Raw genomic sequence first — 144,179 nt, forward strand, 5'->3', positions numbered from 1 at the left:
GTGCTTATTGTGTGGATTTATGGATCCTGGCTGAAACACCTTCCCTGCTGAGATGATCATTAGCATCATTTTATGGACTGCATGGGAATAATGCATAATGAATGACAAAATGGAGATAATGCAACACATGTAAGTTGTCTCCAGGAGATGGCAGTGTTGCTTATGGGTCTTGTGAATAGTCATGCTACAATATTTTTAATGTTTAGGTGAGCATCTTCTTTCTTAGATGACAGAACATACCCAATTATTTAATTTAAAAAGAAAAATAACCTCAGACATGCTTTTCTTATTGTCACAAGTGACAACTCCCCTGTGTTGTCGATCAAGTACACAGTAAAATGTCCAATGTTAATTCAGCTCTAAAACTGTAAATTTAACTCATAACAGATGAGATTTGGTGAGACCAAATAAATATAGCCAAGTTTGAGGACGTCTGTATTGTAAATTCTATTTGCCTTTAACATATCTTCAGCAACTCCAATCTAAGAAATGATTTACAATGAAGTTATTTTTAAATGTTGCAAATTTGCTAAATTATAAAAGTAACAGCATTTGCTATACATCTTTCAATGGTGCTAGACAATGCATTGGCTAAGTTGACAATACTGCTCGTCAGCTTGTCAGAAATATTCTGCCTTTGGAAGAGTGACAGGTGTACTGTCAAGTCGCAGATTGGTCTTTCTGGAATCTGGATAAGAGGGTGGCATTTTCATCAGGGGGATAAAGTCAGTCTTAGAATAAAACACAATAAACCATCTCATTTGGGAGTGACAGCAGCACTCTCATACATCTTCAGATTGCCTGTCCACCATTTTATCCCAGCTTGAGTCAGAAAGTGACAAAAAAATGTCAGTATGCCCAAGCAAGGTCGCTGACAGAGTGGATGTCATTCTGTGACTGGGGCTAGTGTGAAATCTTAGCTTTAGCTTTAACTGTTTTTTTTCAGTATGTTACAAAATTTATTTTTAATTTATTTTTTATTTTTATATTCAGCAGTGCAATGTAAATAAAGCTTACTAACAAAAGGGAATATTCTATTTGTGGACAACTAGGCTTTGAGATTTCTTAAATGTAAAAACATTCTTAAGATGAACTACCAGCTATGACCACAGGGGAGCACTCACAGCACATACATTTTTTGTATTTTCTCGCATCCTTTGCTTACAGTACATAGCTTACAGTTTAAGCTATGGTCCACTTGTACAGCCATATATTTACTAAAGACAATTTGGTGCAGATTTCTGTATGTACATATAGAAGATTGTAATTTGGCTTCATAAATTATTACACCCACCACAATAATCTTTGAATATTACATTGCACTACGTGTGTTGTGCACATAACAGAGATGCTACAGACAGTATATAGAGAGAATGCCTGTTCCCTGGAAATCTTTTAGAAGATTAATGGGAACAAGCAAACATTTGAGGAAAGACATACAGCCTCAATTATTTATAGTACTGCAAGAATGGTTGACTGCAATATAAAACAATCATTACAATAGATAACCTGTGAATGCCTCTGGGAAGATGGAGATAAGGGCCTGCGGGCGGGAAGATATTTATACACAGAAAGGTCAGGCCTGCTGATAAGCTTCTGACTCGGCAGGCCAATTGTTTCACCGCAGACTTCCTCTCCTTACCTACATGTCCATGAGATCTACATGGGAGCCTGAAAGGGTCAGTACTGGAGAGAGCTGCGAAAAAGCAATGTCCCTCCATGCACCACTGAATTAGTCATTGTGTCATGATGAAAATCAGTAATAAAATGAATCGATCAATTTTTTTTCTTCAGCCCAGTGTGAACATTACAGGGCTCAAAGGGACAGACAGCACTGTGGACATTTGCAGAAACGATGGGAGCTTTTACAGCAAGCCGTTTTGGAAAAATGCCTGGTGTGATTAACCTGCCTCCGCTGGGCCCACTGGGGGTTATGTGCCAAAACTCATTATGATTGAGCTTTGACATTTCATAGTAATAAAGTCCTTTACAGTGAGCGGGAGGGCATTGTGAGCGATGAGGAAAGCAAGCGACACATGCAGGCATAGAGGAAGATGACCAGTGAGCTAGGAACCCTCCGGGACAGGCCATGGATCCTGCGTTTTTCCAGATCTGTGGCCTGAATGGCGGAGGACTGTCCATCCCTGTCCCCTCCTCATCATCAACTCGACAGGGGTAAAAGGGTAGAAAAGGAGGATCACACTCTACCGACACTCCACGATTAAGAACACAAAAGACCAGGACAGAAGTTATACACACACAGTAATGTACCAAATTTGTAGGCAGCAAAGGGATATTGCATGCCCCCCTTCCATCTCCCTTTTGGTAGAAAGTGGCTTCTGTGTAACACATATGCTGCAAGCCTACAGAACGAGAATTTGAAAGGGGTAATGCTTGAATTCTGATCAAGGAGGTTTAGAAGAGAGAGTGCATGTCCCTGAGACATGTGTTTGATACACTAAATATTTACTGTTCTTCACCCAGACAAGCTGGCCCATCTAAGTCTCCACTGCTGGGCCTGGTCTCTGCTATCTCTGCTTGCCTGCCTCCCTCTGCCTTCTGTGCTGATTGATGGTTTGTCCAGCTATCCTTACTCTGTAACGGCAGCTACAGACTGTATGTAAGACTAGAGATAAGGTCACCTCCCTTTTCTTAGGATCTAGTCACGAAAAGCAGTACAAGTCATCTTCGAGACACAGTGTTGTACATCACAGCAAAAAACTTTTTACTTTCGTTGCCCACTGTCTGTCCATGTTCCAGTCTCCATTTTTGAAGTTAATTATTTGTGCTGCACCTCTAGCTGAGGCAGGCTTTTAATCTATGGATAAACAGCTAAACAAGGTATAGCAGTTCACAGAAGATGGCAATGGGTATTAGCTTAGGAGGTGAATAATGCAGTTTACAGTTGAAATATTCAGTTTACAGTACTTTACAGCGGTTCATCTTTCACCTCAAAAGCAGTCTTTAAAGAGAGCTTGGGTACCATTCAAAGAGATAAGTCTGATGGAGTAAGGCTGACATTTGCCTAACATGGAGAAAACTTTCAAGATGAGTGCTACGTCTTCTATTTATCCATGCTGTGAGTCACCTCTTACTCATTCAGAAAGAATGAGTCATGTGGATAAGTATTGGTACACACAACGTATTCTCATTATAAACCCAGAGAATTCTGATGGCTTATGCTGCATACAGATATGAATCCCAGATATGTTTCTCTCGCTGTTTGTTGAAAGTCCTCGCTTCCAATGTCAAATCCTTTCAAACCGATATGCCATCACTTAACCAAAGAAAAGATATGAAGCATATCATAGGGAGCACCAGAAGGTGCCAGCATGTTTATTATCCCAGACAGTAATTGTGCAAACTGCAATGATGCCCTCTGTCATTTTGCTGATATTTACAAGGCCAAGTCTTTTCAAAGCGGGGGTTGGAATTGAATCTCTGGTGTACTGATATAACTGGATGCATAAAAGCATGAGCGATTTCTGTCACAGCACACATCATGCAGCCAGATATCTGAGGGAAAAAGGAGTATCAGCATGATTTTTTTCCCATTATAATTCAAATAGAGCTTTGAGAACTGACTGAAAATTACAATTAGAATATGTAAAAGGTATCCTCCAAGTAGCCAATGTAAAACATTGAAAAAGCATAAAGCAGGGGGCTCTGCGGCATGTGTCCAAGGAAAGCAATGGTTTTTATGCGGTGAAGTGGCTTATAGTCTGGAATCTGTTTGTGGCCAGGGGTCCTTAAAGGAAATGCAGGGAGTTAACTGGTCACAGCATTGTCCAGGTTGTGAAGGTTTCAGCTGGCAAGACACTGCCTGTCTAAATAGAAAGAAGTCCCTCCTATGGACAACTGGTTGCCTGCAGTCTGTCTGCAACATCTGCGTACGACGTTGTTGACCATGCTGCCCAGGGCTGCACAACTCAGCTGGTGGACAGCTGAACTCAAAGGGGGCTGGCTCCATGTGCTCTGGTGGAGAGGAGTGCTAATCAGTGCTCATCTGAATAGTCCACGAATGTTGCAGAAATGGGAGAGTGGGAGCCTCACAGTCGGTGAGCCAGAGTAAGTGAGTGAGTGAGTGAGTCAGTGAATCAATGTGGGACACTTCCTGTTCTCAGGATACCTATTAAGAGTCACAGACAAAAAGACCTGACTCAGAATCCCTGCCCTCCTCCTGGCAGGGCTTAAGCAGGCAGCCATTACCGTTTTAATTATAGCTGCGGTTCTGTCTTTCAGGCTTGCTCGTTAGCGCATTAGTGAGTTCTCCTCTTTGCCCTTCCCCCAGCCTCCCGGTAAGAGGAATGCTGGCACTTGCTCTTCTTTAACAAACAGGCTTGTTTTCCATGCCAGTCACCCTCACTGCCCTGCAGAGGAGTCCAGCTCCAGCAGCAGGTGAGGGCAGTGGGGTGAGACGATCAGCCCTGGGGAACACCAAGACAGACAAGAACAGATTTCTCCTACCGTAGAACATGCTTCGCTTTCTCTCACTCAAATACATAGACATTTACTGTCCAACCTCAGAAGGTGCTTCCTTTTCTTTTTCTTATAGTCCCTTCCAACATATGGGGGCTTACACAAACACATATATACATGCACGGAGCTAACTGCAAAACTGTACAACCATGTCTCAAACACGCAGGAGCTTACAGCTTGCTCTATCGCTCCTACACGCAGACATACACCCAGGACTAAGACACAATTGTGAGCCAAATCAGTGTTCAAATACACATACATACGCATCAGCTCACTGCCTCTGTTCAAAGTTAATTTACTCACATACACAGTCCTGTTGTCTAACTGGAAAAAGCCAAAATGATCTCTCATACATATGAACCAGCTGTGTACTTGTGTATTCCATATGGCAGCCTTACCAATAGGATAAAATGGAGCAGTCCACAGCATCCAAAGCAAGACTAATCACATTGTGCTGGGAAGCTTATCGCCTCCAGCTGGACTAAAAACGATTTAATTTCACACACAGAACAGCAACAACAAATATTTCAATGTCAGTATGCCATGAATGGCTCAGGCTGAAGGTAGTATGTGTCCCAAAAGTACGTGCATGGGTGTTGAAATTCAAATATGTGGAGGGTACCTATTTACATAAGAAATCTGTATTACATATTTTAGTATCAGAGTATATGAAATGAATTATACTTGCTCTTTTTAAAAAAATAATAGGCAATATTGAGCGAGTAAACTGGACAATTCAGTTGGGCAGGTTTAGTGTATACACATTTATGACAGAAGATGAAAAACCAGGCCGGTATTTCTCTCTGTAGGGCAATATGTACGCCACATGACAAGGCACATACATCACTTCAGTTAATAACAACAGAGAGAAAAAAAAAAGACCATTCCAATATAGATGAGTCATTTTCAACCTTGTTAACTGCAAAACACAGGAGAGGCTACAAAAAATGATTGTAATCTTTTACTAGGCTTTGTGATTATCTCAGATTTTACATGAATTTCAAAAATGGTATAAATATTTTGTTACAACAAAAGAAAGTGGCTTTTGTGTGGACCACACACTATAGCCTATCAAAGATCCTACCACTTTTTGACATCTCATAGCCTGTCACTGTTGAAAATACAAAATTCAACTGACAGCAAGAATCCTCTTCAACCACACCTGCCCGATTCATCATTATCCATCTCTAGTGGTGGGGATGACAGTAGCATGTCATTATGCCTTCTGTATGTTGTAGAAAAAAATACATAGTACTTCTAATACATAAGTGCATGAAAAATGTATTCTGTCCTGTCAAAAATGTTTTAAATTAAAACTCAATGTCCCATAATTCAATAATCACATTTAACCAGATACTATACAGATATCAGATTTTAAGTGTTTTGTTGTTCCAGTATTAATGTAACTGAGATTTATATTGTACATGCCAAAGACATGATTAGGAGCAATGCTCAGGAAAAACGTTATCACTTGTCGAGCCAAACTGATCTCCAGTTATGAAAGACCTATAAATCACAGTTAATGGTTATTTTTCTTGACTACTCAGTTTCTCAGTGAACCCCAGATGCAGCATTGGACATTGTAATTGACCCACTCACTCAAACTCTTGCTTGCGTCTCTAACCTAAAAAACCTGGATTCCGACCCACACCGTAAGCGTGTGATCAAAACTGGGGAAAAGGCCAAGGTGTCACTCCTGACTTTCATACTCAGTGAGACATTGTGATTGCCTGTCCCTTCTCCTCAAACCAAAGCCAATGACTCCATGATCCACTGCAAAGTCCCTCCCTTCTCTCCTCTGTAGAGCAACACCGCAACTGTAAACCATTTCTTTAGTTTTCAAAAACAGCCTTCCTCACAGCATACCCTTTAATGTTTAATAGGACTTCACTGCCAAAATAAAAACAATTCAAATATTTTCTACAGACTTGCTCAATATGATTTCAATACGGATCTGACAATGCACTTCCAAGATATGATGTCATACAAAGGATAAATACTTTCCTATATTTTTGGGCAGAAATGGCTCTTTTTACAGGTAAGGGTGTGTATAGCTGTACTATACTATAAAAAGTGTGCATTCTAAAACAGCAGAACAAAAAAGTTTGCGTTTCAACCCTGAAGACAGGCCATTTCTACGTTTGTTTATCCAAATACCATTTTAGGACATGAAGACTAGGCCAAAATGTTTCGGAGCCAAACACAATTCAAAAATTCCCAAAATACACAAAACACAGTTACACAACACACTACTACAATATAAAATGTTTTCCTGAAACCTCTTAGCATATACACAGAAAAACAGAAATATCCAGCTAAAAAAATATTTCCCACAACAAAGCATTTTCTCAAGAACAACAACATACACAGCAAAAACAAGTTTGACTGTTACAGTAAGAACTTTATTTCCTTTGGTGTTTTGCAAAACATACGCATCTTACAGGGTAATAGACCTGGTACTAAACAAGTTAATTTAATACTAATTACTAAAATAAAATCAAACTATCATTAAATTAAAAATACCTCGCTAATAAATTACAAAGCACTGCAGTTACTGTTCTGGGTTTAATACAAGTGAGAAAAAAGAGGCACAAAGTAAAATAAATCTCTATACAGATGAATAAGTATCTCCATGAACAGAGCAGTGAGTCAGTTTTGACACATTTGGGTGATGACAAAGACAACTGAGCTATAGAGATAGGAACGCTTTGGAAGGGTGGGGTACTGCAATGTGTGGGATTTACATTGTGGCTGTACAGATGGAACTGCTATGTCAAACTATCGGTGGAATGTTCTAATCACACCCAACACTTACTTTTAAACAGATAGGACAAACTGATTTTGAATCCCCTCTCACAAAACAAACCAGATGGTCATTTTGAAAGTAATTAGTGTTCCCACTTGTTTCACTATCCATTCTCCATAACTAAATGAGCTCCATCTTCAGTTAGGCACTTTAGCTGTAACACCTTTTTTCACATGATACTTGAGGACTAGAAACACAATGCTGAGGTATAATGTCATCCTAATCCAATCAGAATAATCCATCTGTAAACTAAAATTGAGACTTTGCTGCACTATCAAAAAACTGTGGCTACAACATGGGTTCAAACATTATATCAGTATAACCCCCATACTTGCCACTTAAAGAGTGTCTGACCTTGGCATGAGACAACTCTTTCTAAGGTGAGCACATGCTAATGCATTTAGGTCACCCAGCAAAGGAAAACGAATGAACCTTAATCGCACCCGATTCTGGCCCACAACTGTGACCAAGACCAAAGTGTGGGGTGTTAAAAATGTGCTTTGTGTGAAGCAATTAACACTATTTCTACACTGCGCTTTTCAAGCCTGCCAACCCTACAGCACATAACTCTGAGGTGACATAAAGACCATTTCATTTGTATGTCCACCAGTATTCTCTTGGCACTTTCTGCATTATGGAGAGCAGACAGACTGGCCAAAAATAAGTTGAATAAGCGGAGAAGGATTTGAATCCCGTAGTGGAAATCCCACGCAGTGCAGAAAGCTGTCAATGAGCGGGTCCCTAGCCTGCTGGATTTCCCTTACTGAGGCTGTGCAAAGCCCACCACTCCTTTAAGCTGCTCCATAATGTGCGTTCCCCTTCGGAAACCAGCGATACGCATGTCAGTGGAGCATAAGCCTCATGCCTCAAGTAGAATGCAGGATTACATATACACAAGTGCTGAGAATTACACATTGTGGACATCAAACCCCTTTTTCACCAGCAAACTCCACCAGTAGTGTTAATCTACACTCACTCAGACTCAGTTTTCTTATCTTCCCACAATGTCACTGTGCAGCTTTTTAATAAAAAAAACAGGGGTTTACTGCAAGCTGGAGAATGGTCATCAAAAATATTAATTTCATCATCCTTAATATAAATATATACATTTGTCTTGTCATATAAAAGCTACTTTGCATTACTTCTTCACAGTAAATATATATGCTTTGCCACACCTTTGAATGGAGAAAGAACCTTTCGCACAACAGTTCTCCTCGAGTCTGAAAGCCTGACTCGCAATAAGGCTATACACTCCTGAAAGACTGAAGACTCCTGCTGGAACTGTGGGCTTTGGGGTGATCCCTGGTCCCCGAATCCCTGGCACTGGTCTTCATCTACGGCAGGCTGGCAATGTCCCTCTTGGGCGGGGGACCATCTGGCTTACAGCTGCCCCCGTTAGCCTTGTCCTCGAAGATCATCACCCTGGAACAGACACAGCAATTGGGTGGGAAATCCAAGATGTGTCACACAGCACCACATTCCATAAGGGAGTGGAGGAAGAGGGAGAGGCTTCCACATCCTGACAAACTGGAGGGCAGTACGGATGACACAGCAGTTGCTGTAACCCTCAAGACTGAACTTACAGTCTGATGCACTGACAGATGAACATGTGCATATTGTAAATCTTGTCAGATTCAGCCTCGGGAGCTGTTAGCAAAACAACACATGCAGTGCTTGAAGGTTTCAGTTTTTTACTACATTTACTTGCATGCAACAGTACATATTTTATTCATTTGAATCATGATTGCTGCACATTTCTGACTTGTTTCTAGTCTCCAGTTACCAAATTTACTGCACACAGTGGGCACATCTGGATTAGATTATTAGGTTTTGCAACTTTTCCAAGGTGTATTTTGAATAGATCCCAGCAGCGATCTGTCCAGCAATTTATATGAAAGGTGCCTTGTTTCAAATCCCACTTGGAACACTAGTTTAGCAACTGAGTATACAGGCACATCGCATATTTTTCCAAGCTGAACCCAAGAGGCAAACAGCTCATATTATGACTAAGAGTGGATCGTAGGCTCCATGGCAATACTATGCTACTCAGATTAACAGGACCATTTTTCACTGATAAAGGTTATGTCACTAAGCCCTTAAAACCGATAGTCTCATTACCACCATGCATAGACCTTCTCTGTACCGATGCCGATCTGTTATCAGACAACTGTCAAATCTTCTTGAAATGCATTTTATCTCACTAGTGTAGACTGCAGGAACCATTCCTTCCTAAATGAGTGCACGGTGTAGGTCAGGGGGAAAAAGGCTCCAGATTGAAATTAAATATGATTTTTGGTGCCTAACAGCTGCGAGGCCCTCTGCAGATGAGCTCCTGGACGTCCCGCTGCGTTAATGAGGGACTTGCTTCTCAACACGGGACGCTGCTCTGCGGGCGCTGACAAGGTTTATCCCTGAATGACAGAGAGGGCAGACAGTTCTATTCAAAGCAAACGTCTTTACTTTCCTTTCTTGGCTCACCTCTGCAAAGCTTCCGTAAGCCTGTAAGTGCACTGATCCCCGCAGATAAACTAGCGCACAGGAAATTATACTCCCTTGTGAAGAGCTAGCCGAGCCTAGCTCATCTACGGTAAAACACTTCTCCTCGTTTCTCAGTCTTCCCACACTGCCCTGCCTGTGCGTAGGATCCCACCTGCTGGCTAAATCACCACTAATCAACGTCCTGTATGACAACTTAAACAGGTTTAATGCCCTCGTCAGGGCTGCGAGATTTCTCTCATGTCCAGGATTATCTGGGTGGCTAGGCATGGTAATTGGCATCTCAGGATTTCCTCTGCCACAGGCTGCTTTTTCTGCCAGTCCCTGACAATCTACAAGCAATAATTAAAGTTTGAGAGTCGGAGGAAACTTCCCCCCAACCAGTACCCCACCTCCGCATTCCTTTGCCCATTCCTGAGTGCTCTACCCTCATACAGTCGGTAATACTAAACTGAGGTTTACAGAGCTGGGTTCAACACTACGCTTGACATGACACTTGTATCTTATCTGTTGCGGGTTCATTTACACTCTGCTCGAGCTTTGTTTTATAAACTCTATTAAGGTCTTTGCAACAAAGACAGGATTTGCGTAGAGTCATTGTGTGCAAGCAATTAGTCTGTACTCTGGCACTCAGTTGGCAATCATGCACAATGAAGTCCTCCACAAACCCTCATTTGTTAAGACTGAACTTATTTTTTCCTGTAATTACAGAAGCCTAATTGTCCCTTCAATTGATCCATCCCCTTTTTTCTTTGTGCGGGAGAGAAAATTGAAAGAGAGATTGAGTGTATGTGAGAGAGAGGGGGGGGGGAAACCCCAGTTGCAGATTTCTCCTGCCAACTTGGAGGGCATCCAAACTGATGCCAAGCACAGCAAGAGGCAGCAGAAACAAAACTTTTTTTTTTCCAGTTTGCAGACAAAGGAGGTTTAAGGAGGCAGCATTACATTCTTTCTCTCACAGCACTATGGAGCTGGTGAATGAAGCCTTATCTAATGCAGGCAAAAAAGGAACTGAAATTGTGCAAGAGGAAAGGAAAACCCTGAAGCCAGGATTAGTCCACAGCATGACATCTAATATTAGGATTCTGCACTTGAATTCACAGCATTATCCTCTGCCATGCTGGGAGGTACACTGAGAGCTGTGTGCATTTGTGTTCAGCATGCTTGCGGATAAAATGATCCAGCATTAGCATTCTGTCGATCCGCAGATAAGATTTTAGTATCAGAATCAGAGCACGATGTAAATGTGTCCTGCCAATGTCTTCAATTTGCATATTACAAAAGGTTTCTGAAAATGCATCTTCTAAAGGTTTTCTCTTTGAAGGCAGCACACCAATTCTTTGCTTGTTTGCAACAAAAAGCCACAATACTTTTCATTATATATACCCTTCTGGTGTGGCTAATGGGGAAAACTATGAAAGTTTTCTGTCAAGTAAGCTACCACAAGGTTATGTCAGAGCAGCACTCTGCAGTTGTGTTTCTTTTCCCACGTAATTCATGCTCCTGTTAAAATACTAGAACAACCAATGTTCCTTCTTACAGTTCTGGAAGGACAAACAGCATTACAAATCAGTTACGTAATTACATGAATCGCTTATAAGAGTATCTACTCCCTTCAGTCTGTCTGGGGACAGGTCGCAGTGAGCTCATTGGTCGCGAGTGATTCCACCAGTTTAGGTGAGGTCATCCTCATTTTGCCAAGTCAGCTGACAGGTTGAGGACCAAATGGAGGAGAAATAATGAATGGACATGGGATTATACAAGAGGATTTGCCCGATATATGGTCTCCACAGCTTGTACACACATAACAACTGATACGCCATAAAGCAACACACACCTGATGTTCCTGACATTTAGGGGCCCAAGCACCAAGGATGCGTCGGACCCCTATTGTTCTTGCTCAGATTCTTCTTATTTATCTTCCACCCCTCGCTAAATTTTCACTCCTTTCCCATACTCAAAAACTCACAAATTTGGAAGGCATGCACGGTATGGCTGCCAATTTATTATGCATGACACCCATGTAAGTGACACTCTAGGTGGCACTAAAGCATATTGGATTTTCTGCCATTTTATATTTTTTGAAAAACCCAATTCTCACCAAATTTTCCATGCGTGACCTACAGCACGTTGCTGTGTTGCTGTATTATTATATGGTATTGTACCTTATCAGACCTGTGTTTTGTAGTTGACCCAATGACCTTCGGTATGTACTTATTGTACATCGCTTTGGATGAAAGCGTCTCCCGAATAAACGTAATGTTAAATTGTGAAGGAAATTCTGATGCATCAAAAAATGGCCTCAGGACTGTAATTTAAATTGAGAAAAAAATGGCTGACCTCACCCAAAATATGTGAATGGCCACAAATGTATGTTATTTGCAACAGAACTTGCATGCTAGATAGCCACATTGCAGATGACCATGCAATGGCTCGCACTGTAATACTACAATACTGCATTTGCCTTGGCAGCAGGAAGAGATCAGAGACATGGGTAGGCAATAAAATATGAATACATCAAAATAACCCTTTTTATATGATCATCACAAATTTGTTATTTATTATTTAAGTAATAATAATAATCTTGTGAAGTGTGGGTTATTAGCTGGTGTGCGGTGACACAAGTTAGCGAACTAGCATATTTGTGTCACCTCACAGCAGTTAACCGCGTAAAACTAAACTAGTTAACATTAGTTACTAACTCCAGCTGACAAGTCTATTTCAGTCGTGATGTGTTCCTCTCTGTACGAAAGTACATTACATCGTACTCCCCCTAAGTGGCGTGGAGAACTTTTGTTGTATCAATTGGTTCTGCAGCGTTTCTCCTCCTTTCATCGATTCTTGATTGATTCTGGTGCATGCACAAAAGTACTTAAAGTGCCAAACCAGAATAATTACATAGTGTATTCATTAATATATTTGAATATGTGCGTTGTCCTGACTGAAGTGCAATCATGCTTGGATGGAACAAAACCCAAAAACATCACTGGCAATCTAGGGCCAGGGTTGCCTAGTCTGCCATAATTTTTGCAACCTAACATGAAACAGACCATGTGCAACAGAAATGTTGCAAACCTGGATCTGTGTTAACAAAAGTGTAGCCAGTGGCCACTCTCCAGTCTGAAATATAATATGGGGACCAATGCACCTACTCCTCCTCACATGGCGTAACTCACACACTCACACACACACACACACACCATATACTCACAGCTTTAGAACAGCTGAGCGCTTTCCCAGCATCATCTTGACAAAGTCTCTGTAGTTGATGGTGTCACTGCTGCCCCCTGTCACCTCTGAGATCATCTTCTTCATCTCCAGGTGAGTCTTTGGCACTCCCAGCTTCTCCATCATCCTTTTGAGCCCCATCATGTCTGACACACACACATGATCATGTAAAAGCTCATCACGCATGCAGTATAGACATGATCACAAAAGTGAGTCAGTAGTGAATATGCATGTTCAGTTGTTTTTCATTGCAAGTCCCTATGGGGAGCCTCTCACACCATCATATTCACTGTTAGGCAAACCCTGAACTCCCAAGGCAACCTATCAACATCAACACGTTTTTATTGAGATTCACAGATTACCACAGCATTTTAAATGAATAACACGTACAATTATTTTTACAAAAAAAAAAAAAAGCCTGCAGCACAGCTAGAAAACATTATTTAGCACACTTTTGATTCATGTATTTAACACAACAACTCACACTGATTCAAATAACAGCTCAGTGTTTAGGTTTCATCTAGAAAACAATGCAACATGGAATTATGGTGTTTTAAATGACAAAACTTTACCAAACCCTTGAATCATATTAGTAGGCAAGTGGCACTGAATACACACAACTGTGAAGTCACACTGTGATTAATTAAAGGATATCAAAAGAAGTCTACAACTTTTCATTGCCACCTGCACTTGTTAGATTGGATTGGATTTTATTTGAAGTGAATATACACACATTGCATGAAATACATTTTGGAGACTTCTTAATTTTCTGCAAGGCAAATGGTGTTAATAGACTTACAGATCATGGCCATGTTCTGGTTTTTATTAGTGGGGACATTTTCACAAAACTACAGATGCATTTAACAACTTGAAAGGATTCTTCCTTTATGACTAAACAGAACAGAAACTAAAATGATTATTGTACGATCCGGCACATTATTTTGTGGATATACACTTTTCATTTCTTCTTTTGTTGGACAATCAAACCATGTCCGTTTAGGTTTAACACACAGACATGCTTGTTCTGAGTCGATGCATCAATGTTGCTCATTTTGTTGTGAATCAATGTGAACAGTGATCATACACTCACCAATCTCTCCCTGGTCATTGAGATCAAATTCTGCGTATTTGCCTGAAAGAGAGAAAAATATGTATTTGTTGCCTCGCAGTGGACACTGGCTACAGACAGTGGTGTGGGGAAGCTTTGGGACACATGTTTCTGGGACAGATCACAGCAGGGCCGGTACAGGCTGGTCTCCGGATGGGAGACAGTGGCAGCCTGGGCCAGCCGTTCGGAACCAAGCGCTGACGATCCCGCTCGTGAGCTAACGGGCCGTCGGGAGCCATCGAGCAGTGAGGCTAGTCAAGCTGAGCAGAAGTGAGACCAGGGGAAAACAAGCCCTGGAATGTCCAATAGCAGAGTAGCAGGGAGCTCAGCCACGCCCTCCCCCCCCCCCCCCCCCCCCCCCCCCCCCGCGCCTCCGTGCACTGACAGCAGAGAGGTGAGCTGACGGGAGGCATGAGAAGACAGAGCCAGCTGCCCGGCAGGTGGGCCAGACAGGCTCAGGGTAGGGCTGACAGGGGAACAAAGGCAGCGGTAATGAGCCCTCAAGGGCCAGACTGTCCTGATCAGAGCCATGGGTAACGTGTGAATGAACGCCCTCTCACACAGGCCTGTGCAGAGTGAAGGGACTGGACACACGAGAGAATCAAAGTTCTTCAGTGCTAAATATTAAACTAAACTTGTACAAGTGTAATTCACTTATAGAGTGGCATTACTATACAAATAAACAGGAGTGGTTAAAACAGTAATCGATTATTATAAAAGTGTGCACATTTACATTACTTAAGAACTCACAAGAAGACTCCTTGCAAATCATGTTGCTAGACAGTCAAATTAACTATGTTAACGAGAATGTATTTGATTCTCTTGTCATGTGATGTGGGAAAAACTGTCACTGCATTTCTGTAGAAGAGGTTGTCAAGAGTAATGTCACTCCTCTAAGCAATTAAAGATGTGCAAATTTTTAATTAAAATTCACAGAATGACTTGGTAAGCGAATATTAGAATATTATAAAGTTTTCTAGGTGAGTCTTAAATCTTAGTAGCTAAATGATCTAAATGACCATTCAGACTGCTGACTGAAGTAACTTTGTAAATGACCCACTGATGCTGATTTCAGCAACTGCTTTGGGTGACCTCGTCAACATTCAAGCCAAATTAGAGCAAGAGGTGGGGACAAATTTAATAAAAAGAGTTCATGCAAAAAATAGCGGCCCCGACTTGTTTATTTGAATAGCAGTATCGCAATATCTAGGGGATGTTTGACCCTGTGGCCTATATTTTATAAGGATGTTGCGTTATGAACACTTTATTTCAGTATCTCTCTCAGCACTTCACACAAAAGTCTGAATTAAATGCTGCATGTTTAGGTATGATGTAAGTAGCGGAGACACACTCCAAATAAATTACTTGGCAAATTAAAATGTCTTTCCCCCTTTATCACTTCCCTGTGGCCTACTGAGCACCTTGTTCTTAGCAAAACATCTTCTGTCTGCGCTGAAACTCATTTTACTACAGTTCAGCACTTCAACTTACTATCAGTAGAGCTACCTTCAGAATAAGTGCATACAGCACGTGGCTGTGAAAGCAGGGGAGACTGGAGTGCTCAACACCCTCCTGAAGCTTATGGCTTTCAAATTTAAACAGAATTATGCTGCATTTTTTGCCTTACACTTACTGAAATCAATCCATAAAAAAAGTTACTTGATAATTCTGCTTCAGTATGTGCTATACAAATATGGTCATAATGCAACAAAAGTAATGAAAGCTTCTCTTCTTGATTAAATAAAAGTAAATATTTAATATTTTAAGTAATTTTAAATATTTACATTTTTCATCATTATCAATAGATTGCTATTGCTACATATCACTTTTCATTATTATTTTCTGCTGTGATAATGTGATGCTGCTTTAGCTGAAGGTCCCAAAAGAAATCTCATAAATGTCTAACCATGAGAAAGCTAGACCGTTTCCCATCCATTCGTCCGTTTCCGTTAACAGCGCCTGGCAACTGAGCTGCACAATATCCTCATAATTACAATGCGATCGCCTCCGTAACAGTGGCATTTGAAAGGCAAATGGTTCTGAAGGCAGGAACAAAGCACACACTGTACAGCACATTCAAACACCCGCTCTCAGTGAAAAACAAACGTCTACACACCGAGCATGCAACACTTTTGAAAGGCGGCCGCTCCTGTTTGAACCTGTTTTCTACGGAAGATATTTCTTAGGTGCCTTAATTGAAACACAATGAGCTGCTTGCCAGGCACTCACTCTCTGTGCCTAGTGGAGCTATTAAGATAGATCACTGGATTAACCCATAGCAGGCCTGGTTACAATGGACAGACTGTTTAGAGGCAGACTTGAGCCCTGTAACTGTGTCACCGTGTGAGCTGGGAACAATGCCAATGTTGTTAATGAACTCTGGGCACAGGGCCCCCAAATTCCACCCTGTCCTATCACAAGGAGGGCCTGTGTGTCCCCCGACTGCCCCTCCTCATTCGCGCAGGGCTGTCCCGCCCACAGGCCCCTCGGCCGAAAGCGCACACATCCGTCGCGAACAAACAATCGCTTCCTCGGGAGGAGGAGTATGAGTTCCCAGAATTCTCCTCGCTCTGGGCCTCTCTCCATCCTCAACGGTAGATCTTTTCAGGTGAGCACGGCGAATGAAACAAATGCAATTCACACATCTGTGGTGGGGGTAAAAAGCTGTGGGAGGAAGTGTGCTGGCTATGGATTCTCTCCTCTACTCTTCTTCTTCCACCCATTCCTAAAGTTCTCATCTAGCTACATGCTTGTGAGCAGCTTACACCAAGAGCAGTGAGAAATGTGCTGAAGCAGAGAGACTATTCTCCTGAGGGTGTCAGCCTTTCCTTTTCTGATAAATATCCAAAGGAAAAAAAAACATGGCTCCAGCCTCTTTCTGCCCAACATACTGTTTACATTCTTGTCTGCAAAGCTGTAGGTAATCATCATAAAATATATGCACTGGGACGATGGGGGTTTGCCTTAAACCTCAGTGTGTTTTTTTAACTAAATCTGAGCCTGGTAACCAGGAAAACCGCGTGTTCTCACTGAGTCATGGCTAAGCAAATAAACAGGAAGAACCGCAGCACACGTCCAGCAAATCTGACGTTCTGCATTCCTTCACTACCACAGCTGCTTTCCCACTGCAGGCCTCTTGGGCCAAAAAAAGGCCAGACCTACCCAGCAAAGCAGGGGAAGGAATGTTTAAATAAATTATTCAGTGTACAAGAAGGAACTAAAGCTGCAAGAAATCCCTTGAATGATGTAGGCTTAGGGTACACTAACCCCCAAAGACTCACCACTGTGCCCTTCACCACAACCATAAACATCTGTATATGGACAGATGAAAAATAACTGTTTTTAGGATCTTCTAATGAATATTTCCTATACTAGTCTTAGCTTTTCATGCAAAGTAAAGTCTTTTGAAAATACCTATATGCTAGCTTTTCTAAGTATTATAAACATTTGGATGTCATCTGAACTACTCCTATGCCAATCAGCCACCATGCCATACAAAGAGCAAGGTACTGCAATCTAGTGGCAGTGCTCTAGTCTAGGCCTTCCAAGCATAAAAGTTACTTTTAAAGGAATCCAGCTTCTCGGCCAGGTCTTCCTCATCACTGTACTTTTGGTCCTCAAGGTACTCCTGCAGAATAAATAAGGGAAACAAAGAATATGTAAGAATATTTGACATGCAGATATATGTTCAAACAGAAGGCTCACATGCAGCTGGGGGGCTGGGGGCTTGGAGGAGCTTGTGGGATTCATGTGTCCACCAGGAAGGGATGTAGTTCTTCAGCCCTTAAGCCACAGTAACAATCAGTTGAAACCCAGTATGTTTCTCTTTATCAAGCAGTGTGTAAAAGAGCTCTGCTTTCTGTGTCCCTGGTCCCATTTTCAGGGCTATTTGCCTTGTTTTTGTTTTGTCAGCTTAGCTTGTGCATTTGAAGCAGGATAGAAACGTGACTTTTAATGAAAAATAAGCCAAGAATGAGGGCCTCCAAATGTGGAGTCAAACCATTCACAGCAGCCTGTGTCACTCCAAGTGCCCCAGATAGTACCCATGGCAACAATGGGGGAGGTGGGGGGGGGGGGGGCTGTTGAAACACACCTCGCTGCAATGCTAACTGCTCCCTCTCTGTTGTCCTCATCAGCACTGATCTCTGAACAGGGATCGATGTCAGAGGTCAGTGCTGCAGAGGAGTGAGGAAGAGGTGTGGAATGCAAGCAGTGTCAAGGTCATAAATGCTGAAGAAACATTAACAAGCCACTCTGCTGTATGCCGTAAGCTTGTGCCAGCCCTGAGAATGTCAGACTATGAGACAATGGCTGGGGGGGGGGGGGGGGGGGGGGGGGGCATAGTTGTTTCAGTAAATTGTTATCTTTATGACTGGGCACTTTTGTACTTTATAGACCCAATGCAATGAAAATGAGCTTCAATACCACCACTGATAGGGTAGGTTTGGTCTCATCAAAGTCAGAGTCAGTGTCACTTTCCATGTAGTTCCTTTAATGGGATGTCTATGAGAAGTGAAACTGTAAATACTCATTATAGAAGGAGCCCAACCTCTTAGTCCGCTAACACAGACCGAACAGACACTGCTACATAAACAAAGGACCAGAAGGAACAGGCCTAGGCTAATTATTTTAAAATCCGTTTGCTTTAATCAATATTAACACTTGCACCTGTATTGTCTAGTCATGCTGCTGGTATGAGATCAAAGGACTGGCTTGTTACAAACATTTCACATAATAGTAAGCTAGCCAGCAGCAACTGTTTGCACTTGGAGACTAGGCTTTATCTTCAGTGAGGGTACTTCACCCGCAAATAAATAATATTTATATACACAGAAAACTGGTATTAAAATAAGGCAGAGGCTCTGAGAGTGGAACATTTGGTATTCCTCAACACAAGCACAAATTCACTCTAAAATGTATAGCCTAATACTGTGTTTATATGAGACTGAAGACTGGAAGCTCAGGTACTCTTGAGAAGTGGACAAACACCACACTCACAGGGCTTCCAAACCAAAGTTCACCAGAAAGAGCTCATGCACGATAACAGCAATTATTGCCCAACCAGAGCAGCGTACTCAAGTCCTTGCAGTTTCTGGGTCGGCCTGAGGGCTGGACTATGAGGGTGCTGACAGGTCGCCAGATGACATGTCAAATTCCCCCACTCCCGAGGAATGGAGCAGAGCAGAAACAAAGTTATGTGGGAGTGGTGTAGGAGACAACTTTGGCAGGAAAGGAATGAACTATTCATTTCCCAGCAAAAGCTGCACATTGGTGTGAGGGGGATGTCATGGCCGACCTCTCCCGGAGCACTGGTATTATCATGAAACCACTGGATGAGGGCCATGTGTGCTGGGAGCCCAGCTAACGTTCATCCTGCAGCAGATTCCTCAGTTTATTAAAATAGTGAGCTGGCTGCTCATGTGGAGCAGAGGCAGTCAGCAAAACCCAAGAGAGATTCATGAGTGGAGCCAGAGGTGACCTGCATTTCTGAGGGCTTCAGTGACTGAGTGAGTGAGTGAGTAAGTGAGCGTGTGTCTGTGTGTGTGTGTGTGTGTGTACAAGAGTAAGCTATTGTGTGTACAGTGGTGTAAGGGTATGTGTGGGATGTACTGACAAAAGAAACCATTTCAAAAGTAGCACGGCCATGAGCCTGAGTCAACTTAGATACAAAACGACTGCAACAGCAAAAAAAACTGCCACAGAGGGACCTTCCACACAGAAACACAACAGGCTCAAGTACTGCAAACACAGAAGCTACTGCCCACATATATCAAAATAATGTCCTTAAAGAGCCACACCATGTACTAGTGAAACCTAACTAGGGCACACAGTATCAACTGCTGCAAATATTAAATCAGCAAATGTGGGAATACTGCTCAATTTCATGATATTAAGATACGGGCTGCAATAATACCATTGTGGAGAGGAATCACATTTCACAGCCACATAAACTTTTACGATATTATGCCACTTATGTTAGAAGCAAGAACAAGTGAAGAAATGTGTAGCTTTTCTGGAAGTGACAGTAAAATAAGTGAAGTACACTGCACTTAGATGTGCACAATCATGTGCCCTGTTCTCATCCTCTTTATTCTACCTCCACAAGTTTTTCTTTTATAAGTAGGCTAGAAGTTGCTGCAGCGCACTGCTTTCTGACAAATGCACAAGTTAACTTTGTGTTTAAATCCTATCAATGTGTCCTTGCTTGCCTCTTGTAGCACGCTATGATTTTGGTCTGTGTGAGGTCAATTTTCTGGTTAAAAAAAAAAGAACTTCAGTCAGCAAACACACTGTGACCTTCATATGACTCTGCAGCTGTATTAAGCAGTTTTACTTGCCTGCAAACTGGACAAAAACTCCACCACTTCACTGAGGCAACAACCCAGTCCAAATCTCTGTTTAAAAGGGTTTGTGTAATGTATTCGCTGAACAGATTATCCTATGCCATTTAAGGTGACATTAACAGTTTAGCTGGGGTCAGCTACAGTGGGTTTAAGGTCCTAGTCACCACACAGTCCAGTGTAGGCCTAATTATGACTGGTGTGATGGGAACAAGGGGTCATTGCATGTTTTCCCGTGTTGCATTTGCTGTCCAGCAAGTTACATCATGTCTTTAAGTAAGTGTTGCTGTCACAATGTAATCGGTCTGACTTGACCAGTGGACTGCCAAAACATGACACAGCTAAAAAGTACAGAAGCAACTCAGTACTCCGAATCTAAGTAGGCTATATGTATCTGGCTGCAAACCAGTCAAATATACATAATACATAAACACTGATCTATCACGGGTTGTCTGTCAACATTCTTTAGGGTACGTGTAATCTATATTTTTTCACGTCAACACACAGCAGCTTTATTATATTCTAATGTATAATAATGTGCGCTGCTGACCTTCATACGTGCGTGCTATTGTTGATCCGTTTGTAGACATTGCTGCTTACGAGTAAGCATGTTTAAATAGCACAAACTGTTCCCACCTTCTATTCACTGCGAACTGATTTCCTCAGCACTTTAGCTTCTCATGAGACCAAATGGCACAGGCACCGGCCTCCTTGTCAAACAGCCAGCCCCAGGCTGAGAGCAGCTGTGTGAGTAGCGACAAGGAGCTAACTGGTGAGAGACCGGCTCAAATGGCGTGCCACACAACCAGTCCACACAATGGTCTCATTCTTCCATTGGCCACCTGTTGCCCCTCTGCACACAAGGAGATGACCAGCTCTACAGGGACTCTGGTCAGTACAGTCAAAGGTAGGGGAAGGTTTAAACCACACAGGGATCTCGCTTTCGTGCGATAATGTAAACTGGGTCAGACCGAAGGGTGGGATACACGCTTCACTTTTCTTGCTAAGCGTGCTCCACAAATGGCTTGTAGCTAACTAAGACAATAAATTCTGGATTAATGCGTGCTCCATCCAAAAACCCGACAGTTGTGACATAGGCATGCAACAATTGGCCAGCTAGTACAGTTAGCTACCCTCTTAGAATGACGGACACAACTGCATGGAAGTTGGGTTGCAAACTCACGTTGGAAATATTACTGAATTACGCGCCAACACAATTTGCATAACAAGATGCCATATTAATAACAGATTTGTTGGAAAATTTCTTAAATTCGCCAGCGAACTGATAAACTAGATTGCAAGGTTTGATAATTTATGGAGCCATCTTCTGCAGTAGCTGGTTTGCCGCTTTCTAGTTACCCAGTCAAAATTTTAGCTATAGCCTACAGGAAGGAGATAGCGGTGTAGCTATGGAACGCCGATGAAAAAGCTGGAGAGCGACAGCTAGCTCACATTAGCAACCAAAAGCTAGCTTTCATATAATTATTACATTTGCAAATAACTACCAATCGAAGATTCACCCATACCTTGTTGATTTCTTCCAGTTTATCCCTTTGTTGGGCTTTTAGTAATCCAAACGTTTTCCCACCTGCAAAAATATTCTGTTAAAAACACGAAATTTTCAGTTTGAATATCATCCACCCTCCACTATGGGGCTCTAACCTTAGCAGACATTCCCATGGAAGTCACTGGATTAAACGTTCCTTTGGCTAGCTGATTAGCTATACAATTTCAGTAGTTTTGTCTTTTACGTACCTTGTCGATTTTGATTTGAAGGCATTTTGTACGCTTTTGCAAAGAAATTGAACGAAAATCACAAATTCAGCTAACGCTCCTGTCTCCCCGCACTTCTCCTCCTCACACGGTTCTAAACCAAAACGCACGGGTCGCCAGGGAACGGACACATTGATGCTCCGCGTGCTTGTGGATATCGTAAAATCTATCAGCAAACCCCGGTGGTGTAAATTGAAACTACACCAAGAAGTCACACATCGTTTCACCGCGATTATAAACGGGGCCGTACCATCGCATATTAAAAAAATGTCTCCCAAATTGATGTTATGCATACTTGTTTATGTTTACCAATACATCATCTGCAGCCTCTTTAGAATTATTCGTAATATATGCCTCTATATGGTTAATTGAATTCAAATTATTTCTTTTTTGTGATATTATTGGTCTTGTTATTTCTCCTCTGCTGATCTCTGAAAATTAAGTGATTGAATGAACCACGTTTTTTTTTTTTTTTTCCAGAACTTTACTCAGTCGAGCTGCTGTATCTTCTGCTGTCTCCTAAAACTAGAAAAATCTGTTAGGAATAGAGAGCAACTCCTTTGGGAACTATATGTGTTGTCTATGTTTAGTTCTCTGATTAACCAGTTACATTCAATAAGCAGCAAATTAGTATTTTTTTTTTAAGGAAAACACTTAGTGTTCTATAAGCAATCCTGTAGGTTCACAGATTTATTATAAATTAAAGGCACCGTGTGGCTGAGTCGTATCCCTCTAATTAATTTTGAACAATTGATATAAAAAACAGCAAAAAACAAAATCATACTGTTTAATGAAATAACACAGATGGCTGTAAGTTGACATTTTAGTCTAAAAAAGGTTTTAATCATGTCCCCATGTTTTGTTTATTTTGTGGATGACAGGGACACAGTAAGACCCTTTCCATTGCCAACGCTAAGCTGTATCAACCTGGCCACGTAATTCTCTGTTTTGAGTTTAATTGGTTTGTTATTTCCTCCATTTCCTCCTATGCTAATGTGCTGTAAACTTTATGGCACAAAGTGGTTGCTGTGCGTCACTCATAAATGTAATCCAATATTATCTGGATGCTATCAATCACTCTTTTTTTGGAAGTTTAATTGCGCTTTTCTCTTCATTTGTTTTTTTCTTCCTTTCCAAATTTTTCTGCTTCATATGGAGAACAACACAGGCTCATATGCTGACAAAATTATAGGCCAAAATAAATGCATTGCTTGATAAGACCATAAGGTGGTAAATTTTCAAAAATAGATGGATTAATTATTTTCTCCTGATGTAATGAAAAGTGTTCTGGCTGCCATCGTCTCAACTAGATCATACCAGTTTTTCATAGGAAAACAGTTCTTGGCCAATCACAAAACAAACATGCATACTGCTTTTGATCTTTGCTTTCAGCTGTGTGAGAATGGGATGGACAGGACTCCAGAAATGTCAGACAGAAAAGATACATGAAAGGTTGTGAAAAGTTGTTTTATTTATCCTGATATGAATTAAACATTCAGTAGGAATATTACACATAAGAAATCAATGATAATCCCAGTAATTATACAATGGTAAATATGTTCTGGTATTTGTTTTCATCACTGTTATGAAGATTTTTGTATGTAAATGTGAACCCCTCATGTAAACTTTTTTGTTGTTGTTTTTATGTTAAATGAACCTGCAACCATATGAATGCTACATTTGTTATATCCAAAATAAAATATAAATATCCACAGTGAATATCCAGTTCACACAGTGTGTTCAGGGTTAAGATTTGAGAATGTATTTTTATTTCAAATGTATGTTTGTGATGCATGTACTTCTTTCCTAAGCGGGTAATAGCCCCACCATGTGGAAAATATGGGTAATGGATGACCCTGACTAACCAGAAGACCAACAGTAAAATGAAAAGAATTAAAATGATTAAAATATACGATCTCCCCACCCCTTCCACCTTTCCCTTCACTTACAATTTAAAAAGCTGTTCTCAAAAATCAGAGAACATTAATTTAATTATGCTCATCAAAAAAATTATATTTATATGTGAGATTGAACAAGGTCAGTCAGTAGAGGGCTTCCATTTCATATGTCTGAATGGACAAATTGAAACAGATCCATTATTCAGCAGATATTCCTTCTATTAAACTTCTCCGATGCTTTGATTGGAGCTGGAATGCATTGCTTTCCCATTATGTAGCAGATAATTGAATAAAAGACTTCAAAATAGGAAGCCAAACTGAGTCTCTGTTCCTAGTTAGGGAGTGTATAGAGGGTAAAGGCCTTATTTTTAATTTAACCGCACTGATTAGAAATGGCTCACTTTGAAATTAATCTAACAGATGAGGCAGAACTCCACTAATCCCCTTCCTAAATCAACATTATTTTAACTTGAATGAATATGCTGGAGTCTCAGGTTTCACAGAAGTGTTTTAGTTGTTCTTGAATTAATCAAACGACATTGCAAAACCATGAAAAGGACTGCAATATAGAGCATCCACAGTAACAGTCTTCCATAAAGCTTTCTCTCAATGCGTTTATTCCAGAACTGGAGAAGTGAGAAAGCAGTGCCACATGTGACACTTGCATTACTTTGTATATCTAACTGGCATCAGTCCCTGTTTGGAAGTAATGCAAGGGTTCAATGATGAGTGTAGAAACAGCAGGGAGAGGGTTATTCTGCTCCCACTGTTATTGCTCTCTCCCAGAGGTCAGAGGTCATCCAATCCAGAGCACACCACATCATGCTGTCTGACCACTGATTGTCTGCTCGGCGATCTTCTCACTGTTTTTAGACCTTTGACACCTCCGCGCAGCCCTGGGGCAAGTGGAGCACGATGTCCTGCAGGCTGCGCCTTTCCTCTTTGATTTCCTCAATGTCTCGGTCCACCTGGAGGATCTGGGCCTCCTGGTCTTGTGCCGCGTCGTGAAGAGCCTGCATCTTCCCGCTCAGGGCTGGGCTCTCCACACTGTGTCTCAGGAAGCCGAGCCAGTTCTCTGTCTCCCTTAGGATTCTGTCAAACTTCTCAGTGGCCACCTCCCTTTCTGTTTATAATGGGAAAGATAGTTCATGGTAATTTTAAAGATGACAATTCCTTCAAATGTAGTTCCAAGTAGCTCCCCTACCATATCTGCCAGAGCATTTGGGTGGCGGTATAGTATAATGGGTAAGGAGCTGGTCTTGTAGCCTAAAGGTCACAGGATCGATTCCTGGGTAGGACACTGCCGTTGTACCCTTGGGCAAGGTACTCAACCTGCATTGCTTCAGTATATATCCAGCTGTATAACTGGATACAGTGTAAATGCTATGTAGAAGTTGTGTAAGTCGCTCTGAATAAGAGCGTCTGCTAAATGCCTGTAATATAATGTAATTTGGTGGTTCTTATTAGAAAAGAATCCAAAATGCCCCAGCTTAACAGCAAATGTCACATTCTGGAAAAGTTTGGAGAGGATTTTTTATGTTTGTGTATTTAAAAGGGTTTTATAGCACTCTTTTAACAGAAAAAGTACATAAACGACTCCCTTTTATTTAGCCTCCTTTTATCTTACATAATGTTGTGGGTTTGTACAATTTTGAATGTTCCAAACAGAAAGAAACACCAGAAGATTAAAGGATTTGCAGAGAAATAGCTTTTCTGTCATGGCAAGATTTGCTGCCTTGAACATAACAAAAAAACTGAAAAGAAAAACACATAGTGATTGTATACCCTTTATCTCACTGGACTCAAAAATAATGCCTGTGAATAGTGAGGGAAACTCATAATACACAACTATTGAGAAACCCGAGGAATTAGCTTGAAAATGTTTGTGACTGTCAAGGAAGAGAATTTTCTCATACCAATTTTACTAAGCAGTTCTGTGAGTGTCATGGAATAGTTCTCCAGTTTGAGTTTTGCAGCTTCAATGCTCTCTCTCATGCCACCCACTGTATCTTCAGTCTGAAATTGCAATCAGATGAAACATGTCACAATACAAGCCTTCAATTATAGTCTGGCAGAATGAGGGTAGTGTAATTTCACTCCAACGACCAACATGGCCTAAATTATATGAATACATTAAATCTGACAGTACTTGTTTTGCATTATATATGAAAAGCAAATGTAATACAGAACAAATATGTTTCCCCTTAATATTTTCAGAGGCCTCTAAATAAATTAAAATTGTACTTCAAAATCTCCCAAAAGAGGTATATGAAAAGATCTGCTTTTTTTTACTCCTCATTTGCCAGTGCGATGTCTAGGATTTTGACCCTGCCATTACCTCATTAGTGCCATCCATCTGCACCTCTGCAGTTCTGCGCTCCTGGTATTCCAGTTGCTGCAGAACTGCGTCCACTGAGGAGCTCAGCTGCGCGGCTGCTCTCTTGGTTGATTTTGCCTGGGAGCAAGTATCCTTTGCTTCCTGTACCCCGAGAAAAGAAAACCCATTTGTTTCAATAACAGAATCAGACCGGGTCATTTGTTTGGATGCCATAGTAAAGCATTGTTTGTGTGTAAAACTGAGCTCTAAATCTCAAGACTAGCAAGCATAATATTCTTAAAGCAGTATGTTCACTGAGATTAATAGCTGATGAGCAGAACACCCTATCCCTGTATATATGAAATATTTCCATTGTTCATTTGACATTTGCAGGTTTTATTTTTCATCTTGCTGTCACTTTCAGAGAGGCTTTTCAGGAGCAAGCTTAACCCTCTGACTCACACTGGCGACAGTATCTGAGAGGCTCTTTGCTTGGGAGGCTGTGCTGTTGGATAGGGTGGAATTCTCCAGTGCGAGTTTCACAGTCCTTTCTGCCTGCTTTGCCTTTTTCCTGGCATCTCCCAGAATATTCTCCTCCACCATTCTCTCCTTCTTCACGGCAGCTTTTGTCTGGGCCTGCGTTCGAGGCCACTCTTTCTTCATGTCTGCAAAAGCGGTAAAATCCATCAGGGTTTTGACAATAAAGGCCTATCAAGCAATCTGTGGTAAAGGTACAGAAAATTCATTGTTTCAAAAGAAAGTGCTGTGAATTATCACTACCACCTTAATATGTAAATTTATATCAAATGATTTCAGTTTGAACCTCATACAGTTGATGTCTGGTAAAAAATAAAATAACAAGCTTAATGTTTGTTGTTTGCCATTGTGACATGGCAATGTCATGAATTTCCTGTTCTATTCTGTCATACTGATTCATGGATTTCCTTGAAATGTTCCTGATGTAAAATAATTTTCAGTGTCAAGACTGTACATGTGGCTCAAAGTAAAACAGAAACTGACAAAAGATACAAAGAAAACAGCCATGCCCTTGAGTGTCTGGTATTGCTACAGGACAAGAAAGTTGCAGCCACCCAGGCCTTTCAAACAAAAGCATTGTGTGCTTTGTGGGCAGCGCAAGCAAGCACCTTCGAGTTCTTTCATTAGCGCTGAGGATTCAGATTCAACCTCTTTCCCCTTCACCACGGAAGAAAGAGCGGCAGCCTTGGTCTCCAGGATCCGCGCTGACAGCTTAGCGTGGGCGTGGGAGAGAAGACGGGTGAATAATAACAGACACGGCGCTACAGCAGAGCCTGAAACCACGTGGCCTCTTCCCTCAGCACAACTCCCGCGTCTGACTCCGGTAGTAACACGCTGCTGCATAACAGGAGGCCTGACACGGGTGATTTGGATTGACGAGAATGGCCTTTGATTACGCTCACACTCGGCTACACCTTTGAATGGTCCTTTGATTACACATCAAGAGATCATCTCTCCAGCGCTGACACGGGCACCAGCCGTGCAGCTAGGGAAAGTAGAATGCATGCTTCACGTACCAGCGGATGTCATCGTGGCTGTCAGCTGCAGCTCCTTCCACAGAAAGCCACCAGAATCATATGCAAGCGTGGCTGCCAGACGGCCTTGGTGTAAAATCATAGGAACGGGACAGGTGGGATTTGTTTTACCTGGTCGAACTTCTGGATAGTTTCCGTGTGCTTCTGCATGCTCTCGATGTGAGCTGCCAGCTCCTCTTCGAACTTGAGGACCAGCTCCTCTTTGGATTGGGCCTGCAGGTTTAACTCCCCAGTTCTGTTGATCAGGTCCTGAGAAAGAATCGACCGTAGCTGTACAAGACTTATTCCCATCAGACACCTATACCAGATCTATATTGTGCTTATACATTTTTAGCTGATTTAAACAGCTGAATCAGATGTGTGTCAAATAGACACCTTTCAAAATCAGAATAATTGAAGTGTTACTGGAAGATAACTTGTTTTCCTCCTCGTGTCTCTATCCTTTCTCTCTCCTAATATCCTCCCTTTCCCTTTTCAATCTGTCAATCCTGATGGCACATATCCACTATAATGGTGAAATTGCCATTATTGTTAGGTTGTGCAAATGTAACCATTGTTTAGCTGTTGTCTTGTACCTTCAGCAACATAAGCCAAGGTTTTAACCTGCATACCTCTGTTTGTTCCTGGACCAAGGTGAGTTGGGAATCATTTGTCCCTTGCTGCACAGAGTAGGTGAAATTGACCAAGGCACCAGCAATCTGGGCAGAATCTTGTTGAATGGATCTGAACACCCCCTTGGCCTCTGACAGTGTCTCATTTGCCTGTGCTGTCAGGTTCTCTTTAGCTTGATGCATTTCCAGGAGCCTGGGGAAGAGGGAATTGAGAAAGCAATTTGTATGTTTTTAAGAGACATGGCCATTGATATCCCTTAATATCACTGTGAGCATTTACCACAATGATGTGATCTGCATATTTATCATGTTAGTAGTTATTGTAGTAGTGTTATTGTACAGGATCATACTATCATGGCTGTGGAATAAAAATAATGGTAGAAGACTAACACCAGTCCAAATTCATAATTTTAATGCAATGTTCTTTTGAGCACTATATCTGACTTGCATACATTTTTTGTCTATATATTTCAAAATCAAGGCTGGCTTTAAGCAGAAAGACTTTCTAAAGTTTGAAGCTTTCTCTGATCCCACTACTCAGGTACTATAGAGAAACAAAACTCGACAGAGAACACAAAAGTCAAGAGAATATATTGTGTGTGGTGCACTCAGATGGTGACGAGGTGCATTACTGAGCATCCTTCCTCCTCTCTTACAACAGCCTGAAAATTGAATTATGAAGGGACGAATTCAGCCGACTTAATGTTATAATGAGAAGTACTTTCATCCTATGCTTTGTCAGACAGACATGCACAAATGCACGGGGCGATCAATATATGCCTGCACGCAAACATGAACGCAAGCAGGAACACGGGCTCTCAGACACACAGTAGAGCAGGCATCACTCTAAATTTTCATCAGTTTAATTGCATGAACAGTACTGCAGAATATTTCAGAGATTTGTTTCATAACCAGGCGATTGAAATTGCTTTACCTTTCCCATTCCACTGCCAAATTGGGTACGTTCCCCAGCATTTATTCAGAAACCAAGAAACCGACTACTTGAACAAGTGACATGCAACAATATGAACACACTGCCTGGCTCAAACCTCAGACAGAGTGCAGCTTCAGTGCCCCAGAAAAATGGATCCAATAAAACCAGGGCAGTGGAAACTAGTTCGAGAAAAATCTCCTTCATGTGAAATGCAAAACAAAATGTCTTTGCTTGCAGCTCTGAATATTGACAGCAGTCCTTTTTTGCACTGTTGACAATTTGCTTCACACAAACATACAATCCAAGCAATCTCCTGGCATAATGTACAGATACATCACCCGAAACTAATAGGCTCATAGTGGTCACCGTCCCCTATTGGTAAATATTGCTTTCAGATCAATGTATGGAGAATTGAATCACCAGAGGGTGAAAAAACCAATTGGTCTATGCAATGCAAATTAAATGACATAAAAATCCTTTAAAAGACATGGGCAGAAAAGTGCAGGTGAAGATTAGAATAAGGAAACATGTATTAAAATGTGTATTAGGTCATACCTTGTACATGCTACTGTGTGCACCGTGGCTCAGGAGCAACAGAGTCATTGGTGCATGAAAAACTGCAGCTTCAATATTGTTATCACATTTGTGAGGCACAACAGCAGCCTCTCAGGCATCGATTTCTCTCTGTGCATTAAAGTGGCTCTTCAGTGGATGAGCTGTTTTTTGTACTTACTGCTCTGTTAGGCTCCTAATGTGCACCTCAGTGGAATTATCCTCTAGAAGGGCCATCAAAAGCGAGAAGGTCTGGTTTGACGCCATCAAAGCCTTCTCGGCTATTGATTCAATGTGACTAGCTGCTTCTTTGTGACTAACGGGTAGAACGAGAAAAATGTCGATTAGAGGAGTAGAATCATTAAACAACTTCGACTAGGAAATATTCTGCCAAGTATGATGATATGCCTACCTTTTTCCCAGGGCCTGGGATTCATTCACCAGCATATTCCACTGGTTTGGCTTCGTCGGGACTTCAAAAGGAATTACCTTGTAAACAAATATTGATACACATTTGTTGGCAAGTATTATGAATCAAAGTGCAGGTTTAGAAATAATGTTAAGCTTGGAAAATGTGACAAAAGAAAAGTTTTTTTGGAGCACTAATGTTAATTTTCTTTTGAAGAATATGTTCTGTTCTTCCAAATTTTGGTGCTGGTAAGATGCAATTCCCCTTTGTGTATCACTTTCACAGCTGCAAAAATAAACTAGATTGTTTTCACAGAGATAATTAACTGAATTGATTGTTTATATTCTTAGGTGGAAAATAGAACATACATTCTATTGACACTTTTGATTTGGGAAGTTGTTAAATCTGACCAATATGGCCAAAATAAAAACTGATAAAACTGGTAAAACTGAAATGCATGCTTCTGTCATATACTCTCTCATTGCATGTGTTAACATATTCACCGTGGTTGTTAGGAAACCATTTTTTAATGCAGTTCATTTTGAATGGCTAGATAAATATTGCCTGTCCCTGGAGTAAAATTTAATTTGAAAAATATCATTTTTTCTTAATAAAAAAGGAAATTGAATCAAGATATCTAATATGCACACTTTTCTTTTCATTTCAGCCCATGTTCTGCTTGTTACCGAGGAATTGCATTCCACTGCCCCAGGCCTGCAGTCAAACAGGTTGAGGACAAATAGAATTTCAGCCAAACAAGACACTCATTTCAATGAAATCAACTAATATGGAAGCAATATCTATTAGCAATTCCAATTCCCCAGAGTCAACATCATGACTATAACAGCTCCAACAGTGAATATAAAATATATGATATATAGACACACACACACACACACACACACACACACACACACACACACACACAGAAAATAGAGCACATACTGCTTCTTAAATTCTTAACTGATGTAAAAGAATATGTTATTGGATTAATGCATTACCACTGAAGCATTATCAGTCAGAAATGACATTTTCCTGATTTAAATTCTGGTAAGGCATGCAGGAGCCCACATTGGCCATATTGACTTTAATGCCTGTGTCCTACCATGTTACCCAGTGTGTGAACCGCCTGTCTCAGCTGTGCTTGGGCGGCGCTGGCTGAGGCTGCAGGGCGTGTCAGAGCCCCGCACACCCTCATGTGCCCCTGCTCCTCATTCTCCTCACTGCTGCAGTTCATCGCCTTGGCGATGCCGCCCAGTTGGATCGCCAATGTCTGCGCAGATGTCTCCAGCTGCGTAAACTGGCTGACAAAGGCCTCCCGGGCCTCTGCAAAACAAATGAAAGAGATTAACATTTCATTTATTTGGTCAGCTCACGCCGCTGCAAGGGTGTCTCGTGGATTATCCATTTATAAAACAGCAGTTTTGCTTGGAGCAATTAAGTAAAAACACTTTATCCAAGTGTGGAGTCTAAAAAAAATCCCACCAGGGACCAAGGCCTATAAAGCCCTGTTTAAGCGTCCCAGTCCTGAGCCAGCTCTCCACACTGCTGTGCCGTGATGATATGACATATCCCAAATCTCAAAGGCAATTCTCATGCAATTTGCATTAACGGGCTGGATGGCATGTCACAACCGATTAATATCAGTACATCCTTTTCTTTCCAGTGTTGTGCGCTACATGGCTCACTGCTCTCATGGAGCATAAGTTATCCCCTCAAGTGCGTGACGATCGCACACGACAGCTAAAATACTGCAGGGATGCTGCAAATAGCAACGCTGTACTGCACGCCAGAGACGTACTTATTTGAGATATTGGGATTACAAAAATGGTTGATGTCACGTTTCGGTTGCAATAGGATTTTTACAGTAGATTACAAAATAGTACTTTTTTATTCAGGGCTTCAGGAGATTTTGTGGTATACCAGAGTGTCTAATCCTGGTATTGAAGATATAATACCTTTCCTTTCATTGAGCTAAGATGGCAGTTGGGGCAAACTCAGTATTTTCATCAGAGTGCTGAGACTGAAGCTCTGCATGCAGATGGTATGCTTCATATCAGTACACCTAAAATACATATGGAACTGAGAAGCTCACAGAGTATAGGTTAGATTGACAGCACTCCCACATTGTGCTGGAGGTACTGTGTCACCTTGAATAGCCAGGAAGTCCTCAAGCGCATTGGGAAGGGTGTCCTCCCCCTGCAGAGCCTGGTGCTGTAGGCCCTGCCGGCCCCTGCAGCTGTAGTGCTCCACCAGTTTCTCCAGACTCTGCAGCCTCACCCGTAGCTTCTCTGCCTGAAATGCAGCCACACGCAACCCATGTTAAAGTGTCAGACTTTGCAAGCATTCGTCAAGTGCTCGTCTCACGTAAAATCTCTGACCAGCGTGCAAGCTGTAAATTCCAATGTTGGGCATCGCAATTTGGCTGTCATTAAAACTGACTCTTCAGGTGGAACTTGCTGTTAGCAATGATTTGTACATCTGACATTAGTGGGAGAATACAAATTAGATATATTTTGCCTCAACTCAACAGGCCCTGCTTCTCTTCATTATTTATCACAGCAAGCTAGAAAAAATGTGCTGTCCAGGTAATTATAAATTAATCAAGACAAGAGGTGCTGATCTTGCAAACAGAGCTACTGCAGCAATTCCGAAGATGGCGCAAGCAGCACTGCTGCGCAGGAGCATCAGAACCCCTGGGTGAGGATGTTCAATTGTTTTTTAGGTGGTGAGCAGAGAGGTAAATGAGTGTTTCTACATTACAGAGAAACACTGGCGTATGACCCTTCCCCTGCACTTTGTTCAAGACGGTATCTTAAAGGTCCAGGAAATTACCTTTTGCAGATATTCTAAGCAGTAAGTAGATGGTAAGCTCTATATTCTTAACATTTAAAGTCTCTTGTTGAAGCTCATTATGAATGTTAATGAGAGAGTGTGGTTTAAAAAGAACGCCCATAGCAAACACATTGTGGCACCAAATTGAACAAGAAAGGGCACATGACAGAAGAACCAAAGGAAGGTACCATCTGGTTTTTATTTTTGTGGGCATTATAACACAGCGCATTTTGGGATATCAACATGCTTTAGAAAAGACAAAGCTACGTCAACCACCACCAAAGTGTTGCAATATACATGTAGTGAACACCTAAGTCTAGCTGTGTTCTCGGTGTGTGTGTGTGTGCATGCGTATACACACCTGATCCCTCACAAGGCTGTAGCAAATGGGACATTCTTCACACTGATGTGTGGCTCTGTTTTTGAAGTAGTTGAGCTCACATTTGTCACACTTGTTCCCCACAAACCCCTCCCGGCAGGAGCATGTCCCATTGCTGTGGCACTGCATGGTGATGGAGCCCATAGGGTCACAGTTACATGCTGCATTGTGCAGAGAACAAGAGGACAGCACTCTTAGATACAGATGTAAATATGATGTCAATAGCATGTGGGTCAGTTTTATGTGACAAGGTTTTGTGCCTGTTGGGGTCACATACCTCTGCATCCCCAGGAAGAGAAACCAAAGAAACCTTTTCGACAGGAATCACACACAAGCCCCTCCACTCCTGGGCGACACACACACTGCCCCGTGATTGGGTGACAAGCAGGGGAGGAAGACCCAATGGGATTACAGTTACATCTGAAGAAAAACAGCAGAAAGAGGCAATGCAGGCATGTAATTAAGAAACTGCAGTTACTTCGACAAGCTTTTATGATCCAGGAATGAAATGGACCCAGGAACAGAACCATGGCTGCGTATGTGTCTGCTGCTTATGTGTCTGCATTGAGCCAATCAGGGATATATATATATTCTTTAGCAGTCGAACACTGATAATGGGCTTAACAAAAAAAGTACTTATTCATACTTATATTTTATGTCTTTTAAGAAAAACATATAACATTCTGATAAAAATAGTGTACATGGCTGTTATTAAGAAATGTCTGAAATTATGAGGCATTTTTTAAGTGTAGCACTTAACATTTTTGCAAATGGGTAATTATCAACCACTTAGTACAACCTGCACATTTATAAATTTATCAGTTCATGGCTCTGAATTCTCATTTTTGATGTGAAATGAAGATTGACTATTTAGTACTTTTAGTGGTAATATCATGGTTTACATAAATATTGCTCCTGTGCATTGTTTAATTATCAGCCCGCTGTGGTCTGAGATCTATTCAAGCCCAATCTCTAAAGTAACCCCCCTGCCCCAGAGCAGTCAAGGAAGACACAGCTCCAGGAGGTCCTGGTTTTCTGATGAGACATCAAAGTGGGGTGCTGTTATTACAGCGTAGTGTGTTATTAAGTGTAGGTGTACTACACTGATTTCCAAACCCATGTTTCTGAATCTGGCCAGCCGATCAATACTACTGCTGATTTAGTGCTGAAACTCTCTGCTCACCAGCCAATGTCATCATGTTCAGAACAGTTCTCAATTGACCAGCCTGGTAAATGAAGTGCAGAAAACTTTTGGTTTCTTAAAAAGAACGTCGTCCTTCATGACTGAATGACTATGGGCTGAATGAATGAAGGATCCAAGCCAATAAATTCCACCTGCCTTGACCTTCTCATTTAGGGCAATGATTTGTACAGTATGCATGTGTGGTCATACCGGAGGAAATAGGAAAGTGAGCACTGCAGTTCAGCTCAAGTTCTCAGCAGAAGCCTTAGTGCATGGCTCGGAGCACAGGACCACTTCCACACACTCACCTCTCACATCCCAGCCCGGGCCTCAGATTGAAGTAACCAGTCGCACAGTGGCCGCAGTCTCGCCCGGTCACATGACCCAGGCATAAACACTGACCCGTTTGAGGATGACAGTCTTCTAACGATTCAACAACTCCTGCTGGGTTACACCTGCAAGCTAGGAATCACAATCAATTTGGAGTAATGTCAGATACAGTACAGATTTGTTTGTAACAGTTCCCCATCTAGAACCCATTTTGTTATTTGTTTTGGAATTTCCTATTGACCATGCTTCATTTGGCCACTGACTGCACCCTACAATTCATATTAAAAGCCACACAGAGTGTACTGTAGGAGAGAAATGCTGACTGGGGAGCAGCGGGGGGAGGCGGTGGCACCACTGCCACTTGTGTAGTGGTGACACAATAATCCCTAGCCTGCCAGAGTCCACTCTACCTTGACAAAGCCAATGGTGGTTCATTACCATGATCATGGTCAGCTAGCAACATTATTTTCTTTATATTTTTTTCAGACAATCCAAATTGAGGACAATGCTCAAGGGTAGAGCGGCTGTGTCCCGCTCAGATGAATCTAGGGCTCAGCACAAAAATCAGTAGCTAAACTGCCTCTTCCCCCTGCAGGCTTAAAAGGCTCCTTGGTAAGGACAGCACACCCCTTGTCAGACCATTCACGTTTCAACTCTGTCTGTAGCTCTCTCAAAGACAGAAGAAGAAGCAGGCTTGGGACAGAGTGCGTTTCCCTCAGAATCTTGTTATTTCTGCTGCTCTCTGTGTTATAAATCGAGCTTGTCTGAGGCTCCCTTCAACATCTCTGCCGTTCTGAGGGATGAAGGGTGTCTCCTTTGCCACTGTTTCACATCTCTGCCCAGAAGAGACAGGAGATGAACCGTCCCTTACATCATTGTGACAATACCATTCAGCAGGCCAAATCAAGTTAAGTGCTCAAGCATCTTTCACAAGATAACAAAATGGCACATATATATATATATATATTATTTCCCCCTCCTTGTTAGTACACTTAATGGAAGATAATAGGCTGCTCTACAGGAAATCCACTTGTATGGCAATTTGGCTTCAGTGGTAATTTGGTCCTATTTCAGCTTAGATTTTTTGAAAAAGCTCATTCAAAACAAAATGTGCTCTGCTGCTTCGATTCTTCTCAAATCCCCATGGAGTTGCTGACTGAACTCTTAAAATGATAATAAACCTTTTTGATCCCCTCTCACCCACTCTGTAAACATTAAGATAGCTTGAGGGCATCCCTTTTAAACATATCATATTTTTATTCTGTTATATTTTGCTTGTATTTAATGTGCTCCCTGTGAAATGGCTTTCACCCCCTCAGACACCCACGTTCACACTTGTTGGTGTTCTGGTCCAGTGCGTTTCCATAGTAACCCTGTTGGCAGCGCTGGCAATGGTCACCCTCTGTATGGTGTAAGCACTTAAGGCAGCGGCCTGTCAAGTGGTCACACACGCCCACTGCATTTGGGTCAACGTTGCCGTGACAATTGCAGGGAGTGCAGGGCCTTGGTACACCAGATTTTCCCATGGGGTCTCCATAGAAACCATCATCACAAATTTCACACCTTGTACCTGTGAGAGCACATGAAAAGAATGGGCAAAACCATAAATATGCTTAGCAAAAAAAAAAAAAAAAAACAATTAAATGTACAATAATTAAGTCCTAAAAGGAAAAATTCACCCCATTCAGTTTCATGCATATTTTATTACCAGATAAATTTTGATTCATTTTCGCAAACTCTACATCAATTTGTTTTGTGATTTTTTCAATTTCTGTAGTGCTTGGTAAAACTGGTCTTCCAATTTGGTGTTGTAGCATAATTTCCAGTAAGTGTTCCATCAACATCTCATTGACATCAAGACTGCAATGAACTATGGGAATTTGAGGCAAGGGAAATACAGAGATGAATATGTATCTCTTTGAAAGTTTAAACTAGGTACAGCTAGTTAGCCATGGCCTAGGTAACTAGAACAAGCTATCAAACTTGTGGGAGAGGGCTTTATCTGGTGCCCTAGGCAACCATCTTTATCACCTATACCTAGAAAATGTCTTGCAAGATATTTAAAATAGGCCCACAAAGAAAGAAAAAGAAAAAGAACAATACCAAAGATAGGCTCTTGCAGTAATAATATTCTTATCTCAATGAGTTCAGTACAAGAAACATATTTTTTGTTTATGGTAATCTGTATTTCAAATGTAATTCAATATCTGAAAATGAATCAAGCAGATAAGCACAATCATGGTCAAGATTATCACTGGTCCAAAATCTATTGGTCTTCTCAAACACCATACTTGCAAGAGGTTGGTAGGTTTGCAGTTACTGTGTATTGTATTGTGAAGTTAGTATCATCATCCACAAATCATGAAAATATCTTTTTTTAGGGGAAATTTTCCTTTTATACAATACAATAATGACAGTCATAACTACATTTTCATAAATAAATGTATAGACACATTCAAGCCCATGGCTATCCATGTTACTGTAACTTCAGGCCAAACTGAGGAAATAAAAGGAGGGCTGTTAAAGACTGAAATATGACTGATTGGTCTGATTGATCACAGAATTATTTGTTATCATCATTAATTTGACTATGTGAAGCTGCATAATGAATGTGCCAGATGTGTTCAAAATTCATAGAAAAGCTTACTCACCCCTTCGACCAGGAGGGCAATTGGTACAGACCACCTCCCCAGACTCTGGAACCTGGGCACAGCTGGTCTGTTCTGGGCAGGGACAGGGTTGGCAGTTGCCTGAGCTGCCCGTCAAAGCATTTCCATAGTAACCATCCATGCAGAGCTCACAGGCAGGTCCCGTGGTGAAGTCTGTGCACTGACAAACACCTGAGGGAGTGAGGACACAGGAGCTTCTGACTTCAAATTGGGTTTTCAAATAGGACGAGCTACATGCTGTTACAGTAGTGAGATGAAGAACACATTCTCCATGACAACAAACACAAACAGGGCATTGCTGCTATCCAATGGTGAAAATGACACCCTCACAAATCTGTATGAGGTTTCTGCGTACAAAAGCAGATGAGTTTTCATGCTCAGCATCTTTTGAAATATGCTCTTCCCTTAGGGTGTATATATACAGGTTCAGCATAAGCCTTTGTTGCAATTTGAAACATATCAACATGACTGATTGATAAGAACAAAATGCTGTTGTGGTTCCCTCCCTATCTGGACATATCAAGAGAGCACAGTCTGCGCTTCTCTTTCCTTACAGCAGATGGCGATGTGTTCCTGGCCATAACTTTCTGATGCCCAGAACATAAATATAATGACAGGAATGATAAAATCTCAGCATAAATTAATCCAGGTATAGAGATTATTTCCTTCCATAAGTGAAGTGTAAACAAATTAGCAAATACATGTCAACATACTGTGCTGTGTAATTGAAATCAACACAGACTGCAGTGTTCTACATACGTCTCTCCACAGGCGCAAGGAAATTATTGCAATTACTGCATTGCATTCAATTGAATTTAGAATTGTATTGCAGTGATTGTACAAGCACACATATAAAGATGCAGATGTTATTCAATTCTGAGAAATGTGAGAGCTTGAGTTTAGGGCCATTTCCAGGCATGGCGAATATAGGTGGTTGCCTAGGGTGCCATTCCTTCCAACTTTCTGGGGGGGTTGTCAAACAAAGAGAAAAAATAAACTAAAAAATAAAATAAAAAATCCACCCAGTCCGCAATCGCTACTTCTTCACCTTTTGTGATTTCGCCTAGGGCAGCACAAAGGCTGCAACCGGCCATTCCTGAAGTACACTGTTTTTCCACTACAGCAGCTGTTTGACCTACAGGTGGGCCTTTGGCCATTTCAAGGTGGTTGATTAACCTCCTGAATGGCAATACATCCAAGATTAAGATATTTCATTGTAAAGTCAATGTATTTCTTAGAGCAGGGCCTTTATAATAGAAGTAAGATCAATAAAAAACTCTTTGACCAGCACACACTGATACAGATTTCAAATGTATGATCTCATATGGAAGAATTCACTATTCACAGAAAACAAACCAAATGGAACCGGTGAAATAAAATCTTGAAGTAATTCACCTTTGAGCATCTTTGGCCTCGAGTAGCCATAGCAACATACACAAGAAATCTATCATTGATGAACCACCACAAGGATAAGCACATCTCAAACAACTATTGAATTACACACAGTTATGTTACATCACTCAACCAGGACTACAACTTATGAAACACAATCGGAAACACGACTTCACTGATAAAATGTTGAAGATGTGAAGTTACAGAAGAACTACTGTTTATGGCAAATACAGGCCACTTAACCACAAAGGGAGGGAATGACTGAGAAAAAAAACAAGTTTCAGAAAATAATTAGAAAAATGATTAAACTTTTCTGCTCTTGTGATGCTTGATTTTAGAAGAAATTATTAACAGAGATCTTGGACGCACTAACGCAGCTACTGTGTTAACGTTTGATCTGTGCATGGGCTGCCTCCTCCCATTTCTCCCATCCATCCAGAGCAACCCTTCACCCTGCTGCTGGGGGGGCGGGGATGCTTTGTGGGGTGGGGGAGGAGGGAGGACTGCAGATTAAACGGTTCACACGATGAACAAGATTTTGTATGTGAGGCACGGAGCACACACTGGGAAAACACAGTGCTGCCTTCAGCGTACTGTGAAGAGGAACCGTTTATCATAAACACACTGTAGACCCACAGCTCCCCAAGCCTTGTGCATGCAAAGACAATGCATGTACACAGAAATAACTGACAACAGGAACTGACTTTTCTGCGCAGAACCGGCCATTTTGAGACTGCGATTATACAAAAGAGATTAGACTCACAGAGAATGCAAATGGTATTTAAAATGTTCCAGGAGGCTTTTCAGTTTGTAGGGAGATGAGGGTCACTGAGCCCAGAGCAGCATATTCTTGGGAAAGCTAGAATTCTCTCTCTCTCTCTCTCTCTCTCTCTCTCTCTCTCTCTCTCTCTCTCGCTCTCTCTCTCTCTCTCTTGCCCTCTCTCTCTCTCTCTCTCTCATGTTTATTTATTCCTCAGAATTGGAATCATAAGCCCTCCCACATAATATCCAATCTTGGGAGGTCCGGGGTGAGCGCAACAGTTTGTGTAAATAAATAATGTTTATTAGAGACTTTCATGTAAACAGACTAAGCAGATCACAGTCTCCGACCACGTGGGGTTAGGAGGAAATTAAAGGCAGCCATATCCAAATCTGTTAATTTCCCCTGCTCACCTCTCTGCTTTACAGAGCTGTAATATGTGACAGATGTGCTGCTCCTAGTTTGTATAGATGGGTATGTCTGACTCTGACTCAGAGCGTATTTAACAGCTGTCATGCATTCTTCTATAAAGATTCTCGTGCAGACGAAAACACACGTGGAGCTGCCTACATGCAGTAATACATGAGCTATGTACAGTAGAGGGGAGTTTTGTGTCTATTTAAATACGTGGCAAAATTTCACACCCTTTCAGACACACGAGACGTCAGCATGCATGCAATTCTGGGGAGTGTTGGGGGTTGGTCTGTGCGGCTGCTGATGGATTCCTAATCCAGCGATGTAAAAGCCACCAAGCAAAGCGACAAAACCGCACTGGGCAATGGTGCAGAAGGAGGAAAACCTCACAGCAAGCGCAGAGTGGAGGGACACTATTAATGGATTGTGACGGTTTTTCTTTTTCCAAAACACAGAGAAAGAAAAATTGCCTGTTGGTGTGGTAGGCCTGCAAAGAGGCTTAGTTGACTTTTCTTGAGGGTGCAATTTCCAGGATTTTTGTGTAAAGTTTAGGATGCTTTAAAATGATTTCTTAAAATGGCTGTGGACCTACATTTTTCTCTTGATGTAAATTTCACATTCACAAGCCATACTCATCACTGAACAATTCTGTAAGAACCGACTTTCCATCCCTCTTTGCGTAGATATGTGGTTTGCACTTATAGAGAGGATCTGACAGCTGCTGACAGCAGTCGATTCACAGCCATTTTATAGTTTCCTACCAATCCGCACTCATCACAGCAAGAGCATGCGATTAGTATTGACAGGCAAAAGTAGGAAAATCACCTCCATGCAGTTAGCTGCAGTTGCCTGGGAAAACATCCTTAGAGATGAACCTTTTTATAACATCAGCAAAACCGCTGCCTAATTGGGGAGGGTGTTAGCTGGGAAGGCGAGGGGTAACTGATTCAGATTTAGTCGTCTTTAAAAATACAGACCAGTAATCTCCTGAATGTTCCATTTGATGGAATTTGGAGTCCCTGGTCACCGTGAGCGAGGGCAATGGGAGCGCTGGATCATACAAGGGGAAATTATCGCCTGTAAAGATGAGCCGGCCTTCTCTTAATGAGGACACACAGAGCGGCCCAAAAGTTGTCCAGGGAGAGAGAGCTGTCGAAGCAAGCCGACCACATAATTCCCTCTCTGATCTCAATGAACTTTCTGCTGAGGAAAAGCACTTGCAAAAAATAGATATAACCTCTTCCAACAGTGCAATCCATAAGTATTTGGAGAACAGGAAAACTTCTGTGGCTCTGTATTCCAGCACATAGGATTTGATATAAAACAATCATTATGAAGTTAAACTTCAGACCAGTGGTTCCCAACCCTGTTCCTGAAGATCTGCTGTCTGGAAGGTTTTCACTTCAACCCTAAGACATCGCACATCATTCAACAGCTAAAGATCTTATTGAGTTGCAAATGAGTAGAATCAGGTGCATCAAATTAGGGTTGAAATGAATTATGAAACCCTACAGGATGGAAGATCTCCACGAACAGTGAACCACCAGTTTAGACCGTCAGCTTTAATTGGAGGGTATTTGCATCCATATTGGGTGATCTGTGTTGGAATTACAACCCTTTTTACACATAGTTCCTCCATTTTAGGGGCCCAAAAGTAATTGAGCAAATTAACACAATCTTAAATAAAGTTGTCATTTTAATTTTAAATAAAGACATTACGAGACACTAGGTATCTTCTATGGTGTTGTCTGCCAGGTTGATGAAGACTTGACTTATTTACCTTATTAAAAACGCTACATCATTTTTGCTCTCACTCCACAGAGAATTTTAGAAAAATGAATAGCATTGCCACTGCTGGTTCATATAGACAAGCAAATCAGTCCCAGCCTTCCTCTCTTGGTGAAAACACAGTCCTAAGACATGAATATTGAATGTACCTGGTGACCAGGTGACACCAGCTGCATTCCAAACAGCTTCCTTCCTTCCTTCTGATCCTGGAACACCAGTCAGCAAGTTTGAGGATAGTGTAACACACTGAGTACTGGTCTAAGATAAGCAGGGATTGAGGCGAACAGTTCAGAGTGCAAACACTGTGTATGGTGAAGGAAGAGAGGAGCCAGATATTAATTTGGGCAGGGGGGAAATTTTTGGGGAGCTTTTGGAGGTGAAGGAGCAGCTAATGATTTTGGAAAGACCTGGAAGCCTAGACTAAAACTGAACCTCAAATGCCAAGGAAGGAGAAAGCTACACTGGAAGACTGCCATAGAGGAACATACTGAGTGGATATGCTACAGGGAATATTATGTGTTCAATTTGCTTTGCCGATTAATAGTTTTACCTCCTGTGCTGTCTGGCTCCTCTAAAAATGAGTTTGCATATTTATTTATTTATTTAACTTCCCAAACCCTGAAGTCAGTCGCCCCCCACTCCAATTTATGACTTGCATTCTGTTCCTAATTTTATGGATGGCATGCTTTGAATTAACAAACAAAAACTGTACGTGTGTCTGAAGGACATATGCGAAACTTCATTAGCCCAGCAGCACTCTGCTCCCTGAAACGAATTTGCTTCTTCCACATGCAAATATTAACATTTCCAATCTGTTGTGCTGTGCTACAACAAATAGAAATGGCACAAGTTGGAAAGCATTAATAAATCATGATTACGATGTACCCCTTGTTCTGCTTGCCTGGGTATCCAGTATAAAATCCAGTCCTCTTTCTGCTGTACCCAAGAATTCATTATGTAATTGCATGCAATTAAAACATATTTTCCATTAGGCTTCAGTTTAGCAATGCGGCTGAACAATCCCTTTTGTGACAACTATTTTTGTAAGTACTGAGAATCACACTAATTTTTCATGCAGAAAGACTTCAAGACACGCTAAATGCTGTAAAGAGGAACCTAATGAGTAAATACTTTACATTTCCTTTGAAGTTAAAAGGTTTGCATAAAAAATAATCAAAGAACCCACCTCTGATCTCTTGGGAAAGCTAGAATTCTCTCTCTCTCTCTCTCTCTCTGTTTGTCTCTCTCTCTCTTTCTCTTGTTTTTTCCCTTCCCCTTTATTATGACTGAATGCTCAAGTTGTTTATGTATGTAGCAATGTGGATGTTCACCAGAACATGTGAACCAGCTCTATTTTCCCCAGCATTGTCTATTGTCCTGAGACTTAATTGTATGAGCACAGCAACAGTAATATTTCACGCAGAGAGCTGTTTCTGTGCATTGAGGTAATAATGTAGAAGACAGTGATATCTGAAATGTTCTTTGAAACGATTTACCGAAAATGCCCCATCTCTTTGCGGAAGCCTCTGGAGTCTGACAGGCTTAAAGATCGAGAGTCTCTCTTTCTTCTCCTTCCTCTTTTGACAACTGCAGAGGCTCAGATCTCACTTTATTTAGTTTTTCTCTGCATTTGTACTCCTGCATACTGTGTGCACTGTCAACAGCCTGGGTGAAAAAAAAAAATTCCTGCTGATCCCAGTCTGAACCATTGCCAGCGAATAACCTTTACAATTTTACTACCAAACAATAAAAGGAAAGCTTAGGACTGTCCTCATTTAAAGGAAGGGGAATATTACGAGCACAGGCAGATGTCTGTCCTCTGCTTGAGCGTAAGCAGCGATCACAGACTTTCTCTCTGCAGCCCTGCAGGTAATGGAGAGGCCCTGAATCAGTGTCAGCATTTTTGTAAAGAGCCAGGAGTGGAGAGTGAGCCGACATCACATGTCTGTCGAAAGATGTAATGGCCCCGCCTTTCACCGAACACTTTCTTTTAATGGATTTCAGAACGAGAGAACGAGAGAGAGAGAGAGAGAGAGAGAGAGAATTCTAGCCTCCCTAAGAGACAAGAGGTAGAGAGCGAGGAAGGTATTGCAATAAAATAAATCAGACAGAAGAGATAAATGCTGGGAAAATGCATGCCATTCTCATTAATTCTACAGGCGCACCCCCCCTCCCCCCACCTTTTCCCCCTCCCATTTGATGCAATAAATGCTCAGACATGCAGGTGATAGAGCTGATATTCTATCTGCACTTAAATGCACAGGAAAGTGAACTGTGCAGAATGACGAGGCGAAAGCTGAGATTGAAAGGTGGTCTGATCTTTATCAGCTGAATCGTAGGAAGGGAAAGGCAGGGCAGCCCACTAAAAAACCCAAATGAATCAGCTGGAATTATTCCCAACTGCCAGGCAGATAACACGATAATTTTATCCCTAAATTAATAACAATTAGCTGAAGATCTATTAAGGAGGGCAATTAAAAAGGACAGAACCACTGACCCCTTCCCTCTTGGTCCCTAGACAGTTGGTGTAAATAAAGCAGAATCAGGGATCTTTCTGTAAAAGTCCTTCATAAATTGTGAGTCACAGGCTATGGCGGATGTTGCAGACATATTACCTTATTAAACCACTTAATATTGCCAGAAGTGCTGATGTCTACTCCACCATGAACAATGTGCATCAATATTTAACAGACAATATCTGTCTGACACTGGTCACACTTAGAACCGCCCAGTTCTGCAGAGGAGTCTTTCATAAGACTAGGGAAAACCTCCAGGGAGTGTACCCATAAAACCACTGCAAAGCACATTATATTAGAGTGTGAAGGTATTTACTACTCACAATGGCATTTACATGTCTTAAATAGAAAAATCTGAGCCACAGTCTCATGAGTCACATATGTTATTTGGTGTTTGAACAGGGAGACCCCAAAACAGTGGAGTAGATTAATGCAATTCAAATCAACTTGATCAGACCTAATGGGATTTCTCATGACTTGTGGCCCAACAGTATGGCTGTTTAAGACATTAAAGCATAAGCAGAAAGCTGTGTATTGGGTGAAAGAGAAATGCCTGGGTCAAATGACTGCAGAATTAATTGTTCTCAGGAGGACATTACAGGCAACATGGAGCATTAGTGTGAAATCTATGTTCAAAATTTCTGAATAAAGAGTCAAAATAACATTTGAACATATAAACACCTGAACAGAATGACTAATTCTCTCATTCTATATGCTATAAGCTGCTAGTTGGCGAGTTATACCAGATAAAAGTTTTTTTGTTGCCCGAATTATTGTCAAATTTACTAAGTTTAATGCATATGTTACCAAAATGAAATTTGTTGCAGAGCGCAACATATCCTGAATGAAAATGCATTATATGAGGTGAGGTACTGTGATGCAGTCATTACATTAACTTCTTATGTCCTCTGTGGGCTGTACATTTATTTCAGGGCAGTTTGCTAGCATGCGCCCATCAGTGTTGTCTAACAGGAAACATGGATAGAATGCTACAGCGGAGATTTTTCTTACCTCAATGCTGAACATCCCATAGTGAGTCCATTGAAACAGACTCCTAACTAGGGATGTGAACGACACATTTCTGACCATCAATTAGTTGCTCTCTAAAAATGACTAATCGTTTTTTTTTTTTTGTTTGTTTTTTTTGTTACCGTTTGTAGGACACCACTCAAGGCCGTAACTTTAGTTTGAATATATAGTTTGTGGAAGGATTATTTCTGGTGAATTGAAAATAGGCCACTGCAGATTACTGATCAGTAAGGCTGGGTGTTTGTCATGGAAAATATAGGCTGAAGTCATGGACCAGTCATGGAACAGCAGTTGAAAATAATGGAAAACTGAAAGAAAAGCGGAATAAATCTGTTTTTTTAAACATTGATGTATGAAATTATTTAGTAGTTCTCATGTGCAGCAGTGGGAAATGATTAATAATAATAATAATAATAATAATAATAATAATAATAATAATAATAATAATAAGTAATACATTTTATTTATATTGCACTTTTCATCATACAGAGATGATCTCAAAGTGCTTTACTGAAGGCCGGTACATCATATAGGATACGTTAAGGTTGACAGTTACCATCCAAAACTGCAGAAAATCACAGAGAGCGTTAAAAATGGAGGAAATTGTGGTAATGGAAAAAAAAAATGGGGGAAGTCACACAATTCGTGGCACCTGCTACTACTGTGACAAGCACCCAGCCTTAACAATATATCACAACATTGTCTGACTTGGAGAGAGAGGCTGCTGGCAGCGGCTACATCGCGCAGGAGTATATTGTGGCTCAACGAATGACAGTAGGTCCCGAAACTCTTTGCCCTCTACCATGCATACAGGGAGCATGTCTTCCATTGCCATTTTAGTCAGTTAAGCCTGTTGTGGTTTCAGCTGGACAGCTGTCACACTGACGAGGTCTCACTACAAAGTAGGATGCTTGTTGATCCCTTGGCCTCAATGCTTAGGTGGGTCAACATGATAGATGTTGACATGTGGCATGCAAATGTTGCTGGGAACCAAGGGTGCAATTTTATTTGAATATTGGGGGGTTGAAATTCATAGACCCAAGAACTATGGAGGAGTTACAATTTTTGAAGAACAGATGAAATGATCATTGTAGGAGCCATTTATGTTTATTGTTGGCATGTCATATTATTTTGTTTAGATATATTTTGCAGTATAATGTTTGGACACTTGGTGGCGGTGATTAGATGCACAGGGTTGTATTTTAAGGGCAAAGGTAACAGGAAATAGTAGCACGGGAAATGGAAGGCACAGGAAGGGGTAGCACAAACAGTTCTCACCAGATCAACCACTAACCAACACGCTACAGCTTGGAACAATAGAACTGGAAACAAACCGGGTACGTTCATCTTATACAACTGCTTGCTACCTCAATAAACAACAAACTAAACTGCTAACAACTGGAAAATCCATTGTATTTGGTCTGCGTAAGATTTCACCCCAACCTGTGTAGTAATAGTAAATGGAAAAATTGCCATTACAATCATTTCTGGTGAATTCAAAGAGAAAAATACTACAGATTACTGAGTCAGTAAGGCTGGTTGTTGAAAATCACAGAAAACAAATGGGAAGAAATCTGAGGGGGTTTTTTCAATGTTAATTTATTAAATTAGCCTAATTAATAGATCTTATGCACAGCAGCACAGTTGAAATAACATGTGCAACTGCAACAACAGTAAGAAGTGCTTGAAGTTTAGGCTGCTGAATTTACTCACTTTTTTGGCCTGTTGTGTAATATTGGGGGGTGGGGGGGTGGGGGGTGGATAACACCCCTCTCCCCCTCCCTTTACAAAATCATTAAACATGGCACTCTTTTGCCAGCTGGCCATCTTTTCAAACTTTACGTAAAGTGAATTATGATGGTTTACATAACAGACACTTGATCCAAAAGTGACTTTGGAGCAATTGACTGTACCAATTTCCTGTTGATAATGATTCATTGGGCACAGGAACCAAAAGCATATCATTATGCAGAGATATAGGGACTAGGCATTATAACTAACAGGAGATATAAGTATGGGCAGTGGGCAATGTCAACAATTATTTTTATCATTTTATCATTTATCGAGTTTAACGCCAAATTGGATTTGGATGTTTTACAATTCTTTTGACTGATATATGTTTTTAATTCAAGCTGTTGTCTAATAGCTTTATTGATCCTGACTTTCATCAGGAAAGTAAATAAATACCTATTATTATGTATAGATCCTAGATGCTTTGTCATGACTCTTTTGAAGTCACACACAACCTGCACATTCACTGTGTATACCCAGTCATAAGCCCCTATGCCTCACAAAAAGCATTTAATAGTGGCTTATGATATTTAAAATGACATTTAAAGTTTGCGGCAGTTTTTAGTAGAAAAATCATTTTCAATAAATACCGTGCTATTTTAAGGAAAAAAGCCTCACGAGAATTACAGCACAAATCTTGTATGCTGCAATTGGTGAGTTCTAAATTCCCCCCCGACTGAATTTGGAGAGGAAGAGTAGTGAAGATGAAGAGGTTGGCAGGCAGGAGGGCTGACGGAGGAAATGGGATATGGGACGTTGTGAGGAACACATCAGGGAAATGCTTACCTGTCTCCGGGTGGCAGTCTCCATGTTGGTTGCAGGTGCAGGGCACGCAGCCGACAAAGGCGCTACCATTGGGGACTTCCCTCTTGTACCCTGGGGCGCAGCGCTCACAGAACTGTCCCACGTGGCCTGGGGGACAGGTGCACTCCTCCACCCAGGGAGCGGGGGCGTAGGGGCTGTGGGAGGGGGCGGCTGAGCCCAAAGTGACTCTCGACAGCTGCGAGGTGTCTGAGGAGAGAAGAGAAGGGACGCTCCTTATTCGGCTGCTCCCACGCGCTTATACGTGTGCCACCATCACATGACACCCGCTGTGGCGCCAGTGCTACTAATTTATGTCACTTACTCAGAGACCAGGGTTTGTACTGGAGCTATTCGGGTTCAAGGACCCTGCTGAAGGGCGCGACAGCAGCGGGACAGGGGCGCGGGTGGCCTGACACCCCGACTCTCTGACTCGGTACGATCCTTCCTCTCATTAGCTCGACAGGCCATTATCATTGAAGGCAGCCTCAGGCTGGAACCTCATTAAGCCAGTCACAGTGCAGTGCTTGCCTGTCCTACGGTTAGCGCTACCAACCGGTGTCTCGCTCCCCTGCCCTCAGGCTCTACCCCGCCCGCTCAGAGCATCTTTAATAAAATGAATAAATAAATCAATAAACTGAAGGAGGGGGAAAGAAAGAGGCGGAGGGATTACAGCTAATGTGCCCGGGGATCTCCACAGCACATGAATAATGATCAAAACATGCCGCATCCTCGTACCTGCGCCGAAGGTCAACACAGCAGAAGGTCATTGCTGTGGTGCTGGGCCATTCCAACACGGGTTGGGGGAGGCACCAGGAATGGGCCAAGAGGGCCGCGATATGCTTGGATCCTTCAATACCCTTTCCTGCTTGCAGCCAGATCAGGAGATATTGGACTCAATGAGAGCATGGTGGCTGACATGCATTTTTAATTGCTACCAGTAGCCTGGGATTTCAGCATTTGACTGCGATATGGATTACCTGAAGTAACATCTCTTGTGAAAATGTTACATTCTGATAAATGTAATGCCCATCCATTTTATTTTATTTTTTTGTGGAGGGAGGAGGCACTTTCTTTTCAAGTGAGACATGCAGCCATTGTTGATAAGCTACTTATTACACAGACATTTCCCAAAGATTGTTTAAAGTGCTGCTCAATGCTTGTTCCCCTTGTATTTCAAAGTAAAGAAAAGGTTGAATTTTTCCCCGCTGTGCCACTATCAGCATTCTTTAATCCATTGCTCGCTTCTTTTGATGGTGCATGGCAGCCATCAGATATGAATGATCTCCTGTCTATGCACTGCTGCAGCAAATAAATGACCTTGACTGGTGGAGCTTGAGGTTCCCTGAATTGCACATGCTCAAAAGTATTTATTCACTGATGAAATGTCTGACTTTATTTTTATCTTTTATCTTCCTATTTTTCTTATCTTTCACCCAATTTGGAATGCCTGGTCATATTTGTAGGCACTCATCGTTGAAACACGCTTAAGAAATATGTGAGGTTGGCAGATAGATGTGGGATGAATCAAAGCAGTCACTCTTGTGGATTGAGACAGGGGCTACCCTGCCGACTAACACCCTGTCCCTTGTGCAACACTATAGTCAGTTATGTGGAGCCTTGCAGGGCTTTAATATCAGGTGTTGGGGTGTGTCACTGAACGTGTACGTCAGCTAGATGTGCCACTTGACAGCCTTTCCTGATCAGACAGTTCTTGACAAAGTCCTGTTCTTTCTGTGCCACACACGCCCTGGATCTCTGCTTCAGACTTCTGTAATTCCAACAACCAATTACTGAGTGAGAGGCCATATGAGGTCAGCTGACTAGTTGTCTTCACCAGTATCTCAGAAAAGCACAAATGAGAGACAGCTTTCATGTGAAAATGTCCTTCCCCTTATATTGAACCAACCTTAATAAAGTGTTCTCATCCCAGTAATGCCAGAGTGGAAAAAGCAGATGTCATTGGCAGTGGATTCCCAAAGACTGTCTGAAATTACCAGCTGCCAATACAGAACGCCCCGAGGGTTACCTGCTGAAAAACCTCCTCTTTAATCTTCCCTTCCAGTGACAGGTGAACGGATTCATTCCACTGTCTGTGCAGCGAGATATTACAGCCTTGGTTTCTGATGTTAAGAAACACATAGGCGCAAAGAAAAAGGTAAAGGGTGATATGATGAATGATGCACCATACGAATAAATAGTGAGTCACAGATATTTTGATAGATGATAGACATAACAGACTGACAGAAATTGATAGATCAAGAGTTTTAGAGAGATTAATGGTTAGACAGAGACTGGTGGGGATCTATAGGGACATACACTGCATGCACACAGGGGATGATAGGTGGATGATATGAGTGCCGAGAGTGCAGACAGGCTGACGAACGTAGACAAATTTCAACAAACAGAAAGGCAGAATGATGGGCAGACGATGAGTTGTTTGCTCCCTGGCACTCACAGTTGTGTCCCCCAGCATTGCTGATTTTTAGAGCAGTGAGATTGAAGAGAAGTTGCCGGAACTCCAGTGCAGACAAAGAGGGCCTCAGTCCCCCTCCCCTCTCATTCAGCCTGAGAGCACAGAAGAAGAAACAGACCAAACATAGCACTTTTATATCTGAATATAGTAGGGAGGCAGGGACTGGCAGACTGCAAAGACTGGTTTGCCAACAGAAACCTTCCCAGAGGACAGAAACAAACATATCTACAGTAACAATCTGTGAGAGATTTTGTGAGTGTGTGTGTGTGTGTGTGAGCGAGCGTGTGTGTGTGAGAGCGAGCGTGCGTGCGTGCGTGCGTGTGTGTGTGTGAATGCTCCAACCCTCTTTTTCAGGACAGCCACCAAGACTGCAGGATTGGAGCGGTATTTGTTATATTAAGTATCATTAATGCCTTTCTTATAAGTAAGGAACACATTAACAAATCTATTTTAACATGTTGAACCATGTAATTGAAAGGGTTCTTTAGTAATAAGCAGTGATTCTTTGAATCTGAGCAAAGCATTAACTAGGTGACCTCTTTACAATGACAACACACTTTTAATCAGACCAAAGTGAAAGGAAATGGATTTCATTAAACACTTTCTTTAGCACTGTAAGTGTAGCCGGAAGAATATATGTAGGAAAAGATCAAGCAAGAAGATCTAAAATCTGCCTATACAACAAACATACATACAGACACACACATACTTGCTGCTGATGTGATAACCACAACTACCCTGCATGCATAATTATACCCCTCTTGCCATGTCTGCTGGCAGTTTGCAAGTACACATTTCTGCTCACTGGAGACCACATTCACAACTACAAATCATGGTGCAGGGCTATCTCTGCACTCGTCAACTCAAACTGTAGTTTCTCTGAATTGTTTACATACTGGGACTGAAACTACATCACAAAGATCAGACTGTCAGACATCTAATTCACCATTTGGTCTGTTATCTGCCCTTGGAAGCTTCAAAGCACTCAGCCAACATGGTCAGAGCATACCAGTATAAAGTGGAAGTTGTTGCTGCTGACTTTGTAATTTGGTTTAATTATTGCCTGATGTAGTGTCTCTACATAGTAGCTCACAGACATTCCAAAAATAGACAAAGCTGTCGCTTACAAAAATATCAGAAAACCCTTAATATTTAATGTCACCATAGTGCCCACTAGGAGAGAAGTTACATTTATTGATAACATTAAAAATAAGTGTTGTATTGTAGATTGACCTGAACCAAAAACAAATAATATGGAAGAAATCAGTACTTACTGAATTCTCCCTGATTATTAATTACATATGCACAGGCCAGGAGGAAAGGGCGTGCCCTGCCCCCCTCTCTTTCAGTAGATAAAATATTTGTCTTTTTTTTTTAGTTGGAAGTCAGTTTTTAACAGTTAGTTGGAAATGAGCATATGAGGCCTACATCTAGGTCTGGCCTTCTACATTTCATCTCTGGTCTTTTTGGAATATTCTGCTGTCTTTTTGTTTTTGAGTTTCGGTCTTGGCACATCCTTAGGATTACTTTGGGACAAACATGCTGTGGTTTGGTATCTTTTTCCTTCATTTCTTGTGTGACTGTAACCTATCAATGTCTGTAACATGTTTTTTTTAATTTTTATTGAGAGTTGAAGCTCATCTAGACGTGAATATTTGTCGTAACTTAATACATTTCAATTTTTTTTATCTGGTTATGAGTTGTACATCTTGATAAAGGTTGATCAAACAGGTGGCTCTGTCCCTCAACAAATTCAGAAATTCAACTGATAATTGATATCTTTGATAGTAATTACCAAATCAAATCAAATAAACATAGTTACATGTTGGATAAGTGAGGTGTTTAAGCTGTCAATGCACTTGGGTTCGGTATTCAGAGTGCTAGACAGTAAACAAGGGTATTACTGGTTAAAACTGCGGGATTCTCTTGGAAAAACGTTTTTTTAAACAAAAATACACATAAAATTTTTTGATCAGTGCATCTGAAAGTTGCAAAGTATTTTATATTTTCCTTCATAGCATTAGATTATTATCATGAATAAAAATAGCATAGGTGAGCACTGCTTTATTGGAAATACAGCAAATTCCAGGGGATCAGACTCTAAAGGAGGAAGATGTAGAGAAAGATAAGCACAGAATTTTTGTATGTACAACGTGATAAGGTGATGGACCAGGGATTGACAATGAGCAAACCTGGGCAGTGGGGACAGCCTAATCAAAGCAGATCTACAGTTGTTACAGCGTTTATCCAAAAAGATAATACATGGGAGAAATATCACTGGTCATCATGGCAGTTACAGTCCCCAGGCACTGTGAGAGAAATATAACAATGTACACTGCCATTTCTCATAATGGGGTAATCTCTCACAAACCCACACTGGCCCATATAACAAAGCACTCCTGGGATTGCTTCTTGATTCAATATATGAATTAAATATTTGAACGTTTTATCTTGCCACAGATAGAGCTGGAAGTCCCAGAACTTAGAAAACTTTGTCATTGTTAAGGACAATGCCAGCTTCCACTGCTGTGTGCTGCTGTGCATGCCAATGTATGCCTTGCTATGGGATTTCCTCTCTTCATGAACCCTATGGAGAATTTATTTTTTCCTGCCAGATGTTGGATGATCATAATTCCCATGTGTAGGTAATACATCATTAAGACATGGAAGAGACATGTAAGGACACAGATGCAGACTCAAGATAAGGAGGAGGTTCTGCTAAGCAAGTTAAGGAAAAAGTTGGGCCTAAAGGATATCAGAGCCTGGATGTGGACAAACCGAAATCCTACATTTATAGGGCGAAAGTTGCCTTTCCTGAAGTAATGTGCCTTATAGCCAAATTTCTATTACGTATTGGCCAAAATATAAGAGGAAAAACGACTATGCAAAATATGTCTACATTTATGCTACACATATATCTCCTTTTGGCAGTTATTGGCATGCTCATTACGTTGCTGTGACAGTTATACAATTAAGTTTAATACATTCTACAATGCCGCATCATCAATAGTATGCCAACATAGCAATAGATCAAAGTGAGCTGCACGTGTTCGACTTAAAGGCTGTAATGAATGTTTAACCCTTAGGTTCAGGTAAACATAGACGGATTTAAATAACGCGAACAAGGTCATTACAAGGCATTCACCACAGGTGTCTCCTACACACAAGCGTGGCTCACCTTCCTCTGACTTGCTCATTCCTGCTGAGCGTTGAAGTCCGTGCATTACATACAAAGCTCTACAAAGGCGTAACCAGCCAATACCCTGAATTGATGAAGCTGCCCATTGTCAAATAATAAACAAAAAACAATTATTTAAAGGAAATTAAATTGAAATGGAATGCATTGCAAAGACAGCTTACTTCCACTACACCTACACTATGCACAACACTTGTCAGTGACATTTATGATCACAATAAGAGGGAAAAGCATGGTACTACTCATTTACTTAATCTCTGCTGCAATGGTTTATTATATTCTATTTTGTGTATATTAAAAAAAAACTTTTAATAGCAAAATTAGATTTAAAAAAATAATAATACTTCATGTTGCAAAGGAAGTTTTGTGAAGAAATATACAGATTTGACCCTCTTATGTCAACAGAACTGTACTGTAAACATGTTAAATCTCGTGAACACATCTGCCTTCCCCTGCTCCTACCCCAAGTTTTGATGGGCTATCGGATGGGGATCTGAAAATGCAGAAGCTGAGAATCTCCTGGGTAATATCACATAGAGACTTTTCCTTTTTCTTCCTAAAATGTACCCAGCATCTGGTGACAACATGAGCTCCACTTATTCAGGTTAATATATTCACTCTGACTAACATTAATTAGAAATTCTGTCACTCAGCAGCCATGTAGAAGGTACAAAGTGCTGATGTGTTTTCATGTTTATTTATATTTCTAACAAGTTTCTGACAGGGATGTGGAACACATGGTAATGTGCCTAGTTTTGATTTATGTCAATAAAAGTGAGGACTGAGCTGTGTTTCATGTTGAAGACAATCACAAAGACATGGTTGAGCCAGCATAGAGTTAGATGGGCCAGAATAAGTGGGCTTCACATTTGGGTGTTCAGCCCAGATAAATGGGTGGGCTAGAATGCTAGGATACACACACACACACACACACACACACACACACGCATACACACACACAAACACTGGAACTGCAAGGGGTTCAAGTTTGGACAGATGCCATAATCCTCCTCTGGTCTAAATTCTTAAAATAGAAATAAATGTTTTTTCCTCTATGGCTCAGACATGATCTGCAGATTTCTAATGATGTCCACAAAGCTCTTCTCCCTAGAGTGCGGATTTGATAACAGTCCTCTCAGCAGGAACAGCAGGTTTGGAGCAGAATGCAAGTGCTCTTCTCAAAAGGGTGAAGGGCTCGTTACTGATTCTCTGTCACCAGTAATGACATACTATAGTACAGAGCAGAAAGAGTTTCCACAATGAAGCTTCTACTGAGCATCAATCTTGGAGGATTGTTATTCTTTCGTACATAAGAAAGTGTAACTATAGTTTGAACTGACCAGTATTCCCATATGAAGTCATAGCTGCTCTCAAACCCTTAAAAAATTCAACTGGCAGCCAAATCATCTGCATCACAGAGGTGAGAATCTTGATTTAATTTATTATGGGATGTACAGTATAAAATAGCACTACTGAAGTAAATACAAAATGCTACTTCAAAGTAGGCTGCTATCAAAGCTGTGTGTGAATATACCATGCACACAAGATGCCATACATCTTTAGTGGGTGGTGAACTTTTTTGGTTATGCAATTTTCTATTGAACATACTGTAGGCAGCTTAAAATAGTTTCATTGATTTTCACAGACAGTAAAGAGATGGTTCTGATCAAAGGCATTCATTTTATCTCCCTCCTTTTACTTTACACAATAGGCTATGCAAATCCTTGCTCAGGTACTATTTGGTTATGATAATTTTAGAAAATATAATTTTTAAAATACAGCACTAAAATAACAGTCTGTGCACTCTGGTATGCTTTCCAAAGCCATATAAGATACATACACTGAAAAAAAGGCTTGATTGGTTAAATAAAAAAAAAGATTTCAATTTGTTACACCTACAATTTTTAGGTTTTCTCAATTGCAAATTTTAGGTTCATTAAAATGATAATGTAATGTAACCTCATAATGGGGACCAATAGTGAAGAGAATACTTAGAAGATGTGTTCAGCTGAGGTTGCAGCTCGCCTGCTGTGCTGGGTGCTCACCTGAGAGAGAAGGTGTGCTGGGGAGCTTGAACAGAGTGAAGGCTGGGCTCAGGTGAAAGGTCGGCAGAGACAGAGACATCAGATCCCTGAAGGACCACAGTCAGTTGCTGTGGAAGGAGCTCTGGGCTCTCTGCCACAAAGGTGATTGCAAGCAGCTGGCCATAGCTGAGCAGCTGGTTCCCCAAAAACTTCTCTGTAAGGAAACGGAAGGGCACGAGAAGTAATTAGTTCAGTCTGGATTTTCAGTCTTCCTCTAGGGGAAGAGTGACGCTTTGTCTTGACCACTTCATTCCAGCAAGCTGCCAAACAGCACATCAAATGAATATGTGTAGCATAACAACGGGGGAGCTTTCAAATCCCAAGGCATCATACTCCTAAACTTCCCATCTCGCTAATCTCCCAGGGAAGTTTAGCTGGAGGAATTCCATTTTAAACCACCACTGCACATGTGCACTGCTGGAACATGTCAGATGCTCTCCTTCTCCCAACAGTCCCACTGGAGAACGTTCTCCCCAGTGGTGTATGTCTCCAACACCAAGCTGGGGATTCTGGCATCTTTTTGTCTTTTTGTACTTTTCCAAAAGAAACGTTTACAGTTCCCTATCCTGTGAGGGTTGTACATTGAATTCTGCGAAGATAAGAGAAAATAGCAATTCAATCCCGTGCCATTTGCTGGTCTGTAGCATGGCTGCGCTTTGATCATTAGAATTCCCAGTGTTAGTGCAACCCCACTGTGAAAGCGGAATATTTCCTGAAAATGAGTTCACTCCATACTGTGATGTGCTGTTCTCAAGCCCCTTATGACTCACTCAAACTGCTGGGTGTCACACACACTGTGACCAGACCCAGCAAATGTATAATTAGCTTGATTGTTTTTCTTGATTTCAAGTAAATGGGGGAAAAATGCTTCTTATTCCTAAGCAGAAAGTCCACAGTGCTTATTGCAATTATTTTATACCTCTGTCTGGCATCACTCAGGAGGATACCTTAACCTTCGGAAATTTTCAAGTCATGGAGTCACAATACAGCAATATTTATTGGACCAGAACTTGTGATGAATATAGATGAATCTGATGAATATTTTCCTCATATCAGTTGTATCAGCTTATTTTGATTAATAATAAAAATTCACATTTAATCATTCAACTTCCACAGGCAACCTGAATTTAGAACAAGGTAATATAGAACAGCATGGCAGAGCTGTGGTCATTAACCAGAGGTGGGTAGAGTAGCCAAAAACTGTACTCAAGTAAAAGTATTGTTACTTTAAAATAATAATGACTCAAGTAGAAGTAAAAGTAGTCATCCAAATAATTACTTGAGTAAGAGTAAGAAAGTATCTTGTGAAAAGACTACTCAAGTACTGAGTTACTTCATATAATCTGATTTAATGTTGAAATAAGCAGAGCAAGATGAACGTAAAAATACAAATGTCCAAAATATAAAATTGTAAATGCTTGTCCAATAGAAATAAACAAAATATAAAATAGCCATGTGCAAATTCAAATATGGCCTAAATCATATCCCTTTAAATAAAACAATACACAGGAGGTTCGTCAGAAGAGGAGGATTTTCACTTTCTGTTGTACTCTGTTAAGTCTGTATACCTCATCAGTTTGTTGGGGTGAACCCTCCGTTGACAGAAAAAATATCAATGAGGCTACAGGGGATTTATCCATTAGAATAGACTCATCATCACAACAAAGAGGAGCCTGCTCAAATTCAAACAGAAACTTTATATGTGGAAAACATAATGCTTTGTCGCACCATTATTGTACCTTATGATGCACTTATCCACAATATTCCAAAGTCCCATGATGCCTTGCGCGGAATATGTGCAGAACTTCCGGTTTAGCGTAAACAAACTTTTTATGTATGCTATGCAATGCTATGCAATGTTCCAGCGCTCACGTCCTGACTGTTGCATGCTTCACAAAAACTATTACACTACTAACTAACGCTTACATTACAGTGTGAAATATCCACATTAATACCAGTAACCTATTTAAACACACTCAATTTCAAAAATAACGTATATAACCAAAGTATTTTGAACAATAATAGCCTACTTACATAGCAATGATGAAATCTTATCTGTGTTCAGTAGATGGAGACAGAGACAGTAAATCAACAATACAGTTCAATCCGCTTCTGTTTTGCTCCAGAAAACGATGTCAGCTAGGTCTATCAGCAAACATGCGGCTTAGCTATGCCCAGAAGTCCTCAATCATAATAGTATTTCCCAAGAAATTACGAATAATAGTTGACCACGTTTCGTGAGTGAATGCATAAGTGAATGCGATGATAAGAAAAATTTAGGTTACGCTGACCTAAAAAACGCTATTCCAAAAGCAAAATTAGACATGTTATACATCATTAGAAAGCTTATACTCTCACCTACTGAATAAATGAATTGTCAATCAAGCCAGACTGTACTAAAAAGGGCGACAACGCCGTAAACAAGGCGTGTGGTATTAGGCACAGCTATTTTGGAAGGTACCGAGGCATCACAAATGCACGTATATTTCACAAACGGATTGTCCAAGACAATAAATGACCACTCAGTCAAATAGTTAGCTATCCACGGCCAAAACTAACCTACAACTTACCGCCACATATTTTCTCAAGTTCGAAGTTGAGTTCTTGTAGGCTGAAATGCCCACATTTCTAGGCAGACAAAGAAGGCAGCGCATAATGTAACTACTGTTTTTGGTAGTCTGTAAGTAAAACATAGTTTGAACGTGAGGCCAGGGGTGTTCTGCCTCCTACGAATCACCCGCCGTTGTTTCAGCCATTGTTGTCGCCCGCTCATCCTTCTGTGTGCTGTGACTGGCTACGTTTGATTGGTGAAACGGAGTGTCCATTTATGCATTATGTGCAGGCCTACTGTAGGCTGCAGTGTTTGTGGCTGGCCTTGAGTTTGTCTGGCCATATGTGCATGGGGGCTCCATGGAGACAGTTTATATCCCCAGACAGACTGTCGTTAATGCAGTTTCAGAACTTTGGTGATGACGTGGTATCAGACATGCTTGTCAGTATGTTCCACCTCAGTAATATATAATCAACTCTATATTTTGGACTTGCTAAATTTGCTATGGTCACCCTTAGAGGCTTTTGAAGGCACTGCTGCCCTTGATGCCACCTTTCCCTCCAGGTTCCTGGCCTTGAAGCTGGCTTCTTCTGCTTACACTTCCTTTGAAGAATGCAATGTTCCAAATGCAGCTGTGAATATTTTTGCATGATTTGTCTCCTGAATGCCCTCTGCTAAAACATAAAAGCAGGCTTACTGCTCAATCACAAGGTTTTTCTTTTACAGTTTCCAGCACTGCTCTTGCAAGGATTCTGGCATTTCAGAAGGAAGGCACAATCCTTTCTCTTTTGTGTGTTGTTTTTTTTTATCTGAAAAGGTATTCCTTCCCCCCTCTTCTCTATGCTTCTTTCAATAACTCCTCATTCCCAGAATCACAGCCGTCGCTATCTCCATGCCAACTGCAGCAATCTCATCGTTGGCTGACAGATGCTTGCAGAGTGTAACGCTCTTCTTTGCACGCCCATCCTCTCCTCATGTATCAGGACACAATCAACATGGAAGCAGAAATGTGCTGGTTCTAATACAAGTCAGGCCCACCTGAAGTTTCTGCATTGAACTATGAGTAAACAAGGTTGAACTCCCACCAATTATAGGCATGGGTATTCTGAAGTTGCTGTATTGTCGGCTGATATTCCCAGGATAATAGAAAACATGCCTGCATGCTGCGTCTTACTTCTGTTTCATTTCATGAAGATGCCAACAGATCTAATTCCTTTTTAAATAGAAAGTGTTACTGGGAAGAAATGAGAATAGATGAAAAATGGTTTAACAAGAATAACTAAAATTGCTTTTCCTGCATTGTTCTCCGTGGCATTGTCAGTCAGAATTATTCCTTATTGTGAAAAATGACAGCGGATTACGGTGAAAAATAGAAAAATAAGAAAACTGCTGCAGTCTAATCTTTGAAGTGGCTGCGCACACGCAAAAGAGGAGATATAAGAGAAAATGAGATCATTAAGCACAGTACTGGACGTATAGATCTCAGCAATTTACGATGTAACAAACAACAAACAAGAGCTGGGACAGTGTGATAAGAGGACACAATAAGGCACACTGAGAGATGAGCACTAGTCAGTGGTTAGTGGCCAACTGACACAAATGATTGATTGAGTTTCAAAAAACCAATATACGCAGGAAAAACCCTAATACTTCCCCGGGTTCACAGTAGCTCTTCATTCTGCCTTTTCTCACAATGCCTTGAAAAAACAGGAAATTTCATGGGTCTGGTGATCAAAATTCCAAATTTGGCTTTTGCAAAGATATTTCTGCGGCTGTCAGTTGCCTGTCCCGGTGTACCATTCCTCTCATCTACTTTGACCCCTGAGTATTCTTTGGGTTTGGAATTTATGCCCGAGTGGAAGCCCAGATCTTTTTGTCCTCTCCTCTCTTCAACCTACACCAAACGATTCTTTCTTCTGTTTGCATTTTCAAGGTTGTACCTTGCGGTGTTATGTGCGGGACTTTTTCTTTGTGTGATGACATTTCAGATGGCTGCCAAACAAGTGGCCTGTCCTTCAGTGCTAATATGAGAATAAAATTAGTCTGAAATATGTTTTAGTGGGAAGGGGGTCTAATTACTCCCCAGGGTTTTGTAATTTGCAGAGGAAACAAGAGCAACAGGCTGGGGCAATAGCACACACTATGGTGATAAACACATAAATTACATAGTGCTGAGCAAACTGAACAACAGCTTACTGAAAAAGAATGAAGGCTTCTTTTCTAAGCACAAGTCTTCATATAGATTAGATAGAGGAAAATAAAACAAGAATCCACAAATATAATCTATTCTTAGGCAAGGAATAATATTTGCTGAATAATGTATTTTAAGATTTAACACATTTTTTTGTGTTCTATATAATCCTGGGTCAGAATTTGGATAGAATTGAGTTGCTAATGTAAGCATGTGAAATGCTCATATCAGTACATGCCACACCAATGCCCAGCAAAGTATTTCATTTTTCAACAAAGCAATTGCAATGGGAATAACACAATAATGTTGCTGTTCTACAAAAGGATGCAGAGCCAGCTGACCTTCAGTAATAAATTCTGGGGAGGTGATATTTCAGTTAAAAACAGATACAAATATAATAGCATAATTAATGTCGGCTGCAAGATGTGGGGCATGCTGTTCCAGAATATTACATCTTTGTCTGAGCAGTATATTACTAGTCTCAATAGAATCTCTTGACCCCTTTCACCATTTATATTTCAAATATAACCAAGATCCAGCGGCTCTGGCTTAGTCATCTTTTACCTCAAGTGATGATGAAAAAAGTGATCAGTTCATACCAAAACGTATTTTGAGCTAACTTCGCATCTTTTTTCTCTTTTCAAGGGATTGCTACCCTAAACTCATTTCTGTTTAAATATGTATGTAAATTGAATGTTTTTATATTCATACGCAGTTTGTAATGGAATATATCATATTGGCTGGAACCATCTGTATATTTTACAACCACCAGACAAATTAAACTTCTGAAATATAATGGCTAGTATCAGAGTTACAACATGACTTTCAGTAAACAAGCAGTTTCAAGAGATGTTATATTACACTTGTAAAAAAAAAAAAACACCTTAAATTAAAGTGCACATTTTCCAGAGTGGCTGGGGAGAGGTTCTGGATTAGACTCGTACCACGTCAGTGAACGTGTAATTGTTTTCTTATCATTGGAAGGGATGTTGGAGACTTATTTGTATCACCGTAACTACACTGCAAGCTATATTTGTATCACCATCACCACACCTGTGTTTAACTCACCTGGGGCTTTATAGAAGCCAATGTCATCCTCACTGTAGGGCAGCAGGTACACCTCCCCCTCTTTCCAGATCAATGGAGACTCCAGCTCACTAGAGAACTCCCCTATCCAGCCATCTGGGTCTAGGGACATTGGACAGAAATAAAGGCAATTCTTCTCTCCTCTCCACCGTTTATCATCTTCAGAGTTTCACAGCAACTAAGGCTATATATTACTCTGGATATATCAGGATTCAAGAGAATAGTCTGAGCTATGGGGCAATGCACAAATTAGGATGGGACCTTTTGACACAAGCTAGTCATCCATAAACTGAAAAGAGCACTTTACAAATGGGGCCGTGCAGTAACCAGGGCAGTGCCAGGGTGGGGGTGGGATGGACAGAAGGGAAGAGAGTCTCAGCGTGAAGCCTGATTATCTTTACTCCAGAGCAGAACTACCTGCCTCACTGATTACCTTCCACAAAGTCAGAGGTGATGCTGATTGCTGAGTAGTGGGAGGAGGACTTGCAGGCCACTGAGTGGCCAAAGCAGAAGCAGCTCTCACAGCCCACAGGGTTGTCAGATGCCAGGTTAAACGAGCCAGGCTTACACCTGTAACATTGAGAGAAAGGTTATAGTGCCAATGACCACAGGCTGCTTGTTAACACCACTGTCAACCATGAAACATATAAAACAGAATTTCTATATATTGTGTCCCAGTGAAATGTATTTGGACAAACATGAGTATTTGCTTAAAAGGAAAGGTCCAGGCCAAAACAGGTCAGAATTTGCAAATTGGTGATGTAAAAAAAACAGAATCAATGGCAGTCCAGGATAGTGGAGGGGGGGGATTTATGACTTGAGTTGTTTGAGACACAAATTTATTACAAACTAACTACTGTTTTTTAAATCACTTACATAGACCGGACATTATATTATTTGGTCGGGGCCAAAAACTGAACATGTACAAATAATTTGAAAACTGGACATTCCAGTTGAAAACAGGGCATCTGTTTTCCCTAGTTTCAGCCCCTTAGAGACAAGATTTTGCCTTGCTTCCCCACTAATCAATGTTCTGCAGTACTCCTACTGAGGAAAATCAATCATTTATCAAGAGGACATAACGATTTTTGCAATGCTAGCAGCCTCAATTGTCCAGAATGCATCAGGGGGATTGTGAGCATGGCCACGATCTCCAACTTTGTTTTTAGCCTTTTAGCCAAGAACTACTAGCTAGCTAGCTAATGTCAATGTTAATTTAGCTGGCTGTGTATGGGGTGCTCCTTCTCATGAAGGGGGGCTTAAGTAGTAATGTAGGAAAATAACACACTGGAGCAGATCCAGAAGAAGGGTTAACTTGCGAATGGCTATGAAGTAAAATATATTACATATATCAGATAACCAGCCCTGGAATTAATTGCACGTCACTGCTATACATTCACTAACAATGTTGGTAATGTGTTCTAGCCTGGAGTTTTTCTTTAATACTGCAAACTCATAGGTTTATTATGTTTACAGTATTTACCAAAAATATGTTTTTTCTTTCCTTGATTAAGAGTCTAAATTTATTTTAAATTTTAAATAATAAAATAAGCCATAGTCTAGGATTGTCTTGTTGGTGCAATGAGACACATTCAGAGAGCACAGACAAGTAAAGGGTTGTTTCAAAAGTTCCATGCTTCATGGGGAGTGGGTGCTTATGAACCATCCTGTCCACTGCTGCCCTCCTTCCTTTGCACTTCACTACACTGAAACCTAGTTCATTCACAGGGGGAGCAAATAGCCAAACTTGTTTTGATGAAAATATTGATTCTGTCATTGTACATCTAAATTGCTTGAAACATTAACCATGTTTTAAAGGTCCAGGAAACTGGATTCAATTTGTGGTTATACCCCCCAGAAGTGTACCCCACAATTTTCTGACACATCATATGTGAAGCATTCCTCATCACTAGCTAGGTTAGACCTGGTTAGAGCAGATTGTTCCATGCAGTATTTACCTTACACTACAAAACAAAATAAGGCAACATCTTTACCATCGTATAGTTAAATCTGAAGATCGTTCAATAGGTAACAGCATTGTAACATTGAGCTATTGTACACTAACATTAGACTCTATAGCAGTCTCACTCTGGACATTAGACCTGAATAAAGACAGTCTTTGATTCCACATGTCTAAGCTTGAAAGTTATTTATTATGTCGCTAGCCAATGGCAGGCGTACTTCCCGATCCATCTTGTTCTGCGACAAGTTCTGGTTCAAGCACTGCAAATACCAGCTGTACGGATTATTGTAATATTGCAATGCCCGTGGGCTCCAGAAATAAAACCCATTTCTTGTAGGTCCCTTTATTTTTGTGAAAAGAAAAAAGTCTATTGCTTTCTCCACATCCATAGAAGGGGCAATGCTTAGGTATGTTCAACTTAGCTTGCCTTACTCGCACAAAAGCGGCAAAAGCGTCATTTAAATATTAAATGTAGGCACAGGCTTTTATATATTTGTTTTTGTTTTTTCAAGAATAATTTTAAAATATTTATTGGCCATTTGTGAATGCAAAAACGTATTAAGACACAGCAGCAAATAATTCTCAGATTTCAGTTCCATGGACCTTTAAATTTAAATGTCTTTAATTTCTTTTGCACTCTTGATTGCACATCATGCTTGTACCTGTAGTTTACCGTACACAGTGCCTTGAAATTTTTTTTGGCCCCGTCCTGATTTACTTTATTATTGCATTTGTCACACTGAATGGTTTCAGATGTTTAGACAAAATGTAACATTAAAGGAAAACACAAAAAAAACACAAAAACTGAATACAAACTAAATAAAATAAATCAGTTTTAAATAACAAATTCTATTGAAAGTCATTTAATGAAAAAAAGTTATCAAACACCATTAATTGATAATTAGATTCAGATGATTGAGTGCAGCTAGGCTTAATTGAAAACAAGCCCTGTTGACTCTAAACCTCACTCATATTTAACCTCACCATCAGAGTGAAGTAGTCACCTCAAAGCTTCAACAAGCACACTATACAACCACCAAAAAAAATTCCAGTAGAGATTAGAAAAAAAGCTGTTGAAATATATCATTCTGGAAAGGCTGGAAAGCCATTTCTAAGGCTCTTGGACTTGTCCGAACCACAGTGGGAGCCCTTATGTCCAAATGGAGAACACTTGAAACAGTGGTGAATCTTCCCAGGAGTGGCCAGCCTGCCAAAATTATCCAAGGGTGCAGTGACAACTCATTCGGGAAAGTATAAAAGATCCCAGAAGAACATTCAAATAACTACTGGCTTTGCAAAAAGCTCCTGGACAATCTAAGCCTTTTGGGATAATGTTCTACAGACAGATAAGTCAAAAGTGAAACTTTTTGGATGACATGGGTCCCATTATGTCCGGCATAAAGCACACACAGCGTTTCACAGTAAGAACATCTTGCTAACAGTCAAACATGGTGGTGGTAGTATAATGGTGTGGGGATGATTTGCTGCCTTGAAACCTGGATGACTTGCCATTATTGAAGGAACCATGAATTCTGCTCCCTACCAGAAAACTCTTAAGGAGAATGTCCGGTCATCTTTCTGTGAGCTGAAGCTGACGTGTAATTGGATGATCCAGCAAGACAATGATCCACAATACAAAAGCAAGCCCACATCTGAATGAAATTAAACAAAATTAAAGTTCTGGAGTGGCCTTGTCAAATTCCTGACTTGAACCCAGGCAGGCAGGACCTGAAACGAGCAGTTCATGCTTGAACACCTACCAATTGGTTGAATTATAGCAGTTAAAGAAGAACAAAAATAAGAGTGGGCTAAAATTCCTCCACAATGATGTGAAAGACTGATGTAAAATAATAGGAAGTATTTGGTTGCAGTTATTGCTCCTAACAATGGTGCAACCCGTTATTATGTTTAAGGGGGCAATTACTTTTTCACATGAGTGATATGGGTGTTTGATTACTTTTCCATTAAATACATTAAATAATCATTTTAAAAATGTATTTTGTGTTTACTCAGGTTTCCTTTGTCTAATTTTACATTTTGTCTAAACCACTCTGTGTGACAAATATGCAATAAAAGAGGAAATCAGGAAGGGAGCAAATACCGTTTCATGGCACTGTATGATGGATATGATGTTTATGGCAAAATAATTAAATGTTAGCAAAGCTGAAATATATTTTTACAAGTAAATACGTGAGTGACAAGCCTCAAGTGACAGGTCTAGAAAATGACAAGATACATTTATATAATAGGGTTATTCATTCAGTGCATCTCGATGCAGTTTATTGGTAATATGAGATAACAATCTGACAGCAAGTGATTTATGCAGTTATTTAATTTCACTAACTGGTAGAACGGGTTTGAAAAACTGTTTAATTTTGCAAGGGATTTTTGAGGTGTTGAAGTGTTAAATATTGTGAGAAGAAAAATTAGTGTTTCTCCAAATGTGTGTAAACAATTGAGAATTGTGGCTTCTCTGGGTATAAATCTCAGGAACCACACATCCTATTTGGCTGAAACCTGCAATACATGGGACATTCAATAAAATAAAATAATATTCTTGAAAATATTTTCTATGCTACATGTTTCTATCATCCAAGACACTTGTATTATTAACCTTTTTTCTGCTGGGTCTCAGGAGGATATGGAGCTAGGCTACCAGTGTAGAAAAGACAAAAGAGGAAACTGCAGGGAGCACCTGTCACATGTGTGTCCCTCGACGTTTTCCTTGCAGGGACACCGTCCATCCAAAGGAGAGCAGACACTCACACTGCCGGAAGGATGACACTCACACGGCCTGGGGATGACAATGACCTGCCACTGTGAGCAGGGGGCAGTACCCCCGCCCCGAGTTCCCCACCCCACCTATTCAGGGAGGACGGCTATAGACGCCGCACCACTTGCCTCCGGATTATAAAGTCTAAGTGCGCGTGAAGGTCAGACGGGGGTGTCAGAACCCACCTGGGCATGGCGGAAACAAGGCCCGCCCGCGCAAAGCAACAAACTGCGATTCGCTGGAGATGCATTTCAGTTTTGCCAAGGGAGACATCCCATGCGCTGAGGATTCTCAGAGCCCCCAATTGTTTTCTTTCTCTTTTTTTCTGTCCAACACACACACACACACACACACATGCACCCAAACACACACATCTGACCGCTTTCATTGATTGACTGTATTTCCACAGAGCTGTAATGCAGAATCAATGTTTTAACGAGAACACCATAAAGAATAATTCAATTATCCGACAGCTCCTTTATGTTGTTCTGCTCCATCGGCTTGAGTAATTCATACTCAACTATAACTGGTTGGGAGTGTGTGTATGGGTGTGTGTACGTATATACTGTAGGTGTGGGTATGGGTGTGCATATATGTGAGTGTGTATGCATGCGTTTCAGTATAAGGAGTACACATTTAAAATGTATTTCTTTATAATGCGATTCATGCAGGGGACAGTATGTTCTGACATGAATATTCATAGTTTGCGCTCTCACCTGGGAGAAACAAAATGCCTTGATTTTTTTCTGCTCAAACTAATCTCTGGCAAGCCTTCTGATTACAGGGACATGTGTAGCAGCACACGCTGAACAAAGGAAGGGTTGTAATTCATATGCAGTTCAACACTGACACTTCTTCCCACTACATTAAAAAAGGAGGTTGGGTCATTGAGACCTGTAATGGAGATCACATTAATAAATCACAGAGGTCCATCACCATGAGCAATACAGCACCATTCATGCCATGGGGAAGATACCAGTACAAATGCTCCATTATGCCTGGGCAACCTAATAGTGTTGCACTGTGTAACTCAAATTATTTATAATCACAGCATTCTCTGTATGAAGTCGATTGATGGGTTTGTCCGTGATCTGATAATAACTTGGTTAATCAGAGCCCTGCGTCCTGGTGTGGGGGCAGACAGGCAGAAAACTGTGCTCTCCTCCAGCAAGTGCTGTCACCTCACCTGCAGCCGGCGGGCCCCAGTGAGTGGAATCCGGCCTGACAGTTGTCACATTTCTCCCCGGTTACACTCTGTCTGCAGTGACACACTCCGTCATTCCCACACTGCAGGCTTGAGGACCCTGGTTGGGGGAGGGAGGGGGTGGGGGCAGAGAATGGTTAGAGGGAGGGGGACATTTGTCAGTGGACACTGCAAAGACATTTAAAAGACAACTATCACCATGACTCCTACAAACTTCACTACTAAAAAAGATTGCCACTACTACAATTACCAGTACTACATCTGCAACAATTATCACTACAATGAGCACAGCTACCAATGTCTACCACAATGACTACAACTGCAACAATGATGACAATGAACAGTATTATGCCTACAATAACTGAACCTATTACTACTTCAAAGGCTACAAGTACTGTAAAGTACATTTATTTTTACCCTAATTATAACTACAATTATTTATCTGACAACAACTAACCCAATTACAGAAATTATAACGGCATTTAGGAGATTCTCTTATATAGAGTGACAGAGATATAGATACAGGTTAATTTTATGTTTATTTTAACAAACAATCCATTTATACAGCTGGATATTTACCGAAGTGATTCAAGTTAAGTACCTTGCTCAAGGATACAACGGCTCCTCCTGTGAATCGAACGCCCAACCTTGCAAGCCTAGTTTCTTAACCATTATGCTGCATGGTCACCTATCTACCACTACTGTCACTGCGACAAATAAAACAACAACTATATCACTGCTACAATGATTATTAGTACAACTATTGCTACTGATAAAAAGAGAGCAAAACACCTGACAGTTAAACATATTTTGCAGAGATAAAGACAGCCAGAGGTGTACAGACTTAGAAGTGCTGTGGACTGTCTGGTTGGGCCTTTGATCAACATTATTCATCCAGACTGCTCATGTGCAGCATGAGAGAACATTAATCAGTATATATGTCAAGACACGATAATATGCTGAAAATTTATGGCTGCTGGATTATATTGCCATTCAAAAGGGTGGGGCTGCAGCTCTAGGTAGCCTCTACAGCTCTAGGAAGTGCTGCATTGGAGGACAGAAGTGACCTTTGTCAATTTCATGGTTTTATTGGAAATGTAATTAACAGTGATTGCACATCACAGGGGTTTTAAGTACCACATAACGCAATCCACACTGCTTTTGTCACCTTGCATGACCACATGTTTCATCAGCCTGTCAGAGGTATAACAACAGGATTGGGTCGTGTGGTGCAGAAGAGCTGTCATCCTGAGCAACTGGTCTCACCCAGGATGCTGCAGTTGCAGGGTAGGCATCCATCCTCTTGGGAAATGCGATAGAAGTTGTCCTTGCAGCGTTCACAGTGTGGGCCATCTGTGTTGTCCCGGCAGTTCACACAGAGGCCCCCGCTGCCTGTACTGCGATATAGCTCTGAGTCGAACACACACTCATCTGTCTGGCCACTGCAGTTACACACTGCAGAGAGAGCGAAATGAAGAGAGATTAGAATTTGAAAATTTAGCCTAAAATGTATTTGAGTCCATGGGCAATTTCCCTAAAGTAATAACATCTGATCTGGAGTCCAGTAGAACATAACTGTTCAGGAAACTCAGTTGAAAGATTCTGCCAAATAACTATTTTAAAAATTGACATGAGAGCAACCTTTATCTTGTAAAGGAGAACATTTTTCAGGGGATTAAATTGTGCAGGGATTCAGCCTATTTTCAACACAAGTAGCAATGAAGAAGATGTTTGAGTCTGAAACTGGTTGTGTGTACCTGAATACCAACATAAACCGTTTTGTTTTGTGTTGTTTTGTACCTGAGTTTTGACCTCTGGCAATAAGTCAGCTGAAGCCTTGCAATACTTAATCTCCGGTAAGTGTTGACCATTGCAAGATAAGGGTTGCTCTATCTTCTTTTTGGTTATTACTTTGCCAATTTTAGAACAGCTTATGTTTTCCCCACATCTTGCTTTTACAACGTACCCAGTTTATCATTACTCCAACTGTGTATTGAGTTTGAAATAACTGCAGAATTATTTTTCTTTGAGTGGGGAATTGTTTTGGCATTTTCTCTACTGTCATTTCAATAGGAAATTTTAGTCACATGTGTACAGCAGATTGATAAATTTGGAGTAAATGATAAACATATTTTGGCAATCTACCAGATCAAAGATCACAGTTTCATTGCTCAATGTAAAGAAACCTTTGTAGAATGAAAGAAACAGAATGCCCTGCCTAGAGAAAAATATCCCGGCTTAAACACAATACCAGAGAAAAAACAATGTTGTGTATTGATGTTCGCACAATTACACTTAATTCCTCATATAAAATAGGAGAGGGAATCAACTTTGTCTGTGGCAGAAAATGATTGCCCTTTTCTTTGTCTCAACGTCAGATACTGACGGAAGAGACACCCTTTGTCAATTACCTACTTTATAGTTTGACAGGAGCGGCATATGGCACAATTTTCAGATGAGTGCATTGTAAATCAAAAGATTGGTGTAGCAAGCTGAAGTAATTTTTTGTTGGATACAGGGATTATGTGTACTTATTGCTTGCTTGTTTCACATTTGTCGCTTTTTTTAAATATGCAGTCTGCTCAAGAAACCATCTGTTTTATTCAAAGTGCTACTGTAATTAAAAAGCATGTTGCTTAATAGATTTGAGCATATAAACAATTAACTCTGTGCTCTGCTTTGTGTATTTACCAGTCAGCCAAATTCACTGGTTTATTTCAAATTGCCCCAATGCCTCTGCTCATCCAAAATTCAAAATGTGTTACAAAGCATACTGACAGGCACAGATACACATGCCCAAGTGTACTCACTCATATCTACCCACATATTATAAACAGTATGTTAGAAAAAAAGAGTATTTATGCATTTAACAACTAAATACATAAATTATATGGATCTTGTGTACCACATGTTGAATTCATCCAATCAAATCCAGTCATAAGCAAATTAAATGAGAGCCTTTTTTTAGTTCTCTGCCACCAAATTATAGCTTCTCCTGAACTGGGGTTCCGTTGGCCTCTAACCCCTTAGTTAGTCACTGTTCTACTTTTGCGAAGTTAGTGCTCTCTTCGGCCCTTGCCCTTAGAGAGTGGCACACTTACATCGGCACTCATTGGCTGAATCAGCAGTTGCTCTTGCCCATGGCCTGTCCTGGTAAAATGGCTGACATTTTTGGCAGTCTATTCCATCGGTATGATGCTGGCAGGCACAGACCAGCTTCCCGTCGTCCCCAGTCACACACTCACTTGCATGGCCGTTGCATTTGCACCTAATTCATTGTACACACACACACCGGTACTCACACACAGACACGCACACACACACACACACACATCATGAGCGCACACACAGACACACACGGATGGACACACACAAGGAAAATGGGCAGAAAGGGGAAAGGAAGCATCGAATGAGAAGGTATTTTCCCACCGTAGGAAGCTGTCACATCACATTACATTTCTCAAACTTAAATATTGCCTAGGAAAAGGTTGTGTTTTTATCCCCATTGGTGACTTTGGCCCTTCTTGTACGTCTGTAATACTTTGCTACTTGTATATTTAATACTCCTCGGCACACACTGTCCTACAGAATCATGAACCATGTGCCACTTGTGAGGAGCCAGACTCGCACTCTAATGAGGCCAAATGCATAACGTGGGAAGAGCACTTCCTGGCTGCCTGGTAAACAGCCGTGTCAAGCTTCAGAGAGCATGAAGATATTTCATCCATATACGCAGTGCTAATTGCAAACACATTTATTTTCCATTTTACTTTGAAGATTGTGCTCATTCAACAGTCAAGTGCAACAGCTGTTCACTGGACATGCATGATCCAGCACATGGAGAAAGCAGGCACTCACACATGCTGTAAAACAAAACTGAGAAAATGTAAAAAGGAAAAACTTGGTGATGATAGTGAAAAACCACGTTGAACAGGGTGGTATCATCACATTACATAAGATGCAAAGAACAAGATATCCCAGCAAAAAGAAAGAAGTATATAGATTAAAACAATGTGCTTATCAAGTTACAGTCTAAACCCTTTAAACAGCTATCGGCGATGTACTCTCTCCCCCTGTTTTTTTCATTATTTTATGAAATGTGGAGATCTGGGGCATGTGGAACACCATCAGTGGAGGATTATATGGGTCTGTCCATTTTAAAAGGAGCTTGGCAGAGGCAAAGTCAACACCAAGCTATCAAACTCACAAATCTCTTTCTCCAACAACGCTGGCTTAATTTTGGCAGTTTGTGTAGACAGGATATTAATTTGGAGGAAGTGTTATGTTTTTACTCTGTCTGGCCCACTGTTTCCCAGTCACAGTTCATCAAAGATAGTCTGTTAAAAGCAAAAGTATTGAGATATTGAGACCATTTTTGTCATTTTGGCTCTGGCCTTCAGCACACTGTATATGAAATAAAACAATGAATATGAAGGTAGTGACAACTTTAAGCTTTAATATGAGGGTATTTACATCCATATAGGGTTGCAATTCCTACCCTCAAATTAAAGCTGACAGTTAGTACTTTATCCTCAAATTGATAGTTTTATGTCAAATCCAATGTGATGAAGCACAGAGCCAAAAAAAGCAAAAACTGTGTCACTGTCCAGTACTGAACTGTATTTAACTGTATTAACCTACCACACAGAAAAACTTATCGGTTTGTTCTTTAATTTTTTTGGGGAAAGAACGAACAAAAACATGAACATTTTGGGTTATGTACAGCATCATTATCATATAATATAAATAATGAATTACTAATTAGCAAACAATATTTTAATTTCAGCTGTGATAAAATATTTGTAATAGTGACATTTAATGCTGAGGAGCAGAACTTGATGGATAAGTAAATAAATACCGTATATGGATACTTTCAATAAAGCCAAGCTATAAATTTGAGAGTTTACTTAGGTGCAGTTCACTGTCTGTTTACAAATTTAGACATACCAGAACACACTAATTTATGTACTGTTGACTGAATGGTGAAAGCTCATTTTACCAACAGCCTGCCATGTAACTTGGTAAATATCAAAAGATCTAACCTTGCCCCAGAAATAAATGTGCCGAGGGTTTGCTCTCGCAAGGGGTTCAGAAATAAATTTCAGAGACAAGCCCTTTTCAAAGGCACGTCTTTTACCTGGCTCCCACAGAAAAATCAGAGATGGAGTAGTAGTAGGAGCGGAGGACCTTGGCGTCCTTGAAGAACTCATCTCCAAAGGTGTTCAGTCTGTCTAATGAGATGAGCAGGTCTGTGGCTGTCACCCACTCCTGGAGAAGAAGGGAGGGAGGAGAGGCGGAAAGGAGTGTTTGGGAGAAAGAGGGTTATTTGTAGTTATAGCCTTTGGCAACATTTGAGCAAGATATGCTCACAAATCATGCTGAATTTTGAATTTGGTAACAATGGAGCAGAAGATGTCAGGACGCAGAGAGAGGAAGGATTTAAAAATGGAAAAAATGAGTGCAAAAACAGGAGGGTGAGGTCAAGACATAGGAAATAGAAATTGACAATGTGGCGTTATTTGTTCCTACAGAAATACCTCAGAAACCACGGCAAAGTTTTACAAGTTAGGACTGTGCTGGAAAACTCAAAGGCAGTTTAATCTAATGTTGTCTCAGCCTCTCTCCCCTGTGATATGTTTGAAATTCGTGGAGGGCACTAGGGGCTGAGCTGCAGATGAAAACAGTCACTACGGTTCACGCGCTGTGACTCAGCATTTTAACTTATTAGGCTGCCAAAGAGCCGGCTAGGGAGAGACTGCGAGGACACAGCTGTGTCCCAGGACATCGCTTCATGCCAGTGACTATCAGGGCCTGTCTGGTGCAAGAACTTTGACTGAGAAAAGGTTGCATTCCGACAAGCAACAAACTGGCAATAAATTAAAATATATCTGAGGAGTAAGGATTACAGGGTGAAACAGAAGTGGCCCCAAACCCTTTGGGAGGTGCCAGATTTGAAAGCATGGTGTCATGTGAGTGAGAGAAGAATTGGCCTGCAGGAACTCTAGCTTCAGTGTCTTTACTTCAAAATTGAGTAGAGTAAACATGCAGCATAGAAACTGAGCCTGTTTGCATTGGCACTATGTAGGAAAGAACTGAATCACAGTTGGAAACATTGGGCAAGGGTCTGTTTGGCAAATCTGTTTGGCAAGTAATAATGTGGTGCCGAAGTGTGAAAAGCCTTCAATTAAAGCCGATATGTTAATGAATAATGTGACAACTCATGTATGCCTATCCTCTTCTTCCAGTCCGTACTTCCCTCTCTCTCTGATCCCCCCCCCCCCCCCAAGCTCCTTACGGATTTCAAATGCTGCCTGCCCCTGGCACAGATTGCCTGAGCGATGTGGGACCGAATTGGCTTGCAGGTCGCGTTTAGGCTTGCTTATCAACACACTGCTTGACACCGTGCCTCTCCACTAATGGGGTTTCATGCGAGCGGGCGCCTTGGGCATCGGGGCTGTGGGTTAAAATACATGGTCATCCTTCATATGCTACCCTAGGCCATATCTCTGTAAATATATGAGTGAATGGAGAGCAGAGCAGGGCCAGGCAGTGAACATCACACAGGTGGATGTGGGAAACACTTATAGTGCAAAGAGACAAAAAAAAATAGGTTGAGTTCTTAAAACCCCAACAAGGTCAGAGGAGAGCACAGTCTGGGAAGTTGTGTCCAAGTTAAATAACCGAGCTGCGCAGCGGTGCACCCGGCTCTTATAACACTTCTGCATTAATCATAATGAAAAATGAATGCCGCCCTTCAAATGGAGAAATTTTATTTGCCTTTCTGTGAGGGATTCACTGCTACCATATCCGGAGATTCATGGCAGTGGTAATTGCTGTGGTGCTGTGATCAGTAATCCGTCCATTACAAATTTGGAAAGGCATGACCCTGCTGCCTGTAGTGAAAGGTTACAGGCAGGGTGATCTGATTGCGCCGCTTGTCCCCTGATAAATTTCATCAGGAATGTCACCGGGCCTGGGCAGCTATTTAAAAAAAGCTTGCTCAGGAAAAATCCGCATACTCCCCCCTCAAACGTCTCATTGACGGCGAGTTTCCGTTTCTTTAAATTCTGCAGCTCTATACTGTGACTTGATCTGAATTTCATGAACTGCTGCCTCCCCAGGGAGCAATTGAAAATGAAACATTTTGCTAGCTACACAACCTATCGGGAATATTTGGAGAGAGGCCAGAGAGCATGAGGACAGTACAGACATTAGAGAATATTTATAATTTACACTACATTGGGTTGATCTACTTTTTTATTCCTTCCATAGTGTGTATTTTGCACTTGAAATTAAACTTAGCTTGAACCCAACTCTTTCAGGAACCTGGAGTAAATAAAGCATTCCACAAACTGTAAACATCTTTCAGAATGGAAAATGTGGTCTAATGCAGCACGACTGTTTTTGATTTATGTCCCAACACAGAGTAGTTTATTAAGTTTTTAGTGCAGCTGTAAGCCATGGCTCATGCAAGAAAAAAGTCATCATACCACTCGAAGGAAATGTACATAATGCTAATCATTTAAGAAACCAAATGCTTAAAGGGGATCTTCAGCCTGAATCAATTGATGGCAGATTGTTCTGTCCACTGATGATATGATAAAAAAGAGATAATTTACTTTGTCATTTTCAAGATCCGTCTCCCATCTTGGAAAAAAAACTGCTCAAGTGACATGTTCTACTAAGCAGGATAACAAGAAATAAATTCTTCATCAAGGCAGCTAAAATAAAGTTTCTTTCGGGCACTGAAAAACAGTAGCTACATTAATAATATGATAGTTAAAGTTAATCAAAAGAAAGCCAATGCAAAAGGGAAGGCTAGTTGAGCTCTTCCAAAACATGAAGGAATTTTCTTTTATATGGTGAAAGAGGTCAAAATAAAAATAAAAATGCAAATTTTATGTTTAAGTTCGGTGAACAGTGCTGCCACATGGCTAATAGATTTAGTGAAGTTCAGTTGCAGGATTGCATTGTGGTTCCTTTTGCTAGAAATCCTCATTCCTAAAAAACTATTGTGAGGCAGTTTCACTGGACAGTACAATAGCTAATGTATTTCCTTTAAAATGGAGTAAGAAACAGACACAACTTTGTGCAATTGATAGGATATTTAAAGTAATTTCAAAAGTAAAAAGAGCATGTTTGTGAAGTTAATGGCTACAGGAAACAGCTAAAAACATAAAGGAGCAAGAGTCCAGTTCTGTCAAGTAAAAACATTTCTGCACAATTATTCAAAAAAAAAAAAAAAATGGGGACGAATCCCAGGACTGGCACTGCTCATGGAAATGACTGGGAGAGATGGCCAAGAAAAAGTAAACAATCTTCACAGGTAGATAATGCAACATAATCATCAGTGTAATGGAGCCACACAATGACACCCAGCCTCCTGTGAGCTGTCAGATCAGCTCTGGCTCATGAAAAGTGTGGTTTGATATGCGGAAGATATAATGGCACCACCCACCTGGTGATTAGGAGACTGAGACAATCAGCGGACAGAGGTCATAGCACACACTTTTCCACAACTCAGTGGCTGACACTGCATCACTAATCTCCCTTTGAACGAGAACCACGGAAAAAAGCCTGGGGAGAAGGAGGAACCCATTCAGATGGGAACAGCATAATGCCTGTCCATCAATCACCACCTCACAAAACCACCTGCTGAGAGTATATCCCCTGTGCTGTCCACAGTGACCTTTAGGTGCACTAAAGGGACTAATAGGGGACTAAGGGCGTTTTCATATTAGGTACGATTGCTTCATACCGTGCCTGAGTATGATTGCCCCCCCTCTCCACTCCCCCGCCGCTCAGCTTTCACATTAGTAATGTTGTTCCGTAGCCGAGTACACTTTTGTGTTAATGTTGTTGCTCCAGTGTAGAAAAGCTCGCCAATCGCAAGATCCCAAGCCCATACAATGGAGTCGACCTTCGCACTATGCCTACTGTTATTGATATTTTGGAGACAATGTCAAGAACGGCCCTCTCGCCTGGCTTCCTACTTTATCAGCTATGGCCCTGCGGTTCAGAGGATGAGATCGGCGCGTGCTGCGCGCATACGCAGATTTCGGAGGAGACAGGCAGCGTTGAGAAATGCCTTTGTTACTCTACTCGCTGACTGCTACTTGCGCTCGTCAATAAGGTGAGAAACAGACCAGTTGATGACCAGTATAGTTATGACGTCACATTCTAAATAGCAGTCCACTTCCGAGTTTTGGTACAGTTGTTTTCACACCTGATGCAAACCATTCCCGAGTACACATGAAGCGTACTCGAGACCATCTTTTCAAATGGACCCAGGCACGGTTCATTGATCCGTGCCCGGGTACGGTACACAGTGTTCACACTAATCAAACGAACTGGACTTTGGGGTCAAGTGTACTCGGATCCGGGCCCGGGTCCCTGATGTGAAAGCCTCCTAAGGTAGTACAACACTGATGCAGAGGAGCATGACTTCAACTTTCTCATTATCATCAAACAACCCCAGTAAGCTCCAACCACTCACCCCAATACAGAGCAGAGTACTGATAAATCTTGTGTAACTAGGGGGAGGCTAGTTGCACAGCCTCTGGTCCACATATTCCTGTTCTGAGTTAAGTGTTGAGCATACACCGGCTGGCTGCCCTGCATCAACCCAAACACTTCCCCCAGGGGACAGCCTCTGATTGACGATGACAAAGTCCACCATCACTTCTCTTAATGCCAACAGCCTGTCTCTCACAGAAAGTGCAGACTGATACAGCTGCATAAATGCGGTCCCCCTTAGTTCTGACTTAATAATTTTTAAATTCCATTGTTAAAGTCCATCATGTCCTCACTCTAGCTCATTATCATTCATTGCCAGGTTTCTAATTTTTCACACAAGCTTTCCTGCTTCATCCAGAACAGAAAAAGTGTGTGTGTGTGTGTGTGTGTGTGTGTGTGTGTGTGTGTGAGAGAGAGAGAGAGAGAGAGAGATGAAGTGAGAGAGAAAGAAACCATTTAATGGATGACTGAGCAAATTAAATTTGAATTCACTGAATGGCTTTTGTCATCTCTGGATTTTAGAAAAGTATTTTTTACAAACTTTGAAATAGAATCCTTTGAAGGAATCTATTGCTTCAAAAGGAAGATCGACTAATGTTGCTGGAAGGTAAGGGGTTGTTTATTTTGCAATGACAAAGAAGAAAGGGATACATATAAGCACATACACACCAACTTCATTATTGACATGACACAACTAAAGCAATACTCAAGCTTCACTGACCCTTCTATAGAACATACTTTTTGAGATGTATGTGGGATAACATATGGCAGAGGATGCGTTTGGCACCCAACAGAGATCTCTCTTCTGTCATCCACCACTGAGCTTAAATATTGCTTCTTTTTCATGTCTTTTCTTTAAAGACTTTTCCCAGACAGAGCTGACATGTTTAAAGATGAGAAAATAATAACTCAGAAGTCTTTACACAGTATATGGTCTCATCTGCACCATGGGGAAAGCACCATCATTGAGTCCAAGGATTAAAATATTAATAAAAAGAGGGATGCAATTCCCATTATAAACCTCATGAAATATGCATGTTCTGTATGAGTTATCCAGTGAATGCTTCTGAATGTATCAAGGAGATGAGCAGAGTTCATTTTATGGTCTGATGACAATTCTAATACAAACCATAAGTAATATTCCTCAAAAAGTGAGGAGTACAGGTATAATATTTAGGAATCACAAGTTCACTTCTGCAATATATCCTGATTATAGTCACTTAATCTGAATGGGATTAAAAAATGAATTTATTTCTGTATTTTGTGGATTTTAGACAACAGGACATGTCAAGGTATGCAAGATTATGTCCCTATACTCATATCGTACTTAAACTTCAATAGTGCTATTAAATCATAATAAAACAAATATTACATTGTAACTAGCTACATTTTACGTTTGTACAATTGTACTGCTATGATGCAGCTACTTAACTCAAAAGCAAGAGCTTTGCTTCTTCATTTGAAGATACTATTTTGGACCTGTCTGAAACTGATTCCAGGCCTTAGGGGACACACAGTCTTCATTGGAATGGGAGGAGGAAAGAATGGGGCTTGTCTGCACCTTGGGGACTATGGGTAACTAAAGGAGAGATGCCACCACAGGCCATCCAGTTGTAAAGTCCAGACGTTGAGACTGCAGTTGGTGTCAGCCCGGGGGGCTGGTCTGATGTGATGTGACACTCCCCTCTAGATACTGCACTTGTCACAGGCTCAGCAGGGTACCTCCACTGCTGGCCTACCATCAACAGAACTTAAATACTATGTGCAATATAAGTTTATCTTCTGTTATGGATCAGAGTTAACCAACACAGTTATTCTGGCAACTCCCCACCAACAAGTTTAAGAAATGATCTTCTAGTTGTCATGCTCAACTTCGGTTGAGGGAAATACAGGGATATATCACTTCAAAGAAAATAAAATTGAGTATCTTATGAGGCAAACACATGCTGATCACATATAACCTTCATACTCATCACCACTTTGACCTGACTCTTCCAGTAATGTGGTGACAAGATGATTTGCTATTTATTATCTATAAATTAATTGTTCAATAGTGGCCAGCTTTAACCACCCCTAACAAATATTCTGCCAATGTCAGAGAAAACCAGAATCAGATTGAACAGATGTTAAATGTTCATTCATCTAACAACTAACAAGACAGCGCCCTGGCCTCTGTGCTAATTACAGAATCATAGGGTGTAAAATGTTGCCCAAGGCAATTTCAACTGGCATGGTTTATTTGACAGTCAATCAAAGTCTGCTTCGTGTGTCCTGCACAAAGCACTCAAGAGTACATGTTAGTGTGTCCTGGGTGAAAAGCAAATTAGACTAGATGGTTCCCGTTATTATACAGTCACCAAAGGGCACAAGTAGGACTTCAAACCCTTCCAATTCATCTGTAGAGGAATTGTTCTCTACTGAAGATGGAAACTTCTTTTCATTTGCATCCATGTATAAAGAAGAATTTCTGGACATGCAGCCACCCACAGGTATGCACACACTTTATATCCTTCATTTTTTATACAGTCCGGAATAAAACCCTTGAGAGAGAGTTGCCACTTCTACCTTATTAAAGCAAGCCATTTCATACAGGCCTGGTGCCTTGGCTGTGGTAATCTGATGAGGACCATTACTACGCAGAACGAGCATGTCAAAAGCTTGTAACAATGCACTTCACAAGGCAAAATCAAATGCTGTGCTGGTACTGCTATGCACTACGTGGTACCACTTTTCTGTCTGTGTTGTTGCAGCCTCGCTCTAGGGTGCATATGTGCCTAATCCCGCAGAATGTGTCAAGGTGTCAACAGGCACACGTTGCTGTTCACTTCTGTCAGGAAAGGTCAGCTCACCATTGTGACAACATGATAGACATCATCAGACCTGCACAACCACTATGTTACAATCAATGCATTGCCATTCAAATATCAAATGGGAGAGAAAAAAGACGTCATTTATGAAATAGCTTTATTGATTTTCCGATCAAATGGAAAAAGAATGAAAAATTATTTCACTTCACGTTCAAGAAATAGAAAATAATAACGATAATAGAAGAATTGCAGCAAAGAGAAGAGAATCTGTCCATTTTTATCTGCTTCTCCAAAGATTTTTATTGATGCAGTACTGAACTTTTATACTGGAAGCTTCTTTCAGCTTTAAAGGGAACTCTCCAAATAATAGGTCAGTTGAGTATGTCCTAATCTTAATCAAAACTGAGTTTATGTTAATTAAGTTTTTTGTTATTTTGTACTGTAATTATACATGAACATGAACACACTGAGCCTGAAAGTGCCTACATTCCATTAACCTCCTCTTCTTTCCTGAAGGCAAAGTCCTCCTCAAACATGTGCTCTTGTGACCTGCTGACAAGTCATATACATTCAAGCAAAAGCAATTAATAAAAATAATTGGGGAATAAATGTAAAGGTGTAGTTTGCAATCGACCGCTGTAAATCAGACACTCAGCAGGGAGTTCACTTAATCTTTCGGAAGCTTAAAGTTTTACTTCTATTTTGAGATGGGATTCTAGTGTTTGTAGCATGCATTAGATTATGAATAAGGAGAAAATACTGCTTCTTTGTTAAATTTGTAGCCAAGAGAGTATACTTATTTTGAAAGCAATAGTAATTGTGCTCCTGGGTAGCTCATCCTGTTAAGGTGCTCTTCCTGTGTACAAATGGGCCCCATTGTTTGATATCGATCAGGACGATGCGATACTGACTGTGGCCAGCAGCCCCTACGGGGCAGTGCCTAATTGTGTCTCATCGCTCACCAGCAACCCCAGCTGGTTAATTGGGTAGCCACAGTCTGTTTAAGCTCAGTGAGTGACATTCCACAACTCATTTCTGTGCTCAACTTGTGGACTGCAGTGTCAAGAGAATCTGTGGCTGGCATTGCATGCTTCAGAAGACAGCATCTCTGGCCTCCTGAACAGAAAGTAGGGGTTGAAGTGATCAGTGTTTGCAAAGACAACTGGGCCTTCCAAATTGGGAGAGAAAAACTGTCTGTTGTTTTTTCTTCAGTGGTTAATACAAACACAGGGATTTTATCCCCAGGTGAACTTCTTAATTAAAAGCCTCATGCATGTGTGTGTGTCTATGTTTTAAAATATTCCCTGGACCATAAGCTGGCAATTACTTGCTCATATTTGTAGCCTGCTAGATGGGGTCATGAGAAGACAGCAATAGGAAAAATCCAAGCATTTAAGATGAAATGAGACCAACAAGTTTATATTCATGTTTACTCCAACAAAGAATGTAATAGAGTGAAAAATGAAAATTTCTAATTCTGGATTGGACCACACTCCACACTGTTCAGTTATATTTAATCAATGCTCATTGTATCAATTGCTGATTGTAGCTCATCTGCTGTTGATTCAGGTAACCACAGACAAGCAAGCATGTGCTCTCCTTTGAAGCAAGTGAAGTCAGCCTTATCTTATCACACATCAGTTTGCAGGTTCGGCCCATACAGATTTGAGTTGGTGGAAAACCTGCTGGTTAATAGGCAGACTTAGGTGCGCCTGATCAAGTGGTGGTAAGCACTGAGACATTTTCATCCTATTTTAGCATAAATGTTCGCCATGTTTTAACATTATGGGTAAACCAAGGACTGAGTTTGTGTGCTAACAAACTTCAGTTTTGGAGTGCAGAAGAACATTAGCAGCAGAGAACATCTAATAATATGTATTCAGCGCAACATGTCTATTAAAATGGTGCTGCAGGCTATAACACAGTCCTATACAGTTAGGAGTATGAGCCTTACTCAACTGTATGAGGCAGAAGGCAGTGGCATGCAGTCATAGACAGAGTCACAGGTGGGACGCAACAGTTGTTTGCTTCAGCAAAGCAGCTGGAATTGCGAGCCCTGCAATACTCCCTGGATACAAATGACAAAGATCATCAACAAAAAATATCTAGATGTAAGAATCTAAATAGGGCCTCCTGATGGTTTTGCTGAAGACCACAGAGCTCTGAAACAGTAAGTGAATGCATAAGGCACAATTTAGAAGTAACATTAAACGAAACACCAGCTTTTCTCTCTTCAAATTACAGCTAATTAAAACCCAGAGTGAGTAATTACAGCTCCTGTGAATTAATGGGAATGTCAGGCCTGTAATGGTACATGGAGTGCAGCGGCACAGCATCAAGCCTTTAATCTTAAATTCAGAAGAGTGCAGTGATGTAGAGCCTGGGGAGCATGATCATTACATTCAACATCAAGTTTTCCCTACTTCCAGGGAAGACAACAATTCCAAAATTGCATGCAATGAATCAGTTCAAAAAACACAATCCCTACTTAGCTTGCCAGACAATGAGATGCTGAATATGCATGAATGCTTATCATGATGCTAAACCTGACAGAAATTGACTTAACTTTAACACATACCAGTGGGAGGTGTCCTGCTCACTTTGGTATTTTTTTTTAAATTTATACCAGCCTATAAGAAATAACTTGTGGTTGAGTTGAATTCACTTAATAAACTTAGTCTTTGGATTTACTCAATAGAATTGTGAACAGTGGTTGCATGAAATATCATTAAGTATTTATAAAATGTAGAAATCTATATTTTCCACACTTAAATTATGTTGAACTAACTTTAAAGAAGTTATCCAAGCATACTTAATAAAATTAGGATTAACAATGGAAAGTTAACTTAATCTAAATCACAAATAATACCATACACGAACTTCATAAAAAAATGAGTTAGGTTAACAAGCTGAAGTCACATATACTTCCTAATATTGCATGCAACCACAATTCATTCTTTTATTAAGCAAAACAAATATTTTTATTTATTTATTTATTTTTTTGAGTGTACAATGTTTGCTGGAAAAATAAAAAATAAAAACATTAAACTTAATTCAACCCTCAAGGGATTTTGCTGAGAAATGTCTTTATCAAGCTCTGCTGTGCAGATTAGCATACATTTCAGCTGATGGGTGTTCTTTTTTAAAACCCCAGCCACTGAAATAATGTTTGACAGGAGGGGGGACAGGAAGGATATCATAGATTAAAGGAGGACTCATGCTGACAACATTTTGGCAAAGGGGCTTCTTTAAAGAGGGGAAATGTACGTCCTGCCACTTCATACCTGCAGGATACAGAGGCACTGATAATAAAAAAAAAACTAAAATAACTCAGACTGTCAGAATATGGCTGCTTCCCTCTTTTTGAGAAATGGAGCTGTATATTCATATGCTGTAAATTGTTTCTGCCTATTCACAATATCCACTCACTCACATGTATCTCTGTGTATTTAAAACATACCATCTTTTTTAAAGCTTCTGGATTAAAATGGGGTAGTATGACATTAATGGATTACTACAGCGACCCAAGCATGCACACACGCTCACAAGCAACATCTTACCTGAAGCACTGGGCTCTGGTCAAAGTTGTAGGCACTTGGACGCCCCTCAAGTGTGGAGAATGCCACATTTCCACCCGTCAGTGGTGAGATGTCACTGAACTCGTCTGTGCAGAGGGCTGTTCTTTCATCATCTCCAGGACGGATGTATCCCTTGGCATCTTTTCCATACGTCTTTTCACAGGATGAGCTGTAGTACTGGTACGGTAGCCAGGGCCCTCCTTCTTTTGAGCGCTTATAGATAGCGAAGCTCTCTGGGCGACTGGTGTGGAACTTCAGCCGGACGTATGTGACCTCAAATGCTTTCCCTGTGGACAATAGAAGCAAGGCTCACAGTGGGGAAACAGACGGAGCTATAGCTACAATGTGCTGAATGAGAATGCAACATTACATTACATTACATTACATTACAGGCATTTAGCAGACGCTCTTATCCAGAGCGACTTACACAACTTTTACATAGCATTTTACATTGTATCCATTTATACAGCTGGATATATACTGAAGCAATTTCGGTTAAGTACCTTGCTCAAAGGTACAACGGCAGTGTCCTACCCGGGAATCGAACCTGCGACCTTTCGGTTACAAGCCCAGTTCCTTACCCACTGTGCTACACTCCGTCCACAACATAAATAACGCAACATGAAGAAAATGGTACTTTATACTGCTGTTGTCATTTTTGCAATAAAAAGGGACCATTTGAAAGTTTAGAGCCAGGGGGAAGAACTATAACAATGAAAATAAAAAGGTAGACATTCAGTAGAATTGAAGACATCTGGTTTTTAATGGTGAGGCTTCTTGTCTTTGCCCCACATGGATCTGCACAGATCTTCAAGGAGGAACCTTGGTCTGATCCCAAATAACAAACATGCTCTCAGGGAGTTAGGAGTATGGCTGTAAATAAACTGTCTTCATATTAAGCTGAAAGTAAAAAGGTTGCAAACATATTGTATGTTGCAATTGTAAAAATGTTTGAATTACAGAATTTTATCCCTGATAAGATGAAGGGAAAAATTAATGATTCCCCTTAAACGAAGATAGATATCAAAAAAGAATAATTGTAATGAGGCCACATTTCCAGATGCAGCATGGAAATAATGGTCTCTTGGGGCTATACAGCATTAATTGCACTGTAGGGGCACAAAGTTCTGATGTGGGCACAGAGACAAATGGCTTGAATTGTACTTGTGTTTGTATTCCTAGGTTGCTACAACAGGCATGAGGTTAACAATACAGAATTAAAATCAACTTCCAAGTTCTGTCACATCTAAATGTGCAGGCCAAGGAATTAAACGTCATGTTATTTTGTGGAGATTTTCCAGAGTTCCATTAATGATCCATTTAAATTATGTTGAAAGAAGCTGAGAAAAGGAAGATTTAGAGACAGCGCGAGAGAAACTGCTTCTTTGAACATTTAAAGTATGCTAATTTATAATTTATGAATCTCTGAATCTCGGTAAAAAGCATAACTGTATAATTTTTCCTGCAGCCAATGTGCTGCTCATAGGATACAGTAGCACTGTTTTGGTTGAGAAAATCAATTTTGAGGTGAATACATATCCCATCTATAAAACATTTAGGTGTATTCAGTTGCAGAAAAAACTCACTTTAGATTTTTGAATAAATAATTGAGGCTCATGGTCACAAATCAGGTACTGAAATGTCAGCTACTGGAAAGAGAATCTAATTTGGAAGAATGGTGCCAAAACAACATTTTCAGGAATTGTGAATCACTCACATGCAACAAGTATATTTACAGTGGCAGGTTGGTGTCATTTGCTCAACATCCTGAGACTCCTCTGGCTGGGCATGGCACTCCTCTCTCACATCACTCTGGTGAATTATATCAATACCCCTTCAGCTCCAAGTCACTTGAACACTCTTCCTCTAGGCTCTGATTTTCCTTTTTTTTTTACACCTTTGTACTTCATCTCCTCTTCCCCACTACTTCACAGTCTGTACCCTTTTTCAGCAATCAAAGCAAATGTATTACTTAGAGCATTTTGTGCTCTTATCTCCTGAATTTGAGCAGAAGTACAAGCACCACAATGTTTATTCTGGAGACCTCTTGCACAGGGCTGGCATCTCTTAATGCATGGTGTCTTACTGATCCAGCCTCAAAATTAAATTAGATAGAGGCACAGGCACTTTCAAGGGATTGGGGAACCTTTTATTAATTTGCTCCTGAACCTAATTTTGGCAGTAAGTAAGTGTATTTTTTTTGGACGACGGAGTTTCAGAAACAGCAGATACAGCCTCAAAATACCAATGTAAAAGCTGATAAATGACTTGCCGTTTCATTTATTTATTTATTTTTCAAAATCAAATGAAACAGGTAAGGCATGGACTTATTATTTACCTATGCTTGCTTAGCTACATCATCACCACCATCCTTATGCACTTTATGTGAACCAACAAATCCATGTGACCCAGCATAGACCCATGGACTGCTAGCTTCTCACTGTTCACACAGTTCAATATGATGAAACTGATCAAATATGCAGTGATGTCCTAGATAACTTGAAAGAAGTCATACACTGTCACATTTCTCTCACACATTTTTGCGTGAGAAATGTGACAACAATAAGGGAAAAAAAACCCAATTCACTAAAGTATTTAAAATAAGCAGTTATTACAGTAAAAATATGCTGGTTTCAAATGGTGAAGCAACAACCATGTAAACTGAAAGGTTCAATGAAAGCACTGTGTGGCATACAGTCCTGTTCTATAGAAGAAGAAATGGCAGTTAGTGTTAAAATATTGAGCCCTCGAAGTTCCAAAAACCTATATTTTTAAAATCTTGTGTGTGCAAGATATTTATCTAGTGCACTAAAGATCTGTATCATGTGCAGACAATATCTCTATTTTGTGGGAACAACATCAGTAACTTGTGGGAACAAGTCACTCTCACTTAAATGAATAAATCTATCGTCATCCACAGGGCTTGACATTAACACTCGCCACCCACCAAACCACTTTGGCGGGGGATCTTTTGGTAGCATTTACTATGAAAAAAAATCATTGTAGTTTACAAAAAGTGATACTACATGATACTACAACTCCCACAAGCACAATGTGCACACTGGGTGCATACTGTGTGCTTGTGGCAGTGTTTTGCTTAACTGGTGGCACACGGTGCGTGCCAATACTGTTATCTTACAATTGCAATTTTAAAATAAATTAAAAGTAAATAAATAAATAAATAAAAGTGCATCTGCAGAGCTTCAATGTTGACGTTATTAAATAAATATTAGCATATTATATTCACATAATGCTCAATACCATCAGATGTAACCAGTTCTTCTCAGTTAGGCTATAGGCAAGTAATTAAATAAAAAAATTTTGTTTATTTTGCATATTTAAAAATTGATTCATTTTAATTGCACAAATTTTATCAATGTTATTTTATGTTGGTGCTGCCCTTTGCAGGATAAGTTAACATGTCGAACTTGATGAAAGCAATATTTTTTGAACCTTACATATGTTTTGTTTTGGGATTGAAGATCACAACATTATGGCAACATTGGAGCGGGCATATTTTTTCACCTGTAAAGATCAAGCACTCATTAAGAGAAAGCAACCCTAACTAGCAAATCCAACATAGCCAGTGTGGCCAAAATGAGCAATGAAGCCTGGCAGATAATTGCAGATAAATAGGCCCATGCCTATGTAATAAGACTTTTATTCAATTGCTCTCTGATAATGTCACCACACTGTGACAGCACCATGCATGGCCAGGAAATCTGAACACACTGTTATGCCTTTTGAATGCAAGGTACACTTTCCTGACTGCTTGGAAGGTTATAATATGGCTTTAATTATGGCCTATTTCTCAATTTATTTCTTAAATATTTGTCTCTGCGTTCTAATTTCCACATTTTCCTACTATATTTATTGTGTTATCTTGAATCCTGTTTTTCGGTTTTATTTTGCTTTTATTCTTGTCCTCAAATGAGAAGAACTTTGTGTTGCATTTTATGTATGAAACAAATGACTTTATTATGATATTATCATCGTTCCCAACAGCATATAAAAATGTGCCGGTGCAAGGAAGCGGAGCTCAATACAGTGTATATCACTGTTAGGACTTGCTACGCTCCGAGCTAGCAATATGCACAACTATTAATTGCTGGAGGTAAATAATTCCCTCACAACTAAATTACCAGTGCTCATAAAGATTAAAGATAAAAAATAATGGCTTGGTCATTGACAAGAACCTCACTTTCATTTTTGCTGTTCATGTGTGTAATTTCACCAGCTAACTTAAGCATAAACCTGTGATTTTGCAGGTTTGAGCTTAAGACTGCCTAAATGGTGAACTTGCTTTGTGAAACAGAAAATGTAATATATTATTAAGGCATATTGTAATTAAAATCCAAAACTGTTATGTCTGAACTATGTAAGTATGGTAAGGTCTTTAGCCATTCATTATGGTCATTCATTAATATACAGGATATTATGTTATGACCCTTGTGCCACAAATATATAAACATATATAAACTATATGTATTAATATGTGATATTTTGCCATAAAATCAGGTTAAAGTTGACTAGGACTTTAAAGTTCACACTGACAATAAAAAGTAACAAACAAAACAAGGCCATACATCATACAATTTCTACTCATATAGCTAAATGCACTGTTCATGCTCCTGGGGGTTGTCCAAGAAAGTAGGGCAATGACAAGAGTGCAAATTCACTGTCAATTAGAAAATTTGTCAATTGGAGTCATTGTACATGTTGGCTTGTTAGCAATTTCTCAGCGGTCTAGGAAAAAGCATAATACAACCTCAAATGTAAGAATTATTAGATTTTTCTGAAAAGAGTTCACTGGCTGTTGGACCCTTAAATTTGCCATGCCCACATTTACTGTTCCTGGCTATTTAAGGTAACATGGAATCTTGGTGGTTCTAGTTTTAATAATTTAGGTGAACAAACCATAAGGGGGAATTTGCTGCAATGCGTTTGAGGTGGTTAGTGGCAGTGACATTAATTAAAACCAGGTAAACTATTTTCACATTACTGTGAATACCGGCTGTCTCCATAATGGATGCAAGACCAATAGAAGCAGCAGACACTCGTAAAATGTTATTTGGGGGACTATACGCAAAGAATTGTAACCATACGCATATCATTTATTGATTTAAGTTGCAGCAACCGTAATAACTCGCTCCCACAAGTTACAGATGTTGTTCCCCCAAGATACAGATCTTTTGCACTCAAGATAATATCTTGTGCTGAGAAGATAAAAACAAAATTTTTTGGAACTTCAGGGTCTCTGTAGGAAAGTGGAAACCGCATATAGAAAATTATTGGTCTAATGCTAGTACTGGAAGTGTTATTGAGCCTGGACATTAGAGGAATTGCTCACTTAACCTGACAAAAATGGAATATTTTTCAGCACTTTCTCCACATTTCAGATAAGTTAACACACAAAAAAACAAGAACAAAAAAAAAAAGATTGGCTCAAAAAATTGAGTGAAATAAAAGATTTGGTTCAAGTAAGGACTACTAAAATACTGCAATCATGATACTGAACTTTCAGAAACAGTGTACAGTAGGTCAGCCTGTGGAATCGCCACTACCAGAGCAAAGCAGCAAGTGAAGCAGTCACTGCAGGTAAAATAGGTGAGCCTGGAAGGTACAGAGATGCTTTCTGCACAGCTGGGAAAGCAAAGCTCTTGTCTGAAATGGTCTCCCCTTTGGTCTCATGATTAGTTCATGTCTCTGTTTCATGACAGTAACAGCTGCCATGGCCGAAGGCATGATGACATATTGCATTGACTTTATGTTGGTCATGAGCTCTGTGATGAATTATAATCAAACTTTTTTTTTGTTCCTTTCTTGGTGGCAATGCCACACACTTTGCACAGATTTAGTAGAATTGTTGCACATTAATTTCATTCCCCCAATCCCCTTTTGGTTTTTAAACATACCAGATCAGAAGCAAACTGAGAGTGACATTTGCAATGAATGTCTTGACAGTAAAATGACATATTTCATGTGCTTTTTGAATATTCATATTTTTTGGTATTTAGCATAAAACAAACACTGGCCGATTGGCCCACTTTGATTCATCAAGAGTGATTTTTACATGCAATAAGTTACATACTGAGTACAGGAGATATAACAGTGATTTCTTCTTGAGCATGAAATAAATGACAGACCTCTTCTATTTGACTACTATCATTCATTTTGTAGTATTTTAATAATATACTTCCACATAGTATATACATTGTTGAATTGAGAAATTGTGAGAAGTATGTGTCATTTAGAGTTTCATAAGTTCATCACAGAGTTTCAACAAAGATGAAAAGCTGCCAAACTAAAACTAAATTAGAACACATTTGTCACTTTTACTACTCTTCTCCCACTTAAACCAATGACTAAAAAAGTGGAAACAATATGAATATACTCCAATGAAATGCAATGCGTACACTGTTTTCATATAAGCCATTTTCCGCACAGTATAGCACCAGTGATCATTTCTCACAGCAAGGCTTTTTCAGTTTTTTTAAATGTCTTTCTGTCTTTCCATCCCAACGACAATTTTATTCCACTACAGTGAAATTGGCTGTGCACCGTTTAATCTCCCGATGGGGGTGAGCTTAACAGGTATACTAGTAACAACGAGTTAGAAATAATACCACAAACATAACAACAAGGCAGAAAAATGACTCAAACCATATTACATACCCTGCTATGAAATTCTGTTTTATTAGTTCAGACATGTGTGGAATCCTCAGTCAGCCAGATAGCTCATTATCTTCTTCACCAACAGCCACATTGCTTTATCGCACAGGTTCATTTAACGCAAACTGCTTTTATGAGATTTTGTGGGTGACGTGTATAGGAGAGGGTTTAATGTGGACTTGATAAAATGAAACTAGACGATGACTGCTAAGTTATTTTGCTGATCAGAACAAATGCGAATTCCTCATGGCATGCTGCAGATTTACTCCCTAAATCCCTCAACTTCATGTGTACTGTTTTTATTTTGTATTTACATTTTAATTATGTTTATGAATTTCTTTATTCATTTTAAATGGCTCTTTAATTAGAAGGTATCCACAATGATAAACATTATGACAAGTGTGAATAGGCAGAAGAACCTTTGAGATCCTGGCAACTCCCAAGGTGTCCACAGTCTGCATTAACAGGACCAGTCCACAATTTCCAGGAGCAAACTTCCCCAGTAGCATAGCAACAGCACAGTTGTAAGAGCAAAACCTTAAATCATACAGTTAACAACATAAAAGCAGCTGTCTGACCCGTACTTGTTTTTTTCTGAAAATGATGTTGAGACTCAGCTTGTAGTCACAATATTTATCCCAACATTTACAGGAAGGTAACATTTGGCATCTGTGTGCAGAAGATATATTTGAAGTGTCACTGAGAGGCAGATTAAAATCGTCTACATGTTGAAATGTGTTACCTTGGGAGTAATCTGAAAAACCTTGTGAAAACTTGAATTTAAGGCTGTGCAGATGATGTGGCAATATGGTGACCATAATTAAGCCTTTATCAGAGTGTATTAAAAGATTACCGATGCTAAATATTTCAAGAGACAGGGTTATATCAATATTCACAGCAGGCTTCGGGGCATATGTAAACACTTCTGATTTGTAATTGCAGACACTTTTTTATCCTGAGACTTATCAACATTCTCCTCAGTGTTCACAACAATGCCATCTATTAGAACTGTGAAGGCAAATGATAAGGTTAGGGATTTAAAAGAAACAGGCATACTTTGGAACAGCATCTCAGACTCTTCCATGAGAACAACACTGTTAAAATATAATGTTTAAAGGGTTGATGTGTCCAGCTAAAACACATTTTAACCAAGTAAATACATTTTCGCTACAGGTAGTACCTCTCCGGTCTAATAAAACAATGCAGAATGGAACCAATTGCTTTTAATTTTGCATCATTGCATTTTTTCACCCCAGACAGGAAGTTATTTGGTTTACCATCAGACAATTAAAACCAGATGTGGTTTGCCTCGCATGTGTCTGGGAAACGCTTGACCCTGTTTCAGTGTTCAGTATTTTTTATCCCTCTTGTGTTTTGTTTGTTCTCCGCGTAAATTCTTGACCCGGTTGTAGGCTGTCCCTGTGGCGCTTTTCATGTGTGAGGGTATGCGTGTTGTTTTAAAGTTCCCCTTGGCTGGGGTTTGTTTTGATTGGACTGGGAAGAAAACAAATCCTACAGGAAGAGCCTCAACTGCAGCACAGCTGGCAGAGGCACCCACATTAAAAGGGAAGAGACTGCGATCCTCTCTGTGTGCAAAGAAACACAGGCCTGACTATCTGCCTCCTTCCTTAGAACGACCCTGACACTATGAATTAGGATGTACTGGGTTGCCATATCTCTGGCCATGACTGTTGCATTGTGTAGTATTTTTTTCCATGTTGTGCTTTAGCAAGGGCTTAGGTGTGTGATACCTTAGTTCTTATTCTTAAAGACAAGAAGAATGCTCTTATTAGTAAAGTATTTGCAGGCACACACTAATTAAGGAATATAAATTAATTTCCTTTTTAAATGTAGTCAATTAAAAGTATTCTTGGATTGATGATAGCACATAGTAGAATGTGCTATTGTCTGGTGGCTCATTTGTGCTCCTGCAAGGTATGATCAATACTTATTTTTTCATAGTTGAAAATTAAGCTGGTGAACATATTGTTTTAAGGGCTATTGTGTCCTATAACAAAGGCTAAAGCGAACCCCTTTTATTGGTATTATTTGACTATTCTGGATGTTTCTGACTGCCTAGACAAACTCTATAGTTTAGTCTAAATACATACAGTAATGACACCCACTCAAACCATTGCATGTTTTCCCAGTTGCTGCCAAATCACCAATAGCAAAATCTGGATGACAATTAATATACAAATCCATTCTTATGACAATATAATATTATACAATCATATATGATTTACCAATAGTAGAAACATAGTTTCTGTGTTTAAGTTGACCTGAATTATGGTATGAATAACTGGTGCATAACACAGATGAAAAATACTTCAGACAATCTTACTGCAAGTTAAAGATTAAGAATACAACATTTGGATTTTCTCAGACCAAAAACACATTAATACCAGTGATTAAATGAAATAGTCTTTAGGCATCAGAGTAGAATGAGCCCATTGTTCTGTACACAACAAAGGGCCAGGCATGCTCATGTTTTCAGTATTCTCCTTCTCCCTCTCCCCATACATAAATTCAATTTTCTCAAAATTCACAATTACAGAGCATTTGTGCTGGACCTCTGCTTCAGTGGACTGTGACCAGCCATATCTGTATTTCTCTATTTGCCACTTAAAAGTTCCTAGAAGAGGAGCATTGATATATGTCTTCAATTATCTGAACAGCATGACTTTAAGCCATGTGCGGGGCGATGCAGTTTTGCATACAAGTGCTGAAGCATTAAATAAGAGCACAAAAGGTACATTTAAAAAGATAGCCATTTTGCTCTGGGGAATTTCAGTTTTTTTCCTCTCTTCTGAAATGTACTTCATATGACTTTTACCATTCTCATAACACTTTATGAGCACTTTAAAGGCTTTGTGTTTCAGACTCCTGGTTGTAACCAGAATTTGAAAAACTTAGGTACATGACAAGCAATCAAGAATATTCTACCTTTGTACAGTTTAGCAGGTGATCAGCCAGGAAAGCAGCCAGATGGATAAGAATGAGTGATTATGGCTCTCTTACCCAAGTGCAGGGTGAGGTTGACGGACCTGGGGTGCTGTATTCTGTAGAACATAGACTGGCTCTGCCACCATGTGGGCTCCTCATCGCTGTGGAAGTCAGTCAGGTAGGTGACGTTGTGGTGCTGCTGGGGGTCCGATGCATCGCAACGGTGGCAGGAGCGCATGGGACCAGCCTGCATGCAGTAGTCCTCAGGAGGAAGACCGCACACGTTGGAGGCCATCACGGTCTTGTTAAAGGCTGCATTCTCAAACTTTGGCAGGCAGCGACTGAGGGAACCCTCTTCATCATAGCAGGAATCCATGCCCGCTAAAACCAGGCATGAGCGGATTGAGGTGAAAAGCAGGAGACGGAGCAGGGTGTTTTCCATGGTGGAACAGGCAGGAGGCACAGGCAGACAAACGGGGAGAGACAGACTGGAGGTGCGGACACATGGGACAGATGATTCAGAGTTCTGTTATGAGTTAGTTCCTCAGTCTGTAGTTCCTCAGTCTACTCTTTCCCCCCTGCTCTCCACTTCAATGTGCCCTCCCACTGCTAACTTCAGAAGAGCCCTTCTGTGATCCTCAGACGCAAGGGATAGGGTGAAAATGGGACAGGAATGTTCCAGATGCTTTCCCCCTACTGGATGAAATGGTAACTACCCTAGAAATAAAAGTGTATGGAATTAATTTAGCCAGGAGCGAGTAGATATTACAGGCCAAATGTTAGTATTTCATGTCTTGTGGTATTTACATAAAACATGTTAGATGAAGTATTGCATTTGGGCTTTGATACCACAATTCAAAATAAAAAAAAATTTAACAACAACATTTTTACGTCATTATAAAATTATAAAACAGTTTTATCATGGTATAACACAGTGGAAGATCTTATCATGGCAAAAATATATATTAGTGCATTACTTTCAGATATATATCTTTCTTGAACCCGATATATCAGATATATATGTGGAACAGAATATGTTTTGGATAGAAGTTTTGAGTAACAATTATATTTTGTGACATAAAAGCTCTGAGACACTATGCTGAAATATTGCTTTTTAAGGTCTATTCTTTTCAAATGTGATGTAAAATATTGATGTTTAACTCCATCTACAAAGACATTATACATTCAATCATTCTTAGTCATTATTTGCTAGGTTTTAAAATAAATTATTTGATACATTTCATAATACATATAGTTCATGAGGGAAAACATAAGAAAGGTATTTTAAGTTCACTGGTGACAGAAGACTATGCAGAAATGATAGCTTTTGAAAATTTTACGTTTGGACGAACAGAAATGGAAATGAGACTATGGATCGCTTAGCATCTTCTTTGACTTGGTGCCTCAGAATCCTTTCAGTTTGATTGCTGTGTAGGAGGACCCCTGGGGACATCCCAAAACTCTTTATCTGTGAGGGAGGTAGAAGTCGAAAGGGAGATGGGAGTGCATTTGAAACTCATTTCTCCAAAGGTATGCTCACCTACCATGTGCAAGCAATTGCCTTGTTCGTGCTAGCTGTACTCAATAGAGAATGACTCATCCATTGTTTGCTCAATATGGAAACCAGCAACTTCCTGCAGATGTAGTAGATTCAGAGAAATTGAACTGAAGCATCAAAAAGACAAACAAAAAAAGAAAAACCATGTAGATAATTTTTTTTTTAAATATTAAGAAAACCATTAGGCACAGGCTAAAATTTTGGCTTACCGAAATCAACTGTCTCGAACATCATTAAGAAGATGGCTAGCTCAGAAATGACAAAGGGCCATGTAGGCCAAGATCTCTACAGTTGATGACTGAAAGAATAATACAAGATATGTGCTCCCAAATGGGAAACATGGAAATGAAGCATGCTTTATAAAATTGCTAAATCTGTAAGTATATGGCCTGTAATATCCAAAATTATCAATACACTGTACAGAGCACTATGAGTATGAATTTGGCTCTTTGAGAGAAGGTTTGAATCTTAATCTGCCCAGTGGTAATTCTATGTTGACAGGGCTATAGCACTTGTCAAAGACCTGTGCTGATACACCTTAACAGGCAGATGTTAGCATTAGGGCTGATCAATTTCATTTCCTGTGCTTAGAGGCTTTCTGCAAATGCAAATATTTCACTTAAAACATTGTTTTTTGTGATTAATATAATTATAATTATTTAGAAGGGTTATACACTGTGATCTGTGATGGCCATTGCATTATATAATAATAATAATAACGCATTTTGCATTTTACCTTGATTACGTATATTTATGCAACTTTTGTTGCTTGCAATGCGTTGCCATTTCAAGCAATAAGACCGTTACACAAGGTAATTTGCAAGTAATTTAAATTGTAGTCAATCACCAATCACCATCAGAATAAAGTGCATTACATGTTTTTGTCCTTAATGTCGCTGGCAGTCCTTTCAACTGAAATGAAAAGCTTTATGTGCATTCACAATTTTGGATCTTCTGTAAAACAAGAACGAATTTCCGAAATGTCACATTAGCTAAATTAACGTTACAGATCAAAATGCAAGTGTATTAGTTTGCGTACGACCTGTAACTCTACTCTGATTGGCTATGGCATTAAATCAGTTGCATGAAGTTGAGCTGCTTGGAACCACTTGCAACTAAATTGCAATTGAGTTGCAAGTAAATTGCAGGGGTGATATACGAAGCAATCCTAGAGCAATGTGACTGCTTTGTGTCAGAAGACCCTTAGATATCCCCATGGCTGTTGACGCCTACACTGAATCCACAGAACAGAGAAAAGGAGCGGTATAATGCAGCACATAAACTGAGAAGGGCCTAGGTGGAGAGGATCTACATCATATGGTCAAGATGACCCATTGCCAGATGGGCAAGAGGAAGAGGGTTATATTTTATATATTTTAGTTGCCAGAGGACAACATGAGAGGGTTTGGGCCATCGCCAGGCAGTTCAGCTCAAGTTCAAGACTATTCATGTTTTCCATCTATTATGGGGCAGTAGCCCAATAAAAGTTCTGTTTGTTCTTATGCAAGTGCTATACTCTTCAATATTTAATATTCAGGCATCTTGGATTCAGCACCCAGACCTGTTTTTGTTGTTCAGTTGAGCTCAACAACATTTTCCCCTCATAGTCTGCACTAATTTCTCTGGCCAAATAGATTTTTAAAAAAATGTTTTAATCATTATAACCAACATGATTACCTCATACACTATAATGAATGATGAAGTTTCATTTTAAATGTGGGCATATTTGGATAATCGTGGTTATTGACAATAACATTGCTGATAGTAAAATCTACACCATTTGGGACCTATTGTGAATGGAATGTTCATGAGCAAAAGTGTAACCACTGCAATGGGAGGCAGGGGAATGGCAATGATTTCTGAATGGCCGATTTCTCTGGCATGTTCCTAGCACAAGCTTTAGAGGTATCCTGTGAAACAAAATTTAGATTTTCAAAAAGAGCATTCATTTTGTATTTGACAGACACTTTTATCCAAAGCAACGTACAATAAATGCATACCGAAGGTCATTGGAACAACTACAAAACACAGGTCCGATAAGGTACAATACTCATTTTGTAGCAGTTATTCATAGCCATGAACACATTAAGTCCGGTTCACACAGTAAACATTACTCTCTAACCTATACTAAGTCAAACTAGGGGTCATGACATGTTACAACATTAAGATAATGATACAAAGTACAATAATATGAAAATATGAAAAAAGCAGAAGACACTATTTAATAATAAGTTCTGTGAAAAGACCCTGAGGGCTCATGGAGAGGTTACATGGATCATCAAATAAAAGATATCACTGTATTTTGCCATTAATGTTTTTATAAACAAGACCAGGTCAAAATCGAATACAAGACTGGACCTAACACACGTGATCCGGCTGACCAATGGTGTAACTTCATAACTCGGCCGACCAATGGTGTAACTTCATCACACAGTCATTCAGACGCAGACATTCGCCTTTGTAGGGCTGGCCCCGCTATTGCATAACATAGCATGTGGATTTTGGGTACTGATGCAATGATATGTATTTGATTAAACAATTATTTATTATAGACCGTGGAACACAGAGGCTGTTGCAAAAGTATTAGGTCACCTTGTGAATGAGGTGAGTGGAAAAATGAGGTGATTACATCAACTTAATATCACAGCTGTTGTAAATCTATGACAAATAATAAATAAATAAATAAATAACACTAAAAGCGACTAATAGTCTGTTTGCCTCTGTTATTTGTTTGTTCGCCAACACCTTCATTATTCTATATGCAGAGGGCTGGACTAAGCCACAGCCTTTTCACTTGCCTGGGGCTTACTCACGTAACATTTCTTTTAACTTAGTAAGATGACAGAATCACAGTTTACTGAGGAGACATTAATGTGCTTCATCTTTGCAATTGTTTTCAAGCTTCTTGTTTGCCTATACCAGAAATGCTAGGTTGTGGGGGTCTATGCTATGTGAGGTGACTGCAGTGAAAATTCATTGTTTTGACCAGACAACCACGCAGCAGGCTAGAGCTCACAAATCTTCATTTGAGGCAGCAGAATGAGGGGGTGTCAGTGACTCCTCAGGTGGACTTGCATCAGCAGCATGGGTGCCAAGTCCAATAATGAATCAGGGTTTTATGTAGGCCGCCCTGCGGGACATTACCAAGCCTGGCATAGACCTGCACATTGATATGCCAACTGTTGTGCATTTCCAACCAATTAATGAAGTTTAAAGCTGATGGTCTTGGGAGGACCATCTACTATAGTTGCTAAAGAACACTATAGATTGGGAAGTTTGACTGTCTGACAAAGAAGAAGATGATATTGTAACAGTCATGCCATAAATTTGTCTTTAACTTGTGAGATGGGCTGGGATATAGTATGGCCTGTACATCCATCTTGGGCATATGATGGCATTGTCCAAGCTCAACAACAAGGAAAGGACACTCAATTCGGAATCGCACACAAAACATCTATAACCAGGCATAGGTAAATGTAACAGATTTGCAGCTTCTGTTGCTTCCAGTGGTGGACACAAATGCTACTTCCCGGTAACTGTCGTGGTAGACATGGTGGGCTGGTTGAGTTCAACCTCTGGATATCTGTTAGCCCACAGTGCTGCACAATGTCTATGCTTATGCCATGGGTGCCCATTCAGCTAGCGGATTCACTCTTGAGCAGTGAGGCAGAGCACAATCTCTGCCATGTACGTTTCTGTACTAGTCACTACTGCTATAACAGGATGCACCACTCAGGAGTCCAATAAATAAAACATATTTTGAACGTGCCCATATTATATTCCATGTATGCTGTTTGAATTTTTGCCTACCTGTATGAAGGGAACAGAGGGAATCTAGTTTTAGTTTATGGTATATGAGAGAAGGGCAATATGCCTTGATATGGGTAACCGGTTCATGGTCCGCACAATTTACACTGTTACAAAGTGCCTTGTTGTACAGAGGTAATAAATAAATAAAGGGAGAGGGTGAACGACAGTGGTGTGTATGTGTGTTGGGGGGGGGTTGAGCCTGAGCACAGACTTTGGCATTTGGATGAGCAGATATATGAGCACCCAGATTTATAACATGGCCGTTCCCATATCTTTCTTTGATTGCTTTGATTTATTAACACTCTGTCACAGCTGAGGCAGGGACATTGTAAATGGGGCAGATCAATTTGCAATGAAATCCTCCGCTGACAGGGAGTGCGGGTGGGCTAGTTTGAATTCCTTCTGACTGCCTGTGGTTCTGGCATTACAATGAAAAATAATACCTCATGTTGCATACAGGCAATGCCTACATTCTAGTACTGCCATTCCAACAAATTAGTTTATTGTGCACCTCAAGATCTATCTATTCTGTGCATTCTGTAATTTGTGACATGTTTATGTGCTTTCATTTGTCAATTTTGCCAGTAAACATATTTGTAAAACTTTGAACTGAGTATGATGAAGCTGAAAATAGCAATGAATAATTAAAATGTTTGATTATTTGGAAGGTAGTTTCCTCTTGTTGCATTATATACAGGGACAGGCAAAGCATCCATTAAAACTGAAGGTTAGAGATGTAAATGGCAAGCCAAAAACACAGCACATGCTTGTTTGCATAAATGCAAAAAGTGCAATGCATGCTATTGTGACCACTAGCATACATAGCCAACAGACTGTTGCAGAAGGCAAGCAACCTTTCTTGTTTCATTATTATAGTTTGGGCTCTTTTGGACTATTTAGACTTGCTGATTAACCCTGAAGGAACTGAACGAGACAAAATGTTATAAAACCATGGGTTTATGACATCATCCTCTATCGACATGATAGAGCTTTGACATAGACCATATTATAATATGACAGAGAAATGGATGATGACTGACTGAGGAAGACAGTCATAGTTAGATTGTAAAAGGGGTTTCTTCAAGATAGTATGTCAGAAAATGGTTGCTGAAAATAAGGTTGCTGATTGCTTGGCACACAGAGAAAGGAGTCCATAGCTCATCAAATAAACCACTTTGACTATTCTTTTGTGGTGAAAATTTGATGGGTTGTGCCAACAAAAGGATCACTCGCTTGTAAGCACTATTCACTACCACTTCTGGGTGCCTGAAAACCTGTCCTGTCACAGAACACTGAGGAGGTTATTGTATAACTATTAACAGGCAGAAGATCTTTGAAGAGGTTATTGTATACTGTAACGATTAATAGGCACAATATCATTTTTATACAAACACAGCTAAATAATTTGTGTTGATGGAGTTATTGTTTTCCTCAATGAATATTTGACATGCTGTTAGTCACATGGGATGCTGCTTGGATTCAAATTTATATAGTAATTTTCAATAAACATAGCTACATTGGAATCTTGTCAAAATAGTTAGATGCTTGACCATGTCACCTCAAATGTGAGTTTAGTCAGAGGCCTGACTGCTGATTCACATGGATTATTTTACATACTCATCACATGGAAATTCATGTCATTCTACGTTCAGGAAATGTAGAACCTCTAGTGAATTTGAGGTTGAATTGCATTTTAACTAGTTACATTTTTTCTATTGAGTATTTATTTTTACAAACACAGAACAACATTAAGGAATATTAACACATTTTTTCACACAGGGCTAATTGCATCGCTGCTTTAGCCTGCACGATACCACGACCAAATACACATCACCCAAGAGCTATGTTTGACTGGCCAACTGAACTTACTAACTAAGCATGAGCATAAAGGACAATTATCATAAGCAGTTAGGTCAATTGGCACCATGCAGCAGAGTCAGAATTACATGGGTCACCCACTCGAAAATAAATGACTTTAGGGAATGCAATGTTTAGTGTAAATATGTTAGCCTACTCATAATGATTTCAGGACACAATAGATATCTCCCATGATCCAAACTTGGGTCGTGACCCAAGGTTTGTCACTACTGACCAAGATAAAACTGACATTTGTGTTCTTTATAGTTTTTTGAGTAACAGTAGTTACTCATAGTGTTTGTTTGGACTGTTTTTGTGGGTCCATTAGTGATGTGGGTCGTGTATTCAGTTCCTAATTAGCTAGGTGTGCTTCAGCAGAGGCAGCCTATCCTGGTGTTAATTACTTATTAAGGAATTAAGAACAGTATTTGCAGCAGATATCAGTACTGCAGCAGCTGCTGCAGCCTCGGTTGTATAAAGACTCAGACTAAGATAATGAAGTTCATCTGTGGGAGCCCATTGAGGGAGTACTTCTTCCCATGATTTCCTTCCTATTCCAGTCTCCTTCTCTGTCAGGAGATGTACCCACTGCTGCACTATACAGCACAGAACCCTTTCCATCTAGCTGTACCACACAATTTTGCAGTTGGCTGGTAGTTGGCTGTCTGCAAGGCCTACAGTACTTCATCCTACACCTCCCTGCTCTCCAAACAATCTTGCCTTCGGTGAAACATGCATCATCCCAGACAACACTGCAACCCCAGTGGCCCTCTACTTCTCCTTCTCCCACACTTCCCAACAATCTGGCAGGGAAGGTGGATCTGGGCCGCTTGTTTCCTGCTAGACATTTTCTGTTCACTCCTTATCTCATTTATCCATATCTTTATTTGAACCCCATGCTGTGGCTGTTACTAACCCCCAAATAGCTTATTATAGTTCTCTAAACTTTACCATCTACCAGCCCCCCACCCTACACCATAATTACATGTGAGCCCTACATGATAACAGCCCTACCTTAAAACCATAATTTTTAGTGCTACAATCACAAGCCTTGTATAGCTGGGGCTAACAACCAGCTAAGCAACTACTGATATTCCACAGTTAAGTTTCAAAAAGTTTTGTCGCATTCAGACTTAATCTTATGCAGACAATCAAAAATTTTAGAGGCTGGGGGATTGGTGAAAGATTTACAGCTAACATAAATCTGTGTATTGTCTGCATAGTAATGGAAGCTAAATCCATAGTTTCATATGATCTGCCCTAGAGGTAGCATATAAATAAGAGCTGAGCTCTGAGGGGCTCCCTGAGTGACTACAGCTGTGACAGATTTAGAGCTGTTGATGGTTACAAACTAGTGCCTGTTATTTGCCAGCAGCCCTAGAAACCTTTAGCCTGCTCATGCTAAACAGCTGCAGTTAACAGATGTTGGGCTTGGCTGGTTATTGGATGGTAGACAGAAGTGACTGAACAGGTTAATTGTATAAGTGGTGTTGGCGGGCCAGCAGGGGGTCCCTGTATTGCAGTTATGGGGCAATATGCAGTAGATGGTGCTGTCCTACATATGAAACAATGTTTAAAAGTAAGAAGAAAAAAAAAACATTATTCTTACTCACTGTGACCATTAAAGCTTCCACGGGGTTATCAAAGTAGCAGTAGTGCCTTAGCCAAAGCAATTAATCATTCCCCTTACAAATGATGGCTGAAGAGACCCTGCATTCCCTATCCACCCGCAGTGCTTAATCCATGCCGGATCCTGTGGGAACAGGATTCAGGACCTCTCAGATTAGGACTGTCCGGGATCCATTTCCATGCATCCGGCACCTCTTGTAGGGGAAGGAAAACAATTATATATGAATAAAAATCCATGCGTCACACCAATGATAGTGTCTGTGATCGCAATCTCATCCCCCCACCCACCCAGTCCGTGATTACATTTTCATGCCCCTCATCTGCAATCGCGGAATCTCTTCCCCTGCTTTTCCACTGTTTTTTTTTGTTTGTTTTGTTTTTTTGTTCTGGAACCTCAGAGATAAATTAGCCATCTCCCTCACATGGGCACTTTTTCCAGCAGCTTCACAGGGTCACAGCAAAGTGAACTGAATTCTTCCTTTAAATTCTTCAACTCCACCCTAAACCAGTCAAAGGATGTACTATTCATAGTACCTACTTTTTTTTAATAGCTTATTTGATCATGTGATTGTTGCTACATAACTGTTACATTTTTGCTGTGGGGAAGAGGTTGGTGCATTTGAAAAATAAAAATAAAAATCAGTTCCCCAAAAAATGTTTTTAATATGAAAGCAAAGATGTTCAGTTTCAATGAGATGTGATGGTTAATGCCATGCATTTGTTTTCACTTCAGGTGGGGAAGGTTCTCCAGATATCACTAATAAATAATTTAGAAAAGAACGGTGTGTTCAATAGGTATACGCATCACACTCCAAACACATTCAATTTCTGCTGTATCCATTTGTGAAAACAGCATGTTTTTAGCATAGGAAAATCAAGAGCACAGCTCATACTTGTGGAGAATACAAATCTGTATATTTCCCAGGGAGTTTCTGCTTCTGGTGAATGGCAAACAACCTGAGTACAAGTCAAAAGTCGAAATGTGAAAGCAATGGAGCATAATTCTGGTCTGCATGTATCAGCAAGTGAATTAAGCAATTAAACTTGAATTCATTTTAAAGCAAATTCAGTTTCATAAGAATTCTCCAAGCCCAACACAAAAAACTCATTTGAAAAAAGATAAAGAAACTGGACCAGAACGTTAATCACAGCAAGTGGACTAGGTTTGAAAATGTCCCCAGACTTACTGTTCAGATGGTTTACAGGATCAAATATGGCACTAAGATCCAATAGGATATGAACTGTAAGAGATCCTGAGTCAGCAGACATTATGAGGTCATTCACAATATATACTAGGTCAATCTTTGCACTATGATTGGAAAGAAAATCACATTGAACTACAGTAATCCCTCAACAGCTGCAGGGGTTACATTCATGAATCAACCTGCAGTTTAAAATCAGCTCAGCTTGAGAATAGATAATCAGGGAGTGATACCAGGGAGATTTGCTTATAACCTATAACACACATCAAAATAATAAAAAAACACAATAAAGAAGAACATGTCCATTTACATAGGAATACCAAGAAAATATGTTATTTCAGAAGGCAATAACAATATTACCATTGTAGACAGAGCCTCACTAACTAGGAATGCAATATTTTAGTAATATCTTTTCTGCTAGGAAGCTAGATGTGCGAGTAAAAGTAATCTTTTTGTGTTATTGTCGGTAGAAATTGAAAAATGTTTGCACTTTGGTTTCTGTTTCAATAAATGTGCTTAAATGTGCTTAAACTAACTTAATTCTTCTCGACCTAAAGTAAAAAAATAAAATAAAAAAAACCCACAAATGGCCTGATACTTTTGGCCTGTACTGTCAAAGTTATGCTATTTATTCATGCACACACAAAACAATAGAGTAACATTAGCAACATTGTACAGAGACCAACAACATGGAGGAATCATCTGTCAGCAGGGCACGGGAGCTTTCATAAGTGGACGTCATCCATAATTCGCCTGATGCAACCTTCCACTAGAAAAACTGGATAACCTAAAGTTATGCATATTCATCAGTAAGCGTGTGGGGCACTGGTGGGTCAATTCCCTCTGCAAAACAACTTTTTTGCAGAAGTACGTGCTGTAGGCCGCTGAGGAACAAAAAGAAATTATGAAGGAACTGGTCAAGTCCACTTGCAGCATGTCTGCGGTCACAGATGAGTCAACAGATGGCACAGACAAGCCATTTACCCAGATTTGACTAACTCGTGGGAGCTGTTAAAAAGGCTTTAAAGTGTTTTCCAAACAGAACACTGCGCTACGTGTTTGTAATAATGGAGCAAGGTTCAGATCTGCCAATAAAACTTACACCTGAGCCATGAAAAATGAGACTGCAAAATGAAACTGCTCAGTTGCTATTCTGGTGCCGTGCCATTCCTATTACCTCAGTTTCTGTTGAATGTGGAGAGCTGAAAATGGACATCTCACCAAGCACGGTTGTGCTAGCATTATATTTAATTATTTATTTATCTATTAGAGAGAATAGTAATGCCATTAATATTACAGAGATGGCAGATATGCCTCATTTTCACTGCTGCTTTACTCTCCAAAATAGAGGTGTGGAAGTCATCTAGGTGATGTTATGTGAGAGTATTTCTAAAAATGTCATCTGCAGAAATGGGTGTGAGAATAAATTAATGTTGAGTTGTCTTTTCACACCCCTGTGATAGCAATGGCTTTTTTTTTTCTTCCAGAATTAGATATAATCATGCTTAAAGATGACTTTGTGTCATTTGTGGCACTTTATCTAAAATAATTTATCACACCTAGCCATTCCCTATATTTTCACAGATTCCATACTCTTAGTGAAATATTACATATTTCAATAAATATTCTCTAGATTGTATTTATGTGCATATTTCTCTATATCAGTACAATATCAAAATGAGCATTTATTCATGCCAGATACCATACAGCAGCTCTCCCACCAGTAACCACAAAGCCAGTCAGACTGCGCTCCCAATAAGTACTCTGGATTCTCCACCACAAACATTTATGTGAAACAGAAAGTACACCCTCTTTCAATTCTAAGGTTTTACATATTAGGTGATAACTAACGCATCTTAGGTGATAACTAACCCATCAAATCCTCATTTTACAACACACAAACACACACACACGCACACACACACGACTACACTGTTACACATGAGGGTACATAAATACACAATATGTGTTTATTTACTCCTGTGTATATGTTAGTTAGCAAAAGGGATAGCTAGACTATTGTGAACGGCCACAGTGAGTCATTCCTTTTTCACACACAGGAGCAAACTATGCATTCCGCCAAACCCACTATGCTGCCAGATAGTTAAGCGTGATTCATCACTTCAGAGAAGCATTTCCAGTGCTCCAGAGTCCAGTGGCAGGGTGATCCAGCCGATGCTTGGCATTGAGCATGGTGATCTTAGTCTAGTGTATGGCTGCTCGCTCATGGAAACCCATTTCATAAAGCTCTTAGCGAACAGTTCTTGTGTTGGTGTTGTTTCCAGTTCATGGAAGTGTCATGAGGACCAATGATTTTTACTCGCTACATGCCTCAGCACTCAGTGGCCCTGTTCTGTGAGCTTGTGTGGACTACTGCTTCACGATTGAGCTGTGTTGCTCCTATATGTTTCCTCTTCACAATAGCAGCACTTACAGTTGACTGGGGTAGCTCTAGCAGGGCAGAAATTTGATGAACTGACTTGTCGGAAAGGTGGTATCCTGTGACTGTGCCACATTGAATGTCACTTGAGCTCTTCAGTATGACCCATTCTACAGCCAATGATTGTCAATGGCGATTGCATGGCTGTATGCTTGATTTTATGCACCTTTTAGCAACAGGCGTGGCTGAAATAGCTGAAACCACTAAATAGAAAGGGTGTCCACATACTTTTGGAAATGTAGTATAGATAGATCACATAGCATAGGCTCATCAAAATAGGCAATTCTGCCTGTCCAGTCCGAAAGTTTACAAGCGTGCACCTATGCTTTCTAGCCCTGGAGTACTTCACACCAAAAATAAACAGTTTCAGAAAACAGTGGGCAAACCATTAAATGTATTTTGCAGGAAGTTAAAGAGAGGTTTCAACCTGTGACAAAATAAAGAAAGAAATGAAACACAGTTTATTCTCAAAACAAAAACAACATGATTCTGTTCCAGTTTGTACTCTTGCCAGATATGCATTTGTTGCAACTGCAGTGTGCAGAATTCTTAGCTGCCGGTCCCAACCCTTTTTCATAGGCCCTTGAAGTGCCCTCTATGCAGGCCTTAAATGATCTTGCACATGTAGCGTCCCTCTCCAAGGGGATTCAGGCAGATCCTTAAGAGCTCTGTAGTGTGTAACTTTCAAACAAAGCTGGCAATTCTCTCTAAAGTAATAAAAACAAATATTTTCACAGTCTTAAACTGTAAAATCTTCCCTGGAATATTGGTAATCTCAGGTATGTTTGGCCTGGCATGCAACTCAAAGCCAGACAGCAGTCTTTTCAGATCCCTTTCCCAATTAAAGAACATCTCTGTCACCCAAGAGCTGCTGGTACCTGTTCTAACAGAGTGTCCAGATAGATGGATAGATATAGATCTATATAGCTCTTTCGTTAACTAGATATTGATCTATCTTGCTAGCAAGCTGGCTAACAAGAGACAGATACCTGACAATGAGAAGTATTTTCATGTTTTTTTTCACCCATGTCTCTTTAGGGGCTCCATATATTTTAATATTAGTTCATCACATATGTTGTCAACTTAAAGCTGTGAAAGTGGTCGACATGATACTTAAAGAAAGAGTCCATCATATAGGCTGCATCAATAGATACATGTGTTTAAGAAGAACATGACTACGTGGTTTCTTTTAAAGCAGTTAGCAGAGTGTATTGAATTGTCACACATTCATTCCAAATCTTGTACATTTGAGTATTAATAGATTAGTCTCACACATATGTTTTTTTCTTTTTTTAACTCAACAACAATTTCACACAATAATAAAAGCATAGTTACCAAAAAAACGACTGTGCAAGGCAACATACACTAGCATGATACTTGAAGGAAAAGGCCAACTTAGTGGGCGTGTTAAAGAACAACACAAACGTGATTCACAACACAGATTCCTTTATCAGGCAGTTTACAGAGTGTGCTGATTTTGGATTGTCACGTGTATACACATATATATTGAGTACTTGTGCGCTATCACTGTGCGAGCATTGTGAAAATAAAACTGCCTCAGCTAGCATACACCGACAGATATTTTTACAAGATTAACAGGTTTTTCAATGTTTGTCATGTAGATTTCAGTGTTTTCTTGTTAAAAGTTTGAAATACTGTATTTGTCAAAAAGGTGTTTTGTATATCTTTAGGGTAGTAAAATTGCAATGCATGAGGCCGAACAGAATACTCTTGACTTATGGTAGGCATTCGACATTATGCATCATGATAGTTCCCTACAAATGATTGCAGTCTTCAACAGGTGCAGTGAGTTCAGATGAAGACTGCTAAAATGTTGAAATGGTGATTGTTTGTAGCATTACGCAGTTGTAAAAGTAATATTACACAGAAACACTTTCTATTGGCAGCCGCAGGTTATAATTCTGAGCAAAAGGTAGTGGTGCTTGCTAGACGTGTAATAATACACTTAATATAATAAGTGGCCTTGTGCAACTACATATTATTGAAGAGAAATAACGGCGTCATCAAAGATGTATATTTGCCATATAGCCACATATCATCTCCTTTTGTTTCTATAGTTATGTCAGACACTGATAAATATTTGTTATTGCTATCTCGCTAGCCATATATCTCTCTATATCTCTCTCTAGTTAGCCTAGCTAGCAACCTCTCTATCCCTCTCACTAGCTGGCTAGTGATCGCTCCATATCTCTCTCACTAGTTAGCTGCCTAGGTAGCGACCTCACTATCCCTCTCACTAGCTGGCTAGTGATCTCCATATCTCTCTCACTAGTTAGCTGCCTAGGTAGCAATCTCTCTATCTCCCTCACTAACTAGCCAGGAAGCAAGTTGAAAACTGCCATCCAAGTGTCATATTAAGAGGCTTGTCCCTGTACTCTTTTTTAAAAATGTTACATAAGTTACCAGGAGTAATTGTACCATAATGATAAGTTGTTCGTCGATTTTTCCTCACTGAGCGGAACAATAATTCGTAAAATGGTATCATATCGGTTGGAGAAGTAGGAAGCCCGAAACTCTGATTGACTGTTAGCCAAATTTGCTGGGCGATGCCCGCAAAAAGTTAAACTGTGGGCAACTTTCGTTGCTCGGTCACCCAGTTCCTTGCGTTACCGGGCGTCACTCAGCTGCGTTGAGAATGAATGGACTTCTGGCAATTCGGTTGACGAGTTGGTCGCTGTGTGAATACACCATTAGAGTAAGAGAATATATGAGATCTTAATTTACATGCATAAATGTTGTCTCGAGTTAGCAAACTAGTGCTTTGAATGATGCAATATACCATTTAAGGACATGACAGAAGAACAGGGTGTCTGGGCCTCAGACAAGGTCTCCCTATCTTAACCAGGCCCACACAGTCTGGCTAAATAAGGTCTTTTATGTGGTTAGCCCACTGCTGGGACACTGCCTATGACACTGCAGGTAACAAAAAGGTAGAGTGGCCCAAATATCCTGAGCCCAGGCAGCAGGTGTTTGTCACATCTACTCACCAGAATTAAATATGGCTTGTGGCTTGAGGGAGAGGAGAGATAAAGAAAACCCTCCTGTACTGGCAGCTGGTGTCTTCAATTCACCGCATGTCCCTGCATGACCTTTCAACCACCAGCCTTTGACTCTGCCCCACCTCCACTAACCCACTCTCCATAGCCCTGCTGCTCTCTGCACAACAGCTCCAAGCTGATGTTTGGTTATTATGCTCAACAAACACAGCTGCTTTCTTTTCTTTCTTTTGGGTCTGGGACTTCACCCAAGGCAAAAGCATTCATGCTTGCAGTAATAATGGAGATAGGCAACAGGGATGGAAAATGCATGACTAGTTGCCATGAAACTATTAACTAATTGCATGACATTGTGTGGCCAATGCCTCTTTCCTGCCCTCTTGCAGAGCCTAAATAAATGATGTGCGTTTCATCCTCTGCTTTAAAATCACTTCACCCTGTGTATTTGCTACCAGAATGCAGACTGTCTGAAGTTTTCACACTTCTTCAAAATGCAGCCCATCTTACATGTGATACAGTACTACTCGGTGGCAGTTCCCTTTACCCTTCAATGCTTATGATATACTCAATATGATTTTACAGTGGTTTAGACTAGATTTACCATGAGAACTTTTGGTTTTCTGTTTGCCTCTTAACACAGCGCTAATAAAGTGCAGGTGCTCACATATTGCTTTTGCCTTGTGTGGCTTCAAATAAAAGTTCAGTTTAATACACCAACAGGCATTTCAACAACAGTCTACTGTTCCTTGGAGGACTACTGGGTGAGTATTGACAAAGGCTAGCAATGATTAATGTCTGCTCTTTAGATTTGTTTTATAAATATCTTGCATACTAATTATACTTCACTTCATCTAATGAAATTTTATACTGTATTCATTCTCTTAACAATTAATGATTTTTATTCTTACTTTATAGTATGATTCCATTAATACATTGCACTATTATACTGTAGAAACTTGGCAAACACATTATGCAGCATTTTGTATCTGTCAGTCTTCGCAAATCTGCCTTTCAATTTTGTCTTATGGTGCTAAACATATCCTTGAAGAGTCCTGCTCAGAAATGTTTGTTGGGGTTGGGGATTAAATGTTCACATTTTATAGGGAGATTATGGAGCAGTACTGCCTTTGAGTTGTATTCTATTTCTGACCAGGCCTCCATTTCCTAGCAGTGCATCAATAACATTTAACAGGATTTACAGAGAGAGCAGCTTCTGAGATCTCCCAATCATCTCATTTTGAGACTTTCTTGTTAAATTGGAGTTATGCAGTATATTTTGCAATGAAATGGAAATTCTGGAAGAGCCACATGGTATTTCTTTATTAGCTCAATATTATATTGTAGCGAGTAACTTTTTAAGCAAAATAAAAGTAATAGGAGGCATTACAGAGAAATTCAGAATAAAAAAAAAAGGAAAATCCCGACCAACCAGCTTCTATTAGGCAGTTACCCAAGGACACATGGTGCTGCCTTTCATGGTTTTAGCGGCTGAAGAATTACGGGAATAGCTCATCAGCTGGACATGAACAATTTATATTTAGACAGGAGTAGATACTACAGGTACTTTACATTATCATCACTATTGAAGGCAGAGAGAAATAAAATATGAAAAAACTAATGCTAGGTTAATAGCTTGCCACTTATTCTACATCGTATATACATATGAAATATATATAATTTGCTCAGGAAAAAAATGGAAGTGTGCAATCAGATTTTCATTTTTTAAATTCTAATTAATTTCATATGTACATCCAGTTCATAAATAATTTGTTTGTTTAAAGTCCCCTCTAGAATTGTTATCTCACCTGTACATTCATTTATAAGACCTTATATTATTACTAATGTACTGCCTGTTTATCTGTTTATGTTAATAAATGAACTAAATTTTAAAATACAGCGTACCCTCAACTGTAAAATTATCAGATGAACTTTCTTTAGAATGTAATAAAAGTAAATAGGTGCAAGAACATGGATTGTAACTAGTATGAAACATGAAAAGGTTGCAGTTATTGACTTTGATTTCACAAAAGCAACACATTTTCAAAGTTCAATGGTGAGTGGATAAGGTCAAATATGAGCTATGTCATTGTACCCTTGAGCAAAGTACTTAGCCTGAATTGCTTCAGTAAAATATTCAGCCACGTAAATGGATTGTACGTTCGCTGTGGAAGCTGTTCTGGAAAAGAGAATCTCCTAAATACCTAAAATGTAAATGTAACACTACTCAGCTGACAGCTTATGGTATCTCTCTCTCTCTCTCTCTCTCTATATATATATATATATATATATATATATATATGGCCAATAAATCAGAAACTGTAATTTCATTTTTCAAAGCTAGTAAGTGTAAGTAGGTAGATCTTACCTTTTAGTGTAACTATTGTATTAACTTCATTAGGGATTGATGCTTCTGCACAGGACTTCCTGTTTGACCTCACGTGTAACAGAATTAATTAACATGGTGCTTGATAGTATATAGTGTAAACACAATTCAATTGATGTTATTGCAAAACAGTGTCACTTTATTGACCCATCTCTTTTAGCACTGAGAAGGAAAAACTTCAACCTTTTCAGAAATACTAAATGTTTTTAGACACGAGGGAAAAAAATTCCCCCCTGGAACTGTGTACACAGCCAATTCGATTTGATAAGATCATGAGTTTTCTGTTATTGTCTTTCTAACTACTTTCTGTGTATATCATGTGTGTCAGAAAGTTCAGGCTTCTAGGACTTGAGGGCAGACTTAACAGGCATATGTACTCTATCTTTATATTTAGACATCAAGATTTCTTTTTTAATCACTTTATTTTTCAGACTTGGACACAGATTGCACAGCCAGGGCCTCTGTCCATCTAATGTCAATGCATTTAAATATCAGCCAAGAAGTCCAAAGAAAAGGGGATAAATATAATTTGTTCAGATCATATGTCAAGCAATGATTCCAATTCAACATTCCTTCCATGACAGATTTGACATATTCCTGTATACCATACACACATACTTTGGTCCTCTAAAAGGATCACTTATAATAGAACAATAGCTATAAAGCTTTTCAATTTAAGCACAAGCATGTTTCTCAGTTATTGTCTGATTTAGGATTAAACTGTATTTCTGTCTTGTCTAATGATGCTTCTCTAAGCATCCCTACTTTCCCACTCTGTTAAACTAGTCCAAAGAGCAAACACATAGTGTCGATAGTCTTTGAAGGAAGGAATGCATAGAGGCAATTAGACATATTTTTTACTTTAGTAATGCATTTACAATTCTTTTTCCTGAAGGGTTTATGCGTCCGGTGTGTATTTTCACTCAATATTTCTTTGAGTCTGTCAATTTGCATATTTTTCTCTAAATTTATATTTTTACACTCCCCATGCCTCAGATCTACACTTTCTGTTCTGGCCTTACAAACATGCACGGGGTTAAATGGATGGGGTGTCTGCCACACAAATAATTAGGTCTGAATAATTTCTCCCAATAAGATCTATATCTCTTGCAAAGTGACTTATGCTCGTGTCAAAGTTGCAGTTCTTGCGGGGATTCTGTCTCTTGTCACACAGGGTTTAGTCAGCTACAGAGTAATGTGGTCACGGGTGCAGGCTGCAGGTGAGGTTTTATGGCTGATTTGCTGGGCTCATTGAAGTGGGGCAGTGGAAGCCTGGGCCACTCTTTATACCCTTGGCAGATCTGCAATTGCTCTCAGAGCTTCTTTATATTTAATGAGCTGGTAATTTACACACTTTTTCATCTCCTGCACCTCCTCTCTCTTGCTGTAGAGGCTCACGTCACAGTGGGAAGCCCCAAGTCTACAGGATGTTTTGTGGGAATGAAAATAGACCAGATGCTCAGGATGTACGCTCCTGTTCTCAAATTTGTTTTAGTATTACTGTGAATAATGAATACTATAATGAAACACAGCTAACACATCGGTGTAATGTCCTTTTTTTATAATTTCATTTCATTTTTTGATGTTTCAACTGTACAATTGAGGTCTACACGTGCTTCTGCTCGACTCCTACTGCTCCAACCCAGGCTATACAGTACATGAGTTTTCACCACCCCTCAATAAGTACTGTGCAGCCTTTCCCTTCCTGATATCTATGGACAGAAACAACGCAGCAACCCTCACCAAATATCAACAGCCTTCGTTTAGCAGCCATTTGATGAAAGGCTTGTGTCAACATACACAGGTTGATCCGCTACAGTTGAATAAATAAAACATGATGACAGTGGCGTGCAAGGCTTTTGCTGACTCTCTGGGGGCGAGATGAATGATCCAGCTGCGGTCTATTGGAGGTTTTCCAGGCTCAAGTGTAATACATTGCTTGCACTTAAATCTGAATTTCTACAGCAGTGGTGCCAATATTTTCAGGTGCACCATGGAGACCATCTCGCATGCTGTTGACACGGTGATAATAAGAGCTTACTTTACTTTCCCGAATGCTAATTAATTTGATGACATATAGCACATAAGCTGTGAAAATTCAGCCCCCACTGCAGTGAAACTCATCAAACTACATGTGAGTAGCCCAAGATAATCTCCCACCACTTATTTGTTAGCAAGTTAGCCTGCCAAATAAATCCCCATTTCAGTGGAAAAAAACAGCAAAAAGTACAGCACCCTCACCCATATATTAGAGCAGTTTGTCATTGTAATGAGTATTCAGTTGCTGCCAGCACTGTCTATAAGATACAAAAGTGCTGCAATAAGTCATAAAAGTTACTGAAAACTATCAAGGGAAAACAACTAATCAAGGATGTGTCATTTTAAACCTGAGTCCAGGATTAAGATATTGATTTGTGGTGCATTATAAACATTTTTTATTGACACATTTCTTTTTAAACAATTGGAATAAATGTCATTTCAAATACTTAGATTTGGGAACTTGGGAACTCCAGTGGTTATTTTTGTATGCTTTTTGGAGCCAAAAAAGAAATTAGAGGATGGTTCATCGTACACAGTAAAATGTCCAGTGTCAATTAAAGCATAACAGAGTACATATGGTCCAATAGAAATCATATGTACTCTGTAAGAGTTGATTTACCCTGGCTGTTTTACTGTGTAGGAATGTCAAGCAGGGGTGTGTCTTGGCGTCAAGATATGCGCCATCTCCTTTCTTTGCCATTTCTCATTCAAAGGCACAACAATGGATGGTGGTAGTACTGACAGCATTGTACAACAATTTGTGACAGGCTATTAATTGTTCACCCGTTTAGCCCATCAGAACTGCATGCAGGTAATGTTAGTTTCCTTGATAGATCACCGATATGTAGGTAGGCCACAAAAAACATTTATGCCCACTGGGGTAAATTTAAGGAGAAAGAGGCAATAATGCAGTATTTCGGTGCCTTAGTGGTTGAATGGAAGCTTGAGAGCACATAGAATTCTGCACAGCACTTTCCCTAGTATTTGTTATATGGAAACTGAGATGGCTGACATTAACTAAATTAATGTTAGGTAGCACCTGCCTGGCACTGAAATTTAACTTGTTTTGGGGCACACCATTCTATGAGTATCATAAGGTGCACTTCCTAGGAATCTCCGCTATAATTGGTCTGTCCTGCAGCTGGAGCTTCTGCTCCATCCCTTTGGGGGAAAGTGTGCACTACCCTGCATGCTATGATGTGGCTTTGGCCACTCTGCTGAACTTTGTCCTGACACAGTTATTTAGCCTGCTGTGGTCCCTCCCAGTGGGGCAGCCAGTTCCCCCCCAGTCTAGAAATTATGAAGCCAACTATAGACCGATGAGTGTTGCAGTTTGCAATTATTTGGTACTTCTACCCATTGTTCAGCTAGCATGCCCAACAGATTGTGCACAGCAATAGCACTGTGTTTCAGCAGGGAGCATGTGCTGATCTGTACCCTTAAATTTAAAGGTGAAGTTGTGGCACTGAGCACAGACACAAACACACAAATCAGCCATTCCAAATAAGGGAACAAAATAGAGGAATATATTTTAAATGTTTTTTTTTAAGTGTGACTGGCCTATTAAATATCATAGATTTATTTAACTCCAACCCTGACCAGGATAAGCAGGCATAGATAATGGATGGATGGATATTTAACTCCCTTGGTTGTTTATTCAAAGGTATTAGTAAAACTCAATATCACACCTTAACATTGAAGAATTGCATAGTCTATACAACGTGTTACATTCCCCTTCAAGTAAAATCAGGGAGTGTATCTTGTGATTGCACTATAAATGTATACAGTAGCAATGAATACTGTCATGCAGGGCTCTGGAGCCCCGCCCCCCTCTGGCCACAACTGACACTCCGTTCTACTTCACCTTTGTCTTACCGGCCCAACCTGCAGCACCGTGGACAGCGCCAGTGGGATAAGGCTGGTATTCAGCACCACCGCTCCCTGCTCAAACCTGGACAGCGCCGCTAGGTCTCTGATCCAATGATTTATTCAGGTCACCGGCAGCATGCCAGGAATGCACCACACCTGCTGGCACTTAACCTGAGTGGCTGCTGGCCCTATTTAGGCCTCGCAGCCTGGCTCTGGGGGAGAGCTGGGCCTTCCTCTCCCAGAGACGAAACTTGGTGTTCTGATGCTCTCTACAGACTCGTACATGCCCTGAACCCTGGTTTTCCAAGGCGCGCAGTCCATTCGACCCTTGTTTGTGTTATTTTCGAATCCCGCTTTTCTTTTCAAAATGCAAGCCCCTTCACGGGCAATTTATTCCGCAGTTTGCCTAGTCTGTGGCACGTTTCCATAGCAGCACACTAAAGTATATAAAGGTTTTCTTGGAAATGTGTATATGGAAAGATCAGATCTGAAAAATACAGCTTATCAAAAAGGGAAGGAATTCACCCTTGCATTCTTATTACTTCCCCAGACTTTTTGCAGTACTTCTTTCTCAGAGTTCAGACCCTTTACACTGCAGAGCTGAGACCTCGCAGTGTGATACCATCCTCCCTCAAGACCCTTATGCCCCCTAGCAGTGCTTCTAATCTAGTGTCCTGGAAAGGGAAAGATGTGCTTAATTATCATGATGATTAATAGTGTGGCTTCACCCAGGAAAAGCCATAAACAAGAGCCCTAGATTCTCTTGGGAACTTCCATGTAGTACATAAAAAATAGTAGCTCTCGGAGGAGCAAGCAACTGAAACACATAGATTCATTAAAAGGCAAAGAGAAGGCCTAATTCACATGTACAACCCATGCACATGGCCTGTATTCTTACAGGTCATTCATGTCTCAGCTTGCCTTACAAGCTCGATTATGCTCTCAATTATTTCCATTGTATTGCACAGGTAGACAAAAGACTGTGGATTTCCAGGAACAAGATGGTGCAGCCCAACTGGAGAGGACATAAAGCAAGACTATAACCACAAATCTGAATAGCTGTCACAAACACTGTAAAAATATTTTTGTGTCCCTATTATCTAGAGACGGCTGTCTTGGGATTTAGATTTAAACCCCTGAAACATCTGGTAATGGTAAAATTAAATTTTACATTTGAGAATAATGCAGAGCAGAGGTTAGGAAAAGACTCCTTGGAAGATAATTTGGAGGTTTTATGCCAGCATGAGACTCGTACTGTTTTATGAATATGCAACAGAAAGCAATGTTAATAATCCTGGACAAGAGCATCTGCAAGTATATGTGTCCTTGACAATTGTTTTAAACAACGTGTAGCTGTTACTAGTGTATTATATACAGTACTTCAGGGGTTATGACAATTATACTTATGTTTGACTTAATATTAGAATGAAGAATGAAAAGGAAGCCATATTTATCATCGTGTAAATGCATTCAGGTTGAACACAACAACATGAAGAAATTCTACCTCCTTGATCCCTGGATTTTGTAATTAGCTGACTGTTGATTAAAAAGGGCACTGGAGAAAGGAAGAAGGCCGGCAATTACTCTGTATTAATCCAAGAGAATAGGCTCATTAACATGCTGAATGCTTCTTGCTTGAAGTTCAATTTGAATTTACTCCGTTATACTGCAATTTGCACTTTTAATTTGTCTTTCCCATAATTGTGTATGCATGGATTACAGCTGAGCTGAGTAAAAATGGAGACTCCACATTTATTTGCTCCAGTAAGTTAGTTTCAGGGCTTGACCAAATTTGCAACTTCAGTCTTTTCTTGTGGTTGACATGACAATCTGTTTTGACTAGCAGCTGTCTCTTCGTTGCTAACAACTGCAAATGTCATTGTCACCTTAGTTTTGTAAAAATAAATGCATTCTCATATTTATATTGTAATATTCCAAACAACCATTGAAAAATTGATTTTTCACTTGGGCATTGTAATTCACCAAGCAGCGTCCCAAATGAATATATAATTACTCTAATTACAACATCACATGGACACACTAGAGATTAATCTTATTTTGCAGAGTGTAATTTCAGTTTGTTGTATTTAAGTACAATGACTATATAAGTATTAGATTGAGCTGATATGTTTCAAGGCTTTTCTATCAAGTTTTTTATTTTCCTACATTTTTAAAAAACTATGACCTCACACATCAACTTAACTCATACTGAACAGCTTACATTGAGCTGTTTACTCACAGATTTCTACTGACTAGTACTTTTTGAACAGCATTAAGTTATATGCATTTTTTATGATTCAGGGTTCACAAAACATTGGAAGCATATGGTTATATGAAATAATCCGTTTCTTTGACCCAAGCTACTCCAACGCTTTATTTTAATGGCAGTCTATAGTGAGATGTATAGCAAAGAAAATGTGTATACTTAAAAATTCAATCTTTGTAACATTAGGCCAAATGAACCGTGCTCCCTCTACCATGCAAGAGGCAATAGTGTCCATTTACTGTAATGAAGTCAGAGACACATAAGGATTTCTGTGTTCATTTAAGAAGCACTGGAGGAGAGCATGAGACACAAGAAGCTGGAGGTACATGACACATGTAGGCAGCCACCAGGCCATGAATCAATAGCAAGCATTTCATGTAACAGGAACACGGACTGGGGAGATCCAGTAGGAGCAAACATGCAGTACAATGCACGACCAAGAGCAAGCCAAGAGGAAGACTTTTAAACAACAGTCAAATACAAAAGAACTATGGCACCTCCAGGCCATGCTGCCATGCAGAGATCTGTGTTCTAGTTTCCTTGTCTGGCTTAATGAGCAGGTACCAAACAGGGGAAATTGAAAGAGCAAAATGACTGCATGCATATGGTTATTGTGAAAGTAAGATTTAAGATCCACTTCTGTTTAGTAAAGAGAAATTTATTCTATCTATAATGTTATTTGATATATCTATCCGGGTGCTTACAACAATGACATAATTTAAAGTCATTTGAACATTGACTTCTTCAATTTGTCCTCCTGAGCCACCATAAGTTATATCCTCAGAGTGCAAACAGTGGATAGCTTTTCATTCAGTAAGTATGCAAACAATCTATCAGTCAATCAGTAAATAAATATGATTTTAAAGCCAATCAACGTTGTGCATCTGGTAGAATATTTACTTGGACGTCATTTATGACAGTCCCTTGCAAGTATTTTATCTCAAAAACTTGTCACATTGAGGGTGAAATAAATAAGTAAATAAAAAAATGAATAGGTACTGTAGATAAATATAACTGAGTTCAATAAAACGTAAATGTTAGAATCCAAGCATGAGATCTGAAATAACTTATTAACTTAGAAATAACTAATAAATTATCACAATGCTTAAATTTGTTTAATACCGTTACAACAAGCTTAAAGCTGATCTATTTACAAAGACAAGTTAGTGTGCAAGGCAGGTTATTCTGCAGTGATGCACACGTACTGCATCCTGGATAGTCTTGTAAGGACAAGACAATATTAAAACAAGCAACAACAAAAAAAAAACTCAAATAGCAAGCACACTAAAATGTTGTATTTATCAAGCTTGAAAGGAAAATTCACATACAGGAGCCAACATATAGTAATCTGTGGATTTTCACATTGTTTTATTGTTCAGGTTATGACAAGAGAACACAAGAAAGCTATTTAAGGTGAAAACATTTTATTTCATGAATCATAAATCATAAAGTTTGAGTTTGAAATATTTGATGCCCACATTAAATATTTTAAAATGTATCTGTTCTGTAACTATTCTATAATTTGAGCTCTCACGTTATGTTGATGCACGCATTAAATAGACATAAAACAGAAATGCTCACAGACAGGCTTAGATTTATCCTGCACACCCAATGAAATCAGATAAAAGAGAATAAGTAATTTTTTAACCTCATGAATTATAATTGAAACCACCTTCTTCTGTCACAATGCATGCAGTTTTTCTAAGCAAATGAGATCCCAGAGGCCAAAATGCATGTTGGTTCCACATGTTGTTTGGAGAAATGTCAGATTATTTATCACCTGTCACCGAGGCTATGCAGCATTGCGTATAATATTTTTGAAATAATTTGGCCTGAAGTGTGTACTGTTGGTAAATGGACATTTCAATACCAAGGTCAGCAGATCACACAGGAAAGCATTTGCTTGTTTTGGCTGTAGACCCGGGGCCATCAGGGACAAGTGGAGGTTATAAAAGAAGAAGTAGAAATGGTTGCCTGGAGGCCAGTGTAGAATGATAAACATTGATGGCCAGAGAAAGCTTTACTGAATCCCATACTTCTCAGACAAATGACAGAAAGATAGACTGCTGAACTTTGAGGAGGCATCTCAAGCATTTTCAAGGACACAGACGTTAATTCAGAATTCCTTCTGTAGAGAGTGCCCTGATGAATACATTCTCCAGCACAGTTTCTTCACAACATAACAAAAGTGAGATAACTTGAAGGTGAAACTGCTGCCATGAAATGTCTGGAACATTATTTTCATAAAATAACAAATTAGTACATTTTCTGAAAGCAAGCAGTAATTAGGTTGATCTGCTGTATATCAACAGCAGTTGACACAATTGGCTTTACCCCTGGCTAAAGTTGGCCAAAAGTCTTCATATTACCTTAGTATACAGGACATGCACCCTCTGGCTTCTCACCAGTTGCTTGAAGATTACCAGTTGTTAGTAGTGAGACATCAACATGTGGACTAGCTGCAGATCTCCCTTAATGGAATGCATCCATCCATCCATTATACCTGCTTATCTGGGGGGTGCTGGAGCCTATCCCAGTGTGCATTGGGCGAGAGGCAGGAATAATGGAATGCATGCAAATGCATATATCCATTGAATCCTTCTCTCACCCTTGCAGCGGTGGACATTTCAGACCTCACATGGTTTGCCTCATATTATTCAATGAGTCTCCAATGCATTATGAGTTAATATGGTAATCACTACTTCAAACTGAACTGAATTGAAACCTATACATATATTCATGGGACCTTTAAATGATAAACATGTAACAAATTTTAGAGGCAAGGGCTGCTGGTACAGTAAATTGGTTTATAACAGACATCAATGAGCAATCTATTTCTTTAGTCTTTAATGCCTGAAAAATGATGCAAAAGTTCACATCAAAGTTCAGAGGCTATTGCCTGCTGGCAGTGAATGAATACTATAGACACTCTTGCAATCATGGAACCAGTGTTTGTTTGATATTCAGCTGTAGAGGCCCATTTTTTAAACCTTTTTAAACTAATTACTACTTGCCACAGTTAGTGTGTAAGACACAGTTCCATATGAACAAAGATATGAGTACAGTAATGAGTAAACACAACTAAAACAATAATTAAGAACTATAACAGAAAGCAGTGAACAAATCTCACAGTTGCTGGTTGGCCAGGTCCATTTAATTGTGGTTCATTTATGTTATAGTTTAGGCATTTAGCAGATGCTTTTATCCAGCTGGCATCCTTTCATATGATATTCATTCGTACAGCTGGATATAAGTAATTCAAGGTAAGTGCCTTTCTCATGGCAGTGCTCTACCTGGGAATCAAACCAACAACTTCAGACTTGAAAGCCTAGTTCTCTAATCAGTGACACGCTGGTTCCTCATGAATCACAATTTGTCTATGAAAAATATACTTTTCCTACAGCACAAAAGGGACATTTGCAGGCATATACAGTCCCATAAAAAAGAAACTATGGGCTCATTCCAATCAGTTATTTAATCCATCCTTGTCTCCTCGGTCCTTGCCTGACCTGGAAATTGATTGAGATCCGACACCTTTAAGGACATTCTAATCTATTAAATTCTCCTTGGATGAGTGAGGAGCTTGGAGCCTCCTGGAGGGTGCTTCAGCAAGGATACATGAGTGCATCTTTTGTGGAAGTATCTTCTAAGAATGCATGGCGTATAAATGATCGACCTGTGGATCCACCTCTCCACATCTGCCATGTCTGTAATTGACATGGCTTCAAACTGATGCTTAACAGAGTAAAAATGTTCCATTTACCTAATACATGTTTCCTTGATTCCTCCATACTCACATCCTTTCCTCGTGTCCTTTAGTTGCATCCTCCAATGGGTGGAGCTACGGAAGGAGGAAAGTATGCAAAAAAAGGATGCAAGGAGTGAAAACAAGTGGATAATAAATAATTGGAATGAGCCCTATGATGGTTCCCTTGTACTGGCTCATTGTTCTAATTAGCTTCTTAGTTGGTATGGAATCAAGAAGTAAGGATGCATTTCCATACATGGCATCTGCGTAATGACAAAGTAAAATCTTATTTCATTTTTCAATGTACTGATGAGGGTTAGTTATGCCCTTATACGTAAACCCATAGAACTATAGAAAGTGTTCTGTTCTTTCTTTTTTACATCGCTGTGAAAATAAATATATATTCCCTTACACTCCTTCCTGTACTTTCAGCTGTTTCATCACATCCCACAGCCTCCTGTCTTGTAGGCAGATCTCCACCTGCGTTTGGGGCTGCAGTCTTTTCTTCATCTTTTGATTCATTTCTACAGTTCTTTGCTTTTGTCTTTACTGCCAAACTCCAGATGCTGTTTGTGGGATAAACAATCCCACATCTATCATGCAAATGGCACTGATCCATTGAGAGACACGTGCAGTTTCACCCACCCAGCCTTATAACACAAAGATTTTACATTATCCACATACATACAGAAGCCACCATTCAGATAATCAATAAACACTGTTAAAAGCCTTTTGTGTTTGAAATGCTCTTGTCTGTGAAGAACCATTAGAAAAAAAAGGTACAATCTGACGCATTTAAATTTAATGCAGATTGGAAGCATTTGTGCTAGTAGAGCAGTTTTCATACATTAATCTCTTGTATTATCTGTGCTCAAGGCAAATTGAGCCAATTATTAAATGTACTGCACTCTGAGTATTAATTCAGGAAGTGGGAATGTGACATGTGTTATATTATTACAGGCTGTTGGTACGGGAACAAGAACTGCTGCATGAATTAGTAGTGAAATGCTTATTTATCACTCCACAGGCAGAGAACTGAGCCTTCTGCAATGGGCTGAATTTGAAAAATTGCTTTTCACAAAAATGTCTGCCTCTTCATTAGCACAGAAGGAGCATACAGGAAGTGCTCTAATCTGGCTGAGTGGAAACTGTTGAAATGCTTGGCTTCCAAAGGAGCACATGGTAGCAAGGAAGAAAGCCTGAACTATGACTGCAGCGAACAAAATGGGGAAATTAGCTTTAAATAAATTCAAATGAAGCTTGATCGATGATGAACAGAAATGATTGCCCATTACTAGACTTTTGATTGTAGAAGAAGGCACAAATTGCACCTAACATTTAACAGGTTTGGAGTGAATTCTGTGGTCGAAAAAAATTATTGACATCTTCGGATGCCTTCTGTCTTCTCAACAAACGATGTCAATGAAACTCAGAAAGATTAAGCTCATTAGAGAGACCAGCATTTTAGGTCCATGCTTTATTAAGGTGACAAATGCAATAAAGCCACCTTCACAAACCAACCACACTGCAGCACCCAGTGTCGAATGCGGCATTGATTGCGAGGTATGCCAGATTAATTGCAGGGTGTGAAAGAACTAAGATCTGTTGCTATGTTGAATGTTCAATTCAAAAACAGACTGACAGCCTTCTTGCCACTTCTCCCATCTTCTGAACATAACAGGCTGAACCATCTCACCTAGCAGCTTAAAGGGCAGGTTTAGTAATGTTTAAATTCACGTCTTCAGACTTTTTTCTACATGTTTTAGTCATAGCTCAGTGCCCTCTGTGTGGGTGGTTGTGTTTAGATTTCTGACAGAATGCACGCCCAAACAGAGAGATTTTTTCTCTCGTAAACAACTCCAAATTGAGTATTGGTACACTACTGCTACATGAGGGTATTTATACTATGCTCTACCATGTACACCTTCTTCGGACATTTTTTCTAATTAATAAGAAAATGGTTCAGAAGATATGTTTATGCCTATATACTTCTGTTTCCAGTTGTTTAATATTCTTTCATATACAGAATACATTACATATGTGAATGAATGACAAAATATAATCTGACCATAAATAATAGGCACCATTACTATATATTTTGAACATATTTAGCACATTAAACAATATAGCCACAATGTATTGTGAAATACATTTTACAGATGAACATTATTAATTATATACAGATATGAATATGTATAAATATACTTTGATATATACCATTTTTCCCTTTTGAGTTATTAGCCATTGATATTTGTAAATAAGCACTGGATAGAGTGATCCTGACACCAAGCCTCCTATTTCAAACACACTTTCTAGCCTTCATTCCTTTAACTGTTCCACTCAACTTTGTGTCCCCTTCCCAGAGGATACACAAATGCTCAATCACCTGGGAATGCGACAGGGCATATGAGGATGTGTAAATGTTTAAACTGGTTCAGTTGTGTAAATGAACACTTTTCCAACGCAGCAGTTTCTGAGGAGTGTCTGTGCTTCTTCGCAAGGAGGTCCTGGGAATTCTCATTTACTGAAGATTAGTTGAGTACTCTGTAATCCTGTTTGACATTTCACCTCTCCAAGGGGAAAGTCCGTGCTCTGACTCTGAAGACTCTCATGTCAATGTTCTAGTGGTTAAACCTTGCGTACACTGGAAATATATACACACATCTGGTGTGTGGAGTGGAGAAAATGAGATAGAAAATGAGAGAAAGACACATTATGATTATAAGTTGTACAGCAAATAGCCTGTTTTGTACATGTAGCAAGGGGATGGGGACTAGACTAACTCAGCAGCTTGCTGTGCTCTAGCAGCGCTGATCATCCATTACGTTACATTACATTTGGCAGACGCTTTTATCCAAAGGGGCATACAATAAGTACATACTGAAGGTCATTGAAACAACTACAGAACACTGCCGATAAAATACAATTAAGATACAAGTGTCTGATTTCTCATCAGTTATACATAGCCACAAACTTCCAATCTAGTTCATGCAGTAAGCATAGGCTAAGTCAGTAAATTTATGGCAAGTCGAACTAGAAACGAGGCATCATTACAACAAGAGATATGATAAAGTGCTACAACATCAAGATGATAACAGAAGTGAACAAAAGTGCTAGATGAAGAAACAAGCGTTACATGAAAGTTCTACTATCAAGATACGAGGATAAAAGCGATATAAGACAGTACTCTGAGGCTGGGTTAACCCTATGGAGGAGTAGTATCAGAGTTAGTCAAGGTACAGCCTCAAGAGATGTGCCTTCAGACCACGGTGGAACATAGACAGTGACTGAGTGATTAATTGAGGAATGGGGAATCCCTCAATTACTGCTGGGGATAAGCTCTGTGGTCAGGATGAGCTAGAACCATTCACATGGATGGCAGGAAGTTGCCCTGCTGCAGCAGAGCAGAGTGATCAAGCTGGCGTGTTGGGTTGAATTATGTCCCATAGCTAGGCGGGGACTGTCCTCTTGGCTGCAGTGTAGGCCAGAGTCAAGACTTTGAATCTGGACCCGGCAGTGACCAGTAACCAGAGGAGTGACCTCAGCAGGGGAGTGTCACAGGTCAACATAGTAAGGTTGAAGACTGTCAGAAGTTGGACAGCTGCATTATGGATGAGTTGTAGAGGCTGTATGGCACAGGCTTGTGGGCTTGCAAAAAGGGAGTTGCAGTAGTCTAGTAATCATGCATGCATATTTAGATAATACCACATTCTACACTGTACAGGAAGAAGAGTCTAGCACTCCAGCAGCTTCAGATTCCTCCATCCTTTATTTGCATCTAATATTTTTTTCCTTGCCTCTGCAGGATGAAACCTCAGCTTATTTCCCTCAACTGGATTACCATTCATACAGTTGCTGCACACAGGTGAATCTCCCCAATGTTACAAATACCCCAGGCTTTTCAGGAAGGGAAAAAACAAAGTGATACTGCTGCAAAATAACAAAGGAATATTAAGCTGTCATTCACACACTACCTATGAGCAGCAACCTTTAATCAGTTTTCACCTGACCCCTTTCGCATAGGTGTTCCATTTTCAATCCTCTCCTGTCCACTTAGTCCATCCCCTCCTGTAATGAGCATGGATCACACACACTTCTCCATTACCCCGCACCTCCTACTAAGTATGCAACAGCACACAATATCTGAAGGCAGCACTGACACATATGTGGTATGCCTTATTTTTGTTCCTTTTCTTTCTGTCATATTCCCTTCTCAGCTTCCTCAGTAGTATTTTTGATTTGATGAGGCAAAAGTCAGAACTTTGTAATAAATGACCTTTAAGGATTTCTAAAGCTCATTATTCCTCATCCAGCCACTGCAGACTCCATGGGGAATGCAGCAAAGCAACACTAGTGAAGTACACCCCGTCTGCTCTATTGTGAACCCTTGAGGAGGAAGTGAAAGGCTCAGCGTGGTCCTTCACTCAAGCCTCTGTCTCCTAGAATAAAATTAGCGGTCACTGGTGAGAGTTGCAAGTGTTGAAACCACTTCAATTTGTCCATAGCTTCAGACATCAGACACACAATAGTAGATTGCAGTGCTCGCACCATCATAGTCAATACCAATCCCTGAAACATTTAAGGGATTTTCTAAATCATAGGCAACATTAAAAAAAAAAAAAATTGCTCATACCATATACCTGCAGTTTTGCACTATTTATCAAAACTTATGACAGGAACTCCTACATGGAGTATTGACTCGATCCACTTGTTCTTATTGCAGTGAGGCAACTTGTGGTCCAGCCTGATCCCTAACCATACCAGTGGCAGTCATGGACTGAGAGTGGTACATAATTGGAAATAATATTATCTAGAGGGAGGGTTTTAGTAAAAGCAATAACGTCTCTTTTGGTCATTGAATACCTGACATCTGTCTGCACCAGTTGCAGTCCTCTGTCACAATACAGTAAATGTGCAGCTCAGATGGGAGATTGCAGAGTGAAAAGAAGTGCTGGCTGGTTATATACGTAATGCCTCATTTGTCAGTCAGAATGAAATCATTCCTAAGTTCTCAGGCAAACAGTTGGATTTATCTGGCAAAAAGTTGTCAAACAATATGAGATACGTCCTTAGTCTCCACCTGAAATTTTGAAACTGTAAACAACAGACAGCAGATAAACAAATATATAGTATACATAGTATTTATGGGTTTGGCCATTATGTAGAAATAAAACTTTTCTAAAGTTAAAACATTCTGGGGAACTGATATGAATTCTAAGCTCTCATAATTTTTGTGATTTTCTACTTTCTATGATCAAAATTATTAGTTGTCATATTTACTTTTTATCTAATGATTGCAAGCTCGTTCCATCACAGAAAAGTCATTTGTCGATAGGGAGAGTCCACCAATATCTACAGTAATCTTTTTCAGTATAGGAATGATGCCAGATTGGATGACAATGGATGATGGATACTGATAGCCTGAGGAATTATTTTAAAGTATGGTTTGTTGATTGACAACTGACAATGTCCTAAAATATGTAGTCAATAGATGCTGAAAAAGCTGCTGCAACTACAATCGAGTTGGTGATGTTGGCAAAAGACTGAAACACAAGGGACTCTAGACAATGAATATTGCTGAAACACCTCTCTTTAAACATTTGTTAAGCTTACATACGTTGTCCTTAGTCTTGTTGCTCCAAAAACTCACAATTGCACTCTTTCCGTAAACATGTAGCTACATAATGTTGTTACAAGCATAAACATTTCCATGGTTGGAAATGCACAATGTTAGGTGGAATTTAGCATTTATTAGTTAAATAAGGCTTGCACAAGCTGCAATGTCAACGGATCACGTACAGACAAGCATGATAGAGTAACTGGGAGATCAGCTATCAGCAGGTCAGCTATTTATGGATTTCAGTGTACCTTTTAATTAATACTAATAAAATGATGTTTGTCACCTGTGCACATTACTGAATTGGATTAAACCAAGCTATAGATGCTAACTAGCCAGCCAGTTAACTAGCTAACTTGTTTTGGTTTTGTGCTTAGCATCAAAGCTAATTAGCCAATAAATAATTTCTAACCAATAAATACATGGTTCACAGACACGCAAAACAAATCTAAAATCAGAATTGCCCTTTCAGTGGCTTTAGCATGAGCTAGCTGGTTTGTTAACTGCATGGCTGCACTGAGTTGTCGACTTTGTGAGTGAAGAGGCTGGTGGCGTGTGATTGGCTGAAGTGTGGGTGTCTGGAGAAACCTTCCAGGCTGCAGCCTCAGAGTCAACCATCGTGGCAAAAAAGACATACAAGCTCCATATACTAGTTTCCTGGTACATTTTATTAATTACTTGTAATGTAATACATGCTTTAACCCTGATTATTTTACTGAGGTTTTAACCCCATGCAGAATAGAATGGCATCGCAGATGTTATAATAAAGCCCTGTCTGTTCCACAAGTTCCGAAGCAGACTTTGCATTTCAGCTACACTCCTAGGATCTGTAACAGCCTTTCTGCCTTTCTGAGGTTAGAGCAGAACTGACTTCTGGTAAAACTTCACTAAAGAGGTCTTTTTTTGCATTTATCTCTGTGGAAGCTTTTGCCCTTGATAGTTTTTTTTTTTTTTTTACTTTACTTTTTACTTCTTCTGTTAAATCATACTGTCTCACTCTATTTTAAAATGTCTGCTAAGCATTTTCTGCACCTGCAAGAAAATTGCTGAATAAATGAAGCTAGTATTATTATACTAGGATTCTCTCCAGAAGTCTTTACTGTTACTACCGGTGAGATTGATTGAAATGGTGTGGTGCACTTCTAGTTGAAGAGATTGACCCTTAAATTAAATGAAACATTCTTAGCAACTGTGATGGCATATGCAATTAGTCCAAATAGGAATTAAGTTTTTTAGAGTCAGTCAAACCAGCCTTTGTGCTATATGCTCATTAGGACTGAACATTTAAGCTGCAGCCTGAAAATTGTGGTGCCCAGGCTAGATGCAGGAGCTTTACAAAGAAGAAATGAGCTTCCATCCAACGAACCTAGTCACCTCTGCATCACTGTTTTAAATGTTTTTTTCAATATTGGTTGTTCCTTTATTGGCTGCCAATTTTGAGAACTACATTTTATTCCATGTCTAGTGTTGCATGATAATAACTAGATGGCATTTTGTTGCACCTAATATTGGATATCTGTGTCTATCATTAAAACATACAACATACAAAGAAGCATACAATGTAATGACCTTGGAAGGACAATCACTATTGTACACCAGTAAAAAGTGAAATTAAGGGATTGTCTACTTTATTACATGAAATAAATGTATTTATTGATTTGCTTTAAAATATATTTTTCTCATAAAATACATGTGCACTTATCTCAGTTTATGTCAACAATTATAATTTGAGTTGACTCAACACCATACAATGAAGTAAAATCAATTAGGACCAAAGAACTGGCTAGGACCAGTATTTCCTATACTGCTGCAAGTGTGATCCATCTACATATTCCTGATGATGAGGATACAGTCCACAACAGAAAAAAATGATTTATTTATTTATTTATTTATTTATTTATTTATTTATTTATTTATTTATTTATTTATTTATTTATTATTATTATTATTATTATTATTATTATTATTATTATTATTATTATTATTATTATTATTATTATTTTGGACTTGTAGTACCAAGTTTTATCACATTTTTGAGAGGGCAAAAGTCATATGTGACCAGTTAGACTAAATAAATAAATAAATAAATAAATTTGATTTGGGCAAGTTCCGACTGACTATCTATGCAGTTTTTTTTTTTTTTTCAACCCATTTCAGAATGAACATGTAAGCCTTTTAGTGATGAACTGTAATTACATAACATAATGTACTGTAACATACTGTAACATAACTTAAAATATCACAATGACGAGAACAGCCCTGTCAGCCCGACAAAGCTTGCCTTCAAATGCATTATCTCATGGTTGTCATATTATTTTAAATATGAACATTTTTTTCACATTGGATGCTAGAATTCGCTCTACACATTTTAAATTACGGCCAGTTGTCTAAAAGGAGAATTATCATGATTGTCAAAAATTTGAATTAGAGAGGACTATTGTAGACTATTGAGGCAGTTATTTGTGAGGAGGAGGTTTTACTGACATTTGTTTTAACTCTGTAGGTCAAATGGGAAGGATTTGAATTTTTGTGTGCGGTGGTCTACACACCAAGGTGTCCCATTGAACAGTTAAAAGTAATCAGCAAAATACCAGCATGGTTCAGGCAATCTTATACATATCAGAAAAAAAAGTCACTCACATACAGATCACAAAAAACAACATTGTCAGTCACATACAGATCAGGAAGAAAATAAAAAACATTCAAAAAGAATATCCCCATGTCAATTTGCATACAAATCAGCCAGGTAGTTTTGCCACAGCTGGAGAAATATACTGGAAGCATAATAAAACCAGCTACAATAGGGTGCCTAAACACTTGAGTTCTTGGTTTTCTAATTAGTGTTAGAACAGGAGTGATCCAAGTAAATCGTCTAGACAGTGTTTTGACATTTCGTACTTGATCTTTCATCTCTAAATCAACAATCCCCGTCCTCCTGATTCAGCAGGTACAGTATGTCAATAAAATATGTAGCTAGAAGGTGAATATAAAATCAATGTAATAAACTGAGTTGTATAAATTGAATCCACATTTATTGAAGCATACTAAAGCCATGGTAGATCACTTTACATTTGCAACAAGCACAAACAGTGGGGTTGAAAGGCATTTTCACCTTTCAGCAAGATTTAACATGAATGACATACCTCTGGACATACCAGTGTACATAACATGTACATACACAGTAAATATATTGTACGTACTTCTGAAGTTATTGTGATTTTACAGGTATTAGGGCTTCCTTATAGGAACAATTTCCCCCAAAAAAAGAAGTATTTTTATCTGCAGATGATTATACAAACACCCATAGAATGAGAAGTGGGTGTAGCAAGTTCCATGCTTCCCTTGCCTCAAGCTGCCATAGTTCATTGCAAAGGCTTTGTCTATAATGACTGAGAGATGTTGGCGAAATGATTGTTGGGATTTTTTTAGAACTTATATACATATATATATACATATATATGTTAGAACACTACCACAACAAGCACAAGTAATAACATAGGCATTTAATAAAGGAAGATTCTATTAGCACCCAGGTGTCTGTAGCCAACAATGCTATTTGCATCCAGGCACACATTAGGTACTGTATGTGTATATGTACTGTATATATATTTTAGAAACAGCATCAGGGTCCTGATCTGCTGCACTGCTTAAAGGACAAAGGTGAGGGGGTGTTTCCATGAGGCCGGACCAAGTCTGACAGTCTCTGCCACCCCGTAGCGGGCATCAGGGACCGCCACATGGACTCATATTATCTCAGATCCCGAGCTGTAGCATGCTGTGCTTCAGAACCGGGACTTAAAAACTTGTTAACATAACCTGTAACTGGCTAGAGCCACAGCTTGTTGGGCTTTGTGGAGCCGGGGGACGGGGGGTGAGGGGGCCGGGTGTAAATAGCTGAATAGCTGCCGTGTGACTATTCTCACCCAGGTGCAAATAGACACTCCGTTTAATAAAATAGGGGGATTCTTCTTTTAATGGATAGGATGTTTGCCCAGATCACAGGGTAAACACTCTTTCTTTAAAAACACATGAATAAATTAAGCAAACTAATACCCATCTTAAAACTAAATTCAAGGATGAAACTAAATCAGAGATCCTGTTTGATTAAAGATTAAAAGGAGACAAGACACGTTTAGCCTTATAAAGAATTAGATTGGTACGGTTGGCCACAAGGCTGGATGGTGTCTTTCAGCTGTGTGCCAATTCTGGGAAAATGAAATGCTGGGCCACCTTCTTTGGCTTCTCAGGTGCAAAGAGCTGCTGGCTTACATTTCTCAATGAAACCTGAACTCAGTGAGGAGCTTTGCATCATTTTAAAACCGTCTTATTTTAGTTGACAATCAATCTTATGATTTAAGTTTCATAGTAAGAGTGAGGTCTGGCTTTTTCCATGCCATTTAAATCTGCTCTGCCCAGTAAGAGAGGAACTGATTCAGAGTTTAGGGAAGAGTATGCAGCATACAGAAATATCAACTATTATTCAACAATGAATGAATGTAAATGAATGCATGCTACAAAATAATCTGATAAACAGGAATCACAGTGGGCATTTCTTAATCACACAAAACAATTATGAACAGACTCAGGACAATTAGCAGTTTAAAGGTTTAACATTTTTAGCCTCTCTTATCTCAACTGCACTCTTATAGTGGCTTTCTAAACCTAATTAATAGCTTGAGTTTCAATAAAAATGATTATTTTCAACTCCATTGTTGCTACCACAGGAATATTATAGCATATTCGTAGGTTTTGTGTGCAAATATTTAATGTGAGAACCCATGGGAATATCAGACATATATCTATCAAAGAATTTTGTGCTGGACAGTACTGGAAGAAGTCAGAGTCAATTTATGGTTTAGCAGACAGTTTAATTTGTCCCTTTCGAAGCAATTGTTCTTGAGTCATGCTTAATGTATCACAATGCAGTGGGCACACGATGCAATGAAGGAGCATATTGATGAGTGACAATGCCAATTACAATATTCATGTTCATAACACTGTGTTCATTACTTTTTAATGCAACCATAATCACTTCACTCTTCTCTATAATGAAAGAAAATATGCATGTAATTTTAATTCAGCCTCAGAAGATGCTGGAATTGTAATTTTTTAAATTACATTACATCCCAGGTCCGGGTTGGACAGATATAAATCCAAGATACTTCCTTGACTGCCTCCTCTGTGCTGGAGCCAGAATCAATACTTAAACCACTGATTTCCCATTTGTAAAGCCTTATCTGCACACAAGTGCCTTTTAAGCCCAGTTTTATTCATTGCATGATTTCATTCTACATTTATGGAAGGCAAAGTCCAGGGCGGGCAGAGCATTTCAATCTGGATAACAGCACAGGCCACAGTATGAAAACTAGACCAAACAAACTTGATATGGGTTCAAATCCCAAGTGTGGAACTGCTGTAGTATCCTTGAGTAAGATATGTTTTCTCAACTGAACCAATAAATTCAACTGTATAAATTCATATTTTTAGAAAATGTAAGCAATGTACCTGACCACAGATGTACCTCATTATACAGTCTTGCTAAACACTGTAAATGGTGCCCATAAGCAACGTGGAAATGGAATGATTCTTCACTACTGTTTCTTCACCACAAACCATTCCATTTCATAGATAATGTTTAATGTTGTCAATGAAACCAAAAACTGATAGAGATGACTGTATTGATCCCATTGTCCCTGTCCTGCTTTCAGATAATCAATACTTAGTTCTATTGTGAAACAGCCCACAATATCAGAGTGCTCATTAACTAAGATGTGTTTAATACGCAGTGTGGTGTCAATAGAATGCTAAAGGATGATTGCACCTTAATTGGTGAAATACACTCAAAAACATTGACCATAGTCATTTATATTATAGCCATTGGACATGGTACCGTGTGTTTATCCTCCACACTTTAGTGGTTCCTCAGAGGTGTATGAGAAGACAATGATGTATAAATTACAGATGTTACAGAAAATAGAAAAATAAGCCAGAAATATAATGTATTAATTAGGGCAGGGTGATCAATAACTATTTTGATAGTTTGCCACAATAACAATGATAAAATCTTGACCATAATTTTTTATATAAATAATTGTGTCTATTTTCCTCTGCCAAAATTAAAATTGCATAATGTGTTCGTATTGCATTGAATGGAGGCAAATGCTACACAAATAGCCAATCATATGACAAATAAATATACGCAGCGGTAACCTAGTAGGGATACGCACAACAACTTCTGCAGCTGATAATAAAATGACTGAAGACAAAAGTTCATCTGACCACAAAGAAGTCCCCACTGTAAGCTCCAACCATAAAGAAACTGTCAACAAGAAAGGTCAAATGAATCCTGTCATATGTCACAAATTATGCTGCAAACCAGTGGTGAAAAAAAAAAAACATGCAACACCATAAATATTTTCCACCATCTGAAACGGTACCATCTGTTCGAGCACACAGTTTAAGGCACCACCAAAGTAGTAGTTGCTCAAGCACCACTAAGATACCAGTATAACTGTTATGAGTGACGACCCTGATCAGGATAAGCGGGTATAGATGATGGTTGGATAGATGTTATGAGTGATGTGCAACCCAAGCAACAAACAATTGCTGCTGCCATTTATAGCGCTGTGCTACACTATGAAATAAATAATGACAGAAACATACCAATAGTGCATTATCATACTGTCTTGCTAAAGACATGCTGCCTGTGGAAAAGGAACGATTCAAGAGGCTTATATGGATCATTGAGCCAAGATATCACCTCCCTGGCAATATTATGTTTTGCTCACCATACTGCTACAGCTCTATGCATAAATGGAAGGTTTGAATATGAACTTTTATCAACATATTGACTGATCTGAAAAAATTTTCTATCATATTTTTGCCCATATCATCTAGGTCTAGTACCAATATAATTATGGTAGATTATAAGTTTTTAATTGTGTGGTAATGAAGCCTTGTTAAATTTAATCATGAGTGCGTCTCTGTGAAACTTGTTTGTTTTGTGACCTGTCATCTGTTCTACTTTTAAGTTCCAATAGGATCAGGAAATATTAACTTTGCCCTTCCTGTTCTCGTTATCCCCGAAGACCAGTTTCATAATACAGACACATCATACATTGATACTGTAAATACAGCCAAATGACAGAAAATGACAGTAGATGTATGCATTGTTGTCCCCCCATATCACAGACAGGACCGGGAAAATGTGTGGCATGACTTGCCTTGGAATAGTACTTTATTTTCACAAGATTCCATCTTTCAAATCTTTTGTTTATTATGCGGGTTCAACATAAGCCTATGCGAATGGAGTGAAAATTGAGTGAAATTGATGAACTGTCTTTGCGGGTGTGAATGGTCTAAAAAGGCCACTATGCCACTGATAGTTCGGTCAGACAAATCATAATTGAATATAAGTAAAATCTATTGAGATTAATGAAAATTGAACTTTGGTGTCAGGGTCCTGTCTCTTCTAATATATTTTTATATTAGTAGCTATAAGCCAGCCAAATTAATGACAGGGAGTGACCACTACAAATCCCCCATGGGGATCACATGAGAAGCAGAGCCTACAGGTGGATGCTGGGGTGTTGGCACAAAACCTTTTCTGTAAGGCATGCAGGGCAAGTCATCAGCAGGGCATGCACAGATAAGGTAGCCAGGTTAACTAGTCTTCCCAATTAAGGTGTAAGCAAAGGTGATTGCTACTTCTCAAACTGTCAGCCCAAACTAGCTCCGCAAGGTTTGTATCATTCGGCTCTGAGAAGAGCAAGAGGAATCAAGCACACAGTGCATCCATGAGACGGCCATTTACTGTCTCTGAGGCTGAAATGCAGAGGTTTTCTTCCACCCTACCTTAGACTCTCTCTCTCCCTCTCTCTCTCTCTCTCTCTCTCTCTCTCTCTCGCTCTCTTTCCCCTTATGTACATTTTCCTTGTAATGCTGTCAGAAACACAAGATTAGTTATTCAATCATGCTGAAGAGGCATATGCTTATAGATAAGGACTGATGAAGTATCCCAGAAGAGCCTCTTCTGAACCTATTCCATATGTCAGAGGGAGATTGGATCGCCTTATCTCAACCGGAGGTTTGCAATACCCTCCTTTCCTCTCTCACCATCCCTGCTCTTTCTGAGCTCCATTTGCACACACAGCCACTGAGGCACACGACGCTTTAGCTTAGCAGCATCCCGAGAGCTGTGCCCTGATGCTACAGAGGGGCCTATAATATCTATTGGCTGGTTCTGATTGGGATGCCCAACGCCGTTAAATTAAAAACATAATGTGCAATGGGAAATGTTATAAAATAAAGGCTTCTGGCATGCTGACAATTTAGGCATGCCTTTTGTTTTGTTTCTAGTCACACAGAACTATTTCTATTTCAAATAACCTTTAATCTATTAAATGTTTTGTTTACAAATTACTTTTTGTGCTGAACATAAAACAGCAGTGAAATGTTTATTATTGGAGATTACTTTATTCCTTCATATCTGTCCAAAGGAAAAGTTGCACTGTTAGCTAACTCTGCGATAGAGTGGATGTGTCATGGTTTTGGCTGATGCCACCATTCCTTTTCCTTCTGCGCCTTTTCTTCAGTTATTACGGCCATTGGTTTTTTCATGCGCCTTTTCTTCAGTTATTACGGCCATTGAGTTGATTGAATTATACACGTGCAAATTTCTTTTTACAATTTGCACCTGTTGGCGTTCTATTTAAACCCCGAGCAAGCCGATAAGCTTTGCTTCAGTGTCATTTATGTTGCATGAGAGCCGGTATTCTGTCAAGCGAGGTAAAGGTAAAGGTAAAGGTAAAGGTAAAGGTAAAGGTAAAGGTAAAGGTAAAGGTAAAGGTAAAGGTAAAGGTAAAGGTAAAGGTAAAGGTAAAGGTAAAGGTAAAGGTAAAGGTAAAGGATTGAGTTGTGATATTGGATTGTTGTGGCTATAAAATTAGCACAACAGTCTTTAGCTTATTAGATTGTTGGCAACAAGTTAGTGCCACAATCTAAGCTCAGAATTCTTTCTTTAGGGTGTTACTTTTTCAGCCTCGGTTCGAGGTCTGTTTTCTTTGAGTTGCCCCGTTTTCTGCTTCGGCAGTTTTGTTTTATTTTCAGAGTTCATACTCCTTAAGCTTTAGTTTTTTTTTTTTTACCCAGTACGTGGGTTGTGTAGAGCTTTTCTTTGGGATACTCTCCCTAAGGAGTATTGTTTTCCTTTCCCTTATTTTTCCGCTGTCCTTGTCTCTTGAGACTTTGTGGCTATTTTACCTCTGGTGAATAGTTTAAAGAACCCCCCTGTTCAGTCGCGGTCGATCTCCCAAAACCCCCACTCCCTCACAGGATGTCCATTTACCAACAAAAGGTCCTGCACTATCAGGTATAGGTTTAATGTATCCGCATTGTCAATTTCTTATATGGTGAAAATGTTGGATTCATATGCATAACATTCACTGCAGTACTATTTGCATTTTGGGAAAATATGAAACAACTGTGTATTTTGAAATAAAGATACCCATTTAATTTGTCTTTACCCATATGCCATTTTGTCCTATTGTACTGTTACATTTAGCACTATTTCCAGAAACACTTATAAAAACTTACATAGTATGAATGTACACAGCTGGGTGTTCTGAGGTTAGTGCTCAGAACCTCAAGGTACACCAACAGTGCTCTACTTGGGAATATAACCTAGAACATTTTGACTGCAAGTCCAGTTCTTAACTATTATTTATTTTTCTGTGAAACTTCCTGTACAACTGATGAAAGTGCAGTCTCACATATTGTTATCCCTCCCTGAAAAAAACACTGAAACCATTGCTTTATAAAACCACTAAAACCATTAAATTAATAAAATTGCCAGTATTACAATTAAAATTATTTAAAACATCAAGGACCGCTATTTGCAAACCATGAGACCTTGCATTATACTTGGGTTCTCTACTTGCTACAATGAAGATAAAATTAGAGCACCCATTCAAATTATCTTTGTTTTTTTACTTTTGGTTATGCTATTCTTCTTTAAAAGGGATTTTTTCATACACATACTATACATTGTTTATTGTATTAAAATTATTATAAAATGAAATTATTTTTACCCTGTAACAACCTCACATATAAGCTCACCTTTTTTGTCCTCATCATTACATTTGTGGTTAACCTTTACAGTTGTAAAGTAGATATGCAGCCATATTCTACTCCTGGCGGGGTCCCCCCAATACATACCACTGCCACCTTACTGTCTGATATATTGCAAATTCCCTAATTGCCGCTTCTACCCTCTTCCCCACGTTGCTCTTGCCCCAACCCTCGAGAGTGCTTCGAGAGTCGTCTGGCCTCCCCCACCTCTGCGGTCCAGCCCCTCCTTCGTCATTGCCTCCACCCTGCCCACATCTGTCGCCACCTGCTGTTCCCCATCACCGCCACCCGGCCCCACCCATCATCTGAGCCACATCACATATCTTATAAAACTGGCTGACATGCTGGTCACCAGTCGGCACCCTGAGCTGACCAGAGGAGGATGGGTTTCCCCCTTGAGCCTGGTTCCTTCCAAGGTTTCTTCCCATCTGCCACAGGGAGTTTTTCCTTGCCACTGTTGCCTTAGGCTTGCTCCTGTGGGGGTTTAGGCCAGGGTTGTCTGTAAAGCGTATTGTGACAACTGCTGTAAAATACGCTATACAAATAAAATTTGATTGATTGTCCATCACTAAGTATTCTCTATCCCAATTCCTCTAATCCTCTTGTAATCTGTTGTAATATTGCAGACACCTTCATGAAGAGTAGCTTAAAATGCATAACAGAACTGCAGAATCCAGACAGTTTTATTATTTAAACATTCAAAATTGATAATGACCAGGTGAACCACATTGTGTAGTGCTTGTAGGGTAGTCCACAGGCGAGAACTGTATATCGAGGAGTACACATGCTTTGATTGCAGTACAGCACATGAGAGTGCAGATAATGCAGCGTTGTGTTGATGCAAAATAACATAACATTTGTTGATTCTAAAAAAAATTAACAAATGTTATGTTAAAGGGAGATGTATAGGGAAAAAACATTTTTTATGACAAAATTGACCAGATAATGCATAGTCCTGCTTAAACATTTGGCGTTATTTTGGTAGGCAACTGTGGAGGCAACTGTCTCATTTCTGAATTCCAGTTTGAGCATAGCTAGAAGAATTGCAAATGTATGCTTTCATATCTTTTATCTTATTTTATGTTCTGAAATAGACTGCCCAATTGCTCCCCAAAATATAAAGAAAATATACAAGGAAATCTTGTATGATTAAAAATGAAATGAATGAAAAAAGAATCATTCCAGAGTAGGGAAATGCAGAGGTAGAATTGGCCTTTGCTGTGTTACACTGCATATTCCATACATATCTTGATTTTTGGATTGTGCATAACAGGTAACCCATATTTCTTTAGCCATGCATTGCTGGATTGTTAGGCAGCCCCTAAAGGGACAGCACTCTTTGAAGGGGACAAGACATTCATTCAGTGTAACATTTGGCCTCTGAGTTGTAAATCACAGTTGTGCTCTTTTACTACATACTAGCCAGATTGCACTTAATCTGTCTTTCTGGCAGTTATTGAAGAGAGACAGCCTAGCTCAGATGTAAAATATCTCAAGTGTAGCTTACATACAGCATACAGCACTAACAGATTAGTTTCAGTGTTCCCCTAACTTGCACCTACTTCTTTGGATCTACGCACTCCACCAGCAATAACAATATAGTCATTGTACACATTTGTTTTATCATTATGAAATGTATTCTGCATTTTATGAAATGAAAACAAATGCCCTCCAGTCTGTTTACAATACGCTCCAAAACTGATTCTAGCACAATGTTTTATAGCTGGTTTGATGTGATAGGAGGCCTGGGAACCATTCTGATGTCATTGGAAATCAATAGGCAACATCTGCATGGGGGTAATATCCCTTCTGCTCTACCATCCTGAACATAAATATCCTATCCACAGTAGTAGAAATGTGTTGTTGAGCAGAACTTAATGTTTATCTTCTCAATATGTAAATCAGAAAATTCATCCTCATAAAAATAATTGACAAAAATTAGTCCAACATAAAACCTCTTATAAAAAATATTAGAAATATCTTTACTGTTTGCTCCATCACTTTCTATACCTTTACCATATCAGAGAAAATCAGATGCAGACATTTCATTTTTTAACTCACTATATGTGCTTAGAAACTTCAAATTCTAGTCCTTCGGTTATTATTACAATGACTACTCCTACCGCTGTTACTACTACTACACAGATGTTTAGTGTTAAATCAACTCTTACATAGTATATGTAACATGTCTTACTGGAATCATGTACTTTGAGTTGAATTAAAACTGGAAATTGTACTGTGTACCAGTAATAATAATAATAGTAATCATGATCATGATCACAATTATATCATATCAATACACATCAAATCAAATATCTAAGTTCAGTTACTTTAGGTTAAAGCTGCTCGTCACAAAGATCATCTTTCAGACTTCGGTCTCAACAAATACATGAACAAGCATTCAAAAATTCCACTCCTTCAGCATGAGTTCATGATCTTTAATGAAATAACCCCATCAGGAAACACTAACTGGAAACTAGTGGTACATGTAATTTAGTAGTACCATAAGGAGGAGAGTATTAAAAATTGCAATCAAACCACATGGATCTAAAACCTGTATGAACAATACATTTGATCTTCCCACAGTAATTATATAGTAATTACATTAACTCTACTGTGCAGTGATATAAGTTGTTCTCTAAATCAAGGGAATTTGTAGGAGGAAACATTCATGTGGCAAGGAAAGAAAATTGTACTAACCCACTCCACATCAATAAAATCAACACCCCTATTGTTCTGTTATGCACTAGACGTGAGATGGTCAGTAAGTAACCCATGAAGCATAGCTCGCTCTCTGGCCCTCAATAAACGTATTCAGTGAAAAACTCTTCAAGCCTCTCATGTGGGTCCTGCAACATTTGACTAGAGGTTATGGGGATATGCCTGTACAGTAATTAAATGCATTCAAGTCTGACCAGTACTGTAGAGGCAATGTCCGCAAGTAGAATGAATTAAATGAACCCAGGAAGACTGTAGCCTTGGGCAGCCTTGGGGAGGTCTGAGCACTTTTGTTCATAACCTTATTCCATCACTTCATTTTGACAAAAGAGAACAAAAGTCCAGAGTACAGCCGGGTTGAGTGTTAATTTAATGGAGGGCTGCAGTAGCCAGCACAGAAGTAGGTATAGGTATAGTAGAGGAAGGAGAAGGTAATTAATGTAGGTGCAGGATATCGAAGACAAAACAATAGTCTTTGACCAACAATGATTTTTACGAGCATCTGCAAGACTAGTATCCAATATAATTATACCATAAATGTGATACAGTGCAGCATACAGAAAGTGTAAAACTATGAGAAGACCTGACATAAATGTTTGGAACATTCCCTCATTCCCCTACAACAGAATGTAACTTGGAAAATTCACCAAGAGAGATAGTGCTCAAAGGAATCAGTTAAGATTATTTAAGTGGTGAATTTTATTCATTGTAAGATGGTAATGATAAATAATGGATGACTGATTAAACAATTAGTGACATATGTTATACAATCGAGCACAGGTAACACGTGCACAGGTAACAAGCTACCATAATTCCTGTGGATGCAGAAGCTTATTTAGTAATGCATTAAATAAACAACTGAATTGTGTTACCATGTGAAGTCAAAGACCTTGGAAAAAATTCTACCCTGCCCTCCCTTTCCTCTTTTTTCCTCCACCATTCAGAAAACAATACAAAAATAAAAAAGGAAAACGTTAGTCATAGGTCTATAGAATGCTTGTCAACATAAAATTAGCCTTGTTTACTGCCTTAAACAACAGCCATTGCAGTACATACACACTCAGTGGGAGTTACCCCCACCTTCTCCATCCTTTAGCACGGTGATTGGCTGTGTTAAATCTTGTCTATGGCAACGTGTACAAACTAGGCCATTTATCAGAGTTAAATTCAGATATGAGCGGGCCAGCCTTGGGAATCCTTAATCAGAGATACCTCATCCAGCATTTTTTTCTGTTTCTCCATGGTATTATTTTTGCACTGGCAATGGGTTTGTTGTTCAGCTTCTCTCGTATTCTGTGGTATTCCATCAACTCAACACCCCACAATGCTTTTCTATACATCAATATTGCAGACATGCTGCATAATAGGAATTGCACTGTCATGCTGATGACTGATGTTGCAAAGCTCCAGATGTTGCCATTTTCCAAAGAGCCACATTGCATTTTATTCATCTTCATTGACGTTGATCAAGGTCAAAGAAAGGTAAAATAAAAAAGTATTTGAATGTTGTATTCATTTATCAGTCATTGAGGTTAAAAAAGAACATTTCAAAATCATCTTCCAGAATTAAATCGAATTGCTTCCCCCCACCCATTTTTGTTCCATTTTGGAATGGCCAGTTATGCCATTCCAGCAGATAAGCATGGGCTCTCCTCTGAAGCATGTGATGTCACCGCTGCTTTGGCCAGTCAGAAACAGTTGGCACTGGCAGGGTCCAGATCCAATAATCGACCATGGGACCTATCCATGCGCTCGAAAAGCAGCCCCTACCTAACTCACTTACATTCATAAGCACACTTAGTGACACAGTACTCTGATAGTTATTAATGGCTCAGAGATCTAATACACAAGGCATTTTGGACATGATGTAGATACTGTAATAGGTTTGTGTTTACTGGTCATAAGTTTTCAGGAATGTTGAATTCAGTTTATTGGTTGAAATAAATAAAGACAAAATGAACAAATGTGAAAAATGTTTTATTTAGTCTGAAAAACTGGTGAATTCAGGTAAATTTCATTAATTTAGTTAGAAAAAAAGTGAATTCTGCCATCTGCCAGCAAATGACCTTTTCTGAAAAATCCCATCATCCCTTTTTGTGATGTCACAGACTGAAAGCATCCACCTGGGGGTATGCTGTACTGTCTCTGTGCTTATCCATCAGAGATATGTTATTCCTTCTAGTTGGCTAATTCAAGGAATATTAAAAACCACTGCATGTTCACTGACCACTTGTAGACAAAAAGACAAAAAAGAAAAAAATACACAAGATAAATCATATCAAAAAAGACATGGGACAAAAAATAAACTTAAGTTGCAGAAGGTAGGTAAGACATTCAATGAAACATAACCATACCGATGGCGCCATGTGCATTGAAGAAGGAAGATTAATAAAGTGCTGATGGAATGACGTAGTGAAAATTTGAGCAGTCACTGGATAGGTACAATTCTACAAATGTGAAGTTCTGGACTTGATTGATCTAAAACTATTTCCTGAGGGCAAGCTGGTAAATAGGTAGTAGGCTGGGTGTGCGGAGTCTTTTAAACTTTTCATTCCAATCTGTTGGATTCAGGTCTTGTATATCTCTAAGAGAGAAAGGGGAGTTCATTGGCAATTTTTTTTTTCTCAGAATTTCTGAGCCGTACTGTTATTGAGAAAGTGGGTATGGATTCGGTTACATGATGAAACGGAAGCATCCCCTCTCTTGACACCCTGAACTTCCTCAGTTGCCTTAGGAAGAAAAATCTCTGGTGTACCTTTTTGATGGACATGGAGGAGTCTTACCACTTCAGAGAGGACATGCTTGTTTTCAGGAACTTAAAACTGCAGCTGAGAGTTTGTTTTACATTTATGATAACAAACGCCCACATTAATTTAGGTTCTGAACCCTGTATTCTCACAGGTTCTTCATAGCTCTGATCAGCAAATTGAGTGAAATAATTGATATCATTTTAAATTTAACATCTATTTATATTCTGAATTTGTGTTATTATATCTGCTTCACTCACAAATGATTTCATCAAATATTATTATAGTATTAATAAAATAATTACCTTTTGATCACTGAAGACTTATGGAATTAAAGATGGTTGCCAAGGGTACATATAAGCAAAAATGAATAAATACAATTATAGGCCACAAGCCTTACAATAGCAATTAGTGAAGATATTTAGATGTTAGCTTTGCAATGTCACATTTAATTAATGGTGATATATGGTATTTTCAGTAAAACATGTCATTTATTGTGAAGAATGTGTTGTCGGGGAAGTGAGGATTATGTGAAATATGTTTCATTTTCCAGCGGTCTTACCCATTAACACCCTCATTCGATGTCTAGCACTCTGAATACTGAACACAGGTGTATCAACAATTAAAATCCCTCACTTATCCAACATGTAAAAAATTCAGTCAATTCATTTGATAATTATTATCAAAGATATCAATTATTAATTAATTTGCTGAATTCAAAGATAGGCAGAGAAACCTGTTGGATCAACCTTTATCAAATGTACAACTCACAACCAGGTTAAAATTAAGAAATATACGACAAATATTCATTTCTGATCTGAAGACAAGGTTCAACTACCTTTAAAAAATGGACAGGTTACAGTTGCACAAGAAATGAAAGAAAGAAAATACCGAAGCACTTCTTTCTCTCAAAATAATCCCATGCGAAAACCAAGACCAAAGTCTCAAAATTAAAAAAGTACAGCTGAGTATTCCAAAAAGCCAGGGAGGAAAATGCAAAAATGCCAGGTGAGCTGTAAGGCATACATTTCAAATCCTGCGCAACACACAACACCGCCCCCCGATACAAGGTTCCGCAGATTGTAAACAGCAGACATGCACCTCAGAATGTCCACCGTGACAGATGTGACTGGCTGAGAAAGAACTACTTTCTTCCTCCTTACTCTAACTAGCTAAAGAAAAGTCTGCATTTTTAGAGGTTATATGAGGGAGGGGACATGGTTGAGAGAGCGAGGGGGCAACATGGCTGTGCTGATTTGGTGAGTGTGGGGGTAGGGTTACAGACAGAGACTGTCTTGTCTGAAAATTGACAAATTAAACTTATCTTATGTTGTTAGTATTGTTAAGCACATATTTTTATTAAAAGATTCTTGGTTTTAAGATCAAACAAGACTATGTTGGGAGGTAATTCAGCTCAGCTATCAAAGAAAGAATCGTGGTACTACTGTTCCTGACAATAAGAGGTTAATTTATGTAGACAAATAATTGTTAAATCTCACCAGTTGCGATTTCCATGTTCAGGTAAAATATTTTCCAAGTAACGAAACCAAATCATACCACACTGGTTTCTGCTTGAAACTGGAACTACTTCCATAAAAATGTAGATTTCAACTGTCATGCCTCAACAACCATTATCTATATAGACAGTACGATTTTCATTCAATGATTTCAATATCACAGATTGCATTAAAATTTCA

At 39.7% G+C, this 144,179-nt stretch overlaps 2 protein-coding genes across 2 annotated transcripts; both read right to left on the reverse strand.

The window, feature by feature from the left end:
- Nucleotides 1–6,855: 6,855 nt before the first annotated feature.
- Nucleotides 6,856–22,397, reverse strand: aif1l (allograft inflammatory factor 1-like). The gene is made up of 6 exons (XM_035391815.1): nucleotides 22,214–22,397; nucleotides 21,985–22,046; nucleotides 17,679–17,745; nucleotides 14,100–14,141; nucleotides 12,993–13,155; nucleotides 6,856–8,707 (listed from the first exon to the last, which is right to left on the reverse strand). The coding sequence occupies exons 1-6, from the start codon at nucleotides 22,236–22,238 to the stop codon at nucleotides 8,620–8,622; spliced, it is 447 nt and encodes a 148-aa protein (XP_035247706.1). The 5' UTR covers nucleotides 22,239–22,397; the 3' UTR covers nucleotides 6,856–8,619.
- Nucleotides 22,398–23,677: 1,280 nt separating this feature from the next.
- lamc3 (laminin, gamma 3) lies at nucleotides 23,678–94,080 on the reverse strand. Its single transcript, XM_035392197.1, has 28 exons — nucleotides 93,529–94,080; nucleotides 83,818–84,122; nucleotides 73,072–73,202; nucleotides 71,036–71,202; nucleotides 69,201–69,389; nucleotides 67,917–68,034; nucleotides 66,653–66,751; nucleotides 62,428–62,564; nucleotides 61,977–62,096; nucleotides 56,128–56,320; nucleotides 50,869–50,978; nucleotides 48,396–48,620; nucleotides 37,902–38,090; nucleotides 36,578–36,820; nucleotides 35,229–35,382; nucleotides 34,015–34,157; nucleotides 33,720–33,898; nucleotides 32,674–32,818; nucleotides 31,629–31,849; nucleotides 30,527–30,603; nucleotides 30,296–30,430; nucleotides 28,629–28,821; nucleotides 28,129–28,266; nucleotides 27,592–27,694; nucleotides 26,909–27,111; nucleotides 26,468–26,608; nucleotides 26,046–26,145; nucleotides 23,678–25,252 (listed from the first exon to the last, which is right to left on the reverse strand). Exons 1-28 carry the CDS (start codon nucleotides 93,893–93,895, stop codon nucleotides 24,999–25,001), a joined length of 4,779 nt encoding a protein of 1,592 aa, XP_035248088.1. The 5' UTR covers nucleotides 93,896–94,080; the 3' UTR covers nucleotides 23,678–24,998.
- Between the last annotated feature and the right edge of the window lie 50,099 nt (nucleotides 94,081–144,179).

The sequence above is a fragment of the Anguilla anguilla genome, chromosome 14 (genome assembly GCF_013347855.1).
Source record: "Anguilla anguilla isolate fAngAng1 chromosome 14, fAngAng1.pri, whole genome shotgun sequence".
NCBI classification, from domain to species: Eukaryota; Metazoa; Chordata; class Actinopteri; order Anguilliformes; family Anguillidae; genus Anguilla; species Anguilla anguilla.

What these genes read in the sequence shown, in the direction of transcription:
- lamc3 (XM_035392197.1), bottom strand. Translation starts at nt 93,895, where the DNA reads ATGGAAAACACCCTGCTCCGTCTCCTGCTTTTCACCTCAATCCGCTCA. An exon ending in GAGGGACACACATGTGACAG is followed by an intron (nt 62,565 to 66,652) that starts GTGCTCCCTGCA and finishes TCAATGTTACAG; the next exon opens with GTGTAAGCCTGGCTCGTTTA. An exon ending in CTCTTCCTGGGGATGCAGAG is followed by an intron (nt 33,899 to 34,014) that starts GTATGTGACCCC and finishes TGCACAATGCAG; the next exon opens with CATGTAACTGTGACCCTATG.
- aif1l (XM_035391815.1), bottom strand. Translation starts at nt 22,238, where the DNA reads ATGCCTTCAAATCAAAATCGACAAG. An exon ending in AACTGGAAGAAATCAACAAG is followed by an intron (nt 17,746 to 21,984) that starts GTATGGGTGAAT and finishes TTTATTCTGCAG; the next exon opens with GAGTACCTTGAGGACCAAAA. An exon ending in GAAGCTGGATTCCTTTAAAA is followed by an intron (nt 14,142 to 17,678) that starts GTAACTTTTATG and finishes TCTCTCTTTCAG; the next exon opens with GCAAATACGCAGAATTTGAT.